The sequence below is a fragment of the Falco rusticolus genome, chromosome 12, assembly GCF_015220075.1.
Source record: "Falco rusticolus isolate bFalRus1 chromosome 12, bFalRus1.pri, whole genome shotgun sequence".
In the NCBI taxonomy this organism is placed as follows: Eukaryota; Metazoa; Chordata; class Aves; order Falconiformes; family Falconidae; genus Falco; species Falco rusticolus.
This window is the reverse complement of record NC_051198.1, coordinates 13,149,916-13,291,482: the sequence shown is the minus strand read 5'-3', so window position 1 is coordinate 13,291,482 and position 141,567 is coordinate 13,149,916. Positions and strand designations below refer to the sequence as shown.

General features: G+C 47.9%; 4 protein-coding genes across 10 annotated transcripts; 2 read left to right on the top strand and 2 right to left on the bottom strand.

Annotated features, from left to right (window-relative positions):
• The first annotated feature begins 56,995 nt into the window (after window positions 1-56,995).
• Window positions 56,996-70,071, top strand: CCDC167 (coiled-coil domain containing 167). Of its 5 annotated transcripts, XM_037405094.1 has the most exons (5): window positions 57,086-57,139; window positions 61,675-61,738; window positions 64,563-64,657; window positions 67,030-67,082; window positions 69,239-70,071. In XM_037405094.1, exons 2-5 carry the CDS (start codon window positions 61,685-61,687, stop codon window positions 69,340-69,342), a joined length of 306 nt encoding a protein of 101 aa, XP_037260991.1. In that variant the 5' UTR covers window positions 57,086-57,139; window positions 61,675-61,684; the 3' UTR covers window positions 69,343-70,071. The 5 variants fall into 5 exon arrangements, with proteins under 5 accessions (XP_037260992.1, XP_037260991.1, XP_037260989.1 ...); XM_037405095.1 differs by lacking the exon at window positions 61,675-61,738 and having other exon boundaries at window positions 56,996-57,139; XM_037405092.1 differs by lacking the exon at window positions 61,675-61,738 and having other exon boundaries at window positions 57,095-57,238.
• Window positions 70,072-70,502: 431 nt separating this feature from the next.
• CMTR1 (cap methyltransferase 1) lies at window positions 70,503-102,287 on the bottom strand. Of its 2 annotated transcripts, none has more exons than XM_037405089.1 (24): window positions 102,138-102,287; window positions 100,603-100,737; window positions 97,108-97,250; window positions 94,618-94,776; window positions 90,182-90,274; window positions 89,375-89,446; window positions 88,636-88,730; window positions 88,459-88,531; window positions 88,052-88,250; window positions 85,464-85,582; window positions 85,124-85,220; window positions 83,784-83,916; window positions 83,068-83,247; window positions 82,586-82,642; window positions 81,558-81,615; window positions 80,826-80,894; window positions 80,321-80,452; window positions 79,714-79,836; window positions 78,934-79,025; window positions 78,216-78,284; window positions 76,708-76,755; window positions 76,006-76,118; window positions 75,369-75,477; window positions 70,503-73,584 (listed from the first exon to the last, which is right to left on the bottom strand). In XM_037405089.1, exons 2-24 carry the CDS (start codon window positions 100,730-100,732, stop codon window positions 73,452-73,454), a joined length of 2,496 nt encoding a protein of 831 aa, XP_037260986.1. In that variant the 5' UTR covers window positions 100,733-100,737; window positions 102,138-102,287; the 3' UTR covers window positions 70,503-73,451. The 2 variants fall into 2 exon arrangements, with proteins under 2 accessions (XP_037260986.1, XP_037260988.1); XM_037405091.1 differs by lacking the exon at window positions 102,138-102,287 and adding an exon at window positions 101,186-101,346.
• A 2,401-nt stretch (window positions 102,288-104,688) lies between these two features.
• On the bottom strand, window positions 104,689-118,073 carry RNF8 (ring finger protein 8). Of its 2 annotated transcripts, none has more exons than XM_037405360.1 (8): window positions 117,850-118,073; window positions 114,740-114,868; window positions 112,495-113,232; window positions 111,299-111,361; window positions 110,386-110,475; window positions 109,160-109,267; window positions 107,958-108,169; window positions 104,689-106,063 (listed from the first exon to the last, which is right to left on the bottom strand). In XM_037405360.1, exons 1-8 carry the CDS (start codon window positions 117,937-117,939, stop codon window positions 106,024-106,026), a joined length of 1,470 nt encoding a protein of 489 aa, XP_037261257.1. In that variant the 5' UTR covers window positions 117,940-118,073; the 3' UTR covers window positions 104,689-106,023. The 2 variants fall into 2 exon arrangements, with proteins under 2 accessions (XP_037261257.1, XP_037261256.1); XM_037405359.1 differs by having other exon boundaries at window positions 107,965-108,169; window positions 117,850-118,072.
• A 128-nt stretch (window positions 118,074-118,201) lies between these two features.
• Window positions 118,202-135,862, top strand: AARS2 (alanyl-tRNA synthetase 2, mitochondrial). The gene is made up of 22 exons (XM_037405358.1): window positions 118,202-118,454; window positions 118,755-118,943; window positions 119,611-119,756; window positions 120,556-120,750; window positions 121,261-121,405; window positions 121,856-122,001; window positions 122,306-122,414; window positions 123,031-123,069; window positions 123,812-123,923; window positions 124,465-124,592; window positions 125,334-125,484; window positions 127,319-127,488; window positions 128,496-128,609; window positions 129,016-129,156; window positions 129,777-129,914; window positions 130,303-130,412; window positions 131,500-131,608; window positions 133,073-133,195; window positions 133,641-133,751; window positions 134,608-134,691; window positions 134,811-134,921; window positions 135,308-135,862. Exons 1-22 carry the CDS (start codon window positions 118,230-118,232, stop codon window positions 135,470-135,472), a joined length of 2,961 nt encoding a protein of 986 aa, XP_037261255.1. The 5' UTR covers window positions 118,202-118,229; the 3' UTR covers window positions 135,473-135,862.
• The last annotated feature ends 5,705 nt before the right edge of the window (window positions 135,863-141,567 follow it).

Genomic DNA, 141,567 nt, shown 5'->3' with positions numbered 1-141,567 from the left:
GCTTCTCATATCAGGGCTGAAGGGAGGGAGGGGCAACGTGTCTGGGGCTCTGTGAGCCACTGTCTTCATTAGAGAATGCAGATGGGACTACTTGCACTCATTTCAGAAATGGCTGTCACAGCCGGGCTGATGGATGCATAGCGAGGGGTCGCTCTGAACTTGGCAGCGGACAAGAGCTGCATAATACAGACCGGCTCTTCCCTCCCTGCTCTCCACCACTGTGCCTTTTGTCTTCAGCATCACAGGCCTCCACTTTGCTTCCAACTAATGGCTCCTTCAGCGAGTCCCTTCAACAAGCTGCTTGAAAGGCACAGCTCTGCTGCAGAGGGCGGATGAAAATAAATGGAAGGGAGAGACAGGAGGGAAAATGGGGAAGGCAGGCAGCAACAAGATGGGAAGGAGAGATGGGAGGAAGAGAAAGCAGGGTGCAGAAGGCAGTGAGAGAGACACAGAAGGAGGGATGGGAGGATAATTTTCAAGTTGTTAACAGCATCATTCTAATCATACCTTCCTAAGCATGTTCACAGACACCGGGGACTTTGACAATGAGCAGAGAAGGAAGCAGAGAAGGAAGCAGGTGAATAAACTGTAGTGCCAGTGGCTGGACAAAGCGTGCCTCCCAAAGAGATGCTATTCTTATTCCTGCAAGCAACATGCTGATCACTCGGTGCTCTGGTCTCCCAAATTGGAGAGGACTCCCTTCCCTTCTCCCCCTACCATAAAGCTGGTCCTGTTCCTGCCCCCCCAGCCCCCCAGCAAGAAGGGTGTGTGGGGACCCCACTCCTTTGGGTACCAGTAGTGTTTGGAGGGAGGACAGCCAAGGCAGAGCAAACCCCTGGCCTTTCCTGTTCTCTGCCTGCAGGTTCATTTGCTCAATCAAGCCTTGGCCACAGCTTTGCAGAGATGCCCAGGGTCACTTTATCTTGCCTGTTTGCTTGGGCAGCCAGTCAAGCAGCTAGCAGCAGAAACAACAGGATTTTTTCTTTCGTGCATGCGGGAAAAATTAAATGTGATTTGAACTCGCTGCTGGATCTGCACCAAATGAGCCCCCCAGGGCATAAGCTGTCAGGCAGTCGAAGAAGGGCCGCCCTTCCCAGCACAGCGAGAACTTTCCCTGCCAGAGCAACACAGGCAGTGTCGCCAGAAGATCGCCCCTGCTCCTTTAGATCCCTTGCTGCCAGAAAGCTGCCTGGGCTGCCTGCCACAGAAGAGGCTGGTGGCCTCCATCCCACTTCTTCCTCCACGTGTAGCGAGAGCAAGATGCATAGGATGCCCACTTCTGCGTGCTCAGGGACGCACCTTCAGCACAGGCATGCCCACCCACCCCCCAGCCTCCCAAGGGAGCTTGGGTGTCCCCCACAAACTCGCTGGACTCAGGCCCCTCTCATGACTTCTGCTTTGGGCTAGCTCCAGGACCACGAGGGTCTCCTTGGTCAGCTCCAGGAGGAACGTTTGGCATCGTCCCAGTGCAAGGTTCATCTCACAAAGAGGCCAGCGGTGGCTTCCAGGACCCTGAGGCTCCCTTCTCTTGGCCGAGTGCCCTGGGAAATCCAGTCCCTGGCTGTCTCAGCAGCCAACTGGTGCCTTGCTACGCTGAGCCCTGAAGTCCGCAGTGAAGGAGAGGTACTAAATATGGATCTGCTCTGCAGACATGACTCACACTCCGGCAGGGTCATCCTGCTGTCTGTATGTGCTCAGGACTTGCTTTTCTTAGCCCACTGCTTTCCCCTGCTGCTGTCCTTCCCATCCACCCACCCTCCTGCCAGGGCTGCCTAATATGACCATGAAGATGATGAAATCTGTTCCAATTGTTCAAAGCACTACTTTGTGCACAAATACCCTGTTTGAAACACCTCCAGCAGATGCCACAGCTTGCAGCTCCTGCCCTTTCCCAGCCAGGCTTGGTCCTGCAGATGACCATTCCTTACCCTCCTCCTGCCTGCTCAGCAGGCTGAGGTGCAGAACCCCAGGACTAATGCCCACAGTACCAGGCTCCCCATGTGCAAGGGAATATAATCAGGGCTGTTTCCCTAACTTAGTAGCTGGAGAAATTTGTGGTCAAGAAACAGTCCAGACAGGCTGCCCCAGTTTCTGCTGAAGGCACCTGCTCTGTCACCCTAGCCTTGTGGCAGCCCCACATCCATGAGGTTGCTCTGTGGAGCAGTTGGCTGGAAGCAACCTCCTCCTCCAGCCTCCCATGCCGGCTGCTGGCAGAGGTTCCTGAGAATACTTCAGTCTTTGAAAGTGCTGATAAAAAAATATCAAAGATTGACCAAGTCGCCAGACTTGGCAGGGAAATAAGCATGTTTTACCAGCTTCAATCCCTCCTCCCCCAGGGCTGGGAGAAGGGCTCGGTGCAGGAATGCCTGTCTGAGCCCTCCCTTGCCCATCTCCCACCACACAGCACAGTTCCGTGATGGCCATGACGTTAAAAAGGTCAGGGTCTTTTTTCAAGCACATGCCACATTTCCAGGGCAGGAAGGCTGCAAGCCTCTTAGGAAGGGGTTCAGAGATGTCCTAAGGCAAAGGCCCCCAGGCCACCCTCTGTAAGGGACCCTGAGCGAAGGGGGTTGGGGTTGGGCTCCAAGGACCCTTCCCTCTTCCCAGGGGCATCTGTGGGAGAAGTTTTGTTGGAGGGAGCAGCACCTCTCACAGGGAGACAGGCAGCAAGAGAACTCATTAGGGGAAAAAATCAAAGCGGTGTGTATGCTAATGGTAGGATGAGGTGAGGGAAGGCAGCATCCCAGACAGGCAGGAGGGTCCTCTTCCTCCCGCTCCCTCAGGGGTTCATTACAGGCTGGTATTTGCACAGCCATCCAATCTGGTGTCGCTCCCTGCCACCCCGCATATCAGCAAATCCCTTCCCACGGGAGCCCAGCTAATTTGCTTCCCATCTATTGATCCCTGTGGCAAGTTACCATTAGTAGCAGTTCCACCTGCCTCCTCCCCCTCCTCCTCCTCCTCCTCCTCGATCTGCTCTGTGCTGGGGATGAAGGGTAGCAGTGGGCTCATTACTGGAGAGAGGTGTTTAGGGCTGACCGGAGATGAAAGGTGCCGAATTGCTCCCTGGGCCCACTCCCGATCAGAGAGAGACCCTTCTTATTTATAAGGCCAGCAGCATCCCCCTGATTAGTGAATGCTTTCAGGCTCCCTCTCCCCTGCACTCAGCATATTGATTAGTCTTTGTTTGCTGCTTTATGAACCTGTTCGTTAATGGGCTGGGAGCTTGTAAACGCACATCGGATTTCCTTTTAAATCTGCCTGAACGAAGGAACTGCCGAGTGTTTACAAGGGGGAGAGTTACAGCCCTGCCGCCGCCACCAGCAAACTTCGCTGACAGCTGAGAGTGGGGTCACCCCTTCCCCGCAGCACCGCGCTATCCCACCTCCACCTTGGCTCCTCTTGGCCAGGGCACACTTCGCTGATGGAGAAGAGAGGATGGATCGAGGAGGTTCGGTTGGCTCCTGCCCTCTGTGCCTTATCCCCCACCATGCTCCCTCCCAGGCTGCACCCCAGCTGGGGCTGCAGAAGGGACTGGGGCACACCACAGCTTTCTCCCCAGGCACAGGTGACACCTATCTGCTGTCCCTGGCTGGTCTAGTTCTGTTGACTCTGCCCGCTGGTGTCAGCTCTGTGGTGCCACCCGTGGGATGTTCCTCCATCTCTTGCTGACATTTCCCCATGGCTCTGTGATGTACCAGCAGCATCCCCACCCTCTGCCCCATCCCAGATACTGGGAAGAAGGAGAAGGCACCAATCTCCAGGAGATAGACAGGGAGTGCTCCTGGGCAGGTTACTGGTGGCAGGCGATTTTCTAAGCAGCTGACAGAAGCAAAGCAGGTATTACACGTGTCTAAGGGAGGGCTCCTTCCAGTCCCACATGCCACATTCCCCCAGGCAGGGCAGGAGAAATGTTGCCCTGGGCGTAGCAGAAGTTCTCAGGGTAATGCCAGAGCCTTGCCACAAGCCACGGCAGATCAGAGCCTTGCAGTTGATCCTTTTGCTGTCACTTACAAAAAAATATGTTTATCTCCCCACTCTGCAAGACACTCCCATTATTTCGAATGCTAACAAGATTCAGTGAAATGGCAGATGGCTGGCATTCCCCCTAGAAGGAAAGGAGGCTGAGTTGCCTGATATATATTGCACATTCAGCCCTATTTGCTCAGCTGTAGATCTGCCTGTCCTGGACTTCACTAAGCCATCCATCCTCTTACTCTCAGACACAACCAGGACACCATTGCTCACTCCTAAAAGTTTGATAAAGCTGACTCCAAGCATTACGGCCCAAGGCGCTCCTTCCATTGGTTCAACCCTTCAGTTTCAGGCTTCATAATCACCACTTCCTTCCCTCACTGTAGTTTGATTTATGAAGCTATAAGGTTTCTTTTCCATGTCACCAAAGTGGATATTTCAGGGTCATTTTGATTGCACATTTTCTGGTTTGGAAGTGTTGGAGTGTCCCTCACAGAGCTCACAGCAGCATCTGGTATGAGGGAGCCTCCCCTACCCAAAGATACATCTCTGTTGTTTGAGCTAAGAGTCATCCTTTCAGCAGAATGTCGGAGGAAAGCTATTAGAGCTGCTTGAGCTGGCTAGTGCAGGGAAACATTATCACTTGTACTAAGCTAATGTATTGCTTTTGCTTGCAGTACTCCAATGTATTGCTTTTGCTTGCAGTTCACTGGGTCTTTCCAGGGAGCCACAAGCCTAAACGTGCATTTTCCAGGTACATCACAGTTACTCGCTTTCCTTATTCAGAAAGCAGGAATGTAAATGTAATAGGCTTGATGCAGAGTTGTTGGCGCAGTGAAGCAATAATAAAAGCAGGACTATCCAGCTTCCATATTGCTAGGAAAGTGGGAATCTGATTTATACCATTTAAAATGGGTAAGGTTCAGTACTTTTGGCACTCTGAGATATGAATATGTTTTGGGGCTCTTGTCTGTGAGACCAGTCAAGCATTTCTGGGGTATGACAGACATGGGAACAGCATCCCTGTCAGCCAGCAGAGTCCCACCTCCTAATCTGGAATCTCTTCTAGTGCAATGGGCCCCAGTTTGCCTGAGTCCTGTTTGAGCGGAGTACTCACTGGAAGGCTTCTCCCTTCCAGGCACCAGAGATCTTCACCCTCATGCATCCTGCTGAAAAAACCTAGAAGTTATAAAAACAGCTGCCACCTAAATGTTCCTTTTCAGTGCATAAGACTTGAGGAAGGGATATGTCTGTTCATACAATCCACAGATAACCCAAAGGGTACTGAGATGCTCTTTAGAGGAGTCCTGGCTGGAAGCCAATTGCATTTTTCTGAAAGGTTCTACCTCCTGAGACTTTAAAACTTGCTGCATTCCCTCAAGGTTAACTCCTTTCCCAGAAGCTGCAGCAAGGTCTCTGGAATAAACTCCACCAAAGAAACACTCTAATTTGTCAGTGCCTTAATTTCTGTCTGTAGCCTGTCCTGCTGCAGCATCCCAATCCATTCACCCACATACCTAGTCACACTGAGGCAGCCAAGAGATTACACAAGTTCAGGGGACCTTTGGAGCTAACTTTCTGAGAAAACAAGTTTGTTCTTTATATCCATTTCTTTTTCTTTGCAAACAAATCAAAGAGATACTTCTTGCCACCACCTTTCTGCAGTGTTTCCTGCCTCCCCGCAACAGCCGACAGCAATATATTTTGCCTGAAATCTGTGTCTTTGTCCTTCATAAGATTACTTCAGGGTTATCACCATCAGGTGAGCAGACAGAAGTAGCTCCAGCTGCTGTAAGACAGGGAAAGGGAGAGAGCAGAGAAATACCTTTTCTGCACCAGAAATTACCCCATTCCCAGAAGTCCCATCTAGGAAGACTCTGGCAGCTGGCTCAGGTGCTCCGAGCCTGGCTGGTGCTCTGCCCACACCACCACTTTCAAGGTGGAGAGGCTTAGCTCAGGACTGAAAGTGCTCTAGTGTCCAGGGATACAAATCATCCCCCCCTGGTCAGCCTCGAGACAAAATTAGGAGTTACTGGTCCTGAAATAAAGAGTACCCAGCATAGAGACTGCCCTTGCATTGCCTTGGAGGTGTCATACAAACAGTGCCAGCCTCTCACGGGACTGCTTCACACCTGGTACATCTCATGAGTGATGGAAACACGGCAAGACATGGATCCAGGAACATCTGAGGAGATAACGGATAGCAAAAGGTAGGTGAAGAGTATACAATTAGAGCATAAATTGGACTGGGGTAACACAGAGGTATCCTGAGTGCTATAAAATACCACAGATGGGGAGGCAGCCACATAAAATGTAGTGGCAGTGTAAAAATCAAAGTCTGGCACTAATGGCTGTGATCTTTTTTAATCTATTGATTAAACTAGTGATCCTTTCCAGCCCTAAACACTACTAATCTGTTGCCCTGGGAATAAACTTGGAGCTAGGAAGGAATAAGTTGCTCTCTCAGGAACATTTTTCAAGGTTTTAGTGTTTTTATCATGCTGAAATAGGCTTTTGAGCTTTCTCATAAAGAAAAAAAAAAGAAGAAGAAAAGAAAAGAAGAAAACCACAGAAAAGGTGACGCTCCTCTAATAGCCAAGGAATCACAGTTCTTGATTATGGAGGGGAACAGCACACCCCAAGTTTAATTTGTACCCTAACTGCCAGGTAAGGGCACACTGACTGAGCCCTCACTGTCTCTCCCAGTGGAGCTGTCCCAAGTGGTAACAAATAATTAGGAGAGACTCAAGTCATGTAAAACACGTACGGAGACAGACGGACAGATAACCTAGTGAGACAGACTTAAACTATTGGGGTAACTTCGTGGTGCCACCTCTTATTGTATGTAGATTTGCCATTTCTAAGTGGCAGATGGGAGGAGTTGTTATTTAACGTCCCCTACAAATATTTTTCCGTCTCCTTCCTCTTGCTCTCGCTAAAGTCTAGGATAGGCCCAGCTCCCTCCCTCCCCTCAGGTCTGGGCCAATTTAGAGTGTTAATTAGTGATGAATTAGCAGCACAAATCCCATTCAAAGCCCCAGACCCACTATGATGAATTCCTACGAGGGACCTGACAAATCTTATGTTAATATCTTCCTTTTCTTCATCAAGCAATTACTTCTTACTTCATTTGTCTGCAAAAGCTGAGCCCACACCCTCAGCTCGGGTGCTGGCATGTGCGGTTCAACTTTGTCAATTAATTATTGAATGGCTTATTTCACGCTGTTAGACTATTAAAAAAAAACCCACATGTGAAAGCACCTTCTTAATTATTAAATTTCAACATGTTGGGCATTAAAGCTCTTAGAGGGAATGCTGACACCAGCCTTTCCCCTCTAAAATTTCCTGCCGTCACCACCACAGCTGAGTCCCTGCCTGGCTGTTTTAATTATGGTGGCACTTTACCTTGCCATGCAGAGACCATGATGAGCCCAGCCCTGACCCAAACCCTGATGAAGTCAAGGAAAATATTTACATCATCTTCAGAGGGACTTGAGTCCTTCCCAAAGACTGATGTGCTCTTACAACACAGGTGCTTTGGCAATCTACCGCCTTTCTCATAAGAAACATTAGGACACTAACCAGGGTAGTTGGGACCAAAGATCCTCCTCGCTAGGGTGATTCACAGAGGTTCAGGGCAGAAGAAACAGCCGATTACCTTTGCCCTTCCTAATAGCATAGTTTGTTGACCTGCAGCCAGCAACCCTTGAATTAAGCCTAGAAACACGGTGTCTAGGGGTTTTTTGTTGATCAATGAGCTGAGTCCCAACCTTAGTGCTACAAATTGTCCATACCCAAAGGGAAACTAATTCTGTCTTCTCTGCCCAAGCTGCCAGAGGGCAGGATTCAGTCCCAAACAACCTGCTGCTCCCAAACCAGAGACCCCAGCTCCTGGTACCTCTCTGCTGGGTACCCCTCTTCCAAGAGGTGAGCTCTTGGCTTGGTGACTTGCTGAGCTTGCAAAGCATAAGGGTTTGAAGCAGACGCTTTGCTTTCGCCTGTCAGCTCTGCTCACATCCCACTGGGGAGCTTTGGGCAGAGGCCTGAGTCACTCTGCATCAGCACCAAAACAGCTGACACATCTCTGCACACTCTCCAGCTGACTGCCAGAGCGACTGGTAGTGTCAAGCGATGGGTGCCCCAGGAGACTCAGTGATGGTACCCTATCCTACAGCCTCTTTTCCTGGCTTCTTTTAGACTCAGCAAGACAGAAAGATCTCCTGGTGACAGCAGCAGCCTATGTGCCTCCTACTGAGCCCACTCTCTGGTTTCACCCTCTTCCCCTGGAGCATTCAGCAGGAGGAAGCAAGACCACTGCGGTCTTGCTTGCCCACCTCCCTTTAGCAAAAACGATGCCCACACCACAACCTCAAACACAGGGTAGCTGCTCACACCTCCTGCTGGCATTTGCTCAGTCCCAGCCCAGCTGCTGGCACTACCACACTGCATTCGTGTTTTATGGGGAAGCAAACCTTACAAGCTGTTAGGAGACCTGCCTGGCCCAGCTAAACCCCAGCGAAGACAGCACTTAAGTTCAAAGGAAGGGATTAACCTCAGGAAAGGGCTGCGGGGATATCTTCAGCCTGGTCCTGCTGTTTTCCCCTGCAAGCACCTGCAGTGCAGCCAGCAGCTGAGCCCAGGGCCTCCAGCGCAGCAGCACCTGCAGCCCAGCCCCACGCTGCGCATCGGGATGCCGAAAAAAGCTACACCCCTCATAAGCAGAGAGTGAGAAAAGCAGCAGGACTGTGTGTGGGAGAAAAGGGTTGAAAAGGAGCAAAGGCAGCCTAAGTTTCAGAAAAGACTCCCTCCCTCTCCCCTTCAGTGGATTAAAGACTCCAGAGTTGTCTGTCTGCCGGTAGGCGAGGAGCATCTATCACAGGCGCCAGAGACTGCAGGGCCTCCTTCGGCTGCAATAGCTGGGACTTGCAGAGTCTTTTCTTTCACTGACTTCCAGTCTGGAGCAATAAAAATGCCCCTCTGTTCCTGCAGCTGACTTGCAAACCACAGCCCTGCACATCAGAGGGAAGCAAGCAATTAAAGAGACAAAGTGCTGAAAAATACATAACAAAAACTCTGCAAATGGGTACTGGGAGCCCGGAGAACAAAGGCAACGCATGTTAATGATGAACATGATTCAGTTAATTTTTAATGGTCCATAACAGAAGCATGGATGAGAGAAGCGAGGAGGTGTCAGGAGAAAACTCTTCCTTTTGCCGCTGTGCCCTCCTCATCCAAGATGACAGCCTGCCTCCTCCCTTCCCACCGGGGACCCAAGAAGCTTTCACGGGATGCAGTGCAGACAGGGTTTTAAGTTTTACGTATGAGCTCCCTGCACCCAGAAATGCAGCCCAAAAGCCCTGAGGAAGTCTGACAGGGAGCAGGAGGATCTCAGCTCATGATGTTTTCGTGAAGTTTAAGCTCAAAGACATTGCTGTTTGGCCAGGGATGAAGGCATGTGTGCCATGGGGCTTGTTGGACCCCTTGCCCTGCTGCTTCGCTGCAGGAGAGGTACCACAGCCATGCAGATGCTGAGATATCAGAGCCAGGGACGTGCATGCTGGCTCCTAGCTGGGCGTGTGCATGCCTGTCCCTGCGTTTGCATCAACTATTTGTAGCTACCCCCCAGTCTTTCCTCCTCTTGATCTCTGTGATCAAATGAAGATCAAAAACACTGTCTTTCCCAACACAGAAACATGGGATGAAGGAGGGCAAACATGACATCAAGGCCAAAAGGGATGGGGAAAAGGACATGCTGTCACTCCGTGATGGAAACACTCTCACCTCTGCAGCTAGTGGAAATGCCAGCCGAGATCAGCCCTGACAGTGCAAGCAGGGCAGGATCCGTTAACACCACTTTGAGGTGACACGGATGGATTAGCAAGAGTCCAGGGTGCCACTGCAGTGGCAGCCAGCTTTGCTGCAGACCTGCCCCTTGGGGAGCTGCTCCCCGCCTCGTCCCTCACAGCCACCCATGCCCCCCACAGCCACCCACCCATGCAGACGCAGCTCACTGCCATCAGGGTGCCCGGTGTGTTGTATCACACTGAGGGACAGCCGTGCAGGCTTCCCGCTCTTCCACAGTGCCTTTGCTCACTCCTGAGACCACCCCTGCTGACTCGCTTGCTCCCCGCTGCAGCATCTCCCTCCTTTTGCTGGCTTTGCCCCTCTCTGCCCCTCCATGAACTAGCAGCTCTGGTGGCAGACACCGCCTTGTGCCCGGGCACCAGCACATCGCCCCACATGCATTTATAGCGTTAGAGCAGCACAGCCCCTCTGCTCACAATGCCTACCCTTCACACACAAGCCCTGCACAGACATCGTCAGGGCTCTGCAGCGTGCCAGGCTGGGGAAGGAGAGACAGAGTGACCCTGAAGACATCCAGTACTTTCCACAGATCCCCAGCTTCCCTCTGAAATTCCCTTCATTACCCCATCTTTCTCCTCTCCATTGTTGCTGTCTTCCCCATGATAGCTAACGAGGCTCCTAACCCCGACTCTTAACTTTTGAAGCCATTATTTCCACGCTAAACACCCTACATGAAAATCCCAGACAAGCTGAAGTAAACCAAGTCCTGGGATTTTGGGCTGAATCCCTCACCCCTCCCTTCGTCTCTGCTGCGGGGTGGGTGGTAGTGGGGGTATCCTCCAGCAAGTGCTGAGCAACATGAATAGGTCTGCCTCTCCAGATATACGGTTCCCTCTGCTTACAGCACTGCTTGAAGTGTCCCACACACCTACACCCCGCACCCAGCAACACCCCATCCCCTGGCCCAGCCTCTGCTGCAGCGCAGGAGAGCAGGGGCACAGCAAAATGTTGATGAGGCAAGGGATGGGCAGCTGGGCATGGGTCTGTTCTGTAAGCATGGACCGAGAGCTGATTTTGGCAATGGGATGGCCACATCCCAGAGAGCCATGAATCACAGAATCACAGAATCATTTAGGTTGGAAGGGACCTTAAAGGTCATCTCGTTCTGACCCTGCTGCCATGGGCAGGGACACCTTCCACTAGACCAGATTGCTCAAAACCCCATCCAGCCTGGCCTCAGGCCAAGCAGGAGTTTGGCATGGTCATCACACGCAGCCCCTGGAAGAGACAGTCCCAGAGAGAGCCCATCGCCTGACATGAACTGCGTGTTGGGGCTAGGCAGGCTGGGGCCACTCACGCAGCAGCTTCTGCCCCCAGCTGAGCTGGTGAAGCCCAGAGGAGCCTCTACACATGTTGATGTACCTGCTATGCTTTCCCCAGCTCTCACCAGGTACCTAAGCCTCCAGGACCACAGGGTCCATCAGACAGCGTGGCCATCCCACCTCCACAACAGGAGAAACTGGCACAGTGGATCCCAGCCGAGGGGCTGCAGTGGGGATGGGAGAGGGAGGGGATGCATCCTCCCAGGAGCTGAGCCTGGTGAGATGCTGGGGAAAGGACTGTCAAAAACTAATTTAAAAATGTAGCGCTCTGCTTGATTTCATGTCTCAACATGTCGCTTAACAGCAATTTAGTCATCCCCCCGCCTTTTCACTGAGGCACTGACACTTTTTTAATAAAAATACATAGAGGAGCTTCAGGCACTTTATTAAGCACACAGCAAGGGTGCTGGCACCCATGTCTCTGCCCCTCCATGCTCCCTATTAGTGTAATGAGAGCTTGCAGGAGCACAGGAACCTACGGAGCCCCTTCCCCAGCTCCAGCTGAACGCTCACGACCTGATTTCCCAGAGCACATGCTTGGCTTCCTCTAGAAATCGCATCTTCAGCTGGTGCCCAGGGCTGGGCCCTGCCTAGGTGAAAGGCATTCAGCAAACCTGATCTGCCAGCAAGCTTATATAATTATTAGAATTTCTAATTTTTTCCCTGGGTTTGTTTTTTTTTTGGTCCTTTTTCTTTTTTTTTTTTTTTAGTGTCCCCAAGCCATGTTGCGATGCAGAAGCTGCTGCTGCCATGGTTACGGTCCCAGCCAGCTGATACCAGCTCTCAGCTCTAGCCTCTGGAGGGTGCTGAGCCCTGGGAGCCCCGTGTGCCGCGCTGACCCCCTTCCCAGGGGAGGGCTGCCTGGCACCATCCCCACTGACAGCTTCTCTGGCCACCCCTGCACCAGAACCCTGTATCCACACGCTTGCTGGCTTTGAGCTCAGCGCAGCCCTGACACACCGAGGGGGCCAGCACACCAGGGTCCGAGGCGAGCCCCGCACCCAAGGCAAGCAGCAGTGGTACTGCTGGCAGCTGGTGCCAGCGGCTCTGGCTGATAGTGGGGCTGACAAGCCCCAAGCTGGATGCTGCAGGTGCCTGGCGGTGGGCTGGAGCTGAACAGGCAACTTCTAGGGCCTTGTGGTTCATTTTGTAGACTGCTTATCTCTCGCTCACACGTAAATGTCTCTCTTTCTTGTTCTTTCTGAGATGAGAAGCCAGTCAGTGGCCAAGGAGGTATCACCACATGTCAGCTGATGTGACCCAAAGGTCTTTTGTTGCCGGGAAGAAGTTACTGCCCTTTCTTCATAGTCATCCAGTACCATGGCTCAAGTTTCCAGCTGGCTTTCCTGGGGCTCAGGCTCACACCGAGTGCAGGTAAAGTGTGTTCTGTGTCATGCCATTGATGGCCCAAAGCATAGCCCAGGTTTGGCTGTTTTCTTTGGCACCAGGGACCCCAAAAGCAGAGAGACAATCTGCACAGTCAAGATGGGTGAACAGTTTATGGGATCCTCCATGCACCTCTTCCAGTGGCCCTAAAGAGATCTAAGCCTAGCTCCCCAAGTGGACTAGGAGATGCCAATTGCCTGGAAATCCTGACCTGATCCCAAACCAGGAATCTCAAGTGAAACTTTCTTTTCACCTCAGCTTCCCAGGCCCACATCTACACCACAAGCAGCCAGCTAAGTCTGCAGCCAGCCTCTGGGTGCTCTTTGCACTCTTGCAGCTTTGCCCACCCCTTAGCAAAAACCCCTGGTCCTGTGTGCCCCACCACCCTCAAGGCTGCTAGCTGGAGGGTGGCAGGGACATTTTCCTTGCCCAGGTCAGCACAGCTGAGGAGTTAAGCCCACAGCAGACAGACTGATGTCCCCCCCACAGAGCTGCCTCCACTGCCAGCAGCACCCCTGGGCTCTGGGCGATACCTCTGCTCTGCATGCCAAAGCAGTGGGCAGCTGCCTGAGCCTCCCTCCTTGCGGGGATGGGGAGTAACTATGGTAACTGTCTCCGGCTGCATCCCAGCTCCATGTTTGCCTCTCCTCAATACTGCTTGTGTTTATCTCTGATGCTCCTTTCACAGCTTACTCCTTCTTTCTCTCAATGAAAGGCAGAAAGCATGGTCTTGCAACACCTTCCAGCCTTCCCTCCCCGCAGACAGCGTTAACCACAAACTAGCTGATGTCCGCAGGTAAGGCATGACCTCGCACAACACCTTCCCTGCTCATCACCTAGGAGTCCCCACTGGTTTACAGCAGGGCTGGTTAATCACCAAAGCACACGATGAGCCGCTGTGGCCTGGCAGGAGCCTGGGGGTGTCAGCCAGCATCAGCGAGCACCACCTGAGAGGGTACAAGGCGCTTGCAGCTAGTGTGTGGACACACACCAGCCTGGGATGTTTCCATAATCATCTAATAAAGCAATATAGGTGCCACCCTTAATCCCTGCATAACTTCATCCACCAGCTGTAGAACAGGGTGACTGAGCTTCCTCCTGCACCTACTGTCACGTTCATCAACACGGCCGCTGCTCCGTGCTGCAGCACCTGGCGCCAAAATTTATGCCTCAGTCTCAGCTGTGACTGTTCAGGTAAAAATTTTCAAAAGCATCTAAACGACTCAGACGTTGAAATCAGATTTGGGAGGCACTTCTGAGAATGGATCTCGGGCTCTTGACACTTTTGAAATGTTCCCCACAATAATTTAAGAACGTCTAAACTACCAATTAGTGCTTGATTAACAATGGTAAATAGGAGCCCTGTGTTCTGCTCTCTTTCTTGCTGTTTCAGCTATTAATGACAACTACACCACAGGCTGCCAGAGGAAACATTTAATATGGGAAGCCATGATTTTTTTCCCTTTTGTGTTTTAAAAATAAGACGATGACATTTCTTCTCCTTTCTTTCTCACTTTTTTCCCTTTGCTTTGTCATGCCAAGCAGCGCGTCTTGACACCAGCTGAAAACATCTGGAATGGTTCTGATAGGAGTAGAACCAGCTGCCTTTTCATATTTCTCTGGGACTGGGAGATATATGCCAGATGTGAGAGTCTCTCCTCACTAATAATAAGTTATCTGAATAAATAACTGGTGGTGTCTCAGACCTGGCTGAAGTGTTTGCTCTCTGCCTCCTTTTGCAGGATGTGATTTACAATGTCTTCTCTTGCTTCACTCTGATTCTTATTTTACTTTAGGGGGTGGGGTTATTCAATCATTTCTTTTCTTCTCCTCCTTTCCCTCCCCTCCCCTCCTCAGGCATTCAATCACAGCTGTCTGCCAGGGGGGTTGCAACCCAGCTTTTCACCTGCTTGTACTGCAAGCAGAGGAAACTTGAGAAGAAACAGTGGAAATATTTCCTAACCAGTCCCTGCCCAGACCCTTCCTGAGGATTGGGGCTTTGTCTGGGAGGCATGGTTTGGACCTCAGCTTGCCAACGCATGGCAAGATCTTGCTGGGGCACACAGGTGACAGGGAGATGCGATGTGGTTATCCATGGGGGCATTAGGGCTGCCAGTGCTGCAGTCCCTGTGGGACTCGCTTTCTCCTGCCCCGCACATCAAGGGTGCCACTGCTCATGATAGGAACCCTCTTTGATGGCACAGGGGACCCCAGACACCCAGTGCCAACCCCCAAAGGAGTCACCCACCTGCCCAATGCCTCAGAAGCACAGCTGCCACCCCTCACCACGAGCAGAGCCACCCAGCACACAGCTAGCAGAAGGCGGAGCTGCACAAGCACACAGAGATCCCAATGGTATTCCCCCATGCCCCTGGCCCAGCAGAGTCTCCCAGCCCGGCTCTGTTCCCTCTCTCCTCAGAGCCATTCGGTCACCTCTGTGTGGATGTCCCTGCCGTGCTCAGATCACCACTTCATCCCGCGATGAAAGTCAGGGCTGTCATCTCCAGCTGCCAGAAGCAGAGGCTGTGATGGATCGCTCCTCTCAAGTCATCCAGGGCTCTGCAGAACTACAGAGGCACCTGACTCCAACGGGCTGTCCCCGGCTGGGATCCAGCCAGGGAAGAGCACACCTTGGGATGCCAAGGGCATTTCTGGTGGCGGGAGCAGTTTCAGGCAAAGGGGAAAGCGAGTTATGTGACAATGATGAAATGTGAAACCAGCTGCTTTTAAGGCCTTTCATCCATCATCCTTACGAGCCTGTGACAGTGACAACAAGAGGGAGAGTGGGACAGAGGAGAACTGAGAAAGCAGCATGGCGAAGGGAGTTGGCTCTGCAGGCTTGGCATAGATTAAAAATAAACAGCTCTCCCCGCCAGCCTCTGTACCTTAACATCCACCCTGCCTGCACAAATAACCTGCCTGAGAGTGACCCTTCCAGTGTCAGGTCTCTGCCTGCGTCACTTGCAGCAGGGAACTGGGTCTAACAGGCTGCCCACCAAGTCACCTCATACAGGCTCAGATGCCCTGACATCTCCATACTGCAGACACCTTAACAGGTTTCAGCCCCACCGGGAAGACCCACACCACAGCAAAACAAACCCTGTCACAACGTATGTTGGGAAGCAGAGCCCCTTGACAGTGTCACCTGGGAGCTCTGAGGGCCATGGCAGCTCAGGTTGCTCCTCATCCCCACCAGAACCTCTGGTAACTATGGCCAGATGTACTGGCAGTGCCATTTTGGAGCGGGAGCTTGTTCCTGTTGTGCTGTACGTGCTTCACAGAGGTGGGGCGTTTGACTCCAGGGCCACTGCTTTTCCTGGTGGTTATTAGGAAATGCGGGTAAAATCAGGTTCTGCTTTTTCCTACAGGAGAGAAAGCATTTCTCCCAGCCTGGCAATGCGGCCACTTTCAGCTTCTTCCAGATCTTTGGAAGTGGGGAGCCTGCTGTGTAAGAAATTGCCTTCTCCTGAGGATCAGAGCACCAAGGACACCACAGTCATGTCATGTAGAGAAAACTACTATGGGATGCACCATGCAGCAGGCAAGGGTGCTGGGGCAGCTGGTGTTCATGGGTCATTGGCTGAGATCCTATTTGGTGCCCCTTGGAAAGCTTTTGCTGGAAGAACTGGAGACTTGCCTGTGGAAGTGTTTTGCATCACCTGCCAGAGGACAGTGAAAAGCAAGGCAAGGGGACATCACGCTCTGCTCTAGCAAAGGGCTTCGGATGAAAGGCAGCACAGAGTTGTCATGCAACCATTTGTTTGCATTATTTTAGGCTCAGATGTTTGCAAATACAGCCTGTTCTAAATTGATCTCTCTCTTTTTTTTCAGGCGGTGTGTGATAAATGTGTTAATTTTGCATTCAGATCTGGGAAGCGAGAGGGTGCTGAGAGGAAGAGCAGCTGAGAGAAGGGACTCTTTCTGCTTGCCTGGAACCTGGTTTAGCGAGTGCTCGGATCCCTGGTGGCAGGATGGTGGTGGGGCATTTACAAGTGACTAATCACCACCTTGCCCTCCCCAGAGCCTTCCCCGCCAACACCTTTAGGCTGCTTGTGGATGCTAACAAGGAAACAAGTTACCCCCGCCTCGCTCCACTCGCAGGAGATGGAGCCAAGACACAGATGGAGGAAATTACTTTCCCAAGGACACGCGATCCATCTGCAGCAAAGCATGCAAAATCTCACTCTGGCCTGGCTAATCTCCCCACGCCTGCCGAGCAGGGCCCACCCTCACCCTGTCACTGGCTCAACTAGCTGTGTCTGTGCTGTCTGCGTGCAGGCTTCAAGTTTAAGGTTCAGGACTCACCGCACGGGCAGCCAGGGAGTTTGAGTTGGCGTGCAGTTGAGCTCTGAGCTACCATGACAGCATGGACACACTCCGCACACTTGCCTGCGCTTGTTGGAATGTGCCACTGTTGAGTGAACCTCCAATCCACAGCACCCCACCGCTCCACATCATCATAGCACTGCAAGATTAAAAACAAATGCTCACCATCCATGCTGTCCTCTCTTAAAGCAGCTGAGCCCGGCTATGTGGAGCTATCCTGTGGGTCTGCATGAGCACCGTGGGATCCTGGGACGTCCAGCCAGATGAGGCACACACCATCATCCCTCCTGAGCAACACCAGCCTCCACAAGGCTGTTGCAACCCTTGCTGCTCTTGCTTTTTTGCAGTGCCGCTTTCCGTGCCAGGTAGCAAGGCACGGACCCCGGTAAGTGCTGCGTGCCAGACAGCTGTAAGTACACCTAAAGCCACCCAGTCACTTCAGAAGTAAAGTGAGAACAACCCTTGAGGAGGAGAAGGCTGAAATGAGACAGAAAGACGTGCGACAGCTTTCCTTCACCAGGGAAGCAGTGTCTCAGGGATGTGCCAGAGAGCCGATTAGTGGCAAAGACAGCAGTGCAGCTGCAGCAACTGAAAATCAGCATGGCAGGAGCAGGAGTACATTTTAGGGGTGGTCGTGAGCAGGAGAAGGAGCCAGTTTTGGGGGTCACTGTTTCTCACTGAAAGATACATTCTTGGGTTGACCAAGCCAAGTCATGGATCACTTCAAAAATCAGCAAATTATTTAAACTGAAAGAAATAAAACTCAGAAGTTCAAAGGCTCCATTTCAACATTTTGTGAATTAGCTGGTTTTGAGTTTTCTTGCTGAAATAACCACAGTTCTTCTACAGGTTTCTAACAGCCCATTAGACCTTTTTTTTTTAGATGCCTAAGCAGAACATTTTCTTTCAAACTGACTCATTTACTCAACACAAGATGATTTTTCTGCTTTTCATTTCAGCAGGAAACTGAAAAATAATTAATTTCACAATGACCCCTGGTTGTGGGGGGGTTTAATGCTGCCGTTCCCATAGCGAACCAAAGCAGTGTTTATTTGCACAGCTATAGTCAAATGGCATTTTCCTCAAAGATCTCTACTACCAGGTAAGAGCAAGACACTGCAGAGCTGCCAGGAATGCATGTAGCACACTGTCCCAAGAAACACAGAAACACAGGCTGCTTGTCGTGTTAGCTAATGACCTGTCAGAAGACAGTAGGTCTTTTGTTAGCTGTCCTGCAATGGGGTAAGTTTTGCAGTGAGGAAGATGCCATCCCCTCCATAAGAACATGTGTACAGGGTCCCATAGGATGCCAGGGTCCTGTCCCCGACAGTGGCCACGGCAGAGCATAGCAGGCTTGTATAAAACTTGTTCTTAATCCCTTTCTTTTCCACTCATTTTCAGCACAGAGTCTTCCTCAAACAGAGGCAGTTTCTTCCTGTAGCAACTACCCGCCTGCGGGGTTTCCCCTTCTGGACTAAATGGAAACTTTAGCGTAACATCCTGCAGCAGAGCCAGGCAGAGTACTTACCTCTTTGGGGAGGAGGTACCTCTTTTTGCTTCTTTCAAGCCCAGCTCCCACCAGCTTTATTGATGCTGCTTGCTCTTGGATTGGAGGATAGAGGGAACATGACCTGATTCCCAGACCTGCGAAGGTCCCTTTGGGACACTTGGCTGGGATGACAGAGGTCTTACCTGCAACAGAGCAAGGTGCAGTCTGCATTTGGGAGACCAAAAAGCAGGCAGGGAAGCCTGCCAGCATGTCTAGGAACTAGGAACAAGAAAAGTCTTCCCTGACCATTTATGTCTTGTGTAAGGGTGGCAGGAGGCAAAAGGTATAGCTTGAAGAGTAAGCTCACTCTGGAGACCAAGAGAGGGACTGTTATGAGAAGAGCTGGTTATGAAATGCTGCCTTTAATAAGCAGCAGAGTCAAGACAGCTGTAACCAGGGGTTACAGCTATAATAGCTAGAATTCAGGGTGGAGACCTCTGGAAGTCACTCAGTTCCAGCTCCTGCAAATATCTCCAGGATGGATACACCACAGACTCTCAGTGCCTGACCAGCCTCTTGGGGACAATCTTTTTTTTCCATTATGCCCGATCAAAATTTCCCTTGGGGCAATTTGTACACCTCTGAGAACAACTTGGCTCCACCCTATTTGTAATGGCCCATTTGATAGCTGAAGACAGCAAACAGCTCCCTGCTTCTCCAGACTCTTGTCACATGCCAGGTGCTCCAACGCCCAACCATCTCAGTATCCTTCCTCTCGGCTCACTCCAGTTTGTTGGTATTTCTTCCCAGGGAGCCCCAGACTGGACCCAGTACTCCAGATGCAATCTCGCGAGGGCCAAACAGCAGGGACTGCTGACTGAAGATAGCGTACTTTCCCTGGGTTTGCAAATACTATTTTTGCTCTTACATGAGCATATCAATGCCGAGTCTTTGCCTGCCCACCTTCTGAGCTCAGCAGCAGCCAGCTCTAACCCAGAAGCCACGTAGCTGGGTTATCAAGGTGTGACAAATTCCTAAGCCATGCTGAGGAGAGCAGGGGCAGGACAGCTGCCGCTCAGCATCCTGCTAGCAGGGGTTAACACTAGGGGAGAGCTGGCTCACAGGTAACCAAGCGGGAAGAAATGAAAGTCTATGCTCACATCCATCTGCAAGACACTCCACAGACACCCCTGTCCTGTGGATGTGCAGTGCCTCGCCTTACACGGGGCCTCTCACCCACGCAGTGGTGCAGGTCGGAATATAATGCGGGAGTGGAGTTTCTGACAGGGAAAGTGGGTGTTTTAATGAATCACTTGAGATGCAGAGCCATGAACGTCCAGACATTCTTGGAGATGTTTTAATAAATAACAATGAAGATAACAATTTAAACATTGTGAGCAGGAAATGCATTATTGAACATGCATAACACAGTACAAACTTAGAGCCCTTTCAAAGCCTTCAAAAAACAGCCAGGCAAAATTCAAATGAACAGAAGCAGACGGGCACATTTGTGCTTTAAAGGCTGTTTGCAGCTTCCAGAAAATGAGCACTGTAACGTTGACCTGCAGCAACTTTATATATTCCCGCACCTGCCTGCTCTCCCCACCCCTCTGCAGGAATGCACTTGCCCCCCAGATGGGCAGAGAAGCAGGACACAGGTGCATGCACCAGTTTTGTGTGCCTGCAAGCTGTGCATCTGCCCAGCTCACCCATCAGCCACAAAGAGGGGGTGTCAGAGCTGAGGAGGAGCACAGGTACTCATTGGGAGCTGCCTCTGGGTCCAGTCTCCTTTTGGACCTGGATAAACTCTGGCAGCTTAACATCCTCTGGCAAGGAATTCTTAGCTTCAAAGTCCCACAGATCTTCACTGCATTGAGTCCACTTACAGAAAAAGTTATTTTCATATTCTGTCTGACTCTATAGGATCTCTGTGGCTCTGATGGATGATAAAGGCCACAGGGGGATCATTCTTAAGGCATTTTCAAAGGGATGGAAGGGTTGATGCCAAAAATTCAGGTGGGTAGGAAGGTTACTAATTGCATGCATACATCTGCAGGGCATGCTGGCTTTGAACAATGTCATTTGGATTGCACAGCCTCCTAGGACAGGGGAGATCCAGTGGACGGTGTTCAAAAGAGCCATGGCCACAGCAGAGAGCTCTGCTGCCCCTACAACCAGTGCAGGATGAGGAGAACTCAGGGTTTGGAAAAAGTGCCAAAGGAGCTGTATTACTATGCAAAAATGATGCCAAATTAGAGCATGATCCTTAGCTTAAAGTCTCAGTTTCAACATCCAAAGATCAGTGCAAAGTGCAGAGCAAGATAATTAAAATTTTGTAGTAACACAAAGTGAGGGGACTTCCTGAAAATGGCTTACAATCTCTCACTTTTTTCTTTCTTTTTTTTTTTTTTGGTTGGGTTGGGTTTTTTTTTTAATGACTGTAAAACATGACCCGAGTGATTGAACTCAACACCCGTCATTGGCCAAAAGCTAAAAAACCTTAACGAAACTGAGCCTGGCACATGATCTCTGTAGGTTTTCTTGTTTGTATCTGCTACTACAGAAAAGCCACCTTTCCTTCCAGTCTTCTACTTTTAATCACATCATGCTGCTCCCTTTCTAGAGGAGGTGGAGAAGAGAGGAGACTGTGTTGTCTAGAAGAAAGAGGAGCAGTAATTTTGGAGGTAAGGTACAAGCCAAGAGAGCTCAGGCACTGGCTCTTTGCAGGACCAGGGTAAAGAGGTGAGGTGGGAAGCCCGTACGCTGCTGGGTAGGACCGCAGCAGCGGCGTTAAGACACCTTCAGCACAGAAAGCAGTGTGACAGTCTCCTGATGGATAAATGTCTCTGATGCCACAGCTTTTGAACAGCACAGCTCTGGTCTGACTTACACCTCCCAGTGGTAGGTCCCCAAGACTGGGTTCCACTAGATGGGCAAGATTTTAGGATCAGTTTCTACAAGGTCACTGTCCTATTTAATAATGCAGGGGTGCTGGGGGTGGCAGCCCAAGGCACAGGTGAGAGCATTAGGCTGCTCCAGCACAGGCACAGTGTCCACAAGGTACAGCAGCTGCCTTCATTGTGAGCGCTACCTGAGGTCTCAGTGTTAACCTTCCAGCTTTCATAACCCAGCCAAGTGTTTCCTGGAACACTGTCTGTGGCCCAGCCGTATATCTTCTCCTTCTTTTGCTCAAATAAACCCTCATACTCTAGTGGCTGGAGCCAGATGGGCTTCCAGTCACTTCTCTTCCCACTGGGCAATGAAGCTAGACTTCCACAAGACAGCAGCACAAGATGAAATACCAGGAGTATCTCATCCTCCTGAGCTGGACTTCTACCAGGTGACAGCTGAAAGGACCCCTCACTGCCTTTGGTCCAAACAAACTTTTCCCAAACCCTTGGACCCCTGCTTCCAGACGAGGGTCTGCAACATCCCTCTGTATGCCTGAGGGCTCACAGCTGAAAATGCTGCTGTGGACACATCAAGCGTCAAACCACTCAAGCCTCAGCAGATTTCAGGTGCTGAGTTTCCACAGGAAGCTTGGTTTCAAAGCAGCACGTCCGATTCACTCCTGACACTGGCTCTTTTGAAATAATTTCTCCTTTGCTGGAAGGTTCAGAGCTGCCTGTTTTTAAATGCCATTTTGTACTCAACCCAGCCTCAGGGTCCCACTGCTTCTCATCAGAGCTGCTTGGTCACACCAAGCCCTCCCCAAGAGGTAAGCAGGTTCCCAGGGAGGCTGGGCCAGTATTTGAAGCCTAGCCCTGCCATAGCCTTGCTTTCCACCAAACAGCTGTGACAGGGTTTTATTAAACTTGGTGGCTTGAAAGAGAATATTCCTCAAGTATCTACTGAAGCAGCAACCTCCGACATGCTCCCAAGACTTTATCTTTGCCAATTCTTTTTAGATGGGGCTTGGTTTTCCTCTCACTTACACCTGCTTCACAGCAGGGTAACTCCACTAAAAAGAGTCCTCATTTACACCTGCGGAAGGAAGAGAAGCATCGAGGCCATCCCCTGCAGGAAGAAAGCACATAAAATACTGACTGCATGATGTGCAGTAAAAAAAAAAATCCCTCAACAGCTTCCACCATCTCAGCACAGAAACTCCTCTCTCCAATGTTGTTTTTAATAAAAACCTTACGAAAAGGAAACTGCCTTCCCAAGCCATCCCGCTCAGACTCAGGAGAACCGTTGGGTTGGATCGTGACGGTATAAACTGGTTTATTGCCAGAACAAGCAACAGATGCCAGCAGTGTGACATGGAGCAAGAATTTGGCAGTTTGTTCAAACACCCTGACAGCAGCAGGCATTTTAGACTCTGACAGATAAGAAATTGGCCAGCAAAACACATTGATGGAGTATGTGGGCTGTGGAGTCTGCCCTGCCACTTCCCTGAAATAATGCAGGACTGAGTCCAGTGGGAGCATGCAGCTTTTGCAGGGTAGCAGGACCGCTGGATCCCGTACAGCAAATAACTTAGTTTCTGCAAGAAGGCATTGTTTAGAGAAACTGCATCTGCTGTATGTTTGTCTGGGAGTTTTCAGAGCTAGAAAATGGTTCATCACCATATTTCACAGGTGCGGAGCACTTTCTGAGCCTTTTCTTGTGTAGGCAGGTGATGCCTCGATACTATGGTGATTGCCCCTACGGACACTACTCAGAGAGGGAGTTGCTACCATCACACAGTGTAATGGAGCATTTCTCTGTTAGAAAGAGATGGATGGATTGGTGTAACTGTAGAAAAAAGGAGGTTGGAGTGAAAAATATGTAGGTAGGTAGGTAGAGAGATAGAGAGAGAGAGAGATAAATAGAGGCATTCCACTGTCTATCTTCCTCCTATTTGCCGTGCTGGCTGGCTAGCATCATCTTGGCAGGATCTGTCCTCTTCTCACAGCCAGGCACCCACTGACAGGGCCAGGAGATCGAGCACAACAGGTTCATTAGGTCTTTCTGGCTTAAACCCAGGCTTCCTTGTAAGTACAGAGCCTTGCAGGGTTTGTAGTTCAGGCTTCAGATTCTCCTTGAGAAGCTGAGTCCTCTCTGCTTGGGCTGGCCTCTATCTCCTGCAATGCAATAAGGAGAGCTTCCATGAGTTACAGGGTCTCACAGGAGGCACAAGGGTTGGGGTATATCTAGCTGGGAAGCTGGATCACTAGAGAAAACAACAACTGGTTCTTTAACTACAGCTCAGAGGCACAATGAAGATGGGTGGGAAAATGTATGTCCTACTGAACAGAACTGTACGCCATGTCCAGATGTTTGCCTCTAGACAAAAAATGGCATAGTAATTCAAAAGTTTCTCTGCTCCCCTCAGATCTCCCCAGTTTCTACATTTCACCTCCACCCGGGGATATAAGCAACTGCTGAAATATCGGAAGTCCTTGCAGATAGTGGATCCAGGTTTTGCTCAGTGCCGTGCCTGCCATTGCTGACAGAGGCTCTACAGCCCTGTAGCACATCTGGACAAAAGAAACCAGCCTTTTCCCATGGCTAGGAACAGCGTCAGAAGCAAGACCACTCCAAATCTAAGCCCACACCCCTCCCTTTGATACCAGACCAAGTCTCTCTGCCCTTCCTAGAAAAATCTGCCAGCAGCTTTCTGCAGCAAAGCTGCTCACAAAATCCATTCCCCTTTCACATTTGCTGCAAACAGCTCCCGTTCATAGCAGGGATTTTCATTCATTTTCCCCCACCACTGCAAGATGCAGAGCAGCAGCATCCAGGACAACCCTACCAGGCGAGTGCAGCCACTGCCCCTTCTCTACCTGTGTCTGCCCTGGCACACATGAGAAACCTTCATTCTCCAGGCAAGCAGCTTCCCCATCCCTTTCCCAGGCTTTGCCGGAGGGTGAGTGGCACAGCCTGACACAACAGCAATGACAGCCAATTACCAGCTTTAAAAATTACCCCCCAGGTGAGTGGGCTGCCCAGCTGCTGTCAGGCTGATTTCAGGTTAGGCTGGAAATTGTCAGCCAGCTGACAGAGACCCTGGTTAGTCTCCTCCGCCCGGGAAGGATGTGCCAGCACTCCCCATGCCACACTCCGCTCCACTTTTATCCCCAGCCCCGGCATTCAGGAGGATATTTTGGAGGGGATTGGAAATGCACAATGCCTTGTCAGGCATGCTGTGGAGAACAACGAGGCAAGGGAGAAAACCTCCCTTCTGCCTGCAGCCGAGGCCAGCCAGTGCTGGGAAGGGGCACGGGCAAGGCTGTGGCAGCCACACAGCCAGAGCCCCCCAACAGCCAGACCCAAGGAGTGGGGGACAGGGACATGTCAGCACAAAGCCGAGCACCAGCCCTAAAATGCAGGTAGCAGCGATGCCATTGAACACTGCATGAAAGGGAGCACCAGGAGTGCTTCACCAGGCATTAAAGACCATGTGGGAAGGGGCTAAACCCATGGATGTGAGCAAATGACCCTTGCAAAGCAGGGCTTCCCAGGAGGAAGGGTTGAGGTGCCATGGGGGGAGCTGGGGCACCAAAGAAGTTTGGGATGGAGATGCTGAGGGGTAGAGCCACAAGGAGGGTCCATGCCCTACGACACGGAGAAGAGCACCAAGCCCGTTAACCTCCAGGGCTTAAGGTGCAGCAGCAGCCATGGAGGGAGCCCGTGCAAGGACAGAGCATCCCTGCCAGCGTACTCACCTCCAGCCAGTGCCAGCACCGCCTCTGCCCTGACTGTCCCCTGCCCCAGCCCCAGCAGCAGCCACATGTCGCATTTGCCATGCAGGGGCTTCCATTTCAGACACTGTGATTCAACATTTCTCTCCAGATAAAGTTATTAAGGCAAATTTGATCAAAATGACACATGGATTACAGTGTGTGTTGCAGACTCTAATTCTGTTTACTGTTCTGGGGGAATGGGCAATTATTACAAAAGCCAGGACAGAGTGTTTTTAATAACATTTCTTGTTAAGATTTAATTACAGGAAATTGTATTTTCTTAATCACTGAAAACTCAACTGCCTGGGAAATTTTTTTATATAATTTCATTTGCAGTTTATTAAATCCTTAGGTTATTCCTTTTCTGAGTCTTTGTTTTAGTCACTTGCTAAGTGCTTCTTAACATGTGTAGGAGCAGATTGTTCAGAAGCACAAAGAAACTGGAAGGAGCAGACTCTGGGAGGCAGGGCTGGCCTTTGACAAAGCAGATTTCCAAGCAGGATTTGGAGGTCCTAAGGTATTCTTTAAAAAGGGGAGGAAAAAACCCAATCAAAACCTAAAACCAAATTCTACCACTTTTCCCCCCAAGACTTGCCTGCCCTGCAGCCTGATTGATGCTGGTACTCACGCCTGCCAGGACTGCTCTCCCACCTCCTTCACCCGCCAGTGCACCCCTCTGAAGCAGGGGTGATCTGGGGGGGCGATCCAAAATGAGAGCCAACTTCTACAACAACATGTTGGGACAGGGGGATGAATGACCAGAGAGAGTGATTGGAAGCCCTGAAAGACATGACAGGGAAGATAAAAGAAGGGGGTGAATGACCCATTGTCCTGAGCACCAGTGCTCCCCAAACCAAGCTGCCACCTCACAGACCAGCCAGGGAGAGGGGCCCGGTCACCATTCCCTGTCCCTGAGGGGTGAACAGGCACACCAGTTCCCAAAAAGGGGTGCCAGATTTTGGCACCCAAACTGATGAGGGAGTAGCCAAATCAAAGCACCGCTGAGCACCCACTGCCCCTCTGAGTACTGGCACAGGGACGTGCCGGCGAGGAGAGGCGATGACCCACTTCAAAACCATGCCCTTGCATGGAGCCAAGATTTCTCCCCCAGCTCCTACAGTAGCTGTGTCACCATTTCAGTCCTGCAGCTCTTGGTAGGAAGAACTGCTGTTCCAAAAGGACCCAAGCAGCTGCTTCAGACAACAGAGCAGCAGATCTCCTGGCCAAGGGCTCCAATCCCCAGGCTCCTGGCGCCCCGGGCTCCGCTCCCAGCCCCTCATGGGGGTGTGGAGGGGAACAAGGCAGCTGAAAGCAGTGAAAGGAGTGATTGTGCTGCTCAAAGGCCAGGCTAGCTCCTGCTGGCATGCAAGGCAGCCTCCCTTTGTGCACAGGGCTAACGCTGAAAGGACATGAGACCCTGGGGAAAATGAGCCGCCACCACTGCCGCTCACTGAAGGGGACGCTGGTGCTTTCCACCCACCTGCAGCCCTTCAGAAAGCAGCTCAGTCCATTAGTGGGCCACCTTACCTCTCCGCTGATGCACGTGCAAGGGAGAATGGGCCTGTCTCTGCCTCATCCCCTGCCTGGGGTGAGGTATTCAAGCCCCACGAATGGCACAGCCAGACAGGAATCCTATCTGCTGACCAGGTGCCAGCCAGGCAGGTAGCCCACAGGAGGGTGGGGGCTGCGATATCAGCAGCTCAGCACAGCTAGGGTCTCACCCAGCCTTTATTCGAGCTATGCCTGCAGAGCAAGGACCTCCTGGGCAGCTTGCGCCTGGACTCTGGGCTGGCATTTCATAAAAGCAGATGTATCTGGTGAGGTCTCCCTCTTTTTGCAAAAGATGAAGCTGTAGGGTGACATCCGACACCAGATAACATGCAGATCCTAAAAGTGATGGGCAAATCACAGCCCGAAAGTTGAATGTAGCCTAAGCCTGCCCTTAGACTGACCAGGATCTAGGTTGGACGGGGCAGATTTCAGTGCATTTGCCAAAGCCAGAGGTGTTTGTTGTCTCTTCTGATACCATAACTATTCGGGGGAGCATGAAATGAATGTAGGAAGTGGTTGGTACAAAGCAACCAAGAAATTGTGGTTCTTCATACAAGGCTTTGTTAAGCTGCATGACACCTTGCCACAGGGTGTTGGGGATGCTCAACATCAACACGGATACAAAAGGGGGTGGACCAGTCAAGCAAGACAAAGCTACTGATTTGGCTTAACTAAGCAGCTCTGGTCAAAGAGTCCCTGAGCTGAGATTGCTGGGAGAGTATTTTGCAGCAGCTGCACTGCATACTTGTGCTGGACGGGCATTTGGATGGATCCCGTAAACCTGCATGGCAAGTGAACCCATGCACCTGCAGGGCATGAACGCCCTGTTGTGCCTCCTCCACAGCAGCTGCGTTCAAGTCCAAGCCACTTATCTGGTCGCTCCCATGCTTCATTCTCCATGGGAGCCACGCATCCTTGCAAGCCTGGGGCAGGCAGGACAAACAAAAATCCCTCAGCTCCGGGATTTGGACTGATGCAGAAGTGGCAAGTTTATCCAGCCAGCTAGGTTCTTCTATTGAGCAAGCCAGACTGAGATCCCCATGGTCCCCGCTGTACTCTTCAGGACATCCATGACTTACTTATGCCACTGGCAGGGAGCAGAAGACTGAGAGAACTACATGGATGAGCAAAGAGTGGTACATTTCTTCTATGCCCTGCTTGCTGCGGGTGGCACTGACAGTTCCTTGGGCTTTGTAACTATTTGCGCTCCCTTCAACATATTGCAACTCCCCCTCCAGCAGTCAGGCTTGGCTGCTTTGACATGTAGAGGTGAGGGTGAGGAGGACTAGTCCCCCCGTCCCAACCTTGGCTAGATACTTGGTGCTAAGACCTTTGGCTACTGTCATGTTAGGAGAGGGCCATAGTTTTGTAACAGCATTCCCATTGTACTTGCCTCTGATTATTCTGAGCACCATCAGCCTCCATTCAGGGCTCACATCTCTGTCCCTGCTCTGGGACAGTGACAGTCAGTGACTTGCCAGCTTCCCCAAAACACTGTACCCTCATTTCAGGGCATAAACATTGAAAAGAAACAATATCTATAAACAAACATGCCAAGCACTTGTGCCAAGCCTATCACGTGGTGCAGATCGGCCCCATCAGACCCTGGTCAGGTCTGACATGGATATGTCAGCCCTTTGTTCCAGCTCTGGCTGTGTGTTTTTCAGTCAGGGCTGTTTCTTTAAATCCATCACCATCTATCTTTGTCCGGTTTCTTAAACCAGAGCAAGTAATTTCTCCCTTGAGAAATTTCTCCTGTGCTTGCAGACTAGGGACTTGTATTAATTAAACAAGGTGGACTTATTTGGGAGAGACATAGAGAAAGAAGGAGGCAGAGCCCGGCCATCTCCATTACCCGGTGCATTGCTTGCTGCAGGTGGTAGGAGGGAAGAACAGCTGTGCAGCAGCCTAACACCCTGCATGGCTGCAGCCTGCTGCCCCGCTCCTTCCCCCCCACCCCCACACACCCCCGCCCCGACTCTGTCCATTGCGTGGGGCTGAGGAGCCAATGACATGTGGCACTGAGAGCACTGATGCAAGAGCATCTCCAGTCACTCTATGTGTGCCTGGCACAGATCACATCTCAGGGTAATCGTCTTTGAAGGTTCCTTGCTTCTAAGGTCTTGCATCTGTCACAAAGGAGTATTTCCCATCTGCTGGGATTTACTCTGGGTTCCCTGGGACCCAGCTGATTCCTGCTTACCCGCCCTCAATCAAGAGCAGTCACATCAATCTCTAACCTGGCTTCAACCAATATCCCCAGGGCAGGACCTGTCGCAGGGAGCGTACAGGCTTGCACACCATGAGTTTCAGCTGGCAACTGCAGATTACTTTGCAGAGGCCACGGCAGTTTAAGGTTATAAAAGGTATCTACTCTGCCCCCAGACCTCGTGCTGCTTCAGAGCTAGTGGGCTCCTGTAACCCAAGAGGGTGGATACACGTAATGCTGAGGAAGGCTCAGACTTGGGGGATGCTCTGGGACACACTGGGGAATGCCATACCTGCAAACCTTTTGATTCCCCAGGATGGAAGGATGACATTAGGAACAGACATGTTTTCAGACCTGGCACTGCCCGCCAGTGTGGGAACCCAGCAGCAAAGGCAATACAACATGGACTTGCTGCCCGCACGCAAGGCTGGCAATGATTTTCAACAAACTCTTACCTCCACCAGGTTTAGACACAATGACGTTTTGGGACCCATCCCAATCCATCCTAGCTAGCCAGTTCCTCAAGACTCACTGTTGGACAGCAGATATCAGCCTCCACGCCTGTATCTTCACTTTCTGGAGCTCACGGAGGGAAGAGAAGCCCCTCTGAAAGCGCAGCATCCTCCAGATGCTCTGGACTTGTGGGCTTCCCTCTGTGAAAAGCCTTGCTGGGAGACTGCAGGCATGCAGCAACATCTACAGAAATTCAGGGTGTACTGCAGGCTCTACGGAGAGCAGAGCCAGCAGCAACAGGGAGCCAAATCACACTCTTTTAATATACATCAGCTTTCCACATCACCACCTTCCCATAGCAGCCAGAAATGTGAGAGACACATTTCAAGCACTGAGCAGTAATTAGAAAAGGCGAAACTTGGGTTTGTTTCCATATTTTGCGTATCAAAGCTCTGAAGCGAGGGAGGCTTTGGTGCAATGAGTCTTGAAATATTCTCTACAATCTCCTGCGTCCTAAGAAGCAGCAGCTTGGCCTGCTTCCACAAGGAAAAAGGAGCCAACGGGCTCAGTGTGACCAGTCCTTGGCACTGGCCAGTGCTGGACTCTCCCAAGGGAGACAGAAAGAAACCTGAAGGTATAACCTATCCCTGGGGAAGTTTCTCCCTTTTCAGTCAGCCTGTCTTACATGCTGTGAGAAAAGCAGTAAGAGGCTTCTGAGGATCATGAACCATTAGGGCTCTGTGATCCATGCTTTTGTTCATAGTGCTGCTGGTAGTTCAAGCTTAAAACACTTGCAACGTCTATGGGAGGTACCAAGCTTGGGACACCCCCTGTACCCAAGCTTGACCCAGTCTGGGCTCAATTGATCCAGCATATAACAGCCTGCTGCCTGTGCCGGGGCAGCTTCCCAGCCCAGGCTGGAGCTTATAGCACAGACAGTGGGCAAGCCTGGTGTTGCTTCAGGCTTTGGCTGAGTGAGGACACATACAAGCTCCAGACCTGGTCCATTGAAACATGATTCACCTGCACATGAGAAGCTCAGGCACTGCTGTTGGTGTTGCTCTAGCAGGCACCAGTGAGCCTTGGGGCACGTGGGTGAACCTTTGTTCTTCACTTATGTTCCTTCTGAGCTAAGCTAGGAGATGCAGCAGCTTTCCAGGCTGATCCCACATTCCTCCTCACCTGGAAAGCTTTTGTGTGCTCCTAGGCAGCCAAGGTTTCCTCCAACTTACTAAGTGCTGAGTACACGGACAGGACCCTGCCCTGCGCCTATTTTCTGAGGAAGCACCAGGAGCACCCCACCAGAGTAATACACCCCTCACCTCCATGCTGGGTGCCATGCTGCCTTCACAGGCTTCTTGGGCCAGGGCTGTTCAAGTTGCAGTCCACTGAAGAGGAATCTACAGATTACTGCATGGATCTGCTGGGTGACCCTCTACCCGTTGCTGTCGCTTGCATTAGGGTAGCACTTCACATAAGACAGCCAGCAACACAGCCATGCAAACTGGAAACTGGGGGCAGGGGGGAACAGGAGGTGAATAAAGTATTTGCTAGTGGACTCATTATCCCCTTTTTACTGACTGGAGGACTGGCACAACAAATGTGGCTGTCAGCCCTTCCTCAAGGAAAAGATGTTAGCCCAGGAACACAAGATCTTAAAAGCTCCTCCAGCCTTTTCCAGAGAGCAGACACTGCCAAGCTTACACGTTCCTCGGTCTTCTCTTGTGTGGTGCACAGGGAGGGCTGGCAGCTCTGAGACCCCCTCCACTTCATCCCGCAGCTCCGATGGGGTCCCAGAGCAAGGCAAGGCTGGGGAAGGCTCTGAGCACTGGCTGCAAGGGAGGCTCCTGGTGCTGCGCCTCTCACCCGGTGCAAGCTTGGCCAGGCGGGACTCTGGCCATAGTCATAAAATGCCATTAGTGCCAGGAGTGATGCAACAGAATATTTTCTCATTTTTCAGATTCTGTGTGCTCCCAGAAGCACTAGAAAGCTGAAACAAAAGCTGATATCTCAGCCTCTCTAAGCCTGCCTCACCAGTTTGACCAGACCATGTACCACAGCTGGGAAAGCTGAATGCATGCAGCATATTCACAGCAAGGAGAGTATCTCTGAGTAATAGTCACAAGTGCAATGGCATCATTACTCTGAGCTGCAGCATCTGGGCTGCTGCTGTGATGGTGTTTTCGTTCAGCTGGGGAGATGCACTGTGACATTGCTGTTATCTGTGACGCAGAGAGCAGAGTAGCACAGATCCCCAGCGCGTCACGGATTACTGTCTCTTAGCACAAACATCTCTCTGTTGCTCTTTTACAGCTGAATCTGTCAGTAAAATACACACCTCCATACCAAAGGGAAAAACATAAATTATCCTTCTCAGCTGACAGATAGATCAGTGTTTTGTTGCTTCCTTTGGCTTGCGGTGAACTCCATGGCACAGCATCTCCATTAACCTAAAGTAAGACACAGCACTGACCAGTATCCGAGTGTGGGACTGGGCACTGGGACACACTGATCACAGCCTTGCCTGGATGAAGGTACCTGAATTTTCAATCTCTCCCTCCTGTGTTTATAAACTTCTAGCAGTAAGTTTGGCTGCAGTGGTTGGCTTAGGGTTCACGGCAGAGGCTAAGGTGAGTATGTCCAGACCTTCCTGGAATCACAGAATCACAGGAATCAGCTTCTGTTTTGGAAACCTCAGCTTTATAATGCTCTGATTCCTGCAGCAAGCTGGCTGTGCTCAGGATGCTCCGCACTGAGGCACACACCAAGGTCTGTATCAGGTATATACAGAGGCACAGCAAATAGAGAGAGGGACAACAGAGCCCACATCAGGGAGTCAGCTCACAGATGTCCCTGACCCTCCTCTCCCCCAGCTCCTGTCACCTCCAGGTGACACAGGACCTGCATGCCTCTCTCCCTGCCAGCCTCCCCCCAGGCAGGCTAAAGACAACTTCAGGAGAGCAAAGGTGGAAGCAGAGCGACCCATGAATGGTGTGGGCCACCACGACTGAGCAGGAATATTCAAAGTGGGTATACAAACATTTCCTGGTGCAATGTGCAGAACGGGCTGTAGCTCACTGCTCATGCCCTCAGAGTGCTGCATTTCTGAGCAGATTGCCCAGAGGTGTGAAACCGCTGAATGGAGTCATTTTCCCAAAAAGCACTGTTAAAGGTATTTGGTATATTATGGGAGAAGTTAACTGACAACAGGAAATACTGCACGAATCTCTGGCAAGGAGAAGGCAGCATCAGGGAGGCAGCTGAGGCCAATTACAGTGACACATTTGATTTCCCAAAACCTAGACTTACAGCAACCTAGAAAAGCATGAAAGATTGTATTGTAAGTCTGCTGTGTCTGTACTTTTTCCCGATTCAGGAAGCCAAAGGAAGAGATGAACTTTCAGCAAGGGCTTAAAAATTATGATCTAGAAAATGAAAGAATATAAAACATAACACTGCCCTGCTGATGCCAAGGGGCCCTCTCTGAAGCTTCAGGTTGGAAGCAATACCCTAAAAGGTGGAATTGTCCTTCTTGGCAGTTTAAAAACACAGACTTGCCACCTAAAAACCTGAGCCCAATCCTCTGCTCCCTCTAGCAAGCAAATGGCCATATTCCTCTTACATGTTGACAAGCTCCTTCTCAAATCCCACTGGAGCTTTTTCTCCCCGTTACACCTGCTGAGAAACTACTGCAGACACTCACTGCTTTCTGATGGTTACAAAGCCTTTTTCTAGCCTACTGTTATTTGTAAGCAGATGTATTTTACTATGACAGCAGTAGTAATTGCCGTTCTTTGCAGGAAATACCTTATCTGAGAGGACAGGCATTTCCGTTTCTCCTGCCTGTATCATTTCCACACAGAATCACAGAAAGATTGAGGTTGGAAGAGACCTCTGGAGGTCATCTTGTCCAACCCTCGTGCTCAAGCAGGGCCACCCAGACCTGGTGGCTCTGGGCTGTGTCCAGACAGCTTCTGAATATCTCCAAGGATGGAGACTCCATCACCTCTCTGTGCTACTGCTTGGTCACTCTCACAGTGAAAAAATGTTTCCTGATGTTCAAGAACCTCCTGTGTTTCAGTTTGTGCCCATTGCCTCTTGTTCTGCCACTGAGCACCACTGAAAAGAGCCTGGTTCTGCCTTCTTTGCACTCTCCCTTCAGGTATTTGTACGCACTGCTGAGAAATCAACAAATCACCATTTTTGCCAGCCAACATGATGCTGTAGCACCCCCAGGATCTCTGTCTTCCTGACTGTTTCAAAGACGTGGACCCTCAGCTTATAGCTGAGTTTTTATAAGCAGTTCCTCAGACTTCCTGACACTGTATTTTGTAGTATCAGACATTAGTACCTCTCTGGTATTCCAGTCTTCAAAGTAACCTAATTTCTCATGTTCTGATCCTCTTTTGTTCTGCTGATGTCTCCCATCTTTGTGTGAGTATCAAATTCCACCAGAGGACACCTATGCTTCAATTAATGAAAACATTACATCAGTCCTAAGATTCACCCCTAAGAAACACTGCTTTTAAGCCTGGTCAGTACACTCTTGTGAAACACACTCTGCTGTCATCTCCTTTTGAGCCAGTATTTTACACTAATTGTCAGCTCTACTGATCCCAAAATACTTCAGCTCCACTGGTTTCTCAGTGGCATCCTATCAAAAATGTATTTGAAGCATAAATAGACCTCCCACATCTCTTGTCCAGAAAATCAGCTGCCTTCTCAAAGAAAGATATCAGATAGCTCTGCCATGACCTGCCCAGGGCAAAACTCATGTTTCATTGTATGACCTTTTCCATTTACCTCCTCTAATTTGTCCATCTTTCACAAGTTGTTCAAAAGCTTTAAATATTGCTGAGGTCAGGCATGGCCATGTACAAGCCCAGAGCACATTTACTGCCCTTATTAACTAGAGATATTACCTTTGCTTATCTCTAATCAGGTGTTACTTACAGTTTGAAGGATGATCAAAGCTCCATACCAGCTGCTTGCCATTTGCATGCAAGTCTTTTGGAGTTTGGAAATGCAAATTACCTGTGCTTCCCAAACTGACCGCATCCAGCATTTGAAGCTGGCTTCCACCCTGATGTGATCACTCGACTGTCTGGTACCTGATGCTCTCAGCTGGCCAAGCCATCTAAAGAGGGAGAACGTGCTGAGTGTAATACAGCCGCCTCTAGCCAAAAAGCAAAGTGAGAAGGGCCAAGGCAGGAATGAGGAGGCAGCAGCTCTCAGTGGCTTGTGCCCCCAGGTGCAGGATGCTCTGAGATTCTCCCAGGTGACACCAGGACTGCTCTTCCTACAGGCATCAACCCACAGGTTTGGTTTAGGGCTTTCAGAAGGTCCAGCAAGATGTTTTATTTTATTCCCTGCATTAAGAAATGTTGTTCAGCTGGCCGATGGGTAGCTGTTGTGGTGAAAGATTGGGCTAGAAATTAAGTAGGTTAGGACTAGCAGATCAAATTAAGAGAAAAACATGCTAGTAGCTTGGCTGAGGAACAAATGAGGACAGCATGTAGCATCGACAGTTAAAATTAAACTGACTGTCCTCATTTGTCCCTTAGCTACCCAGGCAGGTTTCGTATGTGTTGCTGCCAGATTATTTTCTGTGCACACACAGAAAGTCCAGAAAGTATCTGTGTGATAATCCAGCTCTCCAGAAGCTGTGCCATCACTATATGTCCTCAGGACACTGACTGTGTTCGGGCATTAGCTGGATGGGCATAGAAGAGGTAGCTGGCACTCTGCTGGGGATATCACAACATGCCTTTATTTTATGCCTTTTTCCCTCCTGTCTATACTAGAAATCCTGTTGAGCAACAAAGTAGGTTCTGATGCTTGTTCTGTGCCTACAAAAATGAACATTTCTAATGGCATTCATAAGGACTCTCATTTTTAAGTTTGACAGCACTCTACAATTTTTTTGACTTTTACTCTCCACATCCAAACAATTTGACATCATAGAATTATTTAGGCTGGAAAAGACCTTTTAGATCATCAGTCCCAACTGTTAACCCAGCACTACCAAGTCCACCACTAAACCAGGTCCCTAAGTGCCACATCTACACATCTTTTAAACACCTCCGGGGGTGGTGACTCAACCACTTCCCTGGGCAGCCTGTTCCAATGCTTGACAACCCTTTTGATGAAGAATTTTTCCTAATATCCCATCTAAACCTCCCCTGGCACAACTTGAGGCCATTTCCTCTTGTCCTATTGCTTGTTATTTGGGAGAAAAGACTGACACCCACCTTGCTACAGCGTCCTTTCAGGGAGTTGCAGAGAGCAAATCTAGCATGCAGCAGTGTGAAGACTTTCAGATACTTTTGCCTGAGTTCATACCCTGAGATTATATCAATGCCTTCTTTCATTATATCAATAACTATGAGCACTTAATACTTAATGTTAATAATCATATTCCCACCTCAAAATCAGGCTGAACCCAGAATAAGAGTTCAAGGCAACACGTTTCCCACATGATTAAGCCATTCATCACTCTACTATGATGACTCTGACGACTGCCAGCCTCCCTGGGCTGCTCTTTGGGGGGCTCTGGGTCCAGTGAGAACACCCTGGGTGCTCCAAGGTGTCTTAAATATCACAAAGCATATGTATCTCAGCAACTAAATCCCACCTTTGCCAATGCAGCCTGGAGAGCTGGATGTCTCACTGTGTGGCATTACCCTCTGGGGAGCTGTGTTGCCCTCCAGACTGTGCTGGCTGCCTTGACTCCATCCCTGCTGCCTGAAATGGGAGTGCTAAGCCCCTTCTCAGCACCGAATGTTTGATGCCATCTCCATCCCACCCCTAACCATTAGACAATCCAAGCTGGCTGAGCTGGTTGCCTCCTGTGGAGCACAGATAATACTATTAAACCACGTTTGCCCCATCTCCAGGTAGGTTTGGACACAGAGTTAAGTAGATATGACACTGCTGATCATGGTGTGATTTAGATGCATTATCAGCCACCACAGTTTATCTTGTGCCAGCAAGACAGAGTATATGTTTAAACATTATACTAAGAGGTCTCAGACACGTATATTGACACAGGTGTGACATTACCAGGAAAAGGTAGGAGAAAATTCAGCTGGGTGTCACCTGATTCACTGTTTAGAAACGACCATTGGATTTCTGATATAGCAGCCTCCAGGATGGAGAAGGCTGTTGAAAGGCAGATGCATACACATACAAAATGAGTATATTAAGAGGCAAAAGACTCATTTGACAGATAGCGAGTATGAGAAAATGAAAAGCAAATGGGATGCTAAAATGTTTTACGCTACATACTCATCACAGAGAAGGGGAGTTGTGTTTTTAATGAGCAAAGATGTATCATTTCACTTACTGAGCCTTCCAGCTGATGATAAAGAGACTTGCTTTAGAGCAGGAGGATTAAACAAGGTGCAGATATGGATTATAAATTGCTATGTACCAAATGTGAACAGATTGCCCTTAAATGTCATTCTTATGTAGATAAATCAATCCTAGTTGAAAAGAGCAGTTCAGCATGGGAGGAAGTGAAGGAAAAAGCAAAGTACCTGCCTCTTCCTATGCCTCATAAAGGATTCAGTTTTACTAAGAGATCTGCCCCAGGTTTTATTCACCTGTAAGGTCGTTTGTAAGGCCCTTGGCATGTGTGACACCCTCTTTGTGGTGCTGAGGGAAGCTGGACAACAGACTTCTGTGCTAGCCCCTGACATAGCCCATGCAAAGCTTCTTCAGGCTCCTGCACCTGGGTTTGGACAACCTTGAGCCTCCAGCAGGAAAGACTTCTGACTTACTCCTGCAGCACTCACATCACAGCCTTTGCCCTGGCTTAGATGTCCAGCAAGCCTTTCAGCCCTCCACTTAAGTCAGGCACCATACCCCGTAGTCTTTAAAACATGAAGACCTTTTCTTCTCTGGGGCTTTTCCTTTCACCTTTTGAGATCTCAGCACTACTGGAAGAAGCAAGAAACAAGACGGCAGCAGTCTGCAGACCCAGAAAGTGATTTCACACAATTTATCCTCCCTTTGTTCCCATTGTCTGAAACGCAGCTCCTGCCTTGGTACCAGCCTGCAGCAGTTCTGCTGCACTGGGGGAGCTGACCAGGGGGAATGGTGGCCCCAAAAGCCTTGCACAGCACCACAAAAGTGAGAGCAAAGACAGCCTTGAAGCAATGAGCCTTGCAATAAGGTAGTTTCCCTCCACAGCATTCATGCCCTCCTTGGGGATGTAAAGAGGAGTAAGGAGGGCACATTGGCCATCTGAGGCCTTACATCTGGTGGGTACTGGTCTGTACCACCACTGGGGGACCACAGCTGTCAGTCCATGGATCCACCTCATTCAGCAGTGGGCTCACATTTTCCCTAGTCATCCGTCTCCTGCTGATGTACTTGAAGAAGCCCTTCCAAAAAGGCTGGGAAATCTGTGTACATGGCATTGCCAGGAGCAGGAAGCACTACCAAAAGTCATCTGCAAGGGACTGAAAGAGACTGCTAGAGTGAGGGAAAGAAGGTGATGTCTCCTCAGCATCCATCTCAGCATGTGTTTGGGGGACAGGATGAGGCTAGTCCAGGATCACTCTTTTCAAGCAAAATGGAAAAGAGATTGCAAAGGACTGAGAGGCTGAAAGAGTAGGTATGGGAACAACCTAATGCATCCACAGATCAGGAAGGCGCAGAGCTTCAATGGTTTATCCATGTCTTCTAATGCTTATGATATTTCATTAAAATAAGCTACTGTATTGAAGGAGGATTAGAGGGCAGTAAAAGCGTATCTATCTTTAAAATTGGCATTAGTGGTGATCCTGGGAATTACAGACCAATGAGCCTTACTCTGAACTAGGCAAATTAGCTGAAAATATAATTAAAGCACAAAGAATAAAACATCTAGGTGACAGTGGTGATATAACAGGAACAAACCAACACTGCTTCAGCAAAAGTATTCATGCCTCACACAGCTACTAGGATGCTTTATGCATGTCAGCAAAACAGCAGATAAAGGAAAAGTGAGGTGGTTTATTTGGACTTTCAAAAAGCCCACATCCACACTTTTCACACTGACTGGCACCATTTGAAAGCAAAGAAGTCAAAAGTAAGATGTAAGCAGCTATTGAAAATCAAAAACAGGTTCAAAGAACTGCTAAAACATAATTAGTGGTCAATCTGGTGAGGGATTTCAAATGCAGCAGCTGTTATATGGGTAATAGAATTAACAAGTGATCACAACAGCAAGACTTTAGCAATCTTTTCCTCTCTTTATGTAGCTCTATTACAAGAGTACCTCTGCCACCTCTTCAGATCACACAAGAGTGTCTGTGTTCGTCGGTTCTGGAGGAAACTGTGGAAAGCCAGTTGAGCCTGTGTTATCAGCCACATTTGGTACATAACACCCTTCCTCTGTAAATTTTATACTATTTAATGGTTAGGAAAAGGAGGAGTCTCAAATCCTCCCTTCATGGAGGCATACTATTTCCTGAGCATCTCAGCTTGCCTTCTCCCTATAGATTCTCAAACCACATGATTACAGAAAAGAAAGCTGGAAGCTCCATTTGCTAAACATTTTAAAAACCCAAAGAAAAGGAAACTCAAAAAAAAAAAAAGTCTTTACAGCAACATGACTTTGAAGCCAACTTTTTTTCAGAGCTGCCTCCTGCCTTGTGATGTGTTGGGGGGCCACAGCCATATGACGCAGGAGTTTAACAACAGATGCAAGTGGGGCACAGCAAGCAATGCTGATAGGAAGCACACCCAGATGTGGTACCCCAAAAGGTGTCCATAAGACCAATGCCATCTGGGCTATGTGTATCTGGGGGCATAAAGATGCAAAAGCCTGATAATAGCATGTCCCTGCTCTGTCATTGTGTCACCCAAGTGCAGCCTATTTGATTCTGTGAGATTGAAGCCTGGGACACAGAGGGGTGAGTCCCAGCTTCTGGGTTTGACTGTAGCAGCTCTGCCTCCAAAACGACACAGCAGGAACAGAGAGTGTAGCAAAACCAGCCAGAAGCCAGTAGAGCCTTCTGAATGGGGAGAGGTAGGGAGATTGAGCAGGTAATATAGAAAGAAGATACATACAAGGCATGGAAAAAATAGGTACAAAATAATGTCTGGATGGACAGAAGTAAATCATTCCCTCATATAGACTGCTCAATAATGCCAGAACCGAGGACATGCAATTAGAATGAAAGGCAATGCATTTTGAACTGATAAAAGGAGAGACTATTTTTACACAATGAATAATTAACCTGTAAAGTTCACTGCCACGGATTTTACTGAGGACAGAGGCTTAGCAGCATTCAGAACAGGAAAAGCCATTGATATGAATAATAAAAATATCCACCATTACACTTGACAGAATGAAATCTCTCTGGAAGGGATTTTAACTCCTCCAGGCCCAGTGTAGGACATCCAGGACCTCCACTGCTTGAATATGAGGGGAGAAAGGAGATGTCTCCTGGGCACATGCTCTGTTCTAGCCTATGGATGCCCACCACAGTGGCTGCCCCGCACTTCTCTGCAACTCTTGGTGCAGGGAAGAGAAAGGGAACAAATACCAGGCTGAGGGATGGCAGAGCTGCTCCAGTATGAATATTCCAGTGTTCTGGTAGAAGGGATTTTAACTGTTTTTCATTTCCATCTCTGCATTGTTCAACCATCTGCCAGGCCAAAGAAGCTTTATGTCTCTGGAGGAAAGGAGAATTCAGCCTCCTTTCTGCCAAACGAGGCTGTTGTTTTATCTCTTGCAAATCTGACCAAAGCAACCAAAGCATCCCTCCTTGACAGAAGAGTTGGCCAGTTTTCAGCTAGTCATTTTGACATCACCCATACCTTTAGCATTTTCATAGGAAAGGCAAAGTTATAAAATAACTTCTGTTACCTGAATCTGGAGACTAAGTATTTATGTACTAATGGATTTACAGAGGCGACTGGACTTGTTTCTGTGCCATTTTGTCAGTATTTAACCTCTCTCAGAAGAGCTCAGCCTGAGAGATCACTGAGATCAGCATTGATGGTTCCCCGTGAGATGGGTTGCATTATCCCTTTTTCCAGAAGGAGTGAATGTGGCAGAGGAATGTGGTTCACCATCTGTCCCAAAAAGAAAAGGTGTAACAGATCTCCTAGACCTCCACACTAAGGCCACCTTTCCCTGCTTAGGACTGATCACATGTCAGCTCTTGCCTCTGTGGACCATCTTCCATCCCAAGAATGCAAAACATTTCATTAAGATTACCCAGGCAGCCCAACACGCCAAGGAAGCAGGTGGGTGAAAACCATCTCCATTTGGAACTGAAAACTTAACATGTGAATTAAGCAGCATGTGTGAGCACAAAACACAGATCCTTAAACCATCCCTGCAGAGCCTATAAGCTACAATTATTGCTCCATGAGCAGCTAAGAACATTGCAATACATCAACCAGGCAACCCTCCACCTGCCTCCTTCCCCCTGCTAGGCCTTTTTCAGAGCATGCTGCCAGAGCCAGCCACCATGAAAAGCACAGCTGGGGGGAAACGGTGCTGCTGCATTCCCTGCCACGCCATAGCTCAGCTCAGCGGGTAACAGGCACAGCCAAGGCACGGCAAGCCCAAGGGTGGCTTACACCTCTGCCCCTGGAGAAGGGCTGGGGAATGACCTATTGCCACCAGCTCTGGTGTTCAGCTTGGTGGTTCCTGTGAGATTTTAGCTTGGCCCCCCTGAGCACACCACTGGGAGCTGAACCCGTGTTCTGCATGGGGTGAGGAGTGTAAGAAACACCCTGGGGTTGGTTCAGTCACACCAAAGCCCATCTAGCCTATTACCTTTGTTTCTGTATATTTAGTAAACTGATTCGGATTCTCTCTCCATGAACCTATCCAACTTCCCATTGAGCATACGTAAAGTTTAAGCACACACAAGACCCCATGGCAAGGATTTCTACTGCTTAGCTATGTGATATGTGAAGAACAGATGTTTCCTCTTTTGAACCTGCCAGCTGTCAGCACAGCTTAATGAGCTCCTGGTTCTTGCATTGGACAGGTGAGAAGTGGAAAGCCAGCATGAGGAGAGGCTGCATTTCAGGCATTGCTTCCTGCTCTCAGGGGAGCATTGCAGAGACTGAAGTGGATGTATGAGCCCCAGAAGAAGGCTGGGTTAGCTGTGACCTTCTCTTTCCCTATCAGAAAGACAAGGTGCCTAATCCAGGGCTCTGTGGGGCCAGGTACTTCTAGGTGAGGTACCAATCAACTCATCTTTGTAGGTCCAGGGAAGTGGCAGATGTGTTCTTGCTGTCATGCACCAAGCACAGCTGAACCCAGTAGCCCTTGCTCCCAAGTATTTTTGAGGGATACACCAAGTCACACCACAGGGCCATGCACAGGGAGCAGATCAAACTTATGTGATACTGGGGGGTGGGGAGTGTGGTGGGGAAGGAAGGAACAAAGAGCAGAATGCAAAGCATCGGTTTGCGATGGAGCACTATTGAAATATTGGAAGAGATGCCACACTTAGCAGCAAAGAACAGTACATCATATACCAGGCATGGGGAATAGTCCAGCACCCATGGAGGTTGTGATAAACCCAAGAAATTATTAATCTGTTTAAAGAAAAAGGAAGAAAGAGATAAAAATATTATTCCTACAGAGGATAAATTTTTGTTATAACCCAAGCAGCAAGGTATCAGGACCGTTTTTGTGGATTACTGTAGGTGATTATATACACAGCTAAGTAGGATGAAGTCAGAAGAGGGTTGATAGTCTTCTGGGAAGACATGAATTAAAGGGATTTTAGAAGATGAATAAAGAACTCCAGATAAGGCTCTAATGGATCAGAGGATACCACAGCCATGCTGTTGCTACATTAGGGTAAGAGCTACCTGGGGGAGGCTTTTCAGCAGCAATTAACCCTTCATCAGTCACCTTTTCTAAAATGGGTAGCAAAAGCATGGTGTCATTGCACTGCCTACAGGTTGAGCCTGTCAGACTTTGAAATGCCTCTTCTTGGGCTTTCTTGTGTAGCCCCAGACAAAGGTGGCCAGCTGAAACCTTCAGAAAGCCTGTAATTAGTCTCCAGAGAAGCACAGAATTAATATTGCCTGCTTCCTTCCCTCTGCCTTGCCTTGCAACGGATCTGAGCCCCAGTTCTTAAAGCCCCAGATCCCAAAGGCTGCTGGATTCTTCACTGACCACAGCCAGGCAAGAGACAAACTCCTAGTTTCTGACACCTATATCTACAGCCTAGGATGCAAAATGAGCTTGCCAAACTCATTTCACACAGAAGCTGCCATGCATTCACCAGGCCTTAATAACATTAGCTGACAAAGATTTTTCTAAACAGAAAATAGACTCTTCCAAGAGAATCTCTTCTCACCCGGATAAAGCAGAGGACAATTGGACTTTCCCTTCCATGAAAGGTCTCTTTTACTGAAATTAGGTGAGACTGGAAAAATAAAATGTAAATAACTTCCCGTCTGCCTCCTGTGTCCAAAACCCCACTGTACTTCACAGCAGGGCTTACGCTAGGTCTCAGGGCAACTATCTAAGCAGAGCTTCTGGAGATCAGGTCCTGTGGAATTTGAGCTCAGTAAAAGAGGAGATGGGAAACACCAAGCTTGTCACTGCAGAGGTGAGGAAGCCAAGAATCAAATGCTGGGAACATTTCTGCAGGAGAAATAAATCCTCCCAGCTGACAGTGAGGAACAGAGCTCGGTGGGAAGGAGCAGAGGGAGCAGTCTTCAATGGTTAATGTATGTGACTTGTTCCTGCAGCTGGGCACAATATAAGGGACCAGCATGAGGTCCTATAGCCTGTTTTATGCAGATGGAATGAGCTACTGGTTTATCTGGCCTATGAATCACCAGCTGTGCCCATAAAGCTCTGAAAGAACAACCTCCAGAGTGGCCACAAAAAAGTCACTGTCTGCCTTCCACCCACAGGTCCCTCTCACAGCCAGGCTGAAGCACAGGCGGGAATTAAACCCACCTCAGACACACCTAGTCTCACCTAAAGACCAGTGGGTGGTCATCTGGAGAGCATATCCCTGCTCCTAGCACTCTGCCAGTTAAAAGCACTCCGTTTGGTGTCTTTGCTGGGTAGGGGGGGAAATTTGTCTGCTGTTTGCCTGCTGGTGCACGTGCTTGGTTTGCAGCCCACCAAACAGACTCATGTTGGTAAGTCCCAAGCTTGCAGTGAGAAGAGAAAAGCTTGCACAAAGTAATTCTAGAGAGGCACCAGCCACACAGTGACAAGGAGGTTTCTTCTCTTCCTCAGTCCTCTTCCCTACTTCGACCTTTCAGAGCTTTCTGGCAGGTCCTAAGTTCAGCTTGCCTTTCACCAGGCAAAACAGTTTTGCTCATCTGTGGTTCCAGCCCTCTACCAGAGAAGGGCAGCCAGAGCTACTGCAGTTCAAACTGAGAGAGGCAGATGGCAAGGGTCAGGATTTCCTACAATCCCACGAGCTGCTCCTAAAAACTCTGGAACAGTTGTCTCAGGAGATGGCTGCAGATTGCCCTGTGCTCCCTGTGTTCCCACGCTGCCCTGCTCTGAGCAAACGAGGACGTTGTTTCCCCCCACAGTGCCTCCAACCTATTCAGCTGCTGCTTTGTGCTCTTCTGGCATCATGTAGGAAAAGCGTTGTCCTTGTGCCTCAGCTTCTCCAGGTATAAAAGACTGATTTTTTTTTTTTTCCACTGTGTTTCCCAAGGAGTTGCAACCCATTACTAATTAGTGTCTGCAAAATGCTTTCAAGCTCCTCAAAGGGAAGGTGCAAAAGAAGGACTAAATATCATTAACAAAGAGCTTTATTTTACACAAAGCAGAAAATTAATGAGGTGTTGGCTCCTTGTGAACTGCAACTACCATCCTGCTGAGTAGATTTTGTTTTCATAGCAGGTATTGCCCACATCTGTGTTCCTGGAGTGCTGCTGTTTGGGACATTATCCTCTGAACTGAACTGCTACCAGCTCCTGGTGTCTGCTCTCCTGCCAAGGCCTGTGAATCTGCCACGCATAGCTTCTCCATTCATTTCCCTGGAGAAGCCTGGGACACCAGTGACAGCAGATGGAGATAGGGAGAGAAGAGCCTGGAGGCATTTCAAAGGCATGAAGTATCTGCTTCCCAATTCCTAATAAATGACAAGGACAATGCAAAATTAGCTAATACCAGTCTCTAAACTGAATGGCTCTGAGGACTTCTCCAAGCAGCTCATCCAGTATTTCTGTTGCCAGTCCCCCATTGCCGGGGCTTTCAAATGGCAGCTTTGGGTCCCTGCTGCTTGCAGGGCTGGCAGTCACTCAGGGACTGCAAGAAAAGTCATAACAAATTGTTCTTGCTAATTTAAAAGTCAGGTCTCCTGTTGAGCACATTTGGAGTTGGAAGGAGTGCTGCCTCAATGCAGACAGCTCACAGGGTGGGTCTTACCTCAGCTGGCATACCTGCTGCCTTCATACGCCAAACATATGCCTGCTGGGTAAAAGCATTTCCCTCAGCAGAGACAAGGACACAGTGGGTCCCAGCCATGCTGCAGGCTCCTCCAGGGCAATGCACCCAGCCTGTGTGGCACGGACTCCTGCAGCTAGCCTCTGCAGCACCCTCTGCTCCCCAGGGCCCCTCTGCCCCACGGCCGGGAAACCCAGAGCCAAGGGGTTCACAGCCACTGCTCCCCCTGCTCTGCTCTTTCACCCTGACATCAGTTCACCCATGTTCCACTACTCCCCAGGCCCTCAGGGCCTCCAGGGAAAAGCAGGCAGGCTCAACACAGAATTAGGGCTGCCACAAGCTGGATTCTCCATCACGCTGTCTCTTCCTTGCCCATGCGCTGGGCACAACTGGACGCACAGCGCCTGGACAAAGCTGTCAGCTGCCAGGGCTGCCCAAAGTTGGGAGAGCCTGCACAGAAAAGTGGTGCCTTGGGTGCACTCCCATGGATCTGCATGTAGGAAATCCCAAGAGAACAGGGATCATTTCCTGGGCTTTTGTCTCTAATCCACTGCAAGCTCTTATGCTGGCAGAGAACTCCTGAGTCCAAAGAGTGAAGCAGGGAAATGGCATGTTTTTTCAGGGAAGGAACAAAATGATCTCCCATCTGCAAATTTCCCTGCATGGGAAGCAACTCAGTTCACAGGAGTAGAGTGGTAGGAGTGCTCTGGGACCTCACGCTTTCATGATATTTCAGAGTCTCCAGTCCCAAGCTGGGTGCTCCTTCTTTAAAGGAATTTACAGCAACCTTAATACATCAGAGACTGGTACTCTGGGTCAAGGTCTCAACATGTTCCAGTAAGATACAGGTCAGTTTATCCATAAAGCTCTCAGAAGAGCATCTGCCAGTGTGAGCGAGGTCAGTAAGGCATGGTGTTTGCTGGGTTGCACATCAACTGAGACAAAGCACTCCCCTCCAAGATAAACTGCAGAGATAAACACGTGTGGAAAACACCCGAGTACTCTCCACCTGAGAGCAAAATATGGCTAAGCCATGTTTGTCGGTGTTAGCAGCAGCTGGTACACAAAGTGGCTCTGTCTGTCTATTTGTTACCCCTATAGATGTCTTCCCCTGTTTCATGGCACTTCTCCAGCCTCTTTCAAACCTTGAAAGCATCTCTGAAGCAATACACTTGACGTCATTTCAGGGACTGGTGATTGGAGGTTGGAGTTAAGTAGTTTGGCTAATTTCCTTCTCTCTCCAGGTTTTGAAATCTGGGAACAGTAGAGTCCTTTTGTAAAGTCATCAAAAAGCATTCAAATCCCACCTGCATGGGCCACGCATAGTTCAAATCCCAAATTAGAAAAGAATGCATGCCTTGTGCTGCAGCCTCTTTCCCCTACTGCTTTCTTCCATGCCCTGGTCTCCCTGCTGCCTGCCAACGCCACACTCACAGCCAAGGTGATGGTTGTGAGGCACAGCCCGGAGCAGCACAGCCAGCTGTATCTGGCCTCATCTTGGAGATGTGCAAGCTGCCCCATGTCCAGAGCCATCAGAGGAGCATGGAGTGGTCACATTCTTCCAGGGAGAGGAATGAGCCTAGCCAGGGCAGCTGCTTTATCCCTAATATGTGAGGCAGGAGAATCATTTTTCCAACTGCTCTAGCTGAAAAGGACAGATGAGCTTTTGGACATCTAAATATTTTCTCAGGTCTGAGACATAAGTAGAGAATGTCAGGTGAAGGACAGAATGGAGAAAATGGTGCTGATGTTTAACTTCTTTACATTAATCAGCCAGACAATCTGAGAGGAACAGGTAATAAGGCTATTAGGCTGCTTCACACAGCCACAGACTCTGCTGTGGGTAAAAGGGAACTCCTCTTTTACATCAGCATCCTGATGGTTAACGTGTTACCCTTGAACATCAAACCGCCTGAACCACCTCCCAGCTGAGCTCTTGGACTGTATCCACATTGCTCTGACAGAGCAGCCTCCAGAACCAACAACAAAAAGGATGCTCCTGACATAGGACCCCATCCAATCTTTAGATTGTGCTTAACCTGTATGCACAGGTTCACCCAACTTCCTAAGGGATCCCATATTCAATCACAGTTTGACACGGCTAAAAAAGATATAGTCAACCTTGAAGCAATGCTGAGAGGCTGGCTGTAAGGGGAGAGCTGGAATGGGCTCTTAGCAAGGGCAGAGATCCTGTAAGCATCGTATCCAAGTGTGCGCTCAGTTCCTGCTCCCACAGTCAGGACTGCTCAGGCCCAAGGAAGAGCAATTTTGCCCAGCACAGCACACAAACGGTGGCCTGAGCCCAGCTGCCCACAAGGGACAGGAACATGGCTGATGCTTTGTGTGTCAAAAGCACAGTCTTTGGAATTCACCCAGAGCTGGTTCCCCTCAGCAGGAAAGGGAAAATACTCAGTTCTCAGCATTGATTTCAGGAAGATGCCTATCTAGGGAGGCACAGCCCCCAGCCTTGCTTGTTGAGGGGAGATGACTGGGGGCACTCCTCCACGGGCTGCTCTGAAGCTCCTGCTTCAGGGGCCGGCAAAAGCTGAAGCAGGCATGAAGCATCTCTGAAACGGGGACAGTGTCTCATTGCCAGAAAAAGGAAGGAAGTGGGAGCCTGAACCTTGTGGAAACACAGCCTTTCATGCTAGCAATTTCACAAGAACTGTCTTCATGCTGTGTCAGAAGAATCCCAGCAGCAATTGACAGGGAGAATTTCAATCAGAAATCCATCTCCTGTAAGGACTGCTTTGGGGGTCGAACAGAGAAAGCAACCTGCAATCTACTTTTTTTGCTGAGCAATAATGGGGCCAGCTCAGATGGAAAACAGATGGAGAGAAAGTGAATGAGGCCCCCAAACACTGGGCAGAGTGGAAATAATCAAAGCTGTCTGTTGTGACCGACTGTCACAATAGAAGCCTACGCCACTTCAACCAGCTCTGCAATAATGAGAGCCCCAGCTCTCTCTCCCCCTTACACTTGCCTCATGACATTCAGTCAGTGAGCAAACATTTTTCTGACCACAGACTAGATTTAAAACCATTTTGGCTGCAGCTTATCTCAACAAATAACAGACCAGGAGCTGGGCTGAGTGCGTGACTCTGCTCAGCTCAGCCTACGGGTACCGTGTGCACATCTGCTTTCACTCTCCCTGCAGGCTAGCACCCAGCATACTCACAACCTGATGGATAAGGTGCTGTCTGACCATCGCTCTGTGTAGCGCCTAAATCAGAGCCATGGCAAAGTGGCCCGGCTGTTGCTGCCCCTGATGAGGAGGAAGTGAAGGGAACATCTGCAGGGCGTTTGGGAAGGAAAGCAGCAATTTGGTCATCATGCATATTTCACCTCCTCTCACCAGACAGAGGCAACAAGCCTGCTTCTCCCAGGCTCTCCCTCTCTGGGCTGGCCTTGGCTCCGCCACTCACTCCTGCCTTCCTGCCAGGATTCATCCAGCTCTGCCTTGGCACCCCCACCAGTTGTCTGCACTGCAGAGAAGCCTGGAGCTGCCTCTCAGCAGTCAACTGAGGACAGCATCACCCAGCCAGCTCTGCCCGGGCACACTCCAAAAGCTGCCTCGCAGACAGACCATTGCCCTGGAAGGAAGCCCAAAGGACACAGCAGTTAACATAAGGCAGCAAAGCCCAGCTCTCACCTGCTTTTCTCAGGTTGCCAAAGCAGAGGACTGAGATCTTTTCTGATCAACTCTAAATGGAAATCTTCTAGAACTGATTTTACTCCCCAAATCCCTGTCCCAGTAGGTTCAAGGGACAACCCAGAGGGAACACAAACCACAGTTAGATTAGAGAAAGGCTGGAATATACTGAAGTAACACAGAAATGGCTTCTTGGTGCCCAGAAGGACTTCTGGCCGAAACAGCAAGAACACAGGCTCTTAAGACCTGTTAAGGCCCTGGAGTACCCCATGAGGAGAAAGCGGCATGTTGCTCTCCTCACCATGTATCTTTCATTCTCCGTCCCCATTAGGCAGTGCTTGCCATGGGGTCCTCCTGAAGCCCAGGCACTGGCCAGACTGGACTCTCCATCTGCTCCAGTACCTCTGTTCTTTGTTAAGAGCTTTGGGAGGCCACAGGCACACCTCTGCGCAGGGAGGCAAAAGGGACTGCAAAATTTCAGGAAGTTTTATATAACTGCAAAACTGTTTCCCAGGAAGCTGTATTTGTGCCATCTTCGTATAGTTTAAGCCTGTTCCAGTTCTCTTATCTTTTTTTTTTTCCCCCAACACTAGCAGCAGCAGTGTACTTAGCCTGGTAAATAATGCATACTGCTCTCGCTGCTATGCAGACAGACAAAGGCAGGTAGTGTATCAAAGAATAAAATTGTACAGCGAATTGCAGTGTAATAGCTGTAATTTAGTGCCCTGTGGGTGATCAGAGATTCAGAAAGTATCAGAGACCCATGCTCTGTGCTGACTGGCAAGGTGACTGGAGATACAGCACAGTGTTTGACCCTTGGATTGTTTCCAACCTAAGCAGAGCCATAAAAAATTCAGGAGACCATGCTGTCTCCCAGCAAAACGGCTTGTGGGGTGGACAAATAGATGGATTTTGTGTGTGCGCACACATGGTATATTTATGTGTGCGCACTGAGATAATCAAAGAAACACTGATGAAGACCTGGACTACTTATATAACAGAAATGCCTGGGGAAGGTGGGGGTGTATCTGGGTTGTTTTTTATTGTCTGCTTGCAAGAACGAAGGGAAGTCTTCGTTAGGGCGCCAGCTGGATCCCAGCTCAGGAAATCTCAATTCATTTCACATGCAGGCTCGCGGCTAATGACGTGTGTCTGTCTGTCTGTCTGATTTCAGCTCTTTGGCTGTCTCAGACTTGGGGGCATTCAGATTCCTTGCCAGGCTCCCATTTCTGGCGCATTTGTCTCCACCAATCACCCAGGAAGTCATTTGAGAAAGCAGAAATTATAGCAGGAGAAATAATGCTATTTCCAGACTCCCTAGTAGCCCCTTGATGAGAGGCGGTGAGCCGCATGTTCCCTTGGAGCTCAGCGCAGACCTGGAAGGATATAGTCACTCTCCACCTAAACAACACAAGAGCATGCCAGGATGCAGAGAGCTGTCATCTCCCATTTGCAGACATCTCGGTGTAGGAACAAACTCCTTCTCCCTGCTTGGGGAGCCCTGAGCACCCCTAGTCCTCACAAGCCTCTCTCCTATTGCCCAGGGGAAACAAGAAGCAAAAGGTCAGCCATGTCCTCCTAGGAGCACGGGGGCCTGCCCACAAGTAGCGAGCACCAAGCGAAACAAGAGAGGGCTTATAGCAGGAGAGTGACTGGGAAGGACGGTGCTTAGCATAAATACGAGGCACTTTCTTTTCAAAGAGCATCCTGCCAGCCAGGAAACCACAGGACACATTAGAGGGTAAGTCCTTCGCTGTCCCTGCAGACAGGAACGGACTCAGCCTGACTTCGCAGAGAGGCCTGAGCCAGGGAATACATTTACATGGCTGTCCTCTCTCATAACAAGTGACAGCTCCGTTTGGATAGGCCACGGCACTCAGCAGCCCGTCCACCACATGACAGGCCTGCAGAAGAGACAATGTAGGAAGAGACACAGATTTGGCTTCTCCCGCCTCTGTCAGCAAGGCTGTGAAATCCTTGAGCACTTCACTACTCTAACAGCACCTAGAACCTTGTAGGACAAGTTCCCCATGGGATCCTGATAGAGAACATGGCACTTGTGACAAAAAGCAGATGTAGCTCAGCTTTCTTGTGCCTTTCACAACACCATCAACCAAAACTGGAGATCTTAATGCCCCTGGGACAAGGAGATGGGCAAATGCCACACATAGATTGAGTGGGAAAGTCAAGATGGAAACAGAATAGAATCAGGCAGCAGTCCATTAATTCCTAATGACTGCCAGGCAAAGGAGATAGAACAGGTGAAAATGGGGTGACTGGGGCAGGAATGGAGACTGTGGTCACTAGATGACTGAGCTAGAAACCAGTTGCCCAGCACAGGACCAGAAACACAGTTGCTGCCTCTGATGCCAGCACAGATGTGCATGTGAGTTCTGTCTCACCAGGCCAACCTCGCCACCCTAAATCTCTGTAGCCCATTTGCCAGATAATTATTTTCTGGCTCCCTGAGCCTGTTCAACAGGATAAATCTCCAAGAAAGGGCTTAGGCTCTTCGGAACGTAGCTGAGGGACCCCAAGTTAACAACATGGCTAAAAGCCAGATTCCCAATAAGTGGCATGGAAGCCCAGGGAGGTCTCCTCAATCTCCAAGACTCCACATGCAGGTCAGAAGAAAACTTGTCTTGGGGAACTGTGACAGCCACATTTTTCCTCCCCAGACACCTGCTAAACGTTAAAAGCAGGGCATGCTGTTCCACTCCTCCATGCCCTGATTTAGAAATGCACAGTTCCCCATGACTTGCTGGATACCCAGTGGGACCCTGTACTGGCACTGCACCACAGTGCCTGCCTCTGTGATGGATGCATCTCTGCTGGCTGCAGAATAAACTCGGCCATGGGGCTGTGGCCCCAATAACACAGCACTTCATAAAGCTGCTTGGGTATATCTCTCTCTGTTCTCAGATATTTATAAGGGACCCATCCCCACAATATATCTGAGTACTCAACACTCGATCAGATATTTCTCCTTGATATTTCCTCAGACATCCTTGCTCAATAGATAGGAACTATGCCCACACAGATCCAGGAGGTGATGCAGTGTGTTTTTGGGAGGATGGCAATGCTTTCATAAAACAAAGAACATAAATGGCTGGGACAGGCTCAAAAAAATGCCTTCAAACTGGCACCTGGAATAGGAAAACTTGGGCTGACATGTCCTGGGAGAATGGGCAGAGACTAAAGCAGAGGGGAATCTCAATTTTCAGTAATTCATTTGGGCAAATCCATACCCCTGTTCCCAGGTTTGCAGAGTGGGATGTACCCACAGGACCCATGGATCCCTCTTAGATCACATCTCTAAAAGCCATTGCTCAGGTTCTCCCACACGCTCCACACTAACACAGCATGATCTGGAGTTCAGCTTCCTTCAGCATCAAAGCAAGATCTATGATTACATGCTGTACCTGGCTTTGTGAAAAGCAGGACTCCCATCTGTTCCCATTGCAATTACAGCACTGTGTGGAGAGTCATGATCTTGCATGAGGCATGCAGCTCCTCAGAACCCTTCATGTTTGACCAAGGCATGTAGGATGTGGGATTTCATCCAAACAGAATCTATTGATGAGGGCAGGCATCATCCCTGGTTACAGAATCCCTTCTTGGCCCAACTTTGCATTTCAGTGATGCCAATTTTGTCTCTGGGTAGGTTGTTTTGATTAATTTCATTTAATTAATTCTATCATCTCAAGCTGTTCCTAGGATCTGTGTGGAGCTTGTCAAGGTGTGAGCAGAGAACATGATGCACACAAACTGAAGATGCAGTCCATTGGATTCTCTATATTTCTCTTCCCAGAGGAAAGAAACACCCCACCCTACAGGAGCGTCTTTCAGCCTACAGAAATCTTATAGTGTTTTCTGTTGCTCTTCTGTTCCCTGGCAGCATTTAATTCTGCAATTGTCCCTCATAGGGGAAAACATGCCTGCACTGGAATTTGTCATCGTCACAAAGATGTAATTTCATCCCTGTTTATAGGGCTTGGGGAGAAAGGAGGGTATTCATGTGTTGGTCCCATAGGAGGGAAGTGGGGGAAAACCAGAGCTCCATAGCTCAGATCTAGCTCACAGAACCTCTCAGCTTGTTGTCTGCCTCTCTTGCACTCAGTTTTTTCTTCCTCCAGGTCAACACACAATCTCTGCTCCTGGTGACATTTCCTGCTTATTCCTTTGCGCTGGGAGTCATCCTGTCATGGGGATCGCCCACCCTTGGCTGCCCCCAGCAGCAAGATGCTTCCCTCCATCTCTTCACAGGTTTTTCCCCTGCTGACAGGCTTCTCCTTTAACACGGAGCAGGGACTTCCTTCCTTCTGTGGCCACAGTGACCAGCTGCATTTAGTACAGCAGGACTGGGAAGGGATAGGAGACATGGCACTGGGCTACAGCTGAACACCCACTACGCTGGGGAAACCTGTTCTCAGAAGGTGCCTGGAAAGTCCCCTCCTGTCCTGTTGTCCATGAAGCATTGCCTGACAAGCTGGGGAAGGACATGTTTGGGGGGACAAAGGACTGCTCTCCATGATATAGCCAAGGATAAGACTTCAGGCCCCTGGATTCAGTGCTAGCTCAGCTCCTTTCTTGCTGCAGAGACTGGGTCAGATACTGCCTCACTCTTCACATCTATAAAGTGAGATGTCTGGCCTCAGCTTCCACCCGGACTTGTCAGAGGACTGATTCATTTGTGCTTACAAAGCACAGTGAATCTTGCAGATGGAGAAGGTAAAAAGAGGTAGGAAGATAGTAAATCAGGAGTTCCCAGGAACATTCTCCTAGACACATCCTGCAAACTAGCACCATATGGCTCACATCCATATTATTAAACTCTCTTCACCTCTGAAACGGAGTGACCTCATGCAAAAGCCTATTGGGAATGGTCCTCTGCCTATGATAACTCCCAAATCATGCCTGGAAATTGTCTGGGACAGTCCTAGTGGGACCAAGCCAAACCATGCCAGGGGTGTGCTAACACTTAATTCTGATGATTGAGTTTGTATTCTGGGATCGTTTGCTGATGTTGTTTAATTTACTAGTAAAGGCTTAATTACTAGTGAAGACTTAATGTGTATTCTATTAAATTACCTTCAAAGTCAGCACTGCTCTGATAAAAATTAGCAAGTGTCTCTAAACCTTCTTGAAAACGTTGATTCCTCAATGGATGTGCAACAAATTATTAAATAATCAATTTGTTATCACTTAAAGATAATCAGGTGATAAGAAAAAGCTGGCAGAGAGAAAGCCAAGAACAAATCATGTCAAAGCAGTTAACTTTCTTTGTCACAGTAACTGGAATGGTGGAGAGAGCAGGTCCAGTGATGCAGGCTATCCTGATGCGTGATAAGGCTTTTTGAAATGATCTTGTATGATATTTGTCACGGGTATGCGCTCTGAAACTAGTTATCAGTAGTTTGCTGTCAGACCAGGAGGACTCACCGAGATCAGTCCCAGGGGTGCCTGGTCAGATCTATCAATTAGTTTCCTCAATGACTTGAATGATGAAATAAATTATGTTTATAAAATACGTAGACAGCCCCAAGTCTGGAAGAGCTTGCAAGACTGAAGGCACGATAGGGAAAGAATTATCTTGACGAACTGGAGAAACAGCTCACAATCAGCCAGCTAAAATTCAATAAAACCAGTGCAAAATACTGCACTGAGAAGGGGGGAAAATATTAAATGCACAAGCAAAAAAACAGGGAAGAGCTGGCTAGACCACAGCACCAAGGAAACGGATTGAGTTACAGGACCATGAACCAAATATGAATCACCATTGTAAAGGTATTGCATAAAGAGATAAATTTCATTCTTGGCTGTATTGCTAGGGGATACTGCCTATCAGACAAAGGAAGCAACCTTTTGCTTTCCCAATACTCCCAAGTTAGAGAGGCTCAGTAAGAAAGGCTTAATCTAGGTTTGGACTGGAGGAAGGTAACAAACAGTCAAAGAGGTGCAAAATGCAAAGGGTTGAAAGAAGAGGATTCAGTCCAGCCGGGAGAAAACAGAAGAGGGAATATGATAACAAACCTCAAATATAAAAGGTTACTATAAGAAAGATGTCAATTAATTGTTCCCCATGTCTCCTGAGAATAGGTCAAGAAGCAACAAGCTCAATTAGGTTATAAAGAGGAGGGAAACCTTCCCAGCTATCAGTCAATAAGCAGTGTAACAGGTACTGAGGAGGTGGTGGCATCCCTGGCGTGTGTTGGGGGCAGGTAAGGCAATTACCTGTTTGGGTGGCCCCAGTCTATCCGACCCTGCCTCTGGGCATGTAGATGGAGTCACTTCTGAATGTTCCTTTCAGACTGACTCTTCTGTAGTTTTTAGTTTCTAACATCACTTCATCACTCATTTTGGCTGCAGGGTTGTGACCCCAAACACAGTAGGGACAGCCTAATCAGAGACCTTGGGCAGGGTCTCATGAGGGCCTTACCCAGTCTCATTGCTAGATATGTATGTTATTTGGTGTTCACCCATACATCATCACATCATGCGCCTTCCTCTTACAGCCATCGTGTCAGACCATCCCATTCAAGAGCTTACTAAAAACTATTTCGTTCTTTCCCTCTCACTCCTCTGGCAGGAGGTGTGGCCCATGATTTGATTTCTTTCACAGCTAGAAGCTTCTGATTTTTGGCTTAAATATGCTTTTGGCCAGTCAGCAGCCAGTTGATACAGAGTAGTTCAAATTCATACTCATGTCTGTGGATATTCTAAAATACAGAAGCTGTTGTCACTGCATGTGAAAAACTTCCAGATTTGCTCTTCAGGTTCCAAGAAGGAAAAGATTAGAAATTTGCTGAGGAAAAGGAACAGTTTTTCTTTCTTGCATCAGCACATAGATGACCTGAATGACATTAGAAAGGAAATGAAGATGTAACACAGGAAAGGCTGAAAAGAGGGTGCCAGCCGAGGGCAGAACCAGGAGACCCAAGACCAGGTGACAGGCACAATGAGGTTATCAGCTTGATGGATTCAGGAAGGCCAGGAGGAGTAACACATGCATTGAAAACTTCTGCTTGCGATGATAGCTTGCTGGTGAGGGAGGAACCAGTTCCCTTTTCCCGTCTTCCCAAAAGATGTGACAACAAAGGTCACACTTGTCTGCCCACAAATTGGTATATGTATGTCTCTCTGTGGAGAAGTGCGTATGTGAGAATTGACAGTCCTCCCCTGAATCAATAATCACCTTTGTAAAGGAGAAAATGCTTTATGCTGAACTGATGGCTATTTCACCCCATTGCAAACCATAACAGATGGGTTTTCTTCAAACCTCTATGCATTTTAAGATTGCATTTACACTCACTAAGCAAGTCTCTTGTCTAACGGGAAAAATAACATTCTCCCGCTTCTTCGTTTTCTCCCTCCCCCTGGTACTGTGCTTCCCCAGGGCTGCTGGCTGGGTCCTACTCAGCTTCTTTACTGCCTTCTGACTGAGCTGCTTCTGCTTGGAAAGCAGTTATCTGTGTCTCGCCTTGGAGGTGGGAGTTCTGGCTTCTTTGGGTTCAGCACTGTAGGTTCTGTATCACAGAGTCAACTACCATATTGGGAAGCAGAGAAAAGTACAGTTATCCCTCATTTTTTCCAGAGAGAAAATGAGACTGATGCTGTTACCAACACATGCCACTTCCCATAGTAAAGCCTCCCATAGTAAAACAAAGAGGATTTTTTTTTTAAAGAAAAGTGAAATACACTAATTAGATATTAGCATTATCGCTGCTTCTGTGACAGGCATCTGCACTCCTGACATCCTAGCAAAATTTCAGTCAGCGGAGGGTGTTTAGCCAAAATGAAAATTCAGTTTGTGTGTCTAATAAATGTTACTGCTGGCCAGCCTTCCTTTTTAGTTTTTTGGTCAGCAAATAGCTCTGCTGTTCTCTGTCATCTAGCGGTCATGTCCTACCCTGAAGACAGATGCACTTCAGTGGTGTTTCTTGGTTTTTGTTTTTAATACAAGATAGCAGTGTTTCATAAAAAGCTTTCTTGGGTCAGGAAAAAAAAATGCCATGCATATGAGCCATTGCGATTAACATCTTGCAACGAACTGGCTAGTGTGCACAAAGTGCTGTCTCCTAGCGGATCAACCAGCCAGCTTTTCAGGCAGCTGCTTTAGCATAAAGTTAGTGTTTGAGATGGAAGCCCCAAGGACCACCAGCGCTCATTACACACAGCAAAGCAGCAGTCCTGTTGGTGCCTTGCTTTTCTGAGAGATTGCCGTCTTCCTAGGCGAGCCCTGACCCTCAGCAATGTAAGAGCTGGGCTGGAGTGGCCTGAGCAGCGCAGCAGCGCTAAGCAGGGTGGAGCTGGCTCCCCTCGGGGGGAAACCAACTGATCGGTCTGGATTTGGCCTCAGGCCCAGAGGCCATGCCCTGCCAGACACTGCACACCCCTGCCAATACCCCTCCTTGGGAGCAGGGGTCTCTGAGGAGCGGAGAGGCAGGATGAGGCAGGTCCGAGAGCTTCCCGGCCCGCTGGTCCTCCCAAACCATCCCTCACCCGCTGCTGCAGCAGGCATAGCTGGCTGCAGGCAGCACGGGCACAAAGCGGCAGGCGCTGCTCTCACCCTGCCGCACGCCCCCGTCCGCCTTCACGCCACGCCAAAACCGGCCCGCTGGGCCGCGGCCGCTGCCGCCCCGGGCAGCTCCGCCGCAGGGAGCCGGGCAGCAGCGCCCTCCCCAAGATGGCGGCCGCCCCGCGGCGCAGCCCCCTCACCACGATGGCGGCCGCCCCGCGGACGTGGCCGCGCTCGGGCGGTGGCGCAGAGCGGCCCCTGCGCATGCGCGGCTGCGGGCGGGGCGGGGACCATGGGCCGGAGGCGAGAGGGGCTGAGCGTGGCCCGTGAGGTGAGGGGGGCGGCAGCGGCGCGGGGCACGGCCGGGCCGGGCTTGGCAGGGCCGAGGCGAGGCGGCTGCCACCGCCACAGCAGCTTTTTCCTGAGAGCGGTGGGTGTCGGGGAGGAGCGGGGCGGTGGGGGCTTGGGGACGCCGCTCCGACCAGGCTGTGCTGGTGCCGAGCCCGGCCGCCATCTTCATGTGCGATGGCAGCGGGGGCGGCTGAGGCGGGGCAGCCTGTGCCGGCCCGTCCTCCGGCCCAGGCCTTTGCCTGAACGGTGGCGTGTGGTGCGCCTGCTCCGGCCGAGCCCTTGAGGCGGGGTAGGGGGAGGCAGTGAGTGTGTGCACCAACGGAGCTTTATATTGGATATTAGGGAAATTATCTTCGCTGAAAGGGCGCTCAAGCATTGGAGCAGGCTGCCCAGGGAGCACTGCTCGCCATCCCTGGAGGCGTTTAAAAAACACATAGTTGCGGTGATTAGGGACACGGTTTAACTTGGACGTGGGCTTAGTAGTGTTAGGTTAGTGGTCGGACTTGATGATCTCAAAGGTCTTTTCCAACCTAAATGACTGTGGAGGGTGCCGCGGCAAGCTCTGGCCCCTGGCTAGCAAACCGTGGGTAGCCTGACCTGTGTGTGCAGTGGTGGAAGTCAGCAGTGTGCTGGGCGCAGGCTGCCGCTTTTGAGGAGCCCAGCCGTAAACCAGCGCACGGCATGCCTATAAATCACAGCAAGGAGAAGGAGAAAAAGCTGGTTTTTAAGAGTATGTCTTCCTTCTAAATCTGGCTTTTTTCTGTTTTGCTTGTTTTGCAATCTCCCGAGTGGCAGGAGGGCAGCCAGTAAGCTTTGTTTAAGCTTTGTATTTGTATTAACAAACCGAGGCATATTAGTTAAGGACTCTCTGAAGCATACTTCATCCTGGCTCCTGCGAGGAGCAGTGCTATCTGGACAGACTTGGAGGAGGCAGTGGAGAGCCCATAGTTCACATCTGTGGGTTGTGGGTACTTTGGGGAAAGCAACAGCCTGAACCTTCCTGACAAATGGCTGAAAGGGAGCAGAACTGATTCAGTGAATCTCACTGGTCACCTCGCTGTCCTGAAGTTTTTTAGATGAGCATGTGCTCAACAGACCAAGATAGTCAGGGTCGTAAAGGCCAGGGAAAGGGCTTGGGGCTTGCCATATATGCTTCATCAGCCGCTAGTGTAAAAGTGAGCATCCTACTTGTCATATGAATGGGAGTTTTTATAGTAGTTCTCTGGTCTATTTCATCTAGTTAGGCTTTTGTTAGAGAAACAGACATTTCTGGGCACTCTAACCCAAATTATAACCACCAGAGGGGAGCATGCTGACTCTCCAAGCTTCTGTTCAGTAAGCCTAGCAGGGAGAATTGGAATAATGAAATTTTTGTGGTGGTTCTTTGAGATGTGACAGACAAGGAGAGTTGAGAAGGGAGCGCCTGCCTTACAAAAAGAGAGGTGTTAAAAAGGGTGAGCCTGTCAGGGACCTGCTGATCACAGAATGAAAAGGAACTGATTTTAGCTGCCACAGAAGATTTTTGCACAGTGTTTGGGGACTTCTGGTAGCTTTAGATTTTTATATTTTTTTAGACATTGTAATGATAGAAGATACTTCTTTTGAAAGGCTTGTAGAATACACTTCTTCGGTGTGTTACAGGTGAAAACTTAAACTCGGTGCAAAGACACTACTAAAAGATAAAATCTACCCCCCCTTGCAGTGATGAGAAAGGTGCTGAATAGAAGTTGAGGAAGAAAACAAAATCCCTTTAAGCCAGAGGAAGAGAGGATTGCATTGCAGGTGTCAGAAGGTGTGATAGCCGAGATAGTGATTTTATAATTTAAATTTTTTTTCAGTTCAGTATTACCTTCTGAGCTGTTATGATTGTAAAGAAAACTTTCCAAATGAGTCCTAATATGATATGATGCATGGCTAGCTTCGAAAGGCCTAATCTAGGCAGAGTCATGCTTGTTAAACTGAAGTCATGATGCTAAATGAATGCAATTTTCTATACAGACACTTATCAGATAAGTTTGCATTTACAGATTGCAGGTGTAATTGATATGACCTGGTTTAAACTGATATAAATGTTCTGCCATAATGTTGTGGTAGTTTAAACTCGTGCCACTTCTCCTTTTATATAGCTCTGTAGTCTTTCAACAGGCAGTCCTATTGACAGTGCTGAGCTGCACAGAAATTTCTTGAGGAAACTTGTCAGGAAAATGAAACTGGGAAGACTGGTCTGTTTTGTAGCAAAACAGTGAAAGTGGAATGAGCTTGAGAGTGACAAGGATAATCAAAGGTGTGGAAAACTTGTGTGCAAGAAACAACTAAGCGCAGCAGGTCCTTTTAAGTTTGAAAACATGACTGCAAGAGGACCTGATACACATCTGTATCATCTGCATGCTATTTGTAATTTTAAACAAAGAATGAACGTTCACTGTCGATACAAAATTAGGGCTATCAAATGAAACTAGCAGCGAGCAAGCTCAGAACAGGAGGAGTTGGTTCTTCCTGTAACCTGTGGCTGTGCTGTTAAACTGCTTGCCAGAGGATATTGTAGCCCTTAAAAATATACCTGTGGTTCAGACAATAACTGAAAAAAAAATCATGGAAGCAAAAACGTGGGGCTATTAAATGCACAGAGAATACCCTGCACTCACACAGTACCTGAGCTGCAAAATGTCGAGTGTGTGTTTGGAGAAAGTATTGTTACGTGTAGTGCTGCTTCTGGCAAGGCAGTGGCTGGTAAGTGTCAATGCAAGAGCATAAAGAATAGGGAAAAGGCCAATGTAGTCTTTACTCAGTAAAGTTGTTCTTCCAGGATTTTTCAAAAAGCTGTGGGTTGTGCCTTGTGGTCACATCTGTGTGCAATCCTGCAAAGCTGCTGGTCTGAGCAGAGGCAGGGTGGGCTGACTAACTGGATAGTCTCTGCAAGGCTGAAGGAGGAGGTGCAGGTAGGATCCAGCCCTTTCTTTTTCAGCAACACAGGGAGCTGATCTGCAAGATTCATCTTAGACTTTGCTGGTGGATAGTCCTCTATTATATAGTAGCTTGCCTGGTAAATATTTCCAATCATGCTGTGGGCACAGCATCTGTGAAATGATTTGCCAGCATGCAAAATGATTCCAAGAGCGTGGTGAAAATGGAATTGTGTCCGTGAACAGCAAGTTAGCATTTGAATTTAAACAGTATTCATCTCTGCTGGCCTAATTTTAATAATCCAGCCAAATTTGTGGATGCAGGAACCACTAATTCTTCTGTGAAAAGAATGGCTCAAGTGGGCTGGCAGGTGACAAGGCATGAGAAGACTGCTTGGGGAAGGGTGTTTTTTTCTTCGCCCCCATCTCTTCAGTTGGCTTTGATCCGTTTTATGAGGGTCAGAAGACAAAAACCTCATTACCTAATGCTGTTGGATGTTAATGTATGTGTGATATGGCTCTTTGCCAGTATCTTAATTAGGGAATTCATAAAAGCAGGGGGTGGATGCCAGTTCTTGAAAAGCGCTTTTAGCCTTTCTGCTGGAAAGAAAGCTTTTATTAATTCATTACAAAATGTATTAAAAGGGATCCAGCTCAACTCTGTAAGCAAAGCTGCTTCTTTTTCTCTTCTGTCTTTGTCTCTGCCTTTATGTGAACCGTTTTGGGCTCCCTGCCCAAGATGGTCCCAACAAATGAGATTTGTAATAAGCATGTAAGTCAGTTTGGATCGAAATCTGCTCCGGGTCTCTCTGGTTTAAAAAGGTCTCCAGATTGCAAGCGAGTGTTGCCAGAATTCAATAAAAATGGCTGAGTGCCTTATCATACCTTCTGGAGCAAGGGAGGCATCTGGTCTTAGATCCCTGTGTGTATCCAAAGCTGCTGGGACTTGACTTTCTGGAGTGGCTCTTGAGGAGCAAAAGGGCAGCTCTGTGTGCCTCGAGCCACTGCCTGGATGAGACCTACCTGTTCTGCTTGCCCCTCTTAACTGACACTGCTTAAAGATGTTGCTGTGAGTGAAGTCCTGTGTCCCTGATACAGCATGTGAACTTGAGGAGTTGTCACGTGAGCTTTCTGCATGCTGTGCTTCAGCTCTGTCCCAGAGGACCCTCTTCATGGAAGGGAGAGCCAGCAGGAGCAAGGTTCGTCTTTGCAATTCATAAGCCACTGTGCAGGGATTGCCACTAAAAAGATAGGCCAGTGTGGGGTGCAGTGATGGTTCAGCTAAGTGAGCTTGACTCTTTGGTGTTGTGCGGGCTTCTAGTAGGCCAAGGTACATACCCCAAGTAACCTTCTCACATGTTAGTAGGAGGGAAAGCTTTCCATCCACAACAAGCTCAGGTGTGTACCTGCTTCTAGGATTGCTGTCTTGGAGAGCTGCTACAGGGAATTATGTCAGAGCTCTACGGGTTTTCTTGTGCTACAGCTCTACAGGCTATGACTCCCCCTGGGAGTTTCCTTAGCAGCACAGAGTAATCAGTAATTCCCAGACATCACTCTGATGACTCCCTGTGCTTATTCTCTGTTTCTGCCCTGCCTTTCCCCTGCACTGAAGAGTTACTTGGATGGCTGAGCTGCTGAGGGATTCCAAGCTTACAGGAACAGATCCCAAATTCCAGGTGAGGCAACGGTACTGATGTATCAAGGTAGTGCTCTGCCCATAGTTTGGGTTGGTGTCTGAGGTTCCTTGTGTAAATGAACTACTACCTCCAGGAGGCAGATAGTATTGTCCTAATTTATAGGTAGGGAAACTGAGGCACAGTGAATGGATAACATCCAGGAATCCTGACTCGTCCTTCCTTAAAACCCTAATGCCCCAGACTACCCTGAAGAAAAGAAACAGTGAGATTCTGGAGGAAAAACATATTTTGTTCATTCAGCAATCTGTTCCTCCTTCCTTGCTTTTTTTTCATTATTTTTTGTCCCTTGTGCAGCTCAGCAAAGCTGATGGTGCAGTTCTAGGGCATGTGGTTTATTAGCAAATTACTACTCTCCAGCAGGGGACCCAAACTTTGGTTTTGATGTAAGAGCAGTAAAACCAGTTGAAACTTTTAAAGTATTATGTGGAATCTGGAGAATTTTAGTCAGCAGAAAGTGAAAGCATTGGCAGAGTTGGGCAGAGTGCCTCTTGTTGTATCTCATAAAATGACGGAAGTATGGGCAGAGAATGTACGAGTGAGAGCAACTGCAAACTGAGCAGGAGGAGCAGTTCTGGAGGAGAGGAAGGAAGTGCAATGACATGGAAAATTCAGTGGTGGGGTTGGCAGCTGACTAACCAAAGCTCTCATTAAATTGTATTATTTAATGTGATTTTCAAACTTGTTTCCAGAGAAGGCGTGGTGCACTGCAATAGATTTACTGGCTAAGGAGGAGCCAGGTAACACATGATGAAGTACCTCTTGCTGTGTGTGTATGTGAGGGTTTTCAACAGATAAGAGAGCTGAGAAGACAGTCATTTGCAAATGGTAGGAACTGGTAAAGGAGATGGTCATTCTTAAATTGGACTGGACGGACACCCAACCTCCACTCTGCTGTACCCTGCCATTAAATTAATTTGCTGGTCAGAACTAACTTGGAGGAAGCCCTTGCTTGGTCCTGAAGCAGACTGAGGCAGTACATCTCGCTGTCTGAGCTGTAGTGGATGACAGATAGCAATGAGCAGCTGGAGTTAACCTTCTTAACTGGCACAGCTGGATATGGAGGAGGACAATTATCTTTGCCCTAACTGAATGCATTTTCAGTTAACATGCTTCAAAAATGTCTGTGTCCCCATCCAGGCAAACCCAAGCATTGTCAGACACAGAAGCACCATTCCCTGTGCTCTGAGATCAGGTGATAGATACGCCTTGGTGCTCCCCTTGGGCTCAGGGGAAGCTGTTCATGTTCCTCTGGGAACTCTGGCATCTCAACAGCCCTGGCAGAGCTGCCTAGTAACAAGGGACTTTGAAATTGCTGTCTGGTAAGATGCAAAGATTTATTTTAGCCTGGTTTTATGTGGCCCTCTCCCCAGCTCGGCTGTGCTCCTGGCACGGTTTAGCTAGCTGGCTAAACTCCTTGTTGCAGTCTGCTTTGTTCTCCCCTTTGCATCAAGCCTTTTCTCCTATCCTGCCTATTTATAACGCTTGCCTGCCTTTCCAGAGCAGAAAGTGTGAGACTGCTAATGAGCTTAGGATGGAGCTGATCCCCAAAGCAGCAATAATTAGGAATCACTACCTTTGATTTTGTTTCCCATATCAGTGTTTATGGGAGTGTTTGTGCTCTGGGCCACCTCTGAAGCTGATGTCCAGGCAGCTGGTGTCTCATTCCACCTCAGTACTTCACTAGGGACTGTGCTGCCTCTTAGTTTCTGGTGTGTGAAGGATCCTACCACTGAGAGGCCATGCTGTCAGCCATCTGGCTGGCCTTGGCCTTGCTTGGGGAACTAGACACAGCAAGAATGTTGCACTAAATAGCTAAAAAAGAGGTCATTGACACCTCAGGGCACCAAGGCCGTTTTCTTTCAGGCTCGGGTGTTGTGTTCATATTATCTAATTAGTTCCACTGTTTCCCTGCTGGAAGCAAGCCTGAAAGACAAAGTTTTCCTAAAGATGTCTATGTTCTGGTTGCCAGGCTGAAAAGAGAAATGATTCCCAGGAGAAGTGTTGTCCATGGTAGGATCCCCTCCTGTGCAATCCATCCACACACAAGTAGATCAACTCTCTTGTACTTGCCCACAGTTACAAGAAGACATGGCGGGAGGAGGGTGCCTGTTAGGAAATCTGATGAGGACACACAGGGAGGTGACCAGTGTTTTTCTCCATGGGAACAGGCTGGTGCCAAAACTTGGTGCAGGCCAAAGGTGTGGAGGCAGTGGTGAATGCTCTCCTGTGCAGACTGCTGCTGCTGTTGTAGATATAGTTGGGTAAAAGACACATGGTGTAGGTATCGGTGTTTCCCCTTTGTCCCTTCACCCAACCAGGCAGCTGAGGGTACTTTGTAGTCACGTTCTATGAAATTCTGCATCTGTTCACAGCACTAAATCAAGACCTTGTCATTCAGGCTTTGATGAAGGCCGGTGTCTCTCATTTTATCCTCTTTTAATTGCATAAAGATGCCTTAGATCACATCTTTGCTTGTGGAGCCACATGCACAGAAAGTAGACAGGCTGGAACAGGATCGGATCTTAGCTAAAAGGTGCCGGTCAGCCACAGAGGTGGGAGTGTTAGAGCTGGCTTGGCTGTGTCTGGGATTGCAATGTCACGGTTGCCGAGGGTATAATACAGGCTGATCTGGGAGGTGATGGGTGCTCTGTGGTGTGATCTCTACACAGAGCTGGGCCTGTTCCTCCCTTGACTTAGGGAGGAAGGAGGTGGAGTAGCTGAGCTGCCACCCTCCCATCTGAGTGGGGATGGATCCATGTTAGCTGGGAGAGGAAATAACAGTGACTGGTGTGGTGTTTTTCAGATTGATGGACTGGAGGAGAAGCTGGCACGTTGCAGACGGAGCATGGAGGAGATGGATCTTAAACTCCGCAGGGAGAAGCTCAGCCCTGAAGGAAGGTATTGACCACCCCCTTTCACATCTGTCAGTGTGCACTTCAGCTAGCTGTCCTCCTGCTGTAGTACTGAGCAAGGGCTCCTGAAGGGATGGGAGTGTGTAGTTCCCCCTGACAGAGACTCTCTTCCCCCAGCTTGGGCCTCACTTGCGGAACTCGCTAGGGTGAGAAGTTCAGTGACACGTGGGGAGAACTTTATCTTAACCACCAGCCTTGCTCCAGCCTGCACCATAGCCAGCCAGGCAGTGCCCAAAACTCACCAGTTCATTTGCAGAACAAGCTCCTGGCCTGCTAGGGAACAGCTCTGTGAGTCTGGCAAATATTCACTACGCGCTGCTAGTCAAGCCTTGCTGAAGCTGCCCGAGTTCGGTCAGGGGAAATACGCAGCAAGTACTGCTGGGATACAATTGCAAAAGGGGCTGAGGGAAATTACTCTGTCTGTGCCTGTATTGCAAATGTGTCTCGATGTAGGATGCAGTGACACTGGCTTTCCTTGAGAAAGGGAAGAGGGAGAATTCCCCTGAAATCTGTCACTCATGTAAAGAGGCAACTGTAGCTTCTAGAGCTGGGACTCTAGCAAAGACCTTGGATGCTGTAGCAGACACAGACAGAACCTGCTATTTCTGTAGAGTGTGAAGCAAGCGATCCTAGATCTCCCCACTTGAGGACATTCTTCCAGTCACCAGTATCCTACTATCTGCTCCTAGCAAAAAAGGCTGGGAAGCTGCATCATAGGCCCAGGGAGCGGTCTTGTTGGTCCTGGTGTCTGCTCTACAGTGCTGTCCTACAGAACCCAGTTAGAAATAATCCTAGCAGTGGTGACATCACACCTTGATACTTACCAGCTTCAGCTTAACTTCTTTGTTCCTCTTTCCCACTCCCCCTCTCTCTCCCTTCCCTGGGGTTCTGTATCCCCATCCATATTTGGACAGGGTCCTGTCTCCTTCTGTCCCTCATCTCTCTAGCTCCTCATCTCAACAGTCCTTTTTTTTTAGGCCTAAATTCTTATGTTTACTGTCTGTATTCTTTATCTGGTACTTACATGGCCAGCAACCAAACCTACAGCTGTGGTAACTTGACAAGATGGTATATATCTGTATGATTTCTCTCTGAAATATAGGGCCTAGTGCAGAGAATTAGGAATTTGGATTCCTGGGTCCTTTTCTGAATTTTACAGCTTGTGTGGAGATGGAAACAGAAATTGTTGTCCTAATCCAAACCATTTGAGAAACCCTGGAGGAAGGTTGCATGATCAAAATTATTGATTCACTGAGTAGTACACAAAGGAGAGCTCTGCTTTTGCCGTTCTGAAGTTCAGTTGTCATGGTTTCTTCATGTCTCATTCTTAAAGCCGCTTCCCTTGACTCACTTCACAAGGCAAGTTTCGAAGTAGCAGCTCAGTCGTGCTGGTAAATCTGTCTTCTCACTTCCTCCTGGCTGCACTCCACATTGCCTTTCCCCAGTTGCCTTTAAGAGCCCTTTCCTCCCCTGACATAGCTTGCTTTCTTGCCATCCCTTACTTAACTAGCTGTACACATAGATTTGGATCTCTTTCCTCCTACACGTTCTTGCTGTGCCCCAAGGGGAACAACAAACTGTTACACTTAGTGTCTTCGCTGTCTGTTCTGAACCAGGAGATCATTTGTTAGTGCATGTTTGTTTATATGTGCACAGCCTGAAAGGAGTGACCACATCCTCACTGGGTAATGGAAACACTGCAGCTTTCAGGCAGTTTGTTTTGTGTTTATATTTTAAAGAGTGTATTAATTAATCATCCTGTGCAGCTTAAGACAAGGCCTGAGTTGGCCTGACTTGCTCTTTATTGTTACTATCCCGAGTCTTCAGTCTAGTAACAGGTTGTTTAACTGGTGGTGTTACTGGGTTTGGATTCAGCTTGCTTCCCTGAGTGTGTAAATTGGATACATCTGACAGGGGAATCCCAGTTTCAATGGGTGAGAAGAATTAGCATTCCAGCACTAAGCCAGGTGTGCTGGAAGGGCAGGGTCCTGCGGGGAACATGCAGGGACCCTGTCCCATCCTGTAGCTGTAGCAGAATTTCCTACCCCACCTGGGGGAACAAAGCAGGGGGCTCTCTGACACACAGACACATTCTAGCCTGCTTGTATACACTAATGTTGCTCTGAAAGGAGAGATATGAAGCAGTTTGGGGGATGGAAAAAATAATCTAAAACTGCTGCATCTCTTCTCTTGCACAGCTGGGGGGTTTCTAAACTGTTACCTTTCCACAGCAAAGGGTGAGGGGTTCATTCTATGAACAGATATCCCTGGCAGTGGGACAGTCTCTTTTCCATCATATAAGCAAAGAAATAGGCTGTGTTGTGCCTCACAGGTAACGAACTCCTCTTCTCATTACAGAAAGTCACTGGAGAGAGAGAGAAACTTACTAATGACCAAAGCTGACAACTATGGTAAGAGCTTCATTAAAAATGGTCTCTCTGGGCTAGATGGGATCAGTACTGCAGCTTAGCTCCGTCTTCAAGCCTCCGCCACCTCTGACTTCTGCCTTTGAATTTGGGTTCAACCAAAGGGAGCTAGACTGAGGGAAATCTAGTCAGCATATTAGGAGTCTGAATCTTCCTGCTTGAGCTGTGCTATCATAGGGGAAAAAATAACCATCAGCTAATGAGGGAGGAAAGATGTCCCTTTCACATACCCAAAATTATCAGTCTTTAGATAGTCTTAGCCAACAGATTGACTTGAGTGGCTTTTAACGTCCTCCCCCCCTCCTTTTCTTTTTTTTTCTTCTTCTTTTCTAATAGCACTTGCCAGCTTGCTTAGCAAGCTTCTATCTGGAGTGTAGCAAAGTACACCTTCCTTAGGGAAGGTTCTCACTGCATCAGTTTCTGGGGCTGTTCAGCACCTGAGCATAGGGATTCACACTGTGCTACCTACAATTCCAGAGAGCCAGGATCTTTACTTGCTGCAAGTCCTGCTGCAGGCAGTTAAAATGAGAGTCCCTCTGAGCTACCACACGTTTGACGTTTGACGGCACTTCTGTTCCACTAGGGATGCTGATTTGCATGTCTTCAGGCTCCTGGCATTGATCAGTATGGTTAACTGCTTGACAGTGCTCTGCAGCAGTTCAAGCTCCAGAGCTCACACAAAGGAAGAAGCACAAGTCTTCTTTTAGGCCTGGAGAGTTGAAAGCTGGGGTACAGCCAGCAAATTTGTAATTTTATCTCGTGTTAAAAGATTGTTTCCAGAAGACTAACAATTACTTTAAACAGATTCAGAGCTGTTCCCTAAGGGCCTACCCCTAGAGATGGCACGTTGCTGCCACCGTTTTACCAGCAATCAGCCATCAACAGAGCCATCTGACAGGCTGCTCAGATAGTAGCAACAGCCTCACCTAAGGGTGGTGGCTGCTTCTCCTGGAATGGAACTGACAGTGCACGTGCATAGCCTTTTTAGATCACTGCTGTGGCCTCTGATTAAATGCGTGCTTAGTGCAGCTGACACACTTGAGGCAGTGACCTGCAGTTGCTGACAATGGCGTTGCTCCATCAGTTTAAGCTGGCACTGCAGTGTTTGGGGGTTATGTGACCTCCTGTCCGTACCACATCTTCTGTGGCTTTGCCGATTCAAGCGGTTTGCTCCATGGTTCATGACAATGCTCGTATTACATGAAGAATGGAGGCAGAAAGGACAGTTAAAAGTCTCTTGATACCAGCACCAGGGCATTCCTGCTGGAGGCTGCTAGTGCAAACCGTAGAGGCAAGTAACCCATGCAGTCACTGCAGTTGAACTCCAAACACAAGAGCAGTCTGGCTCTGGAGGCAGCCTGCGCCCCGCCTTGCCCTGCAGAATAATTCTTGTGGTCTGGCCAGGCAGCGTGTAGTGCTGTAGGCCTCGCTTCTTGCCTGTCCTGTGGAAAAAAACTAGTGAGAACAGGGTTCTCATCTTTGGTAAAGAGAATACAACAGAAATGGAGATCAGTAGGACATCATGCTTCTAGTAGCAGCTTTGTTCCTCTCTCTGCATGTTTTTCCTTGTTTCTTCTTTTGTACACTAGGGCCAGGGAAAGTGACCCGTCTCTAAAAAGCTGCAGGCCCCAACAGAATGAGTGTCTAAGCTCAGACTTGTTCCATACTCATCCTTCTGGGACACAAGGAAACCCAGATTCTGCAATGCTCAAAGGTGTCCATAGTTGCATTTAAGAACATTTAAGCACTAGGAAAAGGTACCAGGCTGTTAAGTCTAGAAGGTAGTAGAAATTGCTGTCTACCCTCCCTCTTCTTAATTCTCTTGGGGAACAAGCGATTATTCTAATGACCCATTCTGTCCTCAGTAGGGTCCCAGAACAAGGTCGTTTGCAAAGAGGAACTGGTCTGAATATTGAAGTATGCTCAAGCACCTACCGCGATTGACAGGGTGAGGGTTAGCAAATGAAAGGGTTCCTGCTAGTTTACTTCCTGTTCAGCACATCTTCTAATTGGCAGCTTTGCATACTGATCCCAAAAGAGCTGCCCATGGCTGAGGTAGCGTTGTGCTTTTAAGACAGTTTTGAAAGATGTAGCTGCAACACAAAGAACACTCACAGGCAAGGCTTTTCTTTGTTTCCCAGAGAAAGAACTGAGTGTGCTTCGTAAGGAAAATCGCAAGAATGCTGCCCTTACGGTGGCCGTGGCGTTGCTGATTGCTCTTATTTACTCCTGCTGGACAATGTGATTGCACTCAAGAATTCTCCCTGCTGACCAAACGACTCTCCTGCAAGGAGCTCTCCTCTCACCACTGTGCCTCCCCCAGGGGTGAGGATCGGCATTTCAAATGGCTGTTCTTGTTTATCCTCTCCAAGCCTCAGCGTAGGAAGCTGTTCCTCTGAGAACTGAGGGGGACAAGAGACAAACCAGAAATCAAAGCACTCTTGCTGTTGGAAATCGAGCTCAGGGTGGTGCTGTCTTACCCAAAATACAGTGAAGACTGTCCAGCCCGATGCAGGAAGGCATCTCCCTTTTGGAGAGGACCTCTGTGGTTGCAGATGAGTGCCCTCTGCCCAGCCCAGTCAGAATACATGCCACCCGGGCTCCTGTGACTCAGCCATAAGCTGAAAGAGACACCACGCTCTTTGAATCAAAGGGTAACTTGGGTATTGTGACCTGAAGACACCATGTGTTGCCAGAGCTGAGCTAAACAAAGATGTTTCCTCCTCCACACGGACTTACAGGACCAAAGAAATCCTACTGCCACAAAAACAGGTAGGCATCTCTCTCTCCACAAAGCAGGTAGCAGCCAACTTGAGATGTGGGTGCTTGGGCTTTGAGAAGATCTACCAGTGCATCAGTTTGGTAGCCGTTTTGTGCCTCTGAGAATCAACACTTGCAGAAGAGAATTTACTACCAACTCCCAGGGGTGGAAGTGCCTCTGCACGGCTTTAAATAAAATAATTTGACCTTTTAACTTCCCGTTTTTCTTTTTTCCCTGTTCTGCAGCATGCCTCTCGGCTACTATAGTCTCGTCCTACCATCTCCCCCTGGCACACGTTGTACTACAGTAAGCCTAGGCTGGGTTAGGCACTTAACATCCCTGGTCAGAGAGGTTTCAACCGTGGGTTATTGGTCTGCTGTAGCCTGGAACCTACTTTAGTATTTGCTTCCTTTGAGTAGAAAAGCAGCCTAGCACACTGCAGAGCAGTGCTGGAGACCGTCCCCATAGTACTATCTCATTCTGATGCAGTGACATACACCAGGTAGCCCTTAGTGTGCTCCCAGGAAAGCCTTTAAAAGGGGACTGCCTTGAAAATTTAGCTGTGCAAGGCATTTCTCCGTCTTCACACTAATCCACACAGCTGGCCAGAAGTTTTGGGGAGGTGAAGTAAACAAGCACTGTTGTGAACTAAAGGGGCTGTATTGGTAATAGAGACAATGAAAGCAGAGGTGTCAACGCAAAATGATACACAGCCTAATAACAATACATTGTGCAATTAATGTACATAAACATTCCCTTCGGCAAGACCTTTCTCACCCCCCCTTCCCCACATAATCCCTCTATATTTACCCTGCAACACAGAAGCAAGTAGCATGGTGGCTCATGCTTGCCTTCTTGAAGGGGGAATGCAGGTTCAGTGCATCAAAAATAAAATTAAAAAACAAATTAATATCAGGAGGAGCTGGAGGCAACTAGGTCAACAGAACATATCTGTCCATAAAAGCTAGCCTGCAGGCTAACAGCCAGGCTTTTTTGTACCCTCAGAGGCCTGTACTCTAGACCCTAATGTATTCCTAGCCACCCTTCTGTCTGCCAGCCTGCAGGAGACCACGGCCCCAAGTGGAGGACAACACTTAGCAAAGGATCCTGGCAAAGGGAGCAGCATGCTTTGCTGGCATTGGAATAGCTGTATGGTAGTCCGAAGAAGCACCAGAACTCAAATTACTGGTTGGTTTAAAAAGCCAACTGCACACAGGCCTGGAAACCACACAGTTGGAGGGTCTTCATTGCCCAGTGGGAGGGATTGCGCCTCATCTGTTACAAAAGTGCCTTTACCAAAACAAAACTGCCAGTGACGGGCCTGTTCTTCGGGGAAGGAAGGACCATCCTTTCTTTCGTTCATTTTACCAATGCTTGAGAGCAGAGAGGGGGCTGCAGGTGAGCAAGAGGATGCACTAACAGCACGCCGTCTCTAAGCTGCTTTTGCAGACCTCTGGGAGCTAACAGTCACCAACGTGGAAAAAACAGCTTTGACCCACTTCACTTTTAGCCAGAGCTTGAGAAGAAACAACAGCTCCCCTGCACTATATGCAGGGCGATCTATTCGTAAGCTAACCTCCCATCCACTCCCAAGCTTTGCCTCCTCCAGTTTCCATTAACCTACAGATCGTGCCAACTTCTGTGCTGCTCCTTTAGCCAGGGTTGTGTTCCACAGTGATCAAGCCTGCATGTAACTTTCTCTGGTGCAAGGAGCTGCAGCTGTTAAGTTCATTTATACCAAACTGTAGAGAATTAATACATGGTTATATGGAGACAATTTGCTTGTGAAGACATGGAAGTGCTCCAGGCTCAGAGAGCAGAGCCTGCTTGTAGGATGATACTCAGCTGCGTGCTGAGAGTGACCACTAAACCTACGCATGATGCTGGGCCTTGGAGGGCAGAGGTGGGACTTCAACAACATGCCATCCTTGTTCTTAATTCTTTGGGTAGGCCATACAGCACCCATGCACCTGTATACCTACAAGTCAAAATTCCCATGTCTTGCTACATAAAGCTTGTTCAAATCATACATATGGGTGTGGAGAGAATTAAACAAGAATCTGCACAATGGCTATAGATTCTAGCAGAACTATAGCTTTCTTTAAGGCACAGTTCAGACAACCCCTAAATCACTTTCCTCCCTACTACCAGCCTGTGTTTAAAAACAAGCCAAGAACAAAACGTAACAAATGGGGCGATTTTGTTGCTTGGCCAAAAGCTGTCAACTGTGTGTGTGATCTTCTGATTTATGTGGAAGACCTGGCAAGAGTGCCATGGAAGCCAGAAGTGAAGGTAAAACATGCAACAGAAGACAACTTTGAGCCCAGCACAGAAGTGCATGGAGAAGTCTGCTGACACACAAACACCATGCTAAGAGTTTCACAGCTCTGCGCCTTCACCCCAGATGCAGTTCCAGGGCCAAATGAAACATGGAGGGGTTTAAAGCCCACTCTGACATGTAAAAAGTTTCCAGTGGGCAATCAGGGGGCAGGATTTCTTCTGATTAACCAACATGGTCAAAGTCAAGATCTCTTTTCACTAAAGCCCTGATGTGTTGGGTTTTGGTTGGGTTTTTGGTTTTTTGGGGTTTTTTTTTTTGTTTTGTTTTGTTTTTTTTTTAAGTCAGACATTCCCATCATTCCTCCAAAGATATCCAGCATCCCAGCCTTCCTGTGTCTTTCCCTCCCACATCCACTTTCCTTTCAGAAGATTTGGGTAATAGTTTCGAGTACCAAGAACCAAAGCACCTTGGTCTCAGACGCATCATGAGGCATAGACATGTTCAGGCATAGACATGTTCACAAATTAACCTCAGGCTTCCAGCTCAGGGTCTGTCACTGACCTGGAGAGCGGAAATCCATGTCACAGCAGCTTCTAGAAGTCTGAGACAAAGCCCTGGCACTGAGCGTATCAACTCTGTACCAGGAACTCTACTCATCACCTGGGTTGGCCTTTATCCAGCAGGGTACCATCACATAGGAACTACCAGGCCAGCCAAGTGCCTTGATAAGCCGAGGTGTTGGAGACACCAACAAGAATACATACTTGCATCCCAAAGCTAGCATTCCTCAATGAGCTAACACCCTCCACTGGGTAGTGTAGGCCTTTGACAAGGCCAAGGAGACAGACAGCTGCCAGGAACGATGCAGGGCCACTTCAGTGTGCTGTTGCCCAGCTCTGCCACCAAGACATCTCTGCTCCTTCCCCCATGGCCAAGGAAGCACAAGCCTGGAGAATTCTGGCAAACACAGAGCTCCACAAACCTCGCTGAATGTTTGAACAGGAGCAAAGAAAGCTGCCAGCCCCTTGGCCTCATGCATGCAGTAGGTCAGGACAAAAGGGCATTAGGCTTTGGCTCCGGGAGTCACCATGGGTACTCCAGCAGCAGGTGCCACCTGGGCTGTACTCTTATATACACTGCCAGGGTAGAGCCTTGTCCTTTGCCTTCTGCATACCACCCCCTGGTTCAATCACCTCCAGGAAATTGGCTCTGGAGAAGACCAGGGTAGAAGTTGCGGTGCCTCCCCAGTCTTATCAGTCCCTGAAGAATCCAAGCTGGGCTCAGCCCTGCTGCACCCCTCCAGAGAGCAGGGTTAGGGGTAGTACGCTTGGATGAAAGACAGGACATCCTCCTTTGATAGCTTCTCTGGATCTTGCCTTTTCTGAGAGTCGTGTACTTTGACACCTTCCCCCCACTTCCAGAAGAGGCGGCTGTAATGGCAGACGCTGCGGGCAGAGAGGAGAGCAAGATTAGTTTGGCAGGGGAGGGGAAGGAAAACGCTGTCATCCCAGCCACAAAATGCACTACAGAGTCAGCTGCCCTCGCAGTGGGAGTTACACAGAGATATACTGAGGTGTGCCATAGAGGAAGGAGAGAAAAAAAGAAAAGACCAGTGCATTCATTCACCTTACAAACCCTACAGCCCTTAAGGTATAGCAACTTCCAAGCCTAAGAGATTTCCATGGAAACAAACTCGTGAATTCTAGTTCCACTCAAGATTCAGTTCAGTATTTGCTGGAAGGAGACAGGTCATTAGGGAAAACCCCACCTCCCCCCAAGTTCCTGAGAGGATGAAACTGTCATTGCAGGCAATGGAAATGGCCTTAATGAAGAATTTAAGAAGTCTGCCAGCAGCAGCAATCTAATCACTCACCACAAACCTACTAGAATCAGTAATAGCTGTCCTATGGAGCTTTGCAAACGACCAGCACTTCACGCTGCACAAAAGCAGCTAGGATCATCCCCTCTTTCCCCTCATGTGAAATAACCAACCTCAACTTGGCTGCTCAGAGTTCCGGTCCTACAACGCCATCTCTCATCCATCAAGCACAGCCCTCCCTCACTGCATCAACATAGGCCCAGCCATAATGAAAACAGAGCTGCTAATTACTGCCGACACAGCAGCCTTTAGTTTTGTACAATTACTGACACTTAATATTCATAGCTTATTTAGTGCTACTCTTCTAACAAAGCAGTACTAGCACAGCGACAAGAGCACATGTCAACGGCTAATTACAGACACATTAGTACTCACTAACCACAACACATCCCTTCTGGAGTCCCACACAAGTGCTCCCTCCACCTCCTCAGCCATTCAGGCAGTTTCATGCTGGCCTGCTTCAGAGTGCACAGGCAGAACTAACCCCATCCTGACACACAGGGGGGAAAAGCATCATGTGCATCTGCTTTTTAAGCCTGTTCTTCCATTTAGCTGGTTAAGGAAAGTTTAAGGATTCTTAAGAGCACTGCTGTAAGGTAGGTAAGGAGTTCAAAGTGAGACAAACAGGAGGCCCTGTTTTGTATCAAGCCCTGGCTCAAAGGCACAGTCCGGGGTAGTGGTGGTGAAGGGCATCTCCTAAGACTACCTGAGGGCAGGGTGTGCACATCTCCAACACCGTGAGCCCTGAGGTGTCACACAGACTCAGGATTTGCTGTACTTAAGACATGGCCTTAGCCCAGTACTCAACAGATACAGGTGTGGTTCAGCAGCCACAGTGTTAATGACTGTCCAATGGAAAGCCACTCCATCCCTTCCCAAGGAGCTCCTGCTTTTCTCTCCCACTCTTTAAACAGCTCCTAGCTACCTACAACTCGTTCCAGAGCCTGGACTAAATGAACTGGGATTTACTTGTAAATTACCAACTTCCACTCAAGCATCTTAAAATACAGAGATGCAGCAAATTACAGTTGCTGGGCTCAATTTCCATTTCCCTGTGTGCCGGGAGGTTCAGCAACTTGCACTCTGCTGCAGACAGGGGAACAAAGTTGAGAGATCTGTGTTATTCATAGCAATTAATTGCAAAATCCACTAATCCAGATCAGCAGATTCCTGAAAGTCTAAGAAGGCGCCAGCTTCTGCAGCATACCCTGCTGGTGAGCAAGCTGTGCTTGCACTGCAAACAACTGAAGAACATAGCACAGCACCCCTGGACTCCCTTCCGAATAGAGAGGCACACACAAACTCACACACAGCTGTCCTTCCACAGCTTCAGCTCTGGCTTGTACTCACTGAAAGGGTGCGATGGATTCAGAAGGGAGGATGTATGTTGCTTCCTTAGTCATTTTGTTGAAGAAGAATTTCCTCTTGGAGTTTTTGCTGTATGCCATTGTCCAGGGATCTTGCAGAAGAGTCACAGAAATCAGACAGAAAATGGAAAGGGGGGGAAAAAAAAGCACAGTATGAATACACACGTAGTGCAAGCAAGGAGGAGGAATCTATAAGAATAATTCTGATCTTTCTCTTACTCCTTTTTCCTTCCCTCCCCCAAGAAGGCCTGCTTCCCTAGATGTTCTCTATTCCCTGAGAAAATGCCCTTCTCCCTGCATTTAAAATAGGGTATTTCCATGTACTCTGAAAAATATGTTCTTGATTAAAAAATTATGATCTCAATAGAAAAGTCAGTCATGTAAATAAATTAAATTAGCCACACAATAGCTGATCAACTCACTACAGAAAAACCTATCATATAAATACCCTAAGCCTTAACCAAGTCCAGGCTACCCTCATTACATGCAAAGAGTTCATCTCCAGCCATTGGATTACTTCCACTAATTTTTTACCACGTTACAACAGCAGCGAGCCTCACCAATACTTTTTACTTGAAGATACGCAGAAAAGTTAAATAAAACCAGGGACTCCTTCCTACCATTAACAGTCCGCACGATGTAGAGCCCTGTGGGCACAAAATGTCGGTCATCTCTGCCAGTGTAGGATAGCCGGGGTACTCCTCCTGAACTCTTGATGATTTTCATCTCTAACCTAAATGTTGAGAGAAGGCAATTACATAGATTTCCCGTTTCTTCCTTTACCGTCCTCTTGCACACAACATGCAACCTGCACACCCTCTCCAGAGTATCACAGTGCAAACTGACAGCACTGCACATGACAGGACAAAATCATCACATCCTGGAGAATTCAGTCTCTTACCTCCCCCACACGGCTAAAGAAACCAGCCAGAGCTGTCTAGATGAGGGAGCAAACTGAGGGTTGCAATGAAGGATCTGTGATGATCTACCACACTTAATCCAAATGGAGTTCCCATTTCAGGTATGAATTCTTAATCTTTCAAGCCACTGAGAAGCCACTGACACTTCTGCTTACAAGCTCAAGCACCGTTGACACTCCTACTGTTGCAGTGTGTTGGCCACATCTATGGCATTAGAACCCAGCCGGATGATGCTCCAAGTCAGCAGTATCTCAGAAACAGCAGCTACCAGCTACATGAGCTCTAACACCTCTTTCTCCAGGACTTCTGAAGCACAGATCAGCACATCCCTCCCATTCCTGGGCATTGGTGGCCGATAAGCTCAATGGGCCCCGAAGTCTCTCATTTGTGCCGGTCACTTACCTCACAAAAATTTTCTCCATTTCCTCCAGTCTGTATACTTCCTTCACTCTAGGGGGAAGACAAAAACGCAATTTAAAAAAAATATTAAAACTGTCCTCTTTTTCTGTCCCAGCTACAGGGTGCAGTCAAACAGTTCATTTTGTACAGCATGAGGTGGTCAGGCATAACTGAGGTTCACCCTTCTCCTCAATCTTACTCTCCTGTGCCTTATTTCTCCTGGCCTGAGAAAAATTGACACATGCATGCTCATGGCTGATCTGTAAGCAGCATATCAGCATCCTCGCTGCTTAGGAAACTGCATTTTTTACATCAGGCTGAGTACACAGAAGAGGAAGAACAATGAAAGTCAGGTGCTTTTGTTTTCCCATGAGGTAAATTCACCAAGGTCAGCCCCAGGCAGGTTCTGGCCTTGGCATGCTGGCCTCACAGTAAAACTAAACTGCCTGATCTTAGTGTTATTATCCGCAGGGACACCACAAACTCTTAGTCACCCTGAGGTAAAAACAGCTTCTTTCTTTTTTTCTTTTTTTCTTTTTTTTTTTTTAAATAAATAAATGTGATTTGCAGTCATCACCCTTATTATTATGTCAAACTGCTTTTTTTGTTGTTGTTCTGAGTCAGAGACAATCGGGAAGTTTCAAAAGCACTGCCTCTGATCTGACACCCCAGCCACCCATTTCCAACACGCTGCTACAAGCATGACAGGCTTCAAAGAGCACAACTGGAACAACTTTTCACAAGAGCAGCAAACAACCCCTCTACAACCCATTTCTAAAACTCTCCTCCTCACTTCACTTTCAGTCCTCCCCAACATTTTGAGCTCCTCCAGTTATTGCAACTGTCTATCTGTCTTGAGTTTAATTGACATTCCACTCATTATCTTTCATTAAGCCACCAAGAACATCCTCTTTCCCCTTCCACCAGCTTGTCTCAGTATCACGGTGCTTCTAGCTTCTGAAACTGAAGCTGTTTCGTCCACAGTACCTGATACTCAACACAATGATGCCCTTTCGCATCATCTTAGCAGAATTAATTAAATGGAAGGTCAGGAGGCAACCAAAGCTGAAGCCCTTTGTCAGGAACTTCCTTGGGATTGTAACTAAAGCCTTCTCCTCAGGCTAACCGTTCTGACATTGTAAATGCTGGTCAGCACTTCATTCACCTACTAACAGTCAGCATCTCTGTACTGCTGCTGACCCTTCAGGGCAGACATGGACATAGAAGTCTTTGCAATGATTAAGCTAACTGGGTGCTAGATCTACACATACTTGAACTCAGCACCAGCCAGTCCACCTATGATGAAAAGATGACTGTCTGATATATAAAAGGAGGGCACAGCTTCTCCACTATCAACCTTTATGTTAGATATTTAAAGGGCTTTTAGCTTATTTCCATTGAATATAACAGAACTGTGAATTTCAATTTGAAATTTAACTCTCCTTCAGCTCATCTTCATCCTCCACCACCCTGAAACCAAAGCACACCAGGCTGAGGGAGTCGTCACTCACCGGATGGGGTTCATATCTGGCCGGCTAGGTTTAGAAACAGCTTTGACAAACTTTTCCGCCAGCTGAATCCTGAATGAGAATGGGAGGAGAATCCAGCAATTTAGCAAGATTTGGCACAGCAGGTAGGTAACAGTTTCAGCAGAATAACTGATTAGACACTTCAGTACATGCAGACTGCTTCCATTGCTAGCCCAAATGGGTACAGAGCAAGACTTTTCCCACCCCCTGCCCTCCCACTTCCATGCCCAGTGATACTGGCTGTTATCCATTAGGAAAGGGTGGGTCTCCATAGCTTCCTCTACAAGCCCACATGCTGACAAACACATTGATATAAGCAGGAATGAGGACTAGTAGAGACATCGTGTCCCTGAGGAAAGAAACAGAGGGGCTCAATCCTTCTCCCTCAGCCAGTTACCAGCTGTGCCGATTCATATTTCCAGGGTGCTCAGCTTACGCAGACTGTGCCTGGCTCACCCCAGACCAAGCAAGGAGCTAGACCTGCCCTCATACACAGAGAAGGTACAGTAGGAAAAGGCTATACGCACTCCACTTCAGAGTGGGTTCACTCACAGTTCATCTTTATAGTAGTGTTTCCGCTGAATGCACTTGTCTCCCTGTGCTCAGCATTCTGCTTTTAGATTGAACACTGTTTCCTAGTCACTCCTACTCATGTAGCGTACATGAAAGTCTACAAGAAGCTTCTCCAGATCCTACGTACCTCTGGTTGAAATGCTGCTTTCGAACATCATTGCCATTCAGCACCAAGACATCGAGGATGTGGATGGCACTGATTTTTCGCTGGGCTTTACCCTAGGGAGGGCAATACAGAGACTTACTACTCAGACTGTTGCTATTTCAGCTTCGATTTATAACCCGTTTTTTGACAGGACAACATTCTCTTCTAGCCAGAAAGCACCTGTCCAGCTATTAGAAGCACACAAATTCCCTGCTGTCCATTGTACAGTAACATGCCATCCTCCAGGATCTGGTGTATCTCAACTACACAATTGTATCTCGGGAATGAGAGAGAGCAGGACCACAGCTGCCATCACCAGCTCTCTCTGTGCTGTGATACCTGATAAGGCAAAGCCCAGCACGCTACAGCATCCTCATTTGAGATGCCAAACTCCCAGGTAGCAACAGCTTACACTATGAATACACCACAAGAATCGTTTTCCCAAAGCGTGCAATCACTACTGAGCAGTCATGTACCTGAAGAGCCACAGAACACATTAAGTCATGTTGGCAACGTCCTATGTGCTGCTGCACGTAGGGCAACAGCAGCAGGTCCAAAGTGTTCTCAAAATATTGTTAAAAGCTCATAGCATTGGACAGAAAGAAGGAGCTTAATCCAAAACAGTTTCTCTAAGAATCACACACACAAAAAAACCTTACACCTGACACAGCGAAACATTTGTTCTGCAGTATCTTACCGAGAATGGGACAAAACTGCTCATTGTATTTGTGGCCACTGATAAGGGAGAGAATAGCCTCCTACCTCTCCTTTCAGCTCATGAACAATCTCCACAGAGAGAAGGGTATCCCGTGGCAGCTCAGTTTTTAAATCCAGCTTTGTCCAGCGATCTGACTGGCGGCCATCCCAGGTGTAGATCTGCGATTTCTGTGTGTAAAAGGCAGAGTCAGATTCAGTGTGAGGACAGGGGTGGACGAGAGACCATTGATTAACTGTAGAGCAGCCCTCAGAGAATCTTTTTGTCACAGGCAGTTTCTTTGTCAGAAGTTTTAAGGAAAACTTTGATCTCGACAGCAAAGGAACAAAACCACTGATGCTAATCTGCCAATGACTTTTCATACCCACACAAAGAACCAGAAATAGAACACCTTTAAAAGGACAGTGAAGATAATTAGAGACATCAGTAAGAGTACAGGTCTCTTCACAGGCTGCGATTACAAAAACAGCGTTAATTAGCGTGAAAAGCAGTGAAGTCAGGAGAAAGAAACATAAAATGTGTATCAGCCTCAGGGCCTGCTGATGGGGATCCTTTCTGGCCTTTGAGGACAGGAAAGGATGGGATGAAACCGCAAGACAAAATAGCAGCAATGAAATTAACCAGCAAAACTCCCAGACTGTTTTCAGCACTTACCCCTAGCCCCAAGAGGAACTTCTGCTCACTTCCAGATACCATACACCGGTAATCTAACACTTGGCGAATTTTCTCCAGTGTAGTGGAATTCAGAGGAGTGGGTTTGTAACTGAACGTATCAATATCCGTGCCCTAAAGAGCAAAGTTTGGCATAGGCAAATTAGACAGAATACATCAACAGGTAGGTAAATGCAACTTCTACATGAAACAATAATCCAGGACAAGGGGTGATGGCTATAACTGAAAGGCGGTAGATTTAGATTAGGTATTAGGAAGAAATTCTATACTCTGAGGGTGGTGAGGCACTGGGTCAGGATGCCCAGAGAAGCTGTGGATGCCCCATCCCTTGTAATGTTTAAGTCCGGTTTGGATGGGGCTTGGAGCAACCTGGTCTAGTGGCAGGTGTGTCTGCCCATGGCAGGGGGGTTGCAGATAGAGGATCCTTAAGGTCCCTTCCAACTAAAACAATTCTATGATTCTATGACTAGCTGCTTCATCGTCTCACCTGGATCAGTTCAAAGAACTTGGACTTGGGATCTGATGATGAAGGAGCAACACGGGCCTGATCAGGAATCTAAACCCAAATCCAAACAAATGGCAATTAGTGTAATTCTTTGGCACATTCATAAGAACCTTCCTGAATTCAGTACATGATGGAACATCCTGCTCCCTGAAACTCCTGCTCTTGGGATTCCAGTTACTGGAGAGCTCATTTTGCAAATAAAAGTTCTCAGGTGTTTTGCAAATTTATTGTAGGTATATCCCATCTCACAGGAAACAACAAGCAACTTCAGAAAGTTTCAGATTAAATCTTCTATTATTTCATGCATGATACAATGAAATACTATTTAATCAAAGACATACAATTAGCCTGTGAAACTGACTGCCATATCTATGGCCCCACTGCAGTCAATGCCTCAGGGAAGAGAAACTGCAGACTCACAAAAAAAACCACCCCCTGCAGAGCTCTGCTGCTTGGGAAGTAGGTGCTGAGCTCACTCTGCGTATGATGAAACATTCTCAACTGCAGCAAAGAAGCCTGCTCAGTTAAGCCATGGACATAACAAATCAGAAACACCCTGTTTGCCAACATAAACAACTTGAAATGGTCGCTGACTTTCCCACAAGACAACATATTAAACCTTTGGCTAGACAGTCCTATCTGTACTGTAGTTCCATTCTTCTTTCACCATAGCGAGGACACCTTCACAACCTCCCTGCTTGGCAGCTTACTTACCCCCCATAGCTGGAGACACTCCTTTCTGATTTCAGCCTGCCGTGGCTCAATCAGTGTCCTAGATAAAGACAGCAGACTGTTAAGAAGGTGAAACCTCCTTGCTCTTGCAGCATTACATATCCAAGCCCTACGAAACCTGCATCTTTCAGTGGCTGGCTTGGGAATGAAAAACATGCACTGTTCTTCAACAGGTTATACAAAAGAGGATGCTGCCTTCCCTCCCCACCCTCCACCCATCTCCAATCCCCGTTTAGCTTTGCTTCACGGTCTGCACTACTGGTTAGCGGCCACAACTCCATCCCATGAACGTACCACTGGGCATCAATATTTTCAAGAAGTTATATTAGTATGAACTTAAGTTAATCTCCAAGAACTAGGGTACACAGCCCTGTTTATAAATAGCAATAGCAATGAAGACTGGCTGAAGGCCACGCAAAAAACCAGTGCCAACGTTAGGATTAATTCTTAAGGTAATTCCAGGCTACCAGACTCACTCAGCTTTCTACTACGTATTATATCTGCACAGATAAGTCACACCAGGGAAAAAGCTATACACCGCAATGGCTTTACCTTTACACAAGAAATTCACATCATAAGCTTTACATAATTTTAGGTGTGTAACCTAGATGCTTTGAACTGCCCCTAGAAAATGAAGAGCTATGAAATACACCCAGTTTAGATGGTTACTGTAGAAGTGAACATACCAGCCGGGAGTTACTTTTCTGCTTACATTCCTGCTAAGAAGCAGGCCCACTTACAGTAATCAGAAATCATGCAACGTATGGAAGACTTCTCGACAAGGGTGGTAATAGACCATCGACTTTCAAGACTCTTCCAGCTGCCCATGTTTCTGCAAATAACTCGTGGAGAAACACAAACTGAGCTACCTAAAAGCACTATTCGCTTTCCTGATTCCAAAGGCCATGTCAAGTACCAGCTCAAACCAAGAACACATTAAAGAAGGGCAAAGCAATTCCTATATAGTAGGTTAATTCAGTCCTCACCGAAAGCCAGAGGAATATACTCACGTGTCCTGAACAAAAGCACGAATTTTGGCCAGTGCCTTTATCTGAACTTTGCAGTGGCTGAAAGAGAAGGCAAGTTTCAGTCAGAGAGCAAGTTAATCACTACAAAGATTGTTCTACTGTTCAAAACAAGGAAGAGTGCTGGGACAACAGGAGGAAGCCAGTCTAGATCAGAGCAGTGAGGAATCGTTGCCGACATGATTCAGAGTGACAGGAAGACCACTGTAAAGAATGAGGCTGTACACTGTAAAGAATGAGGCTGTAGCCTCCTTTCTTTTCTACACAGTACTCTGAGGCCAAAGAGTCACTAACAGCATACGGTGTTTCTCTCTGTACACGGTCCCTCTGCTCTACTAAGCTCCTCAGGGAGCAGAGCAGTGTAGCAACACCAGGAAGTACCTCCCTGAGTGCAAGAAGCTACAACTGAAAGCCATGTTGGCTAACCTGCCTACAGCCAGCAGCCCTCATTGCCCAAGGGCACTCACTTTTCATTGGACCGAATAATGTAATCGTAGAAGTCCTGGTCGCCTTTGATCACGTTCAATGGGACAACAAGATTCACATCCAAGTCAGAGTTGCGCAGCTGGTTGAGTCTGATGTTCACCATGAAGAGATAGTCCCGCACATCATCAATCCCTAGCTTTAACCCTTTGCATATCACGTACCTGCAGAGCAAGGCAGAGAGATCATGGGAGTTCAGTTCTCCCACACAGCCAACTTTCCTGCCACATTCATATTATCAGGGCAGTTTCCCAAATCCCAGGAATTCCTTCCTCCTGGGTACCCCTAGAAAGGTGCAATCTCACCTATCACAAAGTCATGACAAATTTTCTACACTGGGAAGCTCAACTCTATTGAAAAAACCCACAGATCTCCATCAAGTAGTAAATAGATTCTGCTAAACTTGACAGGTAGAACGATAACACACATATGCTCTAGCTTCATTGGAACCATAGTTGTTTCACGCAAAACAGAATTTGTTATATATCTACTGCTTTCTCCCCAGAAGGGTAATTTGGCAAGTATCTTCTTTACCTTGTCAAGCACTGTAATTTGCTAAGCATCTAAAATGCTTACTCCTCCAAGACAGCTGCCAATCAAGGCAGATCACAGAGCTTCCACTAGACTTACCCAAATCCATCTGTGACTGTATTTAGAGGACAGGGTTTCTTTAGTAGTCCCTTGTGCTCAAGAATCTCACCTCTCTGAGTTAGCAGGGCGGCTTGTCACAGGTTTAAATATGCACACTCGCTCAAAGCAGCAATACAGCAGGTAAACAAGTCCCACGCTGAAGGGAGTAAACAGGTCAAAGGTTTTGCAGACAAAATGTCCTCCTGGAAAAGAGAGGAAGCATACCGATACCAGCAGATTATAAGGAAACAAGGAGGTATCAGGCACCTCAGTAACTTTGTCTTCTGCAGAACTGGTAAGAGTGTTTTCAGCATAATCAAACAGTATCTAAAACACACTCATGAAGTGGGCCCATGGGGCTCCACGAACCTTCTACCCCATATTTTGCTGCAAAGAGAAAAGCATTTCCCTGACCAGAACCAAATCAGTATGCGTGCCGTCTCATGAGCAAACCTTCTATACAGCCCCCGTCCTCCCCTTCCAGGCCCAAACTGTGCCCTGTGGCATGGCAGCATGCTATGCAAACGCCTCAGTGGAAGAGGAGCTCTGATAGGTGCAACAGGAAACCTCAAGTCAGAGAAGAAAACTAACCAATGTTACCTAAACAGAATAACTCACCATCTAGAAAGAAAAGAGTCTATGTTACCCCTTGCCTCCAAACAAGATTTCCAATTTCCCCAAGGAAAAAGCAGTCAATTTTCTGTCTAGACAGGAAGGACTTAGAGAAGGTTGTTCCTTTTACGCTATCACATTTGAGACTACTGCTAAGGAGCTTCTAAACATAAGGCAAAAGGTAAATAACATAATGAGCATTTTTATCTTCTGTATCAGTACCAACTGCTAACTAAACTCAGCAGAAGAGAGGAGCCATCAAAACCAGAGAAGGCTGTAACATTCATCATTTGGCAACAGTGAGGTACAGCTAAGACTACATGAGGCATCATCTTGTTCTGATCACAGAGACTGCAGAATTAAAGGAAAAAAGCCACAAGTTAGAGGAAAGGATGAACTGGATAAACACCACTGTCTGTTCCAACCAGCCTGCTAGAATATTCAGGAAGCAGCTGGTCCAGCTAGTGCCATAAAACTCAGATACAGTGTCCAGTTATCACACTAGTGACCTTAGCCTGAGACAGCTACGTAACATAACACATTGTACAAGCTTTAAACTAATGCATTTTACCTCATTCTTTCAATTAAAAGCAAAACAGACAATCTTATTTTTCTGCCCCAGTTCTCTTAGCTTCATGACAACCATCTCAGGATGTATGCGTACACACTCAATTCTGTGCAACTTAGCCTCACTGCAGAGCAGACTTCATGGCATGTTAATAAATATTGTACAGCGTCCTTCCACAATGGCACCCACACCTTAGAGAAGGAGGAAGAAAATTAATGGATAAAAAATACCTGTCCGGACAATGGACAGTGCTGTAAGGAACTGGCAAAGCATGAGTTGTTTGCTTAGGATTTCTTGCAGATTCTCTTGACCCTCCACTGAGAAACCCTGCAAAGCACACAGCATATGATTAGTATCTCCACAGATCTATTGGTCAAGCAAAGGATTCTGTACAGCTAAATCAAAGAATCACGATAATTTCTGTTTCTTTACACTGCCACCAGGAATTTTAATGGCAAGCCTTGAAGAATTTCACATTGTAACTACGGACACATGTCAAATATCCTACTATATGCAGACTGAGGTATCAGTTTTGGTCATTAGTGCAGGAGGAAAAAGACATGGACCAACCCCATCAGCCATTAAGAAATGCACTCCCTTGTGATCAGTATTGTCCAAAACAAAATTCTGGAAAGCAGTAATGTTCTCTGGGCGAGTGATGTCTCCATCTCCATCAATCCCTCCCTCTCCTAAGGGGAAGAGAGGAGACAATTACTAACACGTTTGCAAGTACAGACAAAAGATCAGTATGTACAGGTGATCTATTGTAATCAATCAACATTGAGTCAGAATTTACACAGACCTTGACAGGTGAATAAGCAATAACACATTCCCTTGTTCACCACCAAAGATACTTGTTAATTTAGTAAAATTATCCAGCTTTTTGCCCAGTGTGGTCAGGGCTAAACAAAGCCATATAATAACCATGCTCAAATGATGAGTTGTACATTAGCCTCAGTGAAAAACAAATCATTCACTGCCCTCCCCTGAGGCGAGAACTGACTACGTGACAACATAATATTCTCATTACAGGAATACTGAACATACTAAAAATGTAAGGCTCAATCTCACTGCACAGCTCACTTGTTAATAACATGCTTTTACAGAAAAGGCAAAATTATTTACATTGTGCATTGGCAACCTTCTGCTAAGAATTCAAATCATTCCAAAGAAATACAATATTCTATTGCCAAACACAATGTAATCTGGAATTTTAAAAAAGCAACCCCTATAAAAAAACCTGCAAAGAAGTTTATAAACGGAGTAGGGAAAGGGAAATGGGAATTGTGTGTGAATGTTCATATGGTTTTCCCATATGGCTCTCTTTAAAGAAAGGTACATTGTCTCCCAACTGGGTGTTTCAGAAAGCTAATCTAAGGTGTATTCTAGAGTTCACCAATTCTGACTTTGAAGAAGCCTGAACTTCTATTCGGTATTAGTCCCTATAAATCTTCTACAACTACAGCTTCTATTAACTGAACTGGAGGACTAGCAAGCAGCAGAGATCAGGATGCATCATAGTGCTTTGATAACTAAATTCCTCATCAACCAGCCTGTCAGTAAGTGAAGTGACACTAGAATTTGTTACCATTCTTCACAACACAGGTGTCACAGCAGTATACTTCCCTCCTATCACTGGAGGACAGTTTGTACACATCTCACTAGACTTTATCGTGTAACAGACAGAAAGGAATCAAGAAAATGCATCAAAGTCATCAGGTTATTCATTTCTCCAGGTATCTCCTTCTCCATAACACCACCAGTTTGCAGTGAGTTATGAAGATCCAAATGCTGCAACCATTAAAACAAAGCGTTTATCTGCCTTGCTGCCCTTGCCATGAACCTTCGCTTTAACAGATCTAATCCTGAAGCGCAAACCGTTCTATAAGAGTTCACGGTCAGGTGTCAAAAGTGCTGGGGGGTGGAGAAGGAAGCACAACAATGGAAAAGCAAACACCCTCCCCTCTCTACAAGACAGTCAAACCCACGTTTCCGTCATGCACTAAGCAACAGGAATGCTAGCAATCCTTGTATTTCTCTTCCTATTTCTAGAAGCTATGCAGACAGAGGGCTCAAACTTATCAGCAAGCTTAACAAGTTACCATCCATGAGGTGAGATGCAGCAGCTGTCTGTGTACACCTGCTTAGTCTGTTTCAAAGTAAGGTAAAACATAATAGCTTAAACCTCTTTGGATTAAGAAACATTTAGTCACAGTGATTCAGATACAGCCTCTAGCCCAAATCTGTTTTATTTACCTTTACTAAGAGCCCAAGATCAACTATCAAAAGAGAGCTAGGGAGGTCTGACACAGAAGCATACTGCCAGTCAAGTAAGGTTTCTATCGCTGGCACTGCTAACAGATCTTTGGGCAAGTCAGGGGGCTGGAGAACCTCCCCTGTGAAGACAGGCTGAGAGTGCCGAGGTGGTTCAGACTGGAGAAGAGAAGACTCCAGGGAGACTTTAGCAGTCTTTCAGTACCTAAAAGGGGGTCTAAAGAAAGCTGGGGAGGGACTCTATTAGGGAGCTCTATTAGGGAGTGTAGTGACAGGATGAGAGGTAACTGTTTTAAACTGAAAGAGAGTAGATTTACATTAGATATTAGGAAAAAATTCTTTTCTGTGATGGTGGTGAGACAGTGGCACAGGTTGCCCAGAGAAGCTGTGGATGCCCCATCCCTAGAAGCATTCAAGGCCAGGTTGGATGGGGCTTGGAGCAGCCTGGTCTAGTGGAAGTTGCCCCTGCCCATGGCAGGGGCGTTGGAACTAGAGGATTTCTAAGGTCCCTTCCAATCCAAACGATTCTATGATAAGTCACCTCACTCACTGTGTTTCAGGCTGACATCAGTGAAGTAGGAAAAATATTGTCAAGCAATCTTAAAGCACTCCACTACATTCAGATAAGCAAAGCACTCAAGTATCAACGATTATGCATTCCCAGGGCAAAGAGGAAATCAGGGCGGAAATGTGACTTGATATGCAAGCTCACTAATCTCAATCTTTTTCCCAGATGACAGCCCCCTTCTACCTTGCAAAATGGTTCCCTATAAAACAGGCTTCTCTTAGATCCCCATGCTGGTATCAATACCAGCCCCACTTCTAATACAGAAGCTGCAGCATAAGCAAAAACATCAGGTAACACTCATGCATGCAGTACATACCATAATAAGGCTCAAAGAGCTCACTGGAAGCAGAGTAGAAGTCCTCTAGTTTAAAATCATTTGGTCCTTTCAAGGTCATGCCAAAGCCTTTCGCATGCCACTTCCGCCTCCACAAGACGTACTCAGAGAAGCCCCCGGGACCAGCACAGACATCAGCAAAGTAGAGCAGCTCTGCACCTTGCTCCTTTATTAAAGGCCTCTGCAAAAGGAAACTGAGGAAGTTCTACTGACCCAGTAACAGCTCCCATCAGTCAAGCAAGATACACCATAAACTGCACTACTCAGTCATGAAAGTCTCTTTCAAGCACCTGTTTTCCCAGCTAGTATCCTAAAGATTCTCCTTTCTCCCCACCTTCTCCATTCTCTGAGAAAGCACCGCTGCTTGAAAGTTAAAGAGAGGCCCTCACCCCATGGAAGTCCTTAGGGTTTGTAAACATGTAGTCAAATACATGGTCCATATTTGCCATCTTCATTGCAGCCCTGTGAACACGTAAATAGGTATCTATTAAGTTTCAGCCTTGGCTTCCAAGGCTGAAAGTGGACATAAATGGGAACAGGGCTACACTACCAGAAGTTCTGCAAACCTGTTCAGGAAGAAAACTCCACGGATCATCTCATAGGGGTTAGACCTTGTTCGGGCTCGACGCATTTCTTCTCCATCCAGCTCATCAAATACACTCTGCACAAACAGAAACAAAATTAAGCTGGACCTGGCACAGACTTGAGGGATAGGTAGGCACGAGTATTTCCTCTCCTCATGCTTCTTTCTCCTTAGACAGCAAACTCTGTGCAGGGTTTAGTTCACCAATACAGAGTGGTTTTCCATCACAATGATATTCACCCTTCTTCTAAGCCACTCCACTTCTGAAGCAAACTTAGTGACACTAAAGAACTCTGTACCAATCACTCCAGAGCCTGATAATATGGTTAGCCACTGCAAAAGCAGTCCCAGCCTAAGGTATTTCTCTCACGCGTATGCATATGCTCGCTCTCCACTGCAATTTACAACGGCATGATAAAATCTAAGAGGGAAGACCCAAGAAACAAAAAGGAGCTCATTTACTTAGCTTATACAAGTCTTCAGCTTTTCAGCTGGACTGAGAAAGGGAGACTGTTTTCATTTATCTCTTTGAAGGCTGAGGTGTAAAACAGGTTGCTGAACAGACAGTAACAACCAGGAGCTAGGTCATACCAGTGGCAGGAAACGAAAGAGGATGTTCTGAGCTCTTGCCAATCACTTAAGCAAACTACCCAATCCTCTTCAATTATTTATTTCACTTGCTTTCCCAAAACTTCAGTTCCTCTCTAATGAAGGGGACTCACCTTGCACTGCAGGACATTACGTAAGAGCTCTTCATTACAGAACTCTGTCTCATCTTCAATCACCATCTTCCTCTGGAACAGGACAAGAACACAGTTAACAATTAGCAAACATGGTATCAGTCATTTCAGAATGCAATGTGTACCAGTAATGGATGAATGCTGCCAACCACATAAGAGGCTGTACTAGCAAAAGTGTAGCGGCAGGCTGAGGAATTATTCTCCCACTAGGTATCTTGAGACGACACATGGAATACTGCATCCAGTTTAGCACTCCCCAGTACAACACAGACATACTGAAGCTAGCCCAGCAGGACAACCACCAAGATGACATGGGTGCAGAAGCACCTGGTGTACGAGAAGAGACTGAGAGAACAGTTTGTTCAGAGTGGAGAAAGGGAGATCCTGTTGTTGTCCACAAGTACCTAATGGCATGACATAGTGAAGAGTGAGCTAAACTCTTAGATATGGGCAGTGAAAGGACGAGAAACAATGGACACAAGCTGCAAAACAAGAAATGCCAATTAGCCATACAGAAATTTTCCTTTGTCCTCTGGGTTATCAAACATTAAAACAGATGCCGGAGCAGGTTATGACATTTCATCTTTGGAGTTACTCAAAACTCAACCAAACAAGGCCTTGAGCAACCTGATCTAACTGGACCTGCTTTAAGGAGGAAGCTGCACTAGTAATCTCCAGAGGTTCCCTCCAGTCCAGGTTATTCCTCAACTCTTTGACAAGACAATTGTTTCAGGCTGAGCAGTCCTGCATGGTCTTAGGCTGGTAAGTACTGAGCTGTAAAAAAATTACCTTTCCCACAGTCATCCACTCCTTCAGCTCCTGGGCATCAGGGATTTCTGTGGTACACTCAAGGCACCAGTCCACCTCCTCATAGGCACTGGGCTGTAAACACAAGACATGGGAAGAGCCAAAGATGGTTTTGCTAGCAAAATCTAACAACTAATTGCTCCCCAGAAGTCTGCCTCCCAATCCTAGCATAAGGGGTTACGCCATGACTTTAGGACCAACCACAGAGGTTTTTTTCTCCTAGTCTAAAACATGTCTTACTTGTTTGGATTCAAAATTTAAAAAAAAAAACAAACAACAAAACCAAACCAAACCACCATGAAACAAAAATTTAAAAAAAACATACTCCACCACAAAAAAAAACATACCACTTTCCTCTCATTAGAGTCTCATAATCAAGACAATGCAAAAACCTATTACTCTCAAGGTACATTTCAGAGACACTGCAAGAGACAGTTGCCAAAAAAAACCCCACACTTCCTGATGGTGCTTTACACATTCTTCTCCCAGTTCTTTCTGAAAGGCTCCCTCATTCCACAACTTAATTCAGGCTTCGAACAATTTTTATAATCTTAGGAAAGAATTGGTTTAGCAGTTAAGATCAAAGTGATGCTACTCCTCCACAAAGAGAGGCTGCCAACATCTACTAACCTTCTTATATTTATCATAGCAGTATAAACCTATCAATCATACAGAACACTTAACTGCTGTGAGCTGTAGAAACACACTGGAGAATAAGATCTAAACCAATGAGCCTACACAACAGGTCTCAAATTCCTGACTCTCAGTGAATAACCTCTGATGTTATTTTCAACTGCTGAAAGCAATTCAAAGAATGGAGAGCAAAGTACTAAAACATGCACCAGATATCACTTGACAAGCACTGGTGCCCTTGACTAACAATGGCTGGGACCTTCTGGCTTACTCTCCAGCTGCCAGATCCCTAGGATTCAGTGTTGTGGTTTGGGTTTTTTTTGTTTTAAATACAAATATACACCAGCTGTTTCACACCAAATATCATCCAAACTGGGCTTTACTTTCCTGACAACACCTTCACCAGCCAAGCTGGCTTTAAAGTTGCCAGGGGAGGGGAACCTCAATCCATTCCACTCCTACCAGTTTAATGCCAGTGCCAACAATAGATGCCCAGAGCCTGAAGAGGGATCGCAGGTCAGCAGGAGAGCACCTGAAGGGCAGCACAAAGGAATTCCGGCCACTCCAGCCAGTAAGTCAGACTCAAAGGGGAGGGCCATGGCCCAACTTAATTGCCCCTATGCAAACACACGTACCATGGGAAATAAACAAGAGGGGTTAGACACATAAGCACACCTGCAGGGCTATGATCTTACTGGCATCACGGAGATGTGGTGGGACGGCTCCTGTGACTGGAATGGTGGGATGGAAGGACAAGGTTCTTTAGGAAGAGGAGGCAGCGTGCCACCCTCTACGTCAATGACCTGCTGGAGTGGCTGGATGGATGAGGAGCCAACCAAGAGCTTATGGGTCAGGACTAAAGGGAGGGCAGGGACAGGTGACATTACAGCAGGGGTCTGCTACAGGCAGACTGAGCAGATGAGGCCCTCTATAGACAGACAGCAGCAGCCTGACATTCAAGCCCTTGTCCTCATGGGGGACTTCAGCTACCCCAACACCTGTTGGAGGGACAATATAGCAGGGCCTAAGCAACCCAGGAGGTTCCTGAAATGCGTTGATGATAACTTCCTTCTCCCAGTGAGAGAGGAGCCAACGAGGAGAGGTGCTATGCTCAACTTTGTTCTCATCAACAAGGAGGGAATAGTGGGGAATGTGAAACTCAAGGGCAGCCTTGGCTGCAGTGACGCTGGAATAGTGGAGTTCAAGATCATTAGGGCAGCGAGGAGGGCACACAACAAGCTCACTGCCCTGGGCTTCAGGAGAGCAGACTTTGACCTCTTGAGGGATCTGCTTGGTAGAGTACCATGGGATAAAGTCCTGGAGAGAAGAGGGGCCCAAGAAAACTGGTTAACATCCAAGGATCACCACTTCCAGGCTCAGGAGTGACACATCCCCACAAAGAAGCAGTCAGGCAGAAATGCCAGAAAGCCTGCATGGATGAACAAGGAGCTCCTGGACAAACTCAAACACAAAGAAGCCTACAGAGGGTGGAAGCAAGGACAGGTACCCTGGGAGGAATACAGAGAAACTGTCCGAGGAGCCAGGGATCAGGTTAGGAAAGCTAAAGCCCTGACAGAATTAAATATGGCCAGGGATGTCAAGGGCAACAACGAAAGTTTCTATAGGTATTTCAGTGATAAAAGGAAGATGAGGAAAAATGTGAGCCCTCTCCAGAAGGAAACAGGAGACCAGGTTACCCAGGATACCGAGAAGGCTGAGGTACTCAACAACTTCTTTGCCTCAGTCTTCACCAGCAAGTGCTCCAGCCACACCGCTTGTCACAGAAGTCAGGGACTGGGAGAATGAAGAACCACCCACTACAAGAGAAGATCAGGTTCAAGACCATCTAAGGAACCTGAAGTGCAAAACTCCATGGGACCTGATGAGATGCATATGCAGGTCCTGAGGGACCTGGTGGATGAAGTGGCTAAGCCACTGTCCATCATATTTGAGAAGTCGTAGCAGTCTGATGAAGTTCCCAAGGACTGGAAAAGGGGAAACATAACCTCCATTTTTAACAAGCGAAATAAGGAAGACCCAGGGAACTACAGAAAGGTTACCCTCACCTCTTTGCCCAGTAAGGTCACGGAGCAGATCCTCCTGGCAATTATGCTCAGGCGCATGGAAAATAAGGTGGTGATTGGTTACAGCAGCCAGAACAGCTTCAGTAAGGGCAAATCATGCCTGACAAATTTGGTGGCCTTCTACGACAGGGTTACAGCATTGGTGGATGAGGGAAGAGCAACTAGTGTCATCTACCTGGACTTATGCAAAGCATCTGACACTGTCCCGCACGACACACTTGCCTCTATACTGGACAGACAGGGATTTGATGGAGGGACTACTCAGGGGTTAAGGAATTGGCTGGACAGTCACACTCAAGAGCTGTAGTAAATGGCTCAACATCCAACTGGAGATCAGTGACAAGTGGCATTTCTCAGGGGTCAATACTGAGCCCAGCGCCATTTAACGTCTTTGTCAGCAACACAGACACTGGAATTGAGTGTGCCCTCAGCAAGTTTGCTGACAACACCAAGCTGTGTGGTGCAGTCAACGCAGTGGAGGGACGTCATCCACAGGGACCTCGACAGGCTTGAGAGATGGGCCCATGAGAGCCCTGTGAAGTTCAGCAAGGCCATGTGGGTCAGGGCAATCCCAAGCACAAATACAGGCTGGGCAGAGAATGGATTGAGAGCAGCCCGAGAAGGACTTGCAGGTGCTGGTTGATGCAGCCCAGAAAGCCAACTGTATCATGGGCTTTGTCAAAAGAAGCACAACCAGCAGGTCAAGGGAGGTGATTCTCCCCCTCTACTCTGCTCTCATGAGGACCCAGCATGGAGTACAGTGTTAAGCTCTAGGGCCCCCAACATAAGGACACGCCTTTGTCAGAACAAGGGCCACGAAGATGATCAGAGGGCTGGAAAACCTCCCCTCTTAAGAAAGGCTGAGAGAGTTGGGATTGTTCAGCCTGGAGAAGAGAAGGATCCAGTGAGACCTTACTGCAGCCTTCCAGTACCTAAAGGAGGTCTACAAGAGAGCTGGAGAGGGCCTTTTTTTTTTTTTTTTTTACAAGGATAGTGACAGGACAAGGGGTAATGGCTTTACACTGAAAGAGGGTAGACTTACATTAGGTATAAGGAAGAAATTCTTCACTATGAGGGTGCTGAGGCACTGGAACAGGTTGCCCAGAGAAGCTGTGGATGCCCCATCCCTGGAAGCACTCAGGGCCAGGTTGGATGGGGCTTGGAGCAACCTGGTCTAGTGGAAGTTGTCCCTACCCATGGCAGGGGGGCTGGAACTAGATCATCTTTAAGGTCCCTTCCAACGCAAACCCATCTACGATTTCTATTTCCTAATGTTCTTCCCTGTTGAAGAGCTTGAGAAGACACAGGAATAGAACATCTGAGCATTTTATCTGGGACTATTAAAACACATCAAGATTTAAAAAAAAAAATCACCTATACTTGTGTGAAAAATTATATACAAAATTAAAAGGGTAAATCCAAAAGAGCTTGATAACAATTTTCAATCACATTCACTACTGCAAACTCAAAAGCAAATCCTACAGACCACAGCAACAATCCATCTGACGCCAATTTTGTGCCAGAACATTAATATTGTGACAGAAAACAAGTTTTGCCATGCTGTTCTGGGACAAAATAAGGCCTGGGTCTACCCAGCAGAGCCACTTAATAGTTGCCAATTGTATCAGACAACACTAAACATCATTCCCAGAGAGCAAATCCTGAACACAGCAAACGGGACTCAAAACAGGAAATACTTACCTCTGGCTCGTCCTGCCAATCAATATTGAGCTCCCCATCAAACCCTTTGAGTGTCAGACCAAAGCCTCTCCTTCCCTTCTGATTAGAGGCCTCAACAATATCCTTCCTGCCTTGGCCATATTTTCCCAGACCTTCTCCTTCACGGAAGCCCATCTTGGCCTATAAAGAAAGCAAGGGGAGTACAGTGAGGCAAGTAGACTTGAGTTTATGTACTACTACTGAATTCAAAGACTAGCAGGGAAAACAGCACATCACCCTGAAGTGACTTGAAGGCATTGAGCATTTTTCATCTCAGTTGTGGCTTTCAGGACTTAACAGTGTGTTCACTTCACTGAGGCAGGACACACAAAAACCCACTAGATCTGAAGAATGATGTTTGAGACGACAGCAAATTACAAAAGGTTCAGTAACGTGGGGACAGCCTGCTCAGAGGGAGAAGTAGTGAGGAGCCTGGAGCCATTCATCACAGTGTTCAGTAAGCATGGAAAGTTCATAAAACAAAAGATGCTGGCACAGGAAAAATTTCATGTTGTGATGATTTTCTTTGTTGTGAACATGCACCCACATACATTTCAAGCATCAGTTAAAACCTCACCTAAAACTCAGAGGAAGAATGCAAGACATGTGGCTCCTGAAACACATTCCCACCTCTTAAGTTAAAAGAAATACGCCCATTAACTGCTAGTTTTCAGGCTTTTCTCTTCTTAAATTTTGGCAACAAGAGAACAACAACAGAAAGCATGAATGCAGTCAATTTCACTCCCTCCAGTATGCATCTACAAGATAATAAGTAAATAAAAGACTTAAGGATTAAGTTTCACTTTGAATGAATGTTATCCATATACACCTTCCTGTGAGAATCAACAAAAACATCGTTTACTACCAATCTGTATGAGAAACAACAGAAGAACATCTGACAGGTTTTACACAAAGGTACACAGTGTTTTCCCATTGCCTCTGCAACCTGGCTCTGAATTAGACCTTGAAATACATACACCAAACGTGACACACACCGAGCCTGTTAAACACCAGTTTTCTGAGGACAGAATTTTGAACATCTAGGAATCAAGGACTATTTTTCATTTACTTACCTAATGGTACCAAATCGTTCACCCTGACTTGATATCACATCAATCTTTATATTCAAATTTATGAGGCCTTACCAACAAAGCCTCCCAAATTCAGTAGTAAAAGTTCCTGTACTGTGTTGATTGAAAACACGTTTGCTAATTGTCTCAGGATAGAAGTCTCCAAGTGAAGGACAGTTGCCAAAAACGTACATGGACAGACGCTGAATGATCAGCAACAGGATTTAACTACAGATGGGCACAAACAAAAACTCTCAGCCTCTGGATCCCATTCAGTTTTGAATTCAGCCAGAAAGCTCTTTTTTCACGTAAAGGTACAATCCTGCTGGCCAGCAGCGTTCCACCTCCTGGAAAGGTAATATGTCCCTGTTCCCACTCCTAGTAACAGCTAGCACTTCCCAGCTTCTTGCCAAAGACTGGACTTCTAACTTGGCAAAGGCAGCTACAAGTTGGCCTACCACCATGGAAAGATTGCTGACCCCTGCTCCTGATATTACAGCACCAGCACAGGACAAAAGGAGACCCAAATTCAGTCCCCTGCTGAGTTCCAAACTTCCTGTCATATTTCAATTAATACACAACTATACAATCTCATCTTCTCTGCTACCCTTGGAAATAACATTTTTGTTTCTCTGTGAGCAAGAACAGAAATTCTTTCAGTATTATGAGATACTCGCAATACCACAGTAATGAAGTTTGCATCAGGAAGTAAGTGTAACAGCACACACCAAAAAAAGACTCCTTTTCTCTATGGCCTACTGTTGCCTTTAAACTCAGGGACAAGTTGCCAAATCTGGGACTACCGTGAGACGAGACAGTCAACCATTTCCTTAGAAGTTCCTAAAAGTACTTTCTTCCCCACACTAATCCAGTGTAATCAAGGTGCTGGCAAACACAACCAAAGTTTAGTTTTCACAGCCACTATCATTCACAACTCCCTGTCTTTCCAAGAAATTTCCAGCCCTACATAAAGGAGAGCGGCACTACATGAAAGAAAAAATACCTTAATAATTAATGTAATAATTCTACAAGGGTATGCCAGCCAGCCTCCAAGACCAACCGAATTAATGTCAATCACAGAATTTCCTTTCTTACAAGGCATTTGTCAACTCAAGCATTGCAAAATGACACATGCTTTTTAAAGCTCAGCAACCTGTCTGGCCCAGAGATCCTTTCCTTCACATTCACCTCCCTGCTCCTACGCCCTGAACATGAATTAACTTTCTTTTTTAACAGATCCCCTTCAGCCACGCTCTCTCAGCCTCCCCCAGTTACTCAGTAGCTGGCAAAGAAGCAGGGAACCCTGCTACAAGGAGGATCAGAATCAAATTATTTTAAAACAGACTTTTCACTTTGCTTTCATCAGGTCTTAATAGTTTGGTCCAAAACTATTTTGACCTACCATGAGCTTTTGGGAGACACTGTTATACATTGAGTAGCGAGATGAAGTACCCTCCACAAGAGAGTCTTGCTTGAACTCATTGCTGAAGACTGGTCTTTTTTCATCGCTCTCACTGTCAGACCCACTGCTGCTACTGGAAGACTCTGAAAACAAAAGAGAAAGGAAGAAAATAGAGTATGAAAATAAAAAGAAAATGGAAGACAGACAACTCTGTAATCTCATGAAGAACTATATAGTGTGACTCATTAAATCCTCTCCACACACACAGAGAGGACACTTCAGCATCCAAAATATGCAACAGGAAGCAAGCAGGTGTAATAAAATACCCCGTGGAACCAATACCTGGTCATCTGCTCCTTTGCCTCAGGGACACACACAACCTCTCTGAGTCAATGGATTCCAGGCCCCCCAAAGGGCCGAGCAAACCCCATCACTGCAGCAGAGCAGGCCACAACATGGCCACAACAGCACACTGTGGTGTCTCTGAGCTTTGCAGCGATCCTGAGTTGCTGAGAAAGCCCACAGAGATTCTCTTCTGAGAATAATGACAATTACTGACACCCTGATGAAACACAGGATTTTCCTCAGTTTCCTACCTAACTACAGGTGTAAACGCATCCCTAACTTAAGATTAATTTTTTTTAATTAAAAAAAAATACATCAAGTACACAGGCATCAACCACATGGCCAACACCGCAGAAAGAAGAGAGCATTCAATCCCTTAGTCCCCACATTAAACTTAGTTTGGCTCCACTACCCACTTCAGTAGTGAGGATCCACAAAATCACTACAGCAAACGAGACAGTTTTTCACCTGTGGAGTTTACTGATGCATACAAACCCAAGTGAAAAATAACATCAGAAGACACCAATATAGTTTAAAAATGCCCTGATAGAGACAAAGGCTGGAGGAAGAAGTCAATGCTCCAATCAAGGTCAGAAGTACCACCATACACAGCAGGCACTCAAAACAAACTTCCGTCACCTGAAAGTCACCTGAAACTGATGCAGCAGAGCATTCATTGGCACCAAACAATGAAGCTCTGCCTGTGCCCTGTTCCACCCTGGGATCTACTTAGGAGGAACAGCCTGTATGAGCTGTATAGTCCTTGCTGCTGCTCTACAGTTGTGAGATGCCCAAACCCATTTGCTCTGGGCTGGATGTAACTGGGATCTGGGGAGGAATCATGGTAGTCATATCATTTGTCTCATGGCCTGCTCCATACCAGGTGGGTAGCAAGGGAGGCCCTACAACCCACTGAGTCCTTCCACTTCTCCTGTGGTACTATTACTACAAGGATGAAGCAATGGCACAAATTTCCTACTGAAATCTGCCTAGCACCACATCAGTCACACCAAAGTTAACACCGTGGGGCAGGCCATACAGACTACTGGAGCAATAACCCACAGCAAGCACAGCCACAGTCTTCACTGAACCTCTGCCTCTTGAGCCTCCCTTGTTCACCAAGTGCTAGAAATCACCCTGTGCTACTTCATACAACTAGGAGAAGTAAAACCTCATACGCTGCCCTGAGATAATGTGAAGAATTGTTGTTAGCAGAGAGTTAATCTTTTTCTGTTTATCACTTAAAAAGGAATTATTCACTCCATAGAAAAAGACATTATAACTACCTCTAAAGAAGGACTGAACTTCTCTTATATTTTTGTGATTTAAGAAAAAAACAATTATTTCTCTCCCAACTCACAGATCTCTGTATTTTCCTGTTACAGAAAACTAAGCATCAATGAAGTAACAGGAAACAATTGCAGAATTAGTAAAGAAAGGCCATTACAAGAAAGTAAAAATGAGAGACACCACAGTGAAATACAAGTTAAAACCCTTTTAATGTGTGCTCAATCCTTGCTGCTGAACTATCAGCTTTTAAAATTTAGGACTGTGTCTTCACATAACTACTATGCTAGAGTTTTACAGTACCAATCTTCGAGGGTCCCAGCTCGAGACAATGAAAGCTATGATTTAACTTGTGTTTGCAGTATTATATACCCACCTTGATTTACAAACATCTGTCACACAAGCTACATTTCTCTTTGCTTTACAAAGTTCTTAGACATGAACAGGTTCACAAAGGATTTTGCCTTGGGGTCAATTACTGCTTTCTGCTTCTCCAATACACAGCTTCAACTAACTTTGCTACCCGCTTTTGAGCTGTGTCTTATTTTCCAGAGGCTCGTGATGTGCCTCAAACACAATACCCACTACATAAATCTCAAGATAAGTCCCTTCACAACAATTCTTGCTTTTAACATTTGCTAGGCTGTGCTCAGCTGAGATCAGATCTCAAATCACTTCCCTCCCCCAACCTTCTTTCTTTCATCAGAAACCACAACTGGTGTAACCAACTACCAAACAATTAACCCTATGCAAAATGCTGTCCTTGAACTGTATCAATTTGTTTCTTACACATTAAGGCTCACAGCCTATTTTGATCCATATATGAACTCAATAATCAAAATGGGGGGGAGAATATTCAATTTTTAAGCTCAGCTTTGAGTGCACACAACATTCCCTACCCCAGCTCTCCCACCCGGCACCTCTAACCTCCTCACTCGCCTCCAACCTTGCCAGACAGGTATACACACCATATCCCATTACTACAACTACTCCCAAACTGACCCAACTCATCTTCACAAGATGAAGGCTTCTTTATGTGTCCAGGTGCTTTCTCACTAACACTTCATGACCACAGGAAATCCCAAAACTCAGAAGTAGTAGGCATGACCATGAGGCAACCTGAAGTACCATTCTCGTAGAGTTTAAAGCACCCCACAACAGCGATACCAATTGTGTAGGGCACTTGTCTCATCTTTGGTATACACAAAGCTCCAGGTCAGAAAGCATACTCTGACTTGAGGAAAAAGAAGGCAATTTATCCAGATAACTCTGAAATAGTTTTTCTTTCTGAAACCAAACACCTGTGAGCCCTCACAACTCCCCTGTCCCCCTAAAAATCACACCGAGCCCACAAAAGAGATGGTGTTACAATGCAGGAGTCCCAGTCAACTGTCCTTTGTATTCACATCGATTTCTCCCATCTGCAAAAGTTACAGATTTTTTTAATTCTTATTTTTCAAACTATGAGGAAGCAAGACGTTTCAGTAGTGAGTTGTGGGTGTTGTGCCATAAAGAAAGTTTCCAAAACAGAAGTAACTACTGAGACTGAAAAGATGAATGCTTCTCATAAATTAAAAGAATCTTTACTGCTTCGGACCATGCACTTGTCATCTACCTCAAGTTCTATTTTCTATGTCTGAATTCATACAATTCCCAGACCAAACTGTTCACATGAGATTATAAAAGAGCTTAAAAAAAATTCACACCAATTCGTTTGTGAACAGAAATAACATAGTTTTTCTCCTAAAGAGAGAGTATACTCTTTAGGTTCAGGTTATAGATTAGGAATTGAATGCACATCTAAAAAATCCTAGTTATTATTTAGATTCCCTGCAGCAGCATACATCTTATCTCCAACCTTACCTTGAGTAGTATGATTACTAAACTGAGTTTCATCATCTGAAGTAGAACTGAGGGTTAATCCCAAGTCTTCTATCCTCTTCTTCTGCTTCTTTTGGGGGCTGCTAAATTCAGGTTCTGTCCTTCTCTTCATTTTTGCTGAAAGAAGATGATCGTATTAACATTAAGCAAATTAACTTTCTCCTGTATGCCGATGAGTAAAGCACAGCAGCATAGCTTGTTTTATGGACTATTCAGTATTATGCTTCTCAACTTAAGTTTGCTGCAAGTAGAAATATTGGCTTCTTTTGCACCCACCCTTTTTAATAGCTAGTCTAACTAAACAAACACCAAGTCTGCGCAGAAGCTTCCCTATTACTGATGAACTGAATTTCAGATCATTTCTACAACCTATTTACCATTAAATGCTAGTAATGAAGACAAGCCAGACGCCAGCACTTAGCTTAAATATGAGTTGATTACTACTCCTGAATCAAATATTTTATCAAACCACACCGAACAAATGAGGAAGTAAGACCAATCTAATGGAGAACATGCAAGGTGGAACCAATTTCTCACAGGAGACTCAGAACACGTCTGACCTCACCTCTGCAAATGTTAATAAAAGAGCTTTCCTACATTACTTCTGTAGCAGTACTTTATTAAATATGTGTGCTCAAGTTGGGGGTGGGGCTGTTGTTTTTTATTAGGAACCACTGGCAAGATAGCAAGCTTCTGGACGTGCCGATAAACCCTGTGCAAACCCAGAGAATGGACTAACACTTTAGACTGAGTGAACAGAAGCCAGCTGGGAAGGCTTGCAGAGGGCAAGGACCAAGTAGCAGGAAAATAGGTGAAAATTAAAAGGCACTGATGCCTAGAGCACTATCTAATTCTACCATCTATTGATAAAAAGCAATAAAAACCTATTGGTGTTTATTAGTCTATACAGAAGCCCCCGGTGACCAATTTGAACCCTGTTATCAAACTTACTTCCACAAATACATATATGTTTGCCCACATATACAGGGCAGCTTATGACCAATTACTTTATTCATCCCCATGACCCTGGCTGCAGGATCACCCCACAACTTCACTACACGATGGCTGAGATCTTTTGCCTTCTAGCAGACGTTCGTTTCCAGCCAACTCATACTCATCTGCTCTTGTGTCGATGTAGGGTTTGGGTTTTCTCCCTGGCTAACGTCTAACGGTGTGAGAGCAATTCCCCGTTCTCCCCGAGATACTCTTTTATTCGGGTAACACGCTCCTCCTTCACCGCTGCCTCCCCTCGAGGTCCGTCCCCCCCCCCAGCCCGGGTCCCCGCTGCATTTCCAGCCGGGGCCTGGCCGCGCCCGCCCTGCCCGCGCCTCACGGCCCCCCTCAGCCAGCCGCGCCCGCCCGCCCCCGGCACCGGAGGCCCCGCCGGCCCCGCCCGCCCCCGGCACCGGAGGCCCCGCCGGCGGGCCGAGAGCCCGGGGCGCCCGACGAGGGCCGGCGGGCAGCGAGCCCGCGGGAGCGACGCACAGCGGCGCGCCAGGCCCGCGGCCGCCACTCACGGCAGCGGATGAGGCGGAGCGGCGGCAGGCGGGCGGCGAGGGCCGGCTCCGTCTCCCGGCGGCGCGGAGGGGACGCGGGCCCGTTCCTGCGCCGCCACCAGCGGTTTCGTTTCCCCGCTCGGAGGCGCCGCCGTCGCCGCCCCCGCCCCGCCCCCTCCCGCGGGTCCTCCCCGGGCCGCCGGCGCGCTGCAGTGACGCCACGCGCCGCAGTGACGCGCCGGCCGCGCCCGCCGCGAGGGCCCCGGCACCGCCGGCAGCTCCGGGCCGGGAGCGGGGCCGGCCCGCAGGGTCCCCGCGGCGGCGGCGGCGGCGGGCCCGGCGCTCCGGGCAGGCGGCAGCCGCCCGCCCCAGGCCTTCCCGGGGAGCTGAGGCGCGGCGCATGGGCAGGGGGAGGCCACGTCCCACGCTGCGTAGCTCTTGTAAACGTCCGCGAGGTGTGTTAACGCGCAGGTAGTTCAGCCGCTGCCTTACAAGCGGCGCTCTCTATGGAAACCGGCTTTTTTAATGCTTCGGGAGGAGCCGTACCCGCCCGTGGCGCTGGGCCGTCCAGCTTGCTGCCCCGAGAAACGGGCTGCTCGCAGGAAAGGTGCCCCCCCCGCCTCTCTCTTCCTCCAGCAGAGCCAGAGCAGCTTTCGTAAGGCCAGCGAGGATGAAAGCTTTACACACATATAATACGTACCTATAGCGTTTCAAATCCTCATGACAAATGATCTAATTGAGCTGTCTTGTACTTCACACTAAGCTCAAAACCCCGGGACATACAGCTCAGCAGGCGCAAATGCTTAATCTTAAAATGCAAAACGAGGACGGTAGCACCAAGGGACGGGAGTATACTATTTCAGAAGCATAGTTTATGGTTATCTACTTGTTGTAAGGTATGTGCCTATGTGACCTTATAGGAAAACAGACTAGCAGCAGGGACGGAGCACAAGCAGGGAGCAAACATTCACTAGCCCGAGCATCTCTTTGGGGAAAAAAAAAGCAACACAACACTTACATTGGGGGTAGGGGTGAGCATCACTGGATTACTAAATTGCCTGTTACATGTTTGTTGCTAAAACTTACAAAGCACTAACATGGTAAATTACATGTGCAAGAGAAAAGCAATCGTCAGACTGATCTTGGTATCCATAAGTATGCAAGAGTTAAAACTGCACACTGTCCCTGTGATGGTCCTGTTCTGCAATCCGTTGGCACTCCTTCCCGATTATTGCTGCTGATGTTGATAAACAATACATTGCTCTGAAAGCAGTTATCACATTACACGTGTGTAATACACGTATGTAACATGTAGCATGTACGTACTACAGCTGTCTTCCAACAGAAAGCATCAAGTCTTGAACCTGCACCAAGCCTGCTGCGCATCAACTGCAACTAGCTCACAGTTGTAACCTAAATCCTGGATAGTCTCAAATCACAGAAGTGATGCATTCCCAAGACAGGCAACAGTTCAGGGCATGACATCTAAGGGGACATTCAGATGTACCATCAAGTAGGAAAAAGGATCCAGATCTTAAACCAAAGGAGAATACGGTATTAGAAATACCATCTTTTCCAGAAGCTCAGTAGTTTGCCTGACACTTCTGTATGTTTAGCCATCAGCTCTGTATCCAATAGTAATTTTACTGAGTAATTTAGTGAACTGGAAGGAGAGGTCTGCTCTTGTCCCTGAAGTGCTTCTGCAAGTGAGCAGTATTATTACTTAATCTCTCCCCGTGGACCTTTACACACTATGTACCTACCAGTAACAGTGGAAATGGTTTGGCATACCACTTATGTTCTCCATATTCTAGTGAAAAGAGACACACTCAGAAATTACACTGAAGAACTACTCTGTTACTAGGAAAAGCATTATCCTTCTCTGCAATATGCATAACCAACATAACAAACGTATTTAGCAAAACAAAACGAGCAAAGAAAGTGCAGCAACATGGAAGAGATACACAGTAGAATTTGCAGTCCTAGGTAACCAGCGTGTTTTCCTCCAACTCCTCTTCATCAGGAATACCTGTTCCAATGTCAGCCTATTTCACCAGCATTTTGAGGAACCCTCTTCTCTCAGACATCCTAGAGAGCATATAGTTACAAAAGAAACTTTCAAGAGCACATACAGAAAACAAACATTAAAAGGGAAAGAGGAAAACTGAAGATGTAATGACTCCTTGACAAAGAAACCTTACACCAAGATTTTAAGAAAGTTGCCCAGTCCACAGAGATCACACCTACCGCCCCTGTTCAAGTCCTACCAATCAAATCTGTCAGAATGCACTGCTTGCTTAGGGCATCATCATCATTTCCGCACCTTTTAGTGGGATCTTTCTTTAGTAGAAGACTACAAAGGGTATTATTATATCTACTAAATTACCATTAGCATAGCCACAGGCTTGAAGAGTTGGGTTGTCCTTTATCAATTCCTGAATACGCCAGGTCCTTCAAATAACTTCAACATAGACACACTGCTTACGTTATTCAAAACATGAAGCAAAGTCATAAAAATTATATAGTCTGTGTTTTCTCAAAAAAATTTAAAACTAGGAGAAAGACACCTCAGTGGATGCACCAAAGACGACTAATGCAGAAATGGATTTATGTTTTCCTTTTTAAAATAAACATAGAAACAAGAAAGTACATAAATAGCCAAAGAAATATTACAGATGAGAAGGCCTTCCCCCATCCTCTTCTCACAGTGTAAAAGTCTTTCCCACATAACAGCTAAGTCAAAAGCATATGCCACTGAAAATGAAATTTCATAGATAAATTTGTGAAGGATGAGGCAAGACTCGCTCAGTCTCTTAGGGATGAGTGATTTGCTGTGAGGGCAGCACAACCCACAGCTCAACAGCAATATTTTGTAAACAGTAAAATGAAATGCTTCCTTCCATGTCTTGTGGTTGCCTACAGATGCTGCTTTCCTACACTGCCAACAGGGCATTTCACTAATTCAGCCAGCAGCACTTCTGAAGAGGCAGAGGTTCCTCTCTGCTGCTGATGAACTATATGGATTTCTAATGTCATTGCTAGGAACTTCTGAGTGCGCCGCTTCCCAGTTCTAAAACTCTTTATGCAAAAGCCTGAAGAGGGAACAAACTAAAGATACTATATGAAAAAAGTACTAGCTACAGAATTCTGGAAGATTTAATCTTTGCCGCCCCTATCTAACAGAAAATGAGTAGGATCAACTGGGGCAAACTGATGGCCAGCAGCTCAGCTTACACAATGCATTTAAGCGCTTTAAGGCTGACAGGGTCCATAACCCACCCTTTATTACTTTTACAGCCAGAGGCCTGGGACGACTTTAGCTATTGTATGAAATTCAAGAGGAAAACCCATACTGGCACTTTTTCCTGCCTGCTGGTGGGGATGGCAGAGTTCTCTAATAGCTTGGGCCATTCCCATTGCTGCCTGAAATAAGGGAAGCTGATGTACACATTTAAACATGTCATTCACTAAGGAAAGGGCAGTGATGCACACAAACTATTACATTACACTGAGCAGGTCACAAGTGATCATGGAAGCCTAGGTTTTGTATGTCAACCATCTAGCATAACAGCTGTTTGTTCTCCCACAATCCCAATTTCATTTTGAAGATCAAACTTATATACATTCATTTTTTTTTAAAAAAAAAAGTCCTTCTTCTAAGTGCTGCTAGTGGTTAGCTCCAGCCTCTTCATGGAGTCTCTCCTTCCAGATGTCCAGTCCACTCATCCAGCAGTAGTCAACCAAACACCATTAGGCTGGTTCTGGGCAGCACACAGGCAAACAAGTCTGCAGTAAGAGTGTTTAGATAATATAGTAGCTTTCATTATAGTAAGAATCCTCCTCAGAGTCCTCGCTGTCACAACTGCTCATCGACAAGATGGAGTAGATGGAAGAATTTACACTGCTGTCATTGTCTGTGGCTGGTTTCACCAACACATTCTGTATCTCTGCATTCAAAACACACAGACACAAAAGTTAGCAGCAATCAGTGGACCCAAAAACGTTAAATTCTCTTTGTTCTCTTTAACACTTATAGCCTCTCACTGTCGGTTTGCAATAGGTCTCCCAAGTTGCAGGGCATAGGCCTTTTTCTTTTCAATTTTCAGTGTTAAAAGAACAAAGAGTTAGGATTTTTGTTTGTTTTCTTACAAGTTTTATATGATGCCTTTTCCTGTAACGATAGCACAGATGAGGAAACATTTTCCATCCCTTCACTGGCACATGACTGGCAATGGAAGTGACTAACTATTACGGTGCCTTGCCAGGTAAGAAAGAGGGAAGGAATAAGATGTGGTAAAGAGTTTTCAAACCAGTAACGGTTGTCCAGGATACTTATGGCCCCATCAAAACCTCCATATTTTTAAGAGTACAAGGCATTTATTGGTGCCCATTTTACTAAGACTCTTGGAAAGGCTTCTTGGAAAGCTCCAACTGAGCTTCTCAAGTGCCACTTGCATCATTATTTCTTTTTCAGCTTGTTTCTTCTTAGGCATTCATGTTTAAATAGGCACACCGTTATCATCATCTCAATCGGAATGTTTCCAGCACCGAATAAAAAGTGTGCACAGGAATAATTCATCCTTCTTCCTGAAATGTGTCGTGGTGAAGCTAAATGATTTCCTACTAATAGTCATTTATATAATTAGAGCATCTATCACATATGAAGGCAGGCTATGAACTTATTTCCTTTTTGTTCAAACAAGCATGAAGGTCACTGGCTGACGATACAGAAATGAAGTGGGCTCTAACAAAGAGACCACTTTATCCAATCACCATTGTCTACCTGATGAAATACTTCAACAGTGCTATGGCATACTCTGCAGATGTGCGTATTACACAAGAGCAATATAAGTTCTGCAGAGGTGAAAGTAATTCACAAAGCCAAGCTAGGCAGCCTCTGAGCAACATCGCATTTCCTGAGGGAATCAGACAGAGTTGGCTGAATTTCAGGTTTGAACTAACACTGTTTAGTGATGTCATTCTATGTTATTTTTGTTATTTTATGTTATGGGCATTCCATGGAGAATCTGAAACGTTTCAAAGGCACCTTTCATTAGGTCAGAGGCTTGACACATTGCAAAATGAAGGATCATGCACTCACCTCTACGAGGGGAAAACAAGACAATTACTTAAGGGAACACAGCAATGGAAATTTGTTAAGGGCTAGTAGGAAAAGACTTCTACATTTCAGCACCTAGATACCAGAGTCAAGTGCCCTAGAAACAAATTTGGAAGAGGGATGCAGAATAGGAACACCCCATACTGGAGTTTTACTTAAAGCCGTTGCTGTCATGTACAATCTTTCAGCTACAGCTATGTGGTTATGTGTTTAAGCCACAGTGGCTTTAATTCCACAAAAATTAACAAGGCAGAGCAACTGCCAGTTCAGCCATAGACTTACATGACAAACCAACATTCCCCTTCAGAGATTTCCTACAGAAATCCAGCACAGAGAAGATAATTCAGAGTTTCTCATCAGGCACTGCCGTGCTGAACTTTTGCAATGATGTAGTCAATAGTTCAACCAAAGGTGCCTGGTAAATTTTTCAAGGGTCATTCTGTACAGTTTTGCTTTTATTTAGCAATCTCTTTGAAACAGGGTAACCTGCAGCATGGTTAAGTTGCCCTGCTCAACCATGGAGTTCATACTGAAGTCTTTTTCCAAACTTTCTGTTAATTTTATTTTACTATGCAGTAAAGCTAGTTACACAACATATCTTAAAATTAATTTTCTAGCGTTTCTGCTGCATTCCTCAAGCATCTCCTTGGTATATAGGTGCCAAAAGGTTGTACAAAATAGATGTAATGAGAAATTGTACTCATCATGCCACATCCACCCACCTCTCACCTTTCCGCTCTCTGATAACAGTCAGGCGATGCTCTTTCATTTCCACATCCAGTTTTTCTACCATCCTGTCAATGCAGTTATCCAGCACCAGAGAGCGTGTCTTTGATTTGATCTCCTGCCTGCAGATGGGGCATTCCACTTTACGTTTTGTCCACTCATTGATACAGTAGGAGCAGAAGCTGTGCGCACAGTTGAGAGTGACCGCCTGTGAAATTTCACAGAAGGATAGTTATCAGAGCATGCTCACACAAGCATAGTCAAGAAAAAAATACTGAAGTCAGAAAGACATTAGATGAACATTCCCTCTAAGGGATGGAGGGAAGAAGCCCGAAGTCCCTTTTCTTCAGTCTTTGTAGGGGTTACACACAAAAACTCTCCCATGCCGGAGTGCAGACAAGTTTTATAATCAGTTAATGGATGCTCTGTAGGTCATAGCAAGTCAGAAACACAGAGAAAAAGAACTAATTCTAATAATGTTTTCCCAATTTGAAATGGATAAATTATGGAGAAACAAAGATCTTACAGAATAATGTCTTAAATTACCGAGAAACCAGAAATCAAAATTTCAGCTAGCTCTTAAGTCATTATAACAAGGCTAACACATCAGGCTTCCTGCAGCAGAAACAAACATAATGAAACTGAAGTTCTAGCATAACACAAACAGAAATAACAGTCTACATTTCAGGCACAGCCTATCACTTCTAGGATCAAATGAAAGCAGGCCACCATCTCAAAGAAAGAGTTTATCTGAACAATATAAACAGTTCAGGGCTTGACTGAACACTGCACCTCCCTTCCTTTACCAACCTCTTCTTACATCTAAACCTGAAGCAGTCCAGCCCTAGCCAACTTAAAGCAAGGTCCACTACAAAAAGATTCTTCCTCAAGCAGGCTCTTCGGCAGGAGCTCAGAGCACCAGTTCAAAACCACCCAAAACCACCGTAAGCCTATATGCATCTTAGGATTAAGCACTCATCTCTATGCAGGTAGAGACAATAAAGCTGAACTTGCCCAGGAGAGTTAGGGCACACAGCATGGATTTCTGGACCAACCCTTTCCCAAAACTCACTGTGGGTCTGTGGGGAATCTTAAACTATCGAAGTAAAAAAATATGCTTGACTGTTGCTTTAATGGAACTAGGGAAAGCTTCTCAAGTCTTTTCTTTACTGGCAAACCCATATCAATTTAAACATACCTCAATAAAATGCTCAGAACAGATTGTGCACTGCAACTCATTCTCCAACACATCGTTCATCTGATTCAATACCTCTTCTTTTTGGGCTCTCACCTTTTCCTTCTCCTCCTAGTGAAAAAGTACGCATGGCCATGTATCAACAAAGAACAACACTTTACTCAATACAATATTGGCAGGAAGTGCGTGTGCAAGGCAAAGTAGTACAAGTAGAGAAACACAAAACTGCAAGTCTCCACATATCAGGTCTGTGTGTATTACATACCCAGATCTGTAACCCCTCTCCTCTTTGTAGTTACAGCAGTATTGAGAATATTCCCATCCACTGTAGAGAACTTAAAGCAAGAAGAGCAGCCATTACCAAAATCCCTTTCAGCCTAAAGAAACTACCAGCTGGATCAATCTTCAGAATCCCTTTCAACCTTTTCCTGGCATGAGTTTGGCTTAAGTCAACAGAACAGTTCTTTTGATGTCTGATGTGAATAACAAAACACCAAACAGAGAAGATACCTCAATTATTTTAGAAAAGGAAGCATAAGAATTTAAAACATTTATTTGCATTTAACTGCCCAGTAGTATTTTTTTTTTGTTTAGACTTAAATTAGGATCTTAAGTACCTGCTCTATCCTCTACAAATAACCAGAGAAATTCTTCCAACTGAAGCTGTACTTGAAACAGCAACAGAGGTGTAAAGACAACTTAAAAAAAACCCAAACCATAAAGGAAACAGCCAGAGGTGGATAAAGTGATCATTTCCAAGAGTAAGACACAGGAAATTATTCTGTACTCATCACCTTGTGTCAAGGGCAGGAAGAAATGTGGCTTATCTCATTCATTATTCAAATTCCATGTTGTTTCAATCCTACACTCCCTTGTACGACTGCTGGAACACCACAGTTTTACTTGATAGAATACACTCTAACTGAAAATGAAGCACTTTACTTTTCACACACACTCTTCCGGGCCCACTTCTCCTGCACAACACACGGTTCAGGTGCTCTGGGGTTTCCTTATGATTGAGAAAGATCTGTTCAACACTAATTCATGAACAGGGCAGGGTGTATCCTCCCACAATCTTGGAAACTAGAGTCAGCTGCCACCTTGAAATGCAGTTTTTCCACTATGGAAGACAAAGTACAGTCAAGACAAATGTTAAATAAACCATTTCCTCTGCTACAGCATATCATGTTTTGTTTATGAATAAAACTGAGAATTCAGTTATTCCTTACCTTGGTTTCTTCCAGTTCTTTATTCTTGGCTCGGATTATCTCCTCAAAATCTTTTTTAATACGGCTCAATTCTTCCATCAAAGCATGATGCTGTAAAAATACCATCCCAGAAACTGTAAGAGTGCCATTATAAGCTATCCTATGAAACAGACACAGCCATAATCATGAGGTTCAGCATACTCATTTCTCCTAATCTCCTAGAAGAGCAACACATATCTGTATGAGCTGGGGTGTTAAGGCAGTTTAGCCTTAACTGGCACTACATTGCAATTTTATTTATGACCTTCCCAGCGTCGTGGCACTTATCATTCCCTCTCCCAGGTTACCCTTTCATTTCAGTTAGGTTTTACAGTCACCACTTTGAGTGCATCTGAAACATTTGAGTATCAAGTGGTATTTGACACATAAGGATCACAAAAACCTGTCACTGTGTACGGGGTTACCTAAAGCTGTTTTCAGATAAGCTTTTCTATAAGGCCTTTCCCTTTGGAAAAGCCTAGGAAACCTAAGTGTGTGGCAACGTCTTTCAAAATCATTCCTAAGCAAGAATGAAATTTTTTTCATTTGGTTGAAATTGCCAAAATAACTTCCCCAAAACAGATACTCAGCAGACAGACCTTACAAAAAAAGCCCACCAGCCCAAGGACCAAATTAAAATAAATAAAAAAAATAATCATTGCAGCTACTGAATGCTTTCAATCTGAGTGCATATTCTCACAATATTTGCGGCAAATAGCAGCTCCCACAAAGTGAGGTCTGCCACTTTCTGACAGAAACTTGGTCTGTACATGAAGATCATCCAATCTGCACTTAAGGCAAAGTCCTCATCTTCTACCAAGAGGTCACAGCAGTAAGAAAGATTTAAATATCTGAGTTACACAGTTAGACTGAGCCAAGATTTATAACTACTTGCCTCTTGCAGGACCTGCGCCAGCTGCTCCTTCAGATTCTCTTCCCCGTGTTGCCGCTTTACACCCTGGTGGGGGCAGGGAGAAAAAGAGGAAAAAGGAAAAAAAATGTTTTAAGAAAGCAAGGGACAGAAAATGACTACTTTGCAGACTATCTTTACAGGATATGCCAATGCTGGTTTTTAGAAAACCCTGAGATGTCCACTCTAGCGTTATATGTCCACAACATAAATTACAGCTATTGTTCACTGTGAAGAGTTAAAATGGATGTATCATTCACACTTACATACTTGGAACACCTCCACGTTATTCTAGCTCTAAAGGCACCAGCATATTCATAGAAGCAAAGAGGTCAGCAACAGTTTAAACATGAGAAAAAGCTGCAACTCTGAGCACATTCAAAGAGTGGAGTCATACCTACAGCTCCAGCTGAACTTCCCAGTGTGCCTAAGCATACAACTCCAGCCTTTCTGTACTTCTGATACAGTTATCTTGCATTTAGCAGCAGAGTTTAAAGGAAGTAACAGATAAATTATGAAATTCACTCCAAGATGTATCCTTACTTCCTTTAAACCAGATTTTGAGCAAACTCAAATAGAAAGACTTTAGTTTGTTATCTAAAAAAGCTACTTATTAACATACACATACTATTTGAAGACACTTACAGATTGCAAGATAGGGTTTTTTTGAAAGTGTGTGTGGGGGGGAAGTCTCTCCCTCTGGGGGTTAAGGCATACAGTAATTTGCTTGCTTAGAAAAGGAAGGGATTTGTCCTGTAGACTGGACATTAATTCAGCCATATACAAAGAGAAATTTACACTTCAGGTGAATGCTTTTCAACTTGTCCTCTCTGTAACCATAGGAGATCAGACAGAGTGTTTTTTTAATTTAAAACCACAATGTTTTTACTAACTGAAATGCTTTACTATCTTGTGTAATGATCCTGTTTGTAAAAAAATAAGAATTATTTTGTGCCTTTTTCCTAATTCCCCATGCAGCCCAATCCCTTCTGTCTCTGCACTTTCTTTTGGTACACATGCCTGGAAGTGAAATATTTCCATGACAATTTTAACAGCAGTAATTCACACAAACATTATTTGCATTAGTGTATGGTTCAAGACCTTATTTTGGATCAATGGCTTATATTAGGCATTCCATAAAATTGAAAAGATACAGGCCAAAAAGATTACCACCATTATACCTCTAGCTTCTGCTGCTCTTTAAAGAATGTCCTTTCCAGCTCTTCCACCTGCTGCTGCTGATGCTCTTGTTCCGTGCACAGCTGGTCCTGCAACTCCCGCAGCTCCTGCTCCGTTGCCAGGATCTCCTTCTGAGCACACTTCCTGCGCTTCTGCTTCATATTCAGAACTTCCGTCTGCTTCTCCTGCACTTTCATCTTCAGCTTCATTATAGCTACTAGGGTTTTCCTCAGCATTTCCAAGCCAGTCCATGACTGTGCAAGGCCAGAGCCTTTCTGGTCCTTATGGGGGACAGACACTTTCTCAGAGTGCACAGGGCCACTATGCACTGGACCACTATCCTCCTCACTTGGTCCAGGAGAAGGCAGCTTGACATCCATCTTCTCTGTTAACTGTTTGGCCTCTTCCACCCTTCCCCATGACTTACGCAAAAATTCTTTATCACAGGACACTCTGTCTCTTTTGGATCTGGAGTTTGAAGGGCCTTCTGATCCAGATGTCTCCAATTCCTCCAAACTAAATTTACGTTTAGTTCTTGAACTCTTAGCTTTCCATAGGTCATTCCTTTGGGCTAAAAAGGGTCTGATTTTCTCCCATTCCTCTTTAATTACTTCATATTCATATTCAGCAGTCTCTCTGTTTTCCAAAGGCACTCCCAACTGTATACGGTCTCCTTCAGCAATAGGATAGGCTTTTGAGGGATCCAGGCGCTGTTTGTTAAGCCAGACTCCATTTAGACTCTGCAAATGAACAGAGAATCAGCAACATTTAATATGCAGTTACCGAGTCCTCAGCAAGTTATTTCTGGCAACTGTAAACATAGCCAACCTCTTCAGTGTTGCAATCAGAACAAGCACTGTTCTTTAAATAAACCTTGCAATATCCAATGTATTGGCTTAGTGACCCATTTATTACAATTATTGCATTGTATTATTTACTGTGCATTATTCCTGCATTACATATTTTGTGTACAAGCACTAAGAACATCATTAATATGTGCTTCTGGGGGAAAAAATTGCCCAAAAGCTTAATAAGAACTAACCAATAAACAGACTCCATGATAGATCATTCTCAAGAACATGGAATACTGCAGTAATTATTCTTGACAATTAATGTCACCTGAAATTCAAGAAGAAACTAGAAACAAAAAAGGAGTATAGCTCATACTGCTTAAAGAAAAAAAGAGTTTTCCATAAATACAGGGAGAATATAAACAAGAAGGAAAATGTTCTTCTAGAGATAATGTTCAAAGCAGAAAAAGGGTTTTTAAATTAGACAGTAGACTAGCTCAAGAAATAGTTTTGAAAAACAACAAAACCGATCTGTGTGCAAGATGAACTGCAGAATCATTAACAACTGACATAACTCAGAGATTCAATAAAACAACAAACCGGTAGCAGTGGTAACACAGAGGAATTGTTAATAATTAATCTACCATAGATGTTTCCAGTCATGCAACAACTATAAGTTTTCAAGTTTATGCAAGTACTGAAACAGTTTTGTTTAAAAGCAGTGTAATTTCAATAGTAGCCACTGCATTCCTTTCTGACTAACATGCTGTTGACCCAAACACCCTTCAAATCTGCATGATGTGTTGAACACTTGTTCTACCAGTTCTGTTTTAAAGCAAGTTACTGATTTTACAGGTTTCAGCCTGAATGAGAAAGTGGAGAGATCACGATATAAAAAACAGACTACTGAATTCAAAGTGAGACCTAGCTGAGGGCTCTGATGTCAACACTTCAATCAGCTGAGGAAAACTTTTCAGAAGAAACTCGTTTAAACGTAACATGAAGCGTGGTTCTTCCTAACAATACAGCCTTGCTGTAGTTGATTATAATTTAAGCAACTGTGTCACTACAATAAGGAGTATGAATTTATCCTTTTATTAGCAGTACAAGAACACTATCCTTCTGAATACTGCCAAAATTCATAGGTGTTTTGTGGGTTTTTTTAAGAAAGCAACACAAAGCAGGTTTACAGACTGCAAAGTGCCCTTGGAAAGACTATAATTGTCTGAAACAAGCTAAACCGAGACAAATCTATGCACAGAAAGCAATATGGCTTGCATTCCAATTACAGCAGACTGAAGCTTCCTCCTGGAAGTGCACAACAGGCAAGACATTCCCATGGACCTTCTATCACATTTACACCGTATTATATCAAAGCCCATATATTATCTGAGCCCAAACAGGGCATTCCCTTCAGCAAATCTCGGAGTACAAGGTCTTTAATCAGTCTCTGTACCTTGTTATCCTTGACAGTCCACTGCCCTTCTGCATTTTGCTGGAAAACACAGTGCTTACGAGAGATCATCAAGGGACAGGTTTTTGACACCAGCTGGTATGTGATATCTAATCCTCGGCCTATAGTTACCTAAAAATAAAAGTAGTTTAGTAACTGCAATCAGCAACAACATAGTAAATTCAGTTTATGTCATTTCAATGTAAGAATAGTTGAAATCTATCTAGATGAGCATTTTACAGCTAATTCCAAACAGGATTTTTAAATTATTTTTTTTTTTGCATTTAAATTCAAGAGTACACAGAAAATTGAAACCTACAAAATTTGAAGTATTATCTTTCTGAGGAAAATTTGATTAGTCTAAGACAGGTTACAGACTTGATTTCATGGAAGTCAGCAGCAAAGCTGCTCAAAGCTACTCTCAATCCATCCATGTCCCACCTTAGCCATTATCTAACTAAATACCATTTCTTTAAACCAACACAATTGTTTGTGGGTCTCAAGATTACTTCTTACCCTCTTCTTTCACTAGTTGCATTTGTTCAACTGTCTGTGAACAGGAAAGCTGCAGGAATAAATAGCCCAGAAAACTGCCATCAAAAAACCGCAAATGTAACTGTGCCCTAAATGCACAATACTTTTGTAAATCACACCATCAATCTTATGGTTCAGAAACTAAGCCACATGCAGCTCATAACCAATACTGAGAGTGATCTAAATAATCTGATTAGACTCTAATAGCATTTTCTGGAAAAACAGACATAACTTAATCGTACCATTTCATAGTATCTTATTAAATCTGATCTGATTGCAGACTGCCATTTAAAGCACTGCTCTGCCCTACTCTCCCTCCCTCTGCTGCCTCCTTTGCAAGATCCGATAATCACACATGCTTTCCTTATTCATCTGTGCATTGCCCAAGTTTTCACTCAACTTATGGTGTCTTTTAGACAACTGCATGGATCAAACATAATACAGCAGCAAATAGAGCTCAAACAGGAAATCTCAGTCATCCAGGAATCTTGGAATTGATTGTGGACTAGCCAGAAGGCAAAGATTTTGGAATGTCACCAGAGGAGGAGGTGACATGTACTGAAGAGGCCCCACTGTATAATAAACTGCCAGAAAATGAAAAGCAATATGGCTTTATTGACGGGCCCTGCCATATTGTAGGAAAGCATCAGAGGTGGAAGGCAGCTGTGAAGGTATGTCATGTAGATGCTCATGTACCCAAGAGCTGGGCCACTGAAGAACATCAAAACAACCAGCAGGTAGATCTGGCTGCTGAGACTAAGGAAGATATGCAACATACAGACAGGCTCATGATTGAGGGGTGGACTTGACCATTACAGTGGTGGAAGCAACCACCAGATGGCTGGAAACATATCCCATGGCCCATCCCATCTCCTGCAATCCCAACTCATTTGCATCACACCTTCCAATTCCTACAAGGTGGAAAGATGGTGCAGTCAAGAAAAGTTCATTCACTGCACATTACCTGAGCAGGTCTTACCTCGAGTTTAAAGCAAGAACTTGGACTTCCACGTCATAGCTAAATGCAAGGAAGTCAACAACTATATCAGCCCCTAACTCTTAAATGCTTCATATATACTAGCATCATGTCAACATGGATTGCGTAGGTGAGAGGTACAGAAACTCAGGTGGACAAAGACTACACGCTTCAGGTAGATTCAGTTATAAACTTGGCTTTGCACTTGTCCCTGCAGTTATAACAGAAATGCCTAATCCATGTGAACGATTCCTAGCGCCTGGTCACACACACCTGTGTGGCATCATGCACCAATACCAGTGAGGTCAAGTAGGGCTGCTCACAGAACTTCCCCTTGGTCACATTCACTGAACCATAACTGAACACGGTTCACATAACTGAACAAACCATGGCGGAGGGGCGAGATGTTACCATTTGCCTGCTGGAGTTTGCTGCTGCCCACAGAGGTACTGGCAGATCACAGCACACCCCCACACCTCAGCAGCACAGTTTGGCACAGACATTTAAATCCACAGTGAAAACAGCTTGTGCTAACACACCAGCCTGTGGCCTGGCAAGCCTGCGGTGTCAGGATGCCATCAGTCCCAATGGCCTGTGACAACGACTGCAGCACTGTGCGGACAATCAGAGCGGTAACATCTTGAATGAGATTAAAGTTTTGCAGATGTATTAACTCAAGTCCTTCACTGAGCATACTTGTGCATTTCATGGCTTCAAATCCATGACGGAAGAGTAACAAAACTATACGTTAGCTTACAGAGTAGCCTAGCGTTGAAAGATGCATTAAGAGGGGGACCTTTTGCAATGCGTAAGTGCAAAGGCATTAGGTACAGCACGAACCCACACCACCTCCCTGCCTGATTCCAGCACTCCTCTTCCAGTGCCCCAACCTCAGCACGCATCGCTGCCTGCTGGGTTTAAGGGAAAGAGTACAAGGACCCACTTGGGCTTTTCAATTAAAAAACACAATCGCTGAGAAAGGGTTATTCCTGTACCATACCGAGACATAACTGGAAAAGATTTAAAGCGTGACCTCATTTACATCTATATAACTTTGGCCACAAAACTCTAACACGTTACGCACTGCCACCCTCGCCAAAGCTCCACCTTGTTACCAGGGCTAAGGATTGCCCCCCCCTTACGGCACTGCTACACAAACACTAAGGCCTTACAAAGGATTAAGAGCCGAAGGCTTGGCAAATTAGACGGAAAGGCCCGCTCTCTGCTCCCCGGCGGGGGCTGAAGGGCGCCCGGGTCGCTGCCCCTGCCTCCGCGGCAGCCCCGAGCCGAGCCGAGCCGCGCCGCCCCCGGGAAGGCCGGGCCCGCACTGGGGCGGCCAACGGCGGCTCACAACGGCCGCTCGCTAACCGGGGCCAGGCGGGGCCCAGGGAGCGCATCAAGGCACAATGAGGCTCCCGAAACCGGGCGCACCGAGGGCCCGGGGCGGGGGGGGGGGGTGTCTCCTGGCCGCGACAAGGCTCCGGGCCCCGCGGCACCGGTAATGGTCCCCCCACCCCGGGCCGCACCGATGACGGAGCCTCTGCCGCCCGCTCACCCGCCCCACTCCGAGGGGCCGGAGCCTGCGGGGCCGGACCCAGCTCACCTGCGTGCCGGCCTCCAGCAGGAGCCAGTCGCCGCTGGCCCCGACCGGGCGGAGGCACCAGACCAGGCACGAAGCCCCGCGAGCCGCCATAGCGTCCGCCCCCGCGCCTGCCAGCAACAGGCAGGAGGAGCAATCGCGGCAGCGGCGCTCTCGCGTGACAAAAGCCAGCGCAGCGGCCGCGCACCGCCCAGCGGCTCAGCTGACCGATCCCGGAGCCCAGCGGAGCCGCGCCTGCGCCCTGGGGCCAGCGGGGAAGATGGCGGTAACCCCAAGCAACCGTTGCCCGCGCGGCATCCGTTATCCCGTCGGCCCCTGCGCTCACTGCCCTTTGTCCCCGCCCCTTCCTAAAGCCGCCGCGCCGCGATTCCGCCCTCGCCACTATGGCGGCGGTCGGACGGCTGCCTCGGCGGCTGCTGCTGGCAGTGCCGTGTCGCTGGCGCTGCAGCCCCCGCCGCGGGGGTGCCGACTGCCCGCCGGCTGGGCAGGTCCGCGCCGCTTTCCTCCGCTTCTTCCAGGAGCGCTACGGCCACCGCCGCCTGCCCTCGGCCCCCGTGCGGCCCCGCGGCGACCCGCGCCTCCTCTTCGTCAACGCGGGCATGAACCAGGTGCTGGCCCCGGCGCGGCCCGGCCCGCCCGCACGTCCCTCCGCCGGCTGCCGGGGGCCTCCGCGTCCCCGGAGGAGCGCGGCCCGCCGCGGGTGACCCCTGTCACGGAGGTCTCCCGCTGTGACCCCTGTCACGGAGGTCTCCCGCTGTGACCCCTGTCACGGAGGTCTCCCGCGGTGGGCTGGGCTCCGGGGGGGCTTACCGCCTCCCTCCCGGCCGGCGCTGGTAGCGCCCCGCCTGTGCCAGGAACCCTAGGCGCAGCCCCCGGCCTAGCCACAGTCTCTCTGCCCTGATTTCTAGTTCAAGCCCATTTTCCTGGGCACGGCGCACCCCCGGAGCGAGCTGGCACAACATCGGCGGGTGGTGAACAGCCAGAAGTGCGTGCGTGCAGGAGGGAAGCACAACGATTTGGAGGATGTGGGCCGAGACACTTACCATCACACGTTCTTCGAGATGCTGGGGAGCTGGTCCTTTGGGGACTACTTTAAGGTGAGGCAATAGGAATGAACCCTCTCCAGGGAGAAATGCGGCCTTTCTTTCAGAGCTGCGCGGTGCCATAGGACTGTCTGGAGGAGGCATTTTAGTAAGCTCCGAATTGCTCTGTGGGAGCTCTGTGGCCTGGAGCAGAGGCAGTCCGCTGGCCTGCAGAATCGCTCAGTTGCCCTGCAGACTCGCAAAGTGCTCAGCCTTTCAAATCTGTGAACAACATGTACAAATTAAAGTTCTCTGTGAGAATGCCAGTGTTGGCCATTTAATATGGTGCAAAGAGGTTACCAGTTCATTTGATGATTGTAACTAGAAAGTCTGAAAATGAAGAAGGGTAAAAAGGATGGTAGTCTTTTTGCTAGTGAATACATTTTTTCCCTTGGAAAGAAAATAATCCCTGTAACTCTGCTGGTAAGCAGAGGCGTGTAGACCATGCTGTGATCCTGAAGTTCTCCCAACAATTTAGGAATGTCAATTTTCCACAGGCAGCGGTGAGCTGTCTTGCTCACCAGACCCTCATCCTGCTCTTTGCAATATGCCTTAAAATTGGAAAGGGAGAGAGTGGCTGAAATTAACTTTTTTGGTGTTTGACTCCCATTCTAAATAGCCTTCCTGCCATTGCTGTGCATCCTGGATTACTGTGCTTCATTTATGTTCCTTGCCTGCTCAGGAGGAAGCATGCAGCATGGCCTGGGAGCTCCTGACAGAGGTCTACAAGATCCCCAGAGATCGTCTCTACGTCACCTATTTTGGCGGAGACTCCTCACTGGGGCTGAGTGCAGATGAGGAGTGCAGGGATGTATGGCTCCGCCTGGGGTGAGTGTGTTAGGGAAGAGGTTCTGAGCAACAGGTGCTGACATTTCAGTCTCCATAGTCTCCCGTTTGCTCTTTAGTTGGTGGAAATCAGATGTAGGGGCTGAAAGTTGTGTTTAAAACTTATATTGTTTCTGGTTTGTTTGGGCTGTTAAAAGTTGACTGAGCTCCAAGTGGTCTGGGGCACTTGACCTTTAAGCTGTTTCTCAGATATTACCAGTCTGGGGAGCTGAGTACCTCAGACTGGTGGGCTTGGATGAAGTGTGTGAAGGATCTCTGATCCTTTGCTTTCTCTCCATCAGAGCTGCAGTGAGTACATTCTTTTTTGAAAGCTAGCAATGGCTGCTTCAGTGTGATGATGAAGCCGCTGCAGAGAGCGCTGCTGTGCTTTGGGAGCTTGTTCCAGGCTGTATGTGGGCTTTGAATCCAAGGCAGCCAGTTCTGTGCTACTGCTGTTATTCAGCCTTGTCCATTGTGATCAGGTCTTAGCTCTGCTGGAATTCCCTCCAAGGAAGAAGGCGGCTCCACAGACCCAGTGGAGAGCCTGTCTCCATCAGCAAGAGCCAGACTGTGTCTGCCAGCCATTCTGGGCAGTGAGTAGGATCCTGTCTGGTTTGGTCCAGCTTGTTCCTGCTAGGAAGAGTCATTTTGTGTGAACAGAAGCAAAGGAATCATAATGTGTTTGGTTATTGAGTATGTAGTAGCCAGAAAGGATTCCTCCCTTCCAACTTTCTCTGTGATCTAGACTACTGTGTGCTTTGTGTGCATTTCCCAACACTGCCACCTCTGTTTGTCTTGCCAGGGTGCCTGCCAGTCACGTGCTTCCTTTTCCATTGAAGGACAACTTCTGGGAGATGGGGGACACAGGTCCTTGTGGTCCCTGCACAGAGATCCACTATGACCACGTGGGTGGTGGCAGAAATGCTGCGGCACTAGTGAACCAGGGCAGCCCTGATGTGGTGGAGATCTGGAACCTGGTCTTCATGCAGTACAGCAGGTACCAGGCATCTGGTCTGAACTGCGGAGCCTTTCCCCCTTTTCTGACTCCAGCATCATACATGTCTATCCTCAGACATCTCACTGCTTTCCTGGAGGTGGCAGTACAGAAGCAAGAGGGAAGCTGTGGAGATGCCCAGTGTGGCTTTTGATCCCCTTTGCTTTATTTGTCCTATCCTCCTTCAACCTCTTCTGTCTATTCTCCTTCACTGCTGCATTCCAGAGGTCTCCTGAAGTTTGCAACAGCCCGGAGAAACCTGAAAAGGGAGAGGAAGCCCTTTTTCCCCATGTTACAGTGTGTCCTGACTATCTGATGGTCCCATCCTGGCTGCCTGACAGTGCCAAGGCAGGCTGCTGTTAGTCTTGTCCCTGAGCTTCCTTTTGTTGGGTCACCTGCTGTTTCCGTGCCCTGTCACTCTCTCATTCTCTTTGACTCGCCTGCTCCTTTTCTTTGCCCCTGAACTGACCCTTGCTTCTCTTTTGCCTTTTATTTTTCCTGGCTGGCTGACAGAGAGGTGCAGGGGAGTCTGCTTCCCTTGCCACAGCACCATGTGGATACAGGAATGGGCCTGGAAAGGCTGGTGGCAGTTCTGCAGAACAAACGTTCCAACTACGACACAGATCTCTTCACTCCCATCTTGGATGCCATTCACAAGGTGATGGTGCTTCTGCTCAGAGTCACAGCTAAGCAAAAGCTCCTTAAATGCAGAATGCTTGCCTGGTACCATAGTAGAGCCTTCTCTACACATGTTACTGTGCAGTATTTTGAGACAGGAGGTATGTCCAGCCAGGTCCAGAGCCACATTCTAGGGAAACTGGGGAGAATTCCATGCTGGAAATCTGCTGGGATATTGACGCTGCTGATCCATTTTTCCTCCAAAGTTTCTTAAATTCCTCAGTGCCGGGGCACTGGCTGACCTGTCTCAGGTACAGAAGTCTTGGTCTGTAATGCTCTGGAAGGATTTAGTGGGGACATCTTCGATGTATGAGGTTTGATGGTAGTTGAGAAGCATGATGTCATGTGTAGATGGCTGCCTCTTGCACTGAAACTTTTCCTTCTGCAGCCATCAATTTTTGCTGATCTATGTCCTTACTTTCTTTTTTAGGGCTGCAGGGCACCCAGATACCAAGGTCTGGTCGGGGATGCTGATGTTGGGCGTGTGAACATGGCCTACCGTGTGGTGGCAGATCACGTGCGCACCTTATGTGTGTGCATCACTGATGGCATCTACCCAGGCTTCTCAGGAGCAGAGTAAGAACATAAGGAAATGGTGTGAGGGGCAGGGAGTTAGGTCTAGAAAGGAGTATGGAAGCCAGGGGAGAGGTTGTGGTGTGGGGCCACGATAGGGAGTGCATGAGCTTTGGGGAGACAGGAAGGCGAGAGCCTAGAAGAGGTTCTGATCTGCAGGCTCGTACTTGGATGGGTATAGAGTGTGGGGAACAGCTGGCCTGTGTTGGTAGATCAGGCCAGAGGAACTGTGTGTGGGATGTGCTCGATGTGGGAGCTGAGCAGGGATGCTCACGTGGCTGCTTGGCGAATCCTGCCCTATTTTCAGACTGGTGCTGCGTCGGATCCTGCGCAGGGCTGTGCGCTTTTGCTCTGAAGTCCTTCATGCTCCACCTGGGCTCCTGGCCTCCCTGGTGCCTTCCGTAGTGGAAGTGCTGGTAAGTAAAAACTGCCACCTTTGTGGGGGAAAGAGTATCACACATGTCCTATTCAGCCCCATGTCCATTTCCTGTACACTGTCAGGAGACAGTCTTGGATGTGAAGGCCCTCCAGGAGGGTGTATCTGTTGCTATGCACCGCAGCAGTAAAAAGTCTCTTCTCCTGATCATTTGTGGTGGGAGGGAGGGTGCCTGGTGTGCCCAACAGGACAGTCAGCACGAGTGGACGTGTCTAAGTGTGCGCAAGTGCACATTGTTGTTTCCCTGAGGACACTGGCTTCCAAACTGTCGTATCTGATTAAAGCTACCTGAAATTAGTCCCTGTGAGTACTAACAGCACCCTAAAAGACAATGCTTTCTTCCTGTTGTGAATGGATGTGTTTGCCAAGAGATGCTGTGCAAGGGCTAGCAGAGGCAAGTCACAGGGAGGTAGCCAGGAGATGGCAACTGTAAGTCCATGTGTAATATTCCCCTATGCTGCTGTCCCTGGAGCTGTGTGCTGGGGCTCCCTTCACACTCACCTGCCTGAGAAACCTTTGTGATGCTTGTGGCATGCGTTAAGATCCCCTGAGGAAGATGCTGAGGATTTTATGACTAACTGAGGCTCGCTCCACAGGGAGATGCCTATCCAGAGCTCGCGAAGAACGCAGACCAGGTAAGCAATGTTGGAATCCCCTGAAGAGAAACCCTATCTCTCCTTATTCTTGTGAGGCACTGCTCTTGGGGGCAAAAATCAGCCTTTCCTTGGGACTTAGCTGGAGTGGAGGAGTTTGCATAGCCTCCTCCATAGCCATGTTCTCACGAGTGGGCTGAGATGTGCTGGGAACATGTTTGTATCCTGGGCACAAGAAGTATCTGTGGCAGATTTCCTTGTGGGAACTCCTACTGTATCCTTACCAGGGACCGCTTGCCCTGGTATAAGGCAGCTGTTACTCTAAAAAAGCTAGGGTAGCTACTTTGCTGAGTGCAAGTACAGCCTGTCCTAGCCTGGCTTCCCTTTCTCCAAAGTGGATTAGTGATTTAAGGCTAGTCCCGGCTTGCTTCTGCTGACAGCAACTGTGACAAGCAATTTTTCTGGCTGTTCCAGCCATGCAGTTTTAATTGGGTCACAGACATGAATGTCAGACAGGGAGCATTTGTCAGCCTAAAGCCTTCCCCAGGTGGATGGTCAATATTTACTTGACAGGAATGATGATAGGATGGACAATGACTGGTGCTGTTTAGTAATGCATCGAAGCCATGTTGTGATGGATACTTGCAGAACAAAAAGGCTGGTTCTAGCAGACGCAGTACCTCTGTTAGACACCTGCTTGATTTGCTTTTAGCTGACAGGGCTGAGCTGAGCTGGGGAACTCCCTGAGGTGTTGTGGCTAACCCTTCTTCTGATCCTTGGGCAGATCATGGATATCATCAATGAGAATGAGGCTGCTTTTCTGTCTGCCCTCGAGCGGGGGAGGCACATCATTGAGCGGACGGTGCAGCAGATGGAGCCCTCCACAAATTTCCCGGGTGAGTCTCACTCCTCTGACAAGCTGCACTTAAAGATGATTTGATCCAGATCCTCACAAGCATTGTAGTCAAAACTGGTGGATGTCTGCCTCCCCCACGTCTTTTCAGTGACCTTCTAGCCACGGGCAGAGGAGCAGATGTTGCTCCTTTCTCTAGATTGCAATTGTTATCTAGTACGTTGTTCTTACAACAAACTAGGCATCAGGCAAGTTAGAAATGTTCCCTTGCTGCTGTGTTGACTGATTAACTAGGTCCTTAACTCAGACACAGCTGAAAGAAGGAGCTCAGGAACCAACCACCACAGCTGTCTGTCTAGTTGTGCTGCACTGAGTTTTAGCATGAATGGGGCATCAATAATACTCAGTCCCATACAAGAACTGCATGGCTTCTCTTCCCTTTCCCATTACCAGTGCAGCTGCACACAACACAGGTGAATCCAGTTACCAAGGCACACACTAGATTGGTCCCACCCAAGCAAATCCTGAGATGTCTTTGCTTGCTGTGTTCACACAGAGTTCGTGTTCTTCTTTTTGTCCTATAGCTGAAGTAGCCTGGTCTCTCTATGGGAATTTGGGATTCCCTCTGGATCTGATTGCCTTGATGCTTGAAGAAAAGGGAATCAGTTTGGATTCAGCTGCTTTCAATGAACTTGCTCTGGAAGATGCAAAGGTAAGAGGGAGACTTGCCTTGTCAGCATAATTCAGAGCCTCACCTCTCTCCTGTCAGCATGGAGGCAAAATTCATTTCACTGCTGAGGCTCTTCAGATATATCACAGGGCCCTGTGCCTTTTCCCTGAAGGGGAGGTGGGTCTGAAACAGCGGTGAGGTCATAATGCCTTTGCTTGTGGGTGTGGGACTGAGAAGTATTGGCTGATGATTCTCAGATCAGTAGAAGTGTTTTGTGATACTAACTGTTGCTGGAGTGAAGGTTATCGTAGAATTATATAGTTTAGGAGTCTCCTCTGTCAGTCATGGAGTCCAAATCCTCACACAAAGCACAGCCAGCTTAGCCCAAACAGCAAGTGGTTTATAAAGAGTTTACAAAATCTCCTTGGTCTCTGTAGTGCTGGAAGGCTTGCACTGCCACCCCACCCCCTGTGCAGCAATCTGTTCAAGGCCTTGCTTTTGGGAGTTTTAATGTCTTGGAAGTTTCATACCTACACAGCAAGCTGTGCCAGGAGGGTTGCATTAGTTGTTGCCTATGGCTGCCTTAAAGCTAGCATAGGGTGGTATGGAGTGCTTGTGGGGTTTGAAGGAATGGGATTAGTTTACAGTAGCCTCCATCAGCCTGGATCTAAACAAGCCTTTTCCAGGAAGGTGAAAGGAGTTTTTTCTAGCCTTACAGCTCCAGTTCTCAATTTGAGTGCCCCCAGGTATCTCCCATATAACTGTGCCTTCGCTCTGCTGTAGCGGAAGGCTGGTGGCCCACAGGCAGGGCAGCTGGAGGATACAAATACGCACCTTGATGTGCACTCGCTGGCTCAGCTGCGGAGCAACAATGTGCCTGCTACTGATGACTCTCCAAAGTACGCCTACACACTTGGGCAGCATGGGCAGTATGGTAAGTGGCTGGGTCCTGTCTGTAAGGGAAGCTCTGCCTGCGGGCACTGGAATCCCTCACAAGACTGCACTTACTGCCTAACCTCATGCATGCAGAACATGTACTTTGTGGCTTGAACCTGTCCACCTTGCTGATGCATCTTTTCTCCGCCCCTGTACCTCATGCCAAAGTAGGTGCTTTTCTTGCTGTTGCCAGAGTGTGTCCAGGAAGACCTCTGGGCTGGTGACAAGGCTGTGAGCTCTGGGTTGGTATTACTGTGCCGTGGTGAAGCAGGGACTGTTGATTTGTGCTAGAGATGAGTCTGTCCCCAACAATCAGACTTCTGAGTGTGAGTGTCAGGGAGAATGAAAAATAATTATGCAGGGGGCTTGGATAGTTGTCTTAACGCCGTGCGCCTGCTGCTGCTTGGCAAACCGTTAGATGGCAGGGCAGGCTTTTTAGCATTTAAGGTAACTGGGTTTGCTGATGCTCTAGGGAAGGCATAAAGCTAAACCACAGAGAGTAAGAGGTGGTGTGGCTGTCACAAACAATTAAGAGATAACTGTGTACAGCCAGCTCCCCCTTACCCAGTGTGCTGGCTGCAGCACACACTAAGCATAAAGTGAGGCAATTCAAGCTATATATGCTATGGCAAGAGCACAGAGGAGGAAAAAAGCCCAGCAGTGACATTGGCTGAAGTCTCCAAGCTAGAACTGTCCCACCTCCTCAAGTCTCTGAATCATGGAACAACTCAGGTTAGAGGGGATCTCTGGGTATCCAATCTCTTGATCAAGGGAACTTCAGCTTCACAGTTGGATCAAGTTGCTCAGAGCCTTGTCCGTTTAAGTTTTCAGTATCTTTAAGGACAGAGATCCCACAGACTCCGTTCCCTGTTCTTTATCACTCTTAGTGTGAAAAGTGTTTTTTATTTAGGTAGAACTAGAATTTCATATACTCTAGATACAGTCTTACAACTGCTAAATAGGGATAAATAACCCCTTTCTTTGACCTTTTGGCTATGTTTGTGTTCATACAGCCCAGCAGGCAGGCAGACTTCCCTGCTGCAAGGGCACCCTGCTGACTTGTGTTCAGCTGGCTCCTGAGGACTCCCAAGGTTTCTGTCAGTCTTATTTCTGTAGCCTGCTGAGATGCCCCTGGAAAGCAGCCGTGCTCTTTAGTGTATCAATCAGTCTCCACCAATTCATTGCCGTATACAAGGAGAATATGGGTACATCCCATCTTGTCATGTTAAATGGTGTCGGTCCTAATATCAGCCACTAAATACCTCTACTAGTAACTGAGTATCAGTTGAACATTGAACTATTGACCAATTCTCTGTGGGGCTAGCTGCCCAGCCAGTTATGCACCCACTTTATGGTCTACCTGTCCAGTCCGTATCGCCTGAATTTGGCTTCAAGGAGCCTGCAGGAGAGCATGTTAGAAGCTTGCTGCATCAAGGAAGGTGACATCCTTGTCATCCTTGTCCACCAAGTCTGTCTTCTCTTCATAGAAGGCAGGCAGGTTTGCCAAGCTTGCTAGTGTAGCAAGATGCAGATGTCTGTGCCGCATCTGGTTCTGTCAGGCTCACATGGAGCCAGATTGGGTGCACGTGCCTGCTGACCTGCTACTTGGCAGGTCTGTCACTAGGTGAGTGAGTGGCGACTTAGCTCCAAATAACAGATCTGTTGTCCTTTCTGCCAAAAGCTGTTCCTCTCCTCCCAAAGCTAAGAAAAGTGCCAGCTTTCCGTATAGACTAGGCGTAGGCAGAGTTGGCATGGGGAAGTGACCGCGCCTTTCCTTTTGCGATCTGGCAGGGTGTATGCACTAATTGCTGCCATCTTCTCCCCTCTGACAGAGTTCAGCCCATGCCAGGCTACTGTCCTGATGCTGTACAGAGATCAGTCTCTCCAGAAGAAGGTTGGGGCAGGGCAGTGCTGTGGTGTCATCTTGGACAGGACTAACTTCTATGCAGAGCAGGGTGGACAGGCCTCTGACCAAGGCTACATGATACGTTTAGGACAGCAGGTAAGACCCTTTGCTGCCTGTACCCAAGGCCACCATGAGTACTGAGGCCAGGCAGAATTCCCCAAGTGATGGGCTGGTTTACTGTGTTAATTTGCAAGCTGCTGACTCTTGACAGTTCCTTTTGGTTTGCATTAGGGTTGGTGGGGTGAGGGAGAAGCAGCAGTTGCTTCACAGAGGTGTACTTGCTGCACTGGTTGTCTCTCAGCCCTTTGCAATTTCATTTTTCTGGGGAAGACTGTGAAGTCTTCTTGGCTATCCCTTCAGTCTACTGCATTCTCGCTAGCAGGGGTTGCAAGGCAGAGAGAAGGCAGTCGATTATCAGAGAATCCATGAGCTCAGCAACTTGTCTCTGGCCAGTCCTGCACAACTGTAAGCAGTGTCCAACCTGGGACACAGTGCAAAAACTCTTATCCCTCCCAAAAGCATCAGGGAGGACCTCCATTTCTGCAGCATGTTCCCTCACCCTTACCAGAGGGAGAGCTATGACCCTCTCCTGGGCAGTTACATGGGTTGCAGCTTTTTCTCCTTCCCCCATTCCAGCTCTTGAGAATCACTGCGGGCATTGATGCTGCCTTTTTAGCCTTGTAGAACGTGAGTGTCTTGCTCAGCACTTCTCCCCAAGCTGAAACAGGAATCAAGTTTTGATTGCCAGCCCAGTGAGGCAGACGTGGCACCTTGGATGCCCGAGACAGGTGCCTGGGCAGCTGCTGTCCATTTTCTCATGGACAAACATCCTTCTTAGGAAAATTCACGAGTATCGGTGGTGTTACTGCCCCTCCACTGCAAGCTGACAGCCTCGACATGCTGTGCAGCGAGTGGCTGGGTGCAGGGAAGGTCTGAGGTATTCTGGTTATATTTGCAGTAAGCTTCTCCCTGCTTTTCCCACCCCATCCCTGTCTTTTAGGGATCAGCGAAGGTTGTGTTTCCCTGTTGGATCAAGCAGGGATCTAGCACAGGTATTTGGATTTTCCCTATGTCCTAACTCCTCTTTCTGTCTCTTTGCTCAGGACATACTCTTCCCTGTAAAGTCAGTTCGGCTCTGTGGTGGTTATGTGATCCATGAGATCACTGCTGTGGAAACCCTGTGTGTTGGTGACCAAGTGCAGCTGTTCGTGGATGAGGTGATAATTTACAGCTCTTAACCTTTTCCCAGCCTCGTTTTGAGAGTCTTGTAATGTCCTGAGTAACCTGGGTACAGCGGAGCCTTGTCCCTTTTATTCCTGAGACTGCTCTTCGTCATGATATGCGGTGGGAAGACCTCACAAGTGACTCTAATCTTCTATGAGCCATTGGTTTGTCCAGAAGTGTCCAGCCTACCCTTTGCTGTTTTACAGAGGTGATCCCATGGGAAAAGAATTTAGAGCTGCCCTGTGGCATCAATAAATCTGACAGCTGTACTACCCATTTTTTCCCTCCTATCTTCTCCCATCCCCTCACATGCAGCCTTTCCTTTATCTCTTCGTGCCATCCCCTGCTCCTGAAGCTGCAGAGAACCAGTACTCCCTGTCAACTTGTCTGTGCTTTCAGGCCCAGCGGCTGGCCTGCATGATGAACCACACCGCTACCCACCTGCTGAACTTTGCACTTCGCCATGTCCTGGGTGACAACACAGAGCAACGAGGGTCCCATGTGACAGCAGAGCAGCTGCGCTTCGACTTTGATACCAAGGTGACTCTGGACTTGCGTTTTCTTGTTCTTAGCAGTACCAACAGCCCAGTACTGGCTGCTTCTCAGGGATTTTTCTCCTCTCACCGTAATCGCTCCTTTAGAGACAAGTCATGTTTTATCTAAGCAATGAAACTTGGCCCTCTGGATGTGACTGGCTCTGCTTTGCACTGATCTGATGTTGGGCAGGGCTTGCCGAGGGGGTGAATAGGGGTCAGAAGGGAAAAGTCTTGGCAAGGCCAGTGGTCATGAGACTGACCTGAGTAGTGTAAAGGGATCTTTGAGAGATTCACCACCTTGGCTGTGGCACATACCTGATGCCTGTGCTAGTCATCCAAGGTGAGAGCAGTTGGGAACTGAAAGGTCAGGCTGAGCACTGGCCCTGGTAACCTGTCACTCATTGCAGCATCTCTCTTGAAGTTTGGTTGACGCTTATCGCTCATGGGAGGAGGGGGTGGGAGAGTCATGATGCTCACAGTTCCCTTTTACAAGTAGGGAAGATGAGACACAGAGAGAGTGGTGTGCTCAAGCTGAGTTGTCTGGAGGCTTTTCCCCAGTTCTCCCTTCTTTGTTCTGTACCTCTCAGGAGGCTTCTCCTGAAGGTGGCCGTTTCACTTCTTCAGGGCCCTGTGACTGCGGAGCAACTGCAGCAAGTGGAGCAAGTGGTTCAGGATATGATCAAACGAAATGAGGTGGTGCACATGGCTGAGGTCCCCCTCACACTGGCAAGAAGAGTTCAGGGACTCCGTGCAGTGGATGAGGTATGACAGGGTGGCAGCACATATCTTGGTGAGCCTTCTCCTTCAGCAGGAATCACCTGGGTCACAAGAGCTGCAAGGGAATTGACTCCCAAAACTCAAGAGGGAAAATAGGACTGAGATGAGATCTCAGGACAGTGTTGTAAAACATGGAGGCCGGTGATGCATAGGCTTTCTGTTCATTTCTTTGGACCAAAAGCTTGTAGTGTCACACAATTGTTTCTTTCTCCCCGTGGTGGCTGGTTGTAGGGGAGAAGCAGTGCTGCCCCTCACTCTGGGGCTCCTCTAGAATAGGGGAAAAGTGAGGCAGACACTAGAAGCCACATAGTTAGTCTGTAAGTGGCCCTGAAGGACCATGTTGTTAGCTGCTGACCCCTGTCTCCTCTGTCAGGGGTATCCAGATCCAGTGAGGATAGTGTCCCTGGGGGTCCCTGTGGAGAGTGTGCTGACCCGCGACTCTGAGGCTGCAATGCAGACCTCTGTGGAGCTCTGCTGTGGGACGTAAGTGACTTCTACTTGCAGTCAGAAGCTGTGATTGTGAGCGCTGGTGGCTGAAGTAGAGACATTCTTGCAAGCTCCGTATCCTGTCTCTGTGCAACCAAGTTTCCTCACTGGAAAGGTCTTGTGAGGACAGGGTGGGCTAGTTATGAAGCCTTGGAAGTCCCAGGGTGAAAAGCAGAGTGCTTTTTCTTGCTTTATAGTCTGAAACCAACCTGGAAGCCACGGAGCACCAGCAGAGTGTGGGAAAAGGGGCTGTGTCCTGTCACACCAGGGTTACAACGCTTTGGCTTTGGGGTTGTAGGAGGGTTGGGGACCCAGCAGGAGACAGGTGGTTGTGAGATCTTGAGACACCTCGGATTATTTAATTATCCTCACCCTCTTCTGCTTTTGCAGTAATGAGAGTAAAAGAAGAGTTAATCAATCTTAGGACAATGCTGACACAAAAAAAACCCCACCAGGAACAAATTGGCCTTTGAGCAGATACAGCTGAAAATGAGCAATTTTCTAGTCATGAGATCATTCTTGTGGGAGTAGTGGGACAAGAAACTGCATGGGAGTGGAGATGATCAATCCTTATGAAACTGTCTGAAATAATTATTTGTGGTAACAGAACCTGAGACAAACTGTAGTTGTTTTCCTATCCAGTGTTGAATAGCTGAGAAGGAAAGGGGAGGTTACCAGTGCCCTGTGACTGCACAACTACCCTCTGACTGGAGTCTGCTGGCCTGACAAGAGAGTGGTGGAGTTAAAGGCAAAAATTACTTTGTACAAGGTTCAGTAGCAGCGGAGAAGAGAAAAATCCCAATTCATCCTACTGTTGAGGGAAAGGAGGGGAAAGCAAGGCAGAACTTGGTTGGTATGTGCCATTTGACAGCAGCTTGCTAGGCAGGTAGCACAGAAGTTCCTCTGGAGTAGTCTTAACTCTTGCCTGACAGCGTTGCCATCAGGATTTTAGGGATGGGAAAGGATTGAAGCTATTGGGGAGGGGCTGTTGGACTTGACGCTTGTATAAAATGAAAGCAGGCTTCCTGATTTCTGTTTCCAGAGAACAGCTTGTTTTCTTTCTTGTTCTCTGCTGACTTTGCAGGCACCTTCTAAAAACAGGAGGTGTGGAAGATCTGACCATCATCGGGGAGCGTCAGCTTGTTAAAGGAATTAGCCGTGTCATTGCAGTGACAGGGAGACAAGCCAAACAGGTAAGAAAGGGGGAACTGGGATTTCTGCCATGTTGAGACAATGCCAGAAGGACCCAACTTTGTAGTTCCTGCATAGACATTTAACTTCCCCCTGCTTTGGCTGGAGCCTTTCTGCTGTCTCTGAGCTGGCTTCTTCCTTCATTCCTGGGCTCTGCCCTGCTGCTGTACCTCACTATTCACCTCCACTACCCCCATCCTAGTCTCCTGTCTCCTTGACCTTGATTCCTCCCCTCAGACCCCCTTTTCCAAGATAAGAACTTGGCACAAAATACCAGGAAGCCTCTGGACAATAAATTTCAGCCCCCAAGTAGATATTTAAAGATGTGGTCCTTTGTGCTTTGGTTTCACCTCCTGCTCACCTCTTGCCTATCACAGTTGGGTTTGCACTTTATGATTACAAGGCTCTGGCCTCATTCTTACAGCCCTTCTGCTTCTGTAGTCTTTTTTTCTGCTAAGCTGTCGTTCTGATCTGGCTGGATCTGTATAAAAAGTAGCAACCTACTATTGTGTCTGTGAGATCGCTCTGTCCTTTGAATATCTGGAAGTGTTGTGGGCCCCACAAACTTGCCTGCTTCCTTTAAGGCTGCAGTCAGAGAAGAGTGACTCACTGTCAGTGGAACTGGGAAGACTAAAGGCAAAACCCACCCCTGTAAATCTGTTGCTCTTTGGCTGGCTGTCCCCTGTGCATCTGTGTCCCTAGCAAGGCTTCTCTTCATGCAAAGGAATGAAAAGCTGCAGGGCACATCTGTGTGCTCTGCTGTAAGTGCTGACCTGGAGAGCTCCTGAGGGGAGCTGTGTGCATGTGTTAACCAGACAAGAGAGACTGCAGGCATGAGGGAGTAACTTGAAACAAGGGATGAGTATCCTAGCTAGGCAGAGCAGTCCTCACTATCCACAACTTTTCTTACATACTCTCCGCTGTCCTGGTCTGAAGTCTCACAGGGCCATCATGAGCACAAAGATCTGGCAGGGAGGAAATGTTCCAAACCATAAGGATTGTCACTGGTGAAAAAAGCTTGTATTAGCTTTTTTTATGAATGGTAGCATTGGTGTTGGGGAAAGCAATAAGAAGTGTGGCCAAGAAACAGCTGATGAAGTTTCTTGAGTTTTAGTGTTTCTTTTTTGTTTCTGCAGTCAGTAGTTTCAAGATTGCATTTCCTAATTAAAAAGAAACATGAAGAAGTAAACGGGACTGCCAAGTTTTTCTCACTTAAATCCTTGTGATTTGGTGCAAGATACTAAGGGAACATAAATGCGTGACATCTTGGTCTCCTGGGTGTGACCATGTAGTGTTGGTTGCAAATCCAGAGAAATGTTCTATTTCAGAGTCTCTTGGGGACAGTCATTCTTAAAGACTCTGTAGGTGTCTTTGCACTGCTTGCTGACCAGCACTTCAGTGTTTATGACCCTGCTGCCCTCCCCACTTTCCCCATCCCTGTTCATTCTTTCTTTCTGTCTCTCCAGGCCCGGGAAGTAGGCCAGCACTTGGCTATGGAAGTGGACTCTGTCTCCCTACGAATGAAGCAGAGGAGCACCTCTATTCCCGAGACGCAGAACCTCTCCAAAGAAGTGGGCCAGTTGACCAAAGTAAGGATTACGCTCTGGCACAGAAAGATCCCGTTCTGTGTATGGGCTCTGTACACTTGAGACACATGACTTCTTCTCTATCAGGTTCACATCTTACCATGGTGAACAGCAAGGCCAAGTTGCTACCTTCTGTTTCCAGTTTGATCACAAAGATTTCTACCAGTGTTTAGGTGCCTTTGTTGCAGAATGACCAGCTGCCAGATAGAATGTGAGAGAAGGCACTGGCAGGGAGGGTAAAGCAGTGAAAAAGGGTCCCAGGCTTTTTACAGGGCTTTAGTTGCCCAGCTGACAAGAGGAAGCTGCACACCAGAGTGGCTGGCTGGGCTGATCATATATGGGGTATAGGAGGTCTAGGAAGAGGTCAGGCTGGAGCCTGACCTCTCAGAGAACAGCAGTTTTTGTGTAGGTACAGCTTACTGTCCTCACACAGCAAATTGTCTTGCAGGTGGTGGCTAGCACTGCAATGCCCCAGTGGCAAAGAAGAGAACTACAGACCATCCTCAAAGCGCTGCAGCGAACAGCCAACACGGCCGTCAAGAAACTGGAGATACAGCAGGTACTGTGGCAGCAACACCCTAACTTGCAGTCTGCTAATAGCACTGTGTGGCAAAACCCAGTGGACCTGGTGTCTCTGTCACACTTTACAGCCACTCGGTCACTAGGGGCCCGTTAGAAAGCAGGTACAATCACACACGGTGCAACACAAGCCCTGTGATGGGTTGATTTCACTGGCATTAACCAGGGGCATTATTTAAACTGCAGTGAATGACTGACTGGGCTTTTGGCACTTGCAGAATCCCTGTGTGCCTCTGCCTGTGAGGATGGAGAGCCCCGTTTCAGCACTTTTGGCAAACACCAGCATGCATTTAGCCATCACCTCCTTGTTTATATAGGGAGAAGATGAAGTGGCCCTGAGAGTGGGCTTTACAAGGTTATGCAGTAAGACAGTGGCAGGACAGAACTTTTCTCCCAGCCATATGGATATTGCTGCAGCTTCCCCCTGCGTTTGTGTTCTGCCAATTTACAGTAAAAGTCCTTTGGAAATGTTTATTGGTGACTTCTCAGCAAGAACTACCCTTTTCTTAAAGTAGGAGCATCTTGCCACAGAAGCCTTCCCGAGACATGTGGCAATGTGTAGGTCCAGGAGAGAGGCTGGAGACTGAATGGGTGGGTCACTGTCTCTGCCACTTTTGACAGGGGTTCATCTCTGCTTTTGAGGAAGGAGGGTTGTACAGGTCTTCATGTGGGGGTTTCAGCCTGCCAGTCTGACTTCTGCTAACATAATTCTCCCATCTATCCCACAGAGCAGCACTTCCATTCCCTATGTGTATCTATATGTTGCATGCATATATCCCTATCCAGCCCACCCTGTGCCACCTGTAGCCCCTCAAGTGCTGTGTTCCCTCCTCCAGGCTGAAGCTAAGGCACGAAGCCTGCTGGCCAAGCATTGCAGCCAACCTGTCATCGTCGATACTGTCCCAGCTGATTCACTCTCTGTGAGTAATCCGTGGTACTTGGTGGCCTAGCAGTACCTAAGGAGCTGCGGGGCACGTTTCTGCTGCATGCCAGTCGTCTTTGCTGTAGCCTGACCCTTCTTTCTCTCTGCCTTTCTCAGATCCTAATGAAGGTAGTGAACCAGCTATGTGACCAGTCTCCTGGCACATCAGTCCTGCTGCTCAGCCCTCAGGCTTCTGGTGAGGTGCTCTGTGCCTGTCAGGTGTCCAAGGTAAGCAGAACCCTGGTAAAGACACAGGGAACCTGCTTGCTAAGGGGGACTGGACCCACTGCTCAGCAGGTCCCAGTTGAGGCTTTTTGCTGGGATTCTGCCCAGTGTTGGTGGTTAATCATGCAGGGGTAGGACCTGAGATGACCATACTGGGACCAGATATGCTTTCAGTCTGCACTGGGCACAGATATCCCTGGATCCTCCAGGCCATGTCTGCCCAGGGGCAAGACACAGCATTAACATGCAAGCTCAGCCTTGTCAGTCCTCTCAGTCGTGACTGCCTCGGGTTAGCAAGGGCCCAGGCTGGGTGGGGGAAGGATGCTGTTATTTTCTTTCCCCAGACTGCTCCCCAGTCCAAATGACTTTTCTCTGTGTCACTTCCCTAGAATTGCCTCCCCATGTTCTCTGCTGCTGACTGGGCCGTGGCTGTCTGTACACAGATGGAAGGGAAGGCAGGAGGCTCTTCCGTCGTTGCTAAGGGCAGTGGAAATGTCAAGGGCATGCAAGGAGCCCTGGCTACTGCACTGGAGTTTGCTCAGAGTAGACTGTGATGCTTTGGTGGCAGGACAGCTGTATGTACCCCAGCTGCAAGTTATGTGGACGCTTGATGCAGAGTGCACAGTCTGCTGATCTGAAAAGTTTAGAGCTCCCACACTGAACACTGCTGCGACCACTCCATTGGAGCACTTGATTTCTGACCATCTGGGATCAGCAGAGACCCCACTCCTGATCCCACTGACAGAACAATGCTGCCTGTTCTCAGCATCAGCATATGGGGATTGAGCCTTGGAAAGCACTAGCTGCAACAGCAGATCCTGCTTCTCCTGGAGCAGTGCAGTTCTTGCCATAGGACCAGTACGACAGAGGCTCCGTGGGAGCATGGGGAGATGGCATGGTGTTACGCTGAAGCCATTAAAGGGTAGAGAGTGTCTGACTCCTGATGTTTTGTGTTAGGCAAACCTTTTTTTCTCTGCTCTGGCAGAGGGGTTCGTTCTATCCCTGCAAGTCAGCTTGCACTGTCTAAACAGTCCCATCCTACTGCAGGACTCTGGACACCCCTCTGATGAAAAACGCTACTATAATTTAGAAATGGGAAGAGAAGTCCAACTCTGCTTGTAAGCTCAGCCTTGTTAGGCTGACAGGTGGTGCTGAAGCCAGGCCTCCATGCTCCAGCACTGATGGAACTAAATTGTCTGAACTAACCATGCAGAAAGCAGTCTTGGGGGGACCTTCCAGCTTGGAGCCCATTTCCTTTCTCCTCCTTTGCTGCTCTTGGCCTTTCTGGGCATGAAGTTCAGTATTTCTCTTCCTCTTTCTGAGCCTGCAAGGATCAATGAGGTCACGGTCTAACCAACTCATGATTTTACTGCATCTCATAAGCTCAGTAGCACTAAACCTGCTCTGTAATTGAAGGAGAAAAAGAATCTTATCCTACCAAAGAGTAGTTCTGTGGAGGCATCTGTGGTGCCCATATCATCCCAGGCTGGTAAAGTGAGTCGCTGCAGTAGAAACGCTGGATTTTGAGCCACAGCCAGGCCAGGCCATCACTGATCCTAGGAGAGAGCATTTCCTGCTCTCATCCTGGCGAACCCCCACTGAACGGACTTATGTCCCGTCCTCCCCTTTCCCTGCTGCTGAGGGACAGTGCATTCACATCCTGTGCTGCAGCCGCAATAGCTGCCCCACTGCTGCCTGGGACACCCTGCATTTCAGCAGCAGATGAAGCAATGCTCAGCTGGGAGGGCTTCGGGGAATGAAACACAAGTTTTAAATATAGTTCTCTGGCCGAAATGGCAGCCTACATTCCCTTGCAGTCATCAAGGATCTAAGGTGCAAGTGGTACCCTGGGTATGCATTTGCGACTCCAAACACACACAGAAGGGATCACAGGAAGTGGGAAACTAATTAAGAGACGATGGGTTTTTTTGCTTGAACAGGTGCTGTCAGGTTGGCAACACATCCATAAGTCCAGATGGATCCCGAGGTCCCTTAAGGGCATGTGCAATGCAAAGGTTTGCCAGCCCCAACTACCTGACTTTGGCAAAAGGGGAGCAGAAAGTACTTGCTTGTCTTTTCTTACTCACTTTGCTTCAGGAGCTTTGCTCTCAATAGCCTGGGCTGCAGTGTGAGAGGCTGGCTGGACGCGCCTGCGAGGAGTCCAGCTCCCCCTGGCACTGCTGCCACCCGAAGCCCTGGGACAGGCTGCTAGTCCCACGGGACTCGCTCCAGGAAGCTACTGGGATCACGGCAGTGGTAGCGGAGCTGAGCCACACAGAGGGTGCCGAGTGCACGCTGAGTGCACGGGCAGCTGCTGCACAGCACACACGAGGCTGCAGCGGTGAGCTACGGACCTGGAGCATGTGTGCGAGGTGGGACATCCCGTCCCTCGGGAGCAGCTCAGGGCCACTTAAAGGTGGTGCTGCCAGTTACCTTTTGCCTTCCAGCTGCTTGGGAAAGGAGGGGACGGCTCTGCACTGGAAGCGTTCAGTGGAGGGACAGGCAGCATGTTGGGGCGTGTGGGCAGGGCAGGAGCAGCCCCATGGCTGGATCACCCCTCCAGCCCTGGGCTCCTGGGGAGCATTGCTGGGGAAAGCTGTGTTTCTGCCACAGCAGAATGGCATGCCGACAGCCCGAGGAGGCAGGAGAGGCATTTGACAGGGAATCCCAGCAGCTTGCCTTTGCTGTGTGCCCTTCATGGCTAGCCGGTTCCCTGCACGAGAGCACTGGCGCCTTGCAGTCAGCTCTGCAGCTTGGATTGCAGCTGGCGTTTCCGTGCCGCTTGCTGAGAGGCACGATTTGCTCAGCTGCAACCCAAGCTCCTCACTCCTCCAGAAAGCAGCAGGAAAACCCACAGGGCTGGGAAAAGAGCCCTGCTCCCTCTCCATCCTCCTCGCCACCGGCCCAACCGCTGTCAGGAGCGCCCTGGGACTGAGCCCACCCTCCTGGCCAGGGTGCAGTCATCTGGACAGAAATGGAGGGGTGAATTTTGATTGATTTGTGCTGGATTTATTCTGGGTCTTAGTGTACCAGAGGGTGGCTGGTGGGTGTCCAGGACATCAGTGCAGGGGGTGTGCCAGTGAGGCTGTTGTGGTGTTACCTGGTCTGCTTGCAGACCCACCACCCAGGGTGCCACGCACTGCTGCATCGGCAGTGTGCTGCAAAGCTGCTCACCCTGCTGCCATGCAGCCAGAGCAGGCTCCCAGCAGGAAGATGAAGAAAACTACAGCCATGGCGATGCTGCTGCCCACCATGTGCAACAGCTCCCTTGAGACTGGAGAGGGGATGGAAGGAGACCTTGTCCTGCAGGGTCTGCTGTGGGGGAGACTGGAAGCAGCTCCATCTTGTCTGAGTCCATATTGCGCCCAGCATCTGTGTGTCACTTTGGCAAGCTGTGGGGCTTTAGACTAGGTTGTGAAGTCCTACCATCCACAATCACTTAAGAGTCCCACAAGGGCTGTCAGTCTCAAAGTCCTGCTGTGATTCCAGTCCAAAACTCTTCCTGTGTTTTCAGCGGGCTATGGGATCCCTGTCCCAGAGCTTTTGTCATCAGGTCGTCTGGTCTTTCTGGGACACTCCACGCCAAACCTACTGTGAAAGTCCCTGAGGCTATGCAGACACTGGGTTACTATTCCAGTCCGCAACCAAGATCCCTGCATTTCCTTCTAGTCCTTTCCCCAGCTTGTTTCACGCGTTTCCCTCTTGCTTTGTATCAGAGGTTGCCTGGGCTTGAGCCCTAGGAATGGGAAGAGGAATCTGAGCCTACGTAGACCTTCTTTTCACATGGTGAAGAATTATTTACACTTGGGTTGGGATTTGCTGCTCTACTAATTTTGTTGTCTCCTCGTTTGCCTGTTTGTCCCACATTTCAGATGGCATTCCCTCCCTCCCCCTTCCTTCCCTTGCTGCCCACGCTTGTGGGTATCTGTCCTCCCTCCTCTTCCTGGCTGGCCTGGTTAGGCAGGTGCAAGAAGGAAGATAATCCATCAACTCAAATATCACCTAGTTTTATGGAGAAAGGGGAAAAGAGATGGAAAAACTACATGACCTTTAAAAGAAGTGAGCCCTCAGGTTCCCTTCCCCCACGCAGAAGCGGCTGCTCTGCTGTAACCTTCTCCTCCCTGCCCCAGCATTTATTTATAAGCACCATCAATAATTAAGAACCTGCCTGCTTGCCTCAGCTGCGGTGTTGACAGAGGCCTCTCTCTGATGTTTCCTGGCTCAGCCTGGCTGCTTTGCTCACTTGGGCTTTTAATTTTCTTCCCCTGCCTTATTAGAAACACAGGAATCACCCACCTGGAACAGACTGGAGATCCGGAGAGCCACAAGAGCTCCCTGCAGTGGGCTGGTGACCACAAGAGCTGCTGGCTCTCCTGGCCCTACAGCAGCAGCACGGGCTGGGATACCTGGGGTGTCCCTGCTATGGGCACCACTGCTCCCTCCCGGAGTCAGGTGCTGGGAGAAGAGAACCCCTTGTCCACATCTGACGGCCAGGGAGCCCCCATGCTGGCAGCTCCTTGCTGAGAAAGCAGCCAGCGAGGGCACTGTGGCTGGGGTCCAGCCCCGGGGGAGCACCATCACCCTGGGCACCCAGCCAAGGAGGTGGGAGAAGGAGAGACCCACCAAGCAGTGCAGCTAAAAAGCACGGCCGAGCAGGGTGAGCTGGCCCTGGCAGGCGGAGCTGGAGGCCTTACAGTAAAGGGGTACAGCTGGAGTTAGAAATCAGGGATGGAAAGCTTTACAGTGCCCTGGAAGAAGCACCGCAGGGCAGAACCCGGGGACAGGCCAAGCGCAGAGGCAGCAGCCAGGCTTGGCACATCACTGGCACTTCAAAAGTCCTTGGGAACACTCCGGGTCACACCTTGTGGGTTCAAAGGCACCCTGCAGGCATCAGGCAAGCTCTGGCCATGGAACAATCCCTCAAGCGTGTGGTTTCCAGGCAGCCTGGAAAGCTGCAAGCAGAACCTGCAGTGTGCTGGGGCTGAGCCCAGGACCCTTTGCCAGTGTGATCCCGATGCAGTGACGAGGCGCAGGAGGGAAGCCTGGCTCTCCCCGAGGCAGCCTGCGGTGCTGCCAGACGGGCAGAGACGTGCAGACCAGCAGTGGCAGACAGCTGCAGCCCGAGGTGCTCAGCAGCACGCACCCAGCTCCCCACAGCACGCAGCATGGTGCCCCGGGCTCCCCGGCTCCACCGGCTGAGGCCTGAAGGGGATCGCAGAGGGGGCCGGGGCTCGGCCGGGGCCCCCCACACCCCGCTGCAGGGACAGGGAGCGCCTGGGAGCCAGACACAGCAGCACAGAGCAGATCTGTCACAGAGCATGGCTCTGGAGGGACGGTGATGGCATCTGGCAGCTCCTCAGCCCTGCCGATGCCAGGCTGCACTGGGGTGGGGAGAGGGCACCGAAGGACAGTGTCAACTCAGCAGCCCTTGGTGCGCAAGCTCCCAGGCTGTCCTGTCCCATCAGTGTGAGATTCCTGCCACAGTGACCACCCTGATGTTGTCCTTGCTGTGATGGGTTGGACAGGGTCCCCTTTCTGTCCCCCAAAGCTGCCCCACACCAGACCCTACAACTGCTGATGCAGGATGTATTGGAGCTGCTGCTGGGGGGCACCAAGGGCCTGCAAAATGGAAAAGGTGCCTTCTTCCCCAGGCATCCCCACCTCCCCAGCCCACGCAGCCCAGCTGTCCCAGGGGTGCTAGAAGACCTCACCCTGCTCCCCACTGGTCTCCGTCTTCTGTGGGTCAGGCTCTGAGGAGCATCCCCAGCCTTCAAGGGAAGGGGGTGACCCCCTGCAAGGGGTATCAGGTGTCCCTCTGCAAGGGGCGTCACAGCCAAGCGGGTCTTGAAGGTAAGTAAGGCAAGCAGGGATGATGGCCTCGTTTCAAATATAACAAAGCCCCTGGACGTCTGAGCTGTTTTCTGGTTCCCACGAGGGAAGATGCTGCACTGCCTGCTCTGGGCTTTTCAAAATCTCCCTGTGAACTGCCTGTGCTGTAGGACCTGATCCCTCGCCCACATCTCTCTAGAGCGCTTACCACTGTCGCGAGCACCTTGGGTTTATCAAAACACAGGACGCAACACAACAGGGAGCAGTGGAAATTGGGGCAGGGAAGGGAATGACACAGAGTCACAAGCTAAAATGCAAAGCATGGACCACAACAGGGGAAAAAGAGAGCATGTGAAACCAACAGAGTCTCCGTGAGAGTGCTGGAAAACAGCCTCCCACTAACTCTCATCCCCAGCCTGGGAAGGGAAAACTTCACACCTGCTCTGACTGTCGTGAAGGCTGCAACAAGCTCAGACAGGAATAGAAGTCACTAACTAGATGCTCTCCCTCCTCCAAGTGGAAATGCAGCCAGCTCTCCTCTCCCACATGGCACCCCAGCTTGGCTCACACACCCGCTGCCGGGTTTGCCAAGCGAGGAGATGCTGTCCACATCAGAGAGCCATGCAGCCGGTGGCCAAGTGCACAGAGCAGGCAGGAATGTGACCAGCACAGCCGAGGGGAGCTGGCCACAGCTGGCACCCTTGGCAAACACACAACAGCACCCCATTTCACAGGAATAGAGGCGCAGGGGCGGAAGGCTAGCAAAAGTGTTCAGTGACCAGCATTTCTGTATGAATTACCTCCTTCATAGCCCAGCCTG

Coding starts and splice junctions, on each gene's coding strand:
- AARS2 (XM_037405358.1), top strand. CDS start 118,230: ATGGCGGCGGTCGGACGGCTGCCTCGGCGGCTGCTGCTGGCAGTGCCG. Junction 118,455..118,754: donor TCAACGCGGGCATGAACCAG/GTGCTGGCCCCG, acceptor CCTGATTTCTAG/TTCAAGCCCATTTTCCTGGG. Junction 124,593..125,333: donor TTGCTCTGGAAGATGCAAAG/GTAAGAGGGAGA, acceptor GCTCTGCTGTAG/CGGAAGGCTGGTGGCCCACA.
- CMTR1 (XM_037405089.1), bottom strand. CDS start 100,732: ATGAAGAGAAGGACAGAACCTGAATTTAGCAGCCCCCAAAAGAAGCAG. Junction 88,251..88,458: donor ACCCTAAGGACTTCCATGGG/GTGAGGGCCTCT, acceptor TTCCTTTTGCAG/AGGCCTTTAATAAAGGAGCA. Junction 76,756..78,215: donor CCAGATATGAACCCCATCCG/GTGAGTGACGAC, acceptor TCTTCCCCCTAG/AGTGAAGGAAGTATACAGAC.
- CCDC167 (XM_037405092.1), top strand. CDS start 57,101: ATGGGCCGGAGGCGAGAGGGGCTGAGCGTGGCCCGTGAGGTGAGGGGG. Junction 57,239..64,562: donor GCAGCTTTTTCCTGAGAGCG/GTGGGTGTCGGG, acceptor GGTGTTTTTCAG/ATTGATGGACTGGAGGAGAA. Junction 64,658..67,029: donor AAGCTCAGCCCTGAAGGAAG/GTATTGACCACC, acceptor TTCTCATTACAG/AAAGTCACTGGAGAGAGAGA.
- RNF8 (XM_037405359.1), bottom strand. CDS start 117,939: ATGGCGGCTCGCGGGGCTTCGTGCCTGGTCTGGTGCCTCCGCCCGGTC. Junction 108,170..109,159: donor GTTCTGAGCATTTTATTGAG/GTATGTTTAAAT, acceptor GAAATTTCACAG/GCGGTCACTCTCAACTGTGC. Junction 106,064..107,964: donor TGTTATCAGAGAGCGGAAAG/GTGAGAGGTGGG, acceptor TTTTGAATGCAG/AGATACAGAATGTGTTGGTG.